We start from the raw sequence: 139,087 nt of genomic DNA, 5'->3' as shown, positions 1-139,087 counted from the left end.
GGTTCTTAAGAATCCAAATTCTTAAGATTTGGATACTAAAAAGTTTGCTGCACTTTGTCACCAACATTTTTACACTGACAACGCTTTTATGTATGATTACTAGTAAACACATGGATGTAGGATAAAACACTTAAATATAGGCTAAACGCGTCGAAATTCATCAGGAAGTACCATTTGCCTCTTTAGAATATCAAAACAGAAACGGAGTCAGTGTCATAGACACTTATTTACCTTACAGGGTATCTTGTCTGACAAGAATGTCAAATTTTGTAAATCGAATAATTACTAAAAAGGTTCTGATAAACAAAATTATTTGTAATCTTTGTATATTGTGGATGCTGATGTAAATTTCATCAAAGTTAAATGAGATGAGATTAAAGTGATTATGTGGAAACAAAATATGATAACATGGACGGAGGGGGGGGGCTGGACAGGGGAGGGGGATGGTGCATAGCTGCAATTATATATTCAATCAAACAATTGATAAATATATTTCCATCAATATTTAATCAGGTGAAATATAATCAGGATATCAGACAAGAATTTCTCTACTGGAGGCTTCTCTATAAGCTTGCTTTGAATCACAACTACATCTCACCATCAGGTAAATTTTGACCACCGACAAACCATAGGCTAGGCTAGCCCTATCTGTCACTTTACACTCCTTAAATAGCTCACACATTTCTCATTCCCCGATAACCAATTACATGTATAGAACTGTCAACCGTACACACAAATACAACCGAGTGATTTGCAAAATCAATTATTACTAATACCAAATAGCATTATTTTGTATTTGCTCCAAAAATCTTAAGATTTAGGTTTATAAATTATAAATCTTAATTGTCTCCGTTGAGCGAACTGTCCAAAGAAGCATTGAATTAAATCAATATCATTTCAAATACATGTTCTAGGCTTTCGAACCTATAAAGAACTAAAATGTCTAAGAAAGATAAAGAAGGATGTAATGATTTAAACAGGTTCTGAAATTCCTCTTAAACCTTATCAGGGGGCCTTATAATAAAACCATCATCCCGAAACCTTAAAAATGGTCCCTAATAAATTCAGTAAAAGTTTCTCCCAAATTTTGTTTTAATCCTAGAATAAAGATCTTACTCTAGGTATCCCAAAACTAAGTTGTATATGTAGAGCTATTTTAGTATCCATTGCTGGCAAAAAAATGTTCAAAAATTTAAAAATTAAAAAAAAAAAAAAAGGAATACTTTGTATCCGTACAAAACTTAAACAAAAGGACGAATATAGAATTCACAACCATCCATACAATGCCTTGTTTGATTAAAAGTTTACATAGTAAATCAAGAGATTACATAACAAAAAGCTGTATTTAGGCACATTTTTATCTGCAACTGACTTTTAATCTAAGGGCAAAATAAAAATTGCAATGTAAAATATATATTCAATTAATGATAAACCAATCTAAAATTATCTGGATCATTTAGTCAAAGATATTTACTTGTTTGATAATAAACACACAGTTAGATTTCAACATATAGCTTGTCCGCTAACAAACAGACTTCTGGAGAAGGCAAATTTGAAATACAGCTATTGTACATGTATACTTATCAATTTAAAAAGAATTTGTTAAAACATAAAATCCCACACCACACAATGTCTTATAGGGCTGGATCTAACAAAATATTTTCATGATAAAATTAAAATGTCAATAACAAAAAGTGTGATACATGTCGCAATGTTTCCCTAATTTTCATTACCATAATAAAAATAAATATTTGTGTATCAAGTTTTTATGTCTAATTTTGTAGTACATACTGAGCAACTGAATGTTAAATCCATGACATTTTATTTTGTTTTAATTAATTAACCAGTTTTCATGTCACCAAGCAAGAAAATGCCATATCACAATTTATCATATGAATACCGTGTTATGCAGTGTCATGAAGTCATCACATAAATTATGTTTATGTAGCATGTGTGAATCATCATTCCGGAAATGACGTCACAATTGAATAGGAACAATCAATGTGACGTAACGTCATTGTGAAGCGGACGCAATTTTCATCATTTCAGAGGCGACCAAGTGCAAAATATTCGTTTCAGATCATATGATAAAAAAGAATCTGTCATTTGTTTCCCTTCATATTGGATTCATGATACTCATTTTAGATTTTTCATGTTTGCGAACCTTTGGCAAGCTAATATGAAAATTCTAAAACTTGTATCATAAATCTATTATGAAGGAAAACTTATAACAGATTCTCTATATATCCAATAAAAAAAACAGGTATATATAAAAAATATTGGTTTCCAGAGGTTGTATGACGGTATGTATTGTATTAGTTAGAGAAGTCGTATTTACAAAATGTATCTGTTATAATGGTATTCCAATCATATCACAATACACAGGTTATATAGAGCCACTCTGGTGTATACATTATTTTTTTATTTCAAAACTTTTTCTCCAGATCGGTAAACATAGACTGTATAAAGTTCATAAAGCACTGTAGTGTGCCAATATGTGAAAACAGGAAAAACTATATTGAATTCATTTGTGTTGCTAATTAGTGGATTTAATTACGGGGTAGTTGGGATGGTTCACATTAGAGTTAGTTTGAATAATAAGTAATTTAAACACAGTAATTAATTAGTTCAATAATTTTTTCCTGTTTCACATATTGGGTTGTTTTCACATTTCGGCACGCTACAAAGCACAACAAATGAAACTCTAACAAGTGATGTTTCCGTGGCAGGTACAAAATATTCCATGCCACATTCATCAGACATATTGAATTTGTGTTTTACGAAGTTCACAGATGATATAGTGTAGTCCCACATTAACATTTGATTGCTCAATATTCAAACCTGTATATGCTTGATATGTACAGTTATATACATTTCAATATACAATTGAGTCTGAATACTAATCCGAAAGCATGAGGTCTTCGAACCAAAGTAGTGGTTCTGTGGTTGCATAAATAGGTTCCACTGGTAAATTTGTTTATGTTTTGGTTTTTGGAGGAAACTGATAAACAGTTATTGTCATTCCTGTATCGCTGAAGGTTTCGCATATCATTGTAGAAACCTCCTCCCAGTTGAGACGGTCCAGGCCACAGCCAATACAAGGCATGGACACTGAGGTCACATTGTACCTCACACAGTGTTTCTTCATCTCCTTTAAACTGGCTCTCAACGTGTCATAGGTTGGTTTATCGTTAGCTTTAGGTTTGGTTATTAGGTTGTACACAAATCGTTTACCGACCCGTAGAACTGCCAATTCACCAGTTTTCCTCTCTGTAAAGAGGAAAAAAAATATATAAAAAAAAAAATCATTTGAAAAAGAAATCAATTTCTTTAACAAGAAAATGTTTGTGAAACATCACTTTGGTGAAAATGGGTCTTAACCCAAAGTAAAACGGAAAATATATTGGATCCAAAACAAAGTCTAATTAAAGTCAGTGAAGCAAAACATATATCTTTGTTAATTTTGTATGAAGTGTTTCTCAAGGTTTGAAAAAAAAGGAGGGCATTGGTAATATTACTTAGGCAAAATATATCAATTCACTGGTAGGAATGTACACAATCCCCCCTTCTGGAGAAAACACTGTGTAAGTCACATTATGGTGAAGTACTTGTAGGATTGAGCTCTGGGCCAGTACTCAAGAAAGCGTTCTCTTGCTCAAGCATGGATTCTGTGCTCAAGCCAAATTTCTTGTTCCTGCTATGAATTAACAAGAGGCCTTAGCAGTCACCTGAGTTATATCATAAGTACTGGTAGCACAACTTTATTGTTGAGATGGAAATCAGCATGTAAAATAAGTGTAATACAATTCTTGTCATGTCATCAAAAGATAAGAATTTTAAAATATTGGTAAATTTTCCCTTTGGGGTCCCGCCCTAGCCCCTGGGGATGGGGTAGAAATCCCGATTTTACAATGTAATACCCTCATCCATCAAAGATGATTCTGACTAAGTTTGAATAATTTTCTGCTGAAAATGGATAAAAAATACCCAAAAGTGTTATTTCCCTATACAATGTATAAACTATAGTAAACTTTACCCCCTCCCCAAGGGATAACGGATAGTTTGGGGGGCCTGAAATTTACAATTGAAATAAAGCCCCTGATGACATTTCCATCCATGCACAGAAAATGACTGTAGTACCTCTAAATCTGGAGAGGAAGATGTTTGAAATATTGGTTAATTTTCCCTTTGGGGCCCCACCCTGGCCCCAGGGGTTGGGGCACAGGGGCACGCAACTACTATTAATATTTGATCTTGTTTTAGGACTTCAGAACATACCCAGCAACTGAAAACCTAAAATCAGATCAATATTAATAGTAGTTGCGTGCCCCTGTGGTTGGGGTAGGAATCCCAATTTTACAATTTGTTAGCCTCATCTACCAAGGATGATTCTGACCAAGTTTGAAAACATTCCAACCTCTGGTTCTTGAGAAGAAGTTTAAAATGTAAAAAGTTTACGCACGACGGACGACGACGGAGGGAAAGCAATCAGTATAGGTCACTTGAGCAAAACTCAGGTGACCTAATAAGAATACCTTATTTTGTCAATGATTTGTGAAAACATTGAAGAGACTTGAAGCAGAAAATTGTTTTCAATGTTTGATTTGACTTTCTTATTGTTCGACATGATTTAAGCGTGTTACAATAAAGTTGGTAAGAGCACAGAATTCATGCTTGAGCGCAAGAATTGTTTCATGAATACAGGCCCGAGTTAAACCGTTTGTATCAAAAACACTAACCAACTAATCATGGTCGCTTCACATGTGTAATTTTATTCCACAGTACGCATGCCAAACACAATACGTCATGACTTAATATACACAGGGACTTAAATGTCTAAAATCAGCGTCAAAAACCCACAAATAAATCTAAAAATACAAAGTTCACAAAAGTCAGTGAAGCTAAAAATTACTCACAGTAACCTACGTACACAATGTACGCCATATGATGTTGTAGTGCACCTCAAAAAGAATCTTCATATAAAATTTGATTACTACAGGACTTTCTAGTAATATCAGAAATATTGCATTTAAATACAAAGTATCACAACACAAATAGAGCTAGCTAAGTCTATGAGAAAAGTCAGTGAAGTGGAAAATATAGGTCAAAAGTCTATTAGAAAAGTCAGTGAAGTGGAAAATATAGGTCAAAAGTCTATTAGAAAAGTCAGTGAAGTGGAAAATATAGGTCAAAAGTCTATTAGAAAAGTCAGTGAAGTGGAAAATATAGGTCAAAAGTCTATTAGAAAAGTCAGTGAAGTGGAAAATAAAGGTCAAAAGTCTATAAGAAAAGTCAGTGAAGTGGAAAATATAGGTCAAAAGTCTATTACTATTAGAAAAGTCAGTGAAGTGGAAAATAAAGGTCAAAGTGACCTACAGGTCACATCGGTGTTATTCTCCTGAAAATAGATCTGTATACAAATGCTAGGAAGCAGTATTATATGTAGCAATGTAGCACATTCAACAGTGTGTCAGCCTTTCTAATGGAGAGGGTCTATTGAATTGACAGAGCAGCTAATGCTGTTCTGATCTTGACCAAGACAATAGATATTTTATCCATGTTCCTGTCTAACCAGGATGCAAGTAGACAATTGTGTGAATAATTATGCATCCTTTATTTCACAAAAGTAGAAACAGTTTAAAGTTGAAAAGAATTTTCTTTCAATTAACAGCCAGCGATTGAATTATAAATATAAACATACTCATTGCCTTGAGTTCATCCACTCTGCCAAACTTTTTCTTGAACAAGACAGCAATTCCTTTGCCCATACGGATATCTTCACTGATACAGTGGGCCAAGGACTCTGTTTCAGGACAGGAGAATAGATCTCCCTCCACCTGATTAAACTTGAAGGTCTGAAATAATAATTAAGATGTATACTCAAATCATCAATATTCTTATAAATCATTTAAATACAAAAAACTTACATTAGTTATTTTCTTTAGTTTAAATTCCTACTAAACTAGCTTATACACAGGCAGGGGTGTACAATTCCACTAGCCCGATGCCCTTGGCTAGTAGATTTTAAGTTGGGGCTAGCCAAAATTTTCCATATTTACTATTAAAAATGCAGGTTGGGGTAGTAGTACTAGTCGAACTTTTCAAAATCAACTTGTGGTCTAGTAGTGTATGCCCCTGTGTAATATATTCAACATAATGTTGGAATATAAAATCTGACTTTATGTTCAGATTCCTGCTTAATAGATTATTGATATGAGTAATTGAGGATGAAGAGATTTTCATTAATTTTTTTTTATTTATATATTTTTTTTTAATTTATACAAAAATCTGGAAGGGACGGGGAAGGGGTAGTAATAACGTATCCAGGACAGTACCCTCTCCCACCACACAACTATATCTGTGTCATGTGACAATTGCAGAACAAACTTTAGCAATTACAGTGATAAACAATATATTAGCAAAATGTCTGCGTGTAGGATTAAGACAGCAGTTCTGATAAACAAAGTTTGTAAAATGTACATAAGGTATTAACCCATTCATCCCTAAAATCACATTTGAACCTTACCAAATCAATGGTTGGGCAAGTCCAGTTTAAAATTGTAGGTGTGACATGTATGAGTTAATGCATTGTACCAACAAATATAAAGATATGTCAAGGGAGGTTACCTCATGCTGTCATGCTGACAGAAACATTCAGCTGTCACAGTAATGTCAATGTAATTATATATCAATATGGATTTTACTATCACTTGCTTTTTTCTTGTAGTAATAATTATTTTGACAATAATAAGTGTAATCCTATGTTACACTATTTATTTCATAAGTTAATCGCTAATGATACTGCTTCATGTAGAGAATAAATAATTACTTACCACATTAGAAGAGGCAGTCGCCATATTCCTAGTAAATGTGTGAACTGGTCGAAAAAATGTGACAATCCTGAAATAAAGACATCATTAAGTAAGAGTTGCTTCCCCTGGTCCATTTCGTTTAGTTCTGCAGTTACTGTCTCATGCTTTGACAGAGATATTTAGTATATGTGACAATGTATCTGGATAAGGTACACTTGATTTACATGATCTTTATAACTAAAACCAAAAGAAAACAATAGTAAATGTATCAATGATCACATGATATGATTATGCATGTGTTATGAACGTGTTGCGTTTGTTGATGCCGAAAACCAAGGAAGACATTTTACAAGGGAACATTTAAATATATTCATGGTTTACCAGTAGATGATACCCTTGTTATTTCGAACCGTCCGATTCTTACCTCGATGTCTGCATTCGTTGTTCACATATACATGCAGGTTACAAGAAGCTTGTGCAATATACTATTTCAGAAGTCAGTGCTAACTTAGCGATCAAACAATCACTTCCGGCCAACTAAAGGCACTTCCGCTTTCACTTTGAATTTGGCGGGAGTTTTGAGTCGTCTAAAATCTAGTTCATCCATAATCATGTAAAGATACAGGTTTCAGACAGAATTTCTTTCTTTTTCCCTCCCCTGTGTGTGTTGGTTGACTGAATGCACCACGGAATTAGATTAGATTGCACTGACTCTTCAAATACCACAAAGTCATACAGGGCTTCAAGTTTAGTTCTTATTTATTCTTTTCATGTTCCTGTTGCAGCAACCTTCTGTAAATCTGACCGTATATCTGTTCAAAATAATCGATAACTCATCTGGGTTGCGACTATAGTTATCGTGAGTTTTTCAGAGGTTTCAGAAACATTTTCTAAAATACTCGTAGAATTTTCGCAAAATAATTCCTGAATGCATTGTCTATTTTACCACGGACTTAGATAGCACGATAAAAGCAGACAAATCAACACCTACACAGGAGAGTCAATTTATGTTCTGGAGCTAAATCGGCTTGTTCAACTGAGATAATGATATTATTTAATTATATGTACTTGTGTGATCCCACAAGTGAGAAAAATGTGGCTTATTCCCCTTCCAACATACAGCGACAATATTTTATGTAACCATGTTCACAAATCTTACTTTTTCATTATCGGCTGGTTAATGTCGACTGGCTTGAGGAATTCTTTTTCGCGAAGTGATATTTTTTATGCTGATCAAAACACAAGTTTCGAAGCTTATAGTCACTCTTCAAATAAAACTGTTCCATTTTATTATTTTTTCTTACAATACTTGAAAATTACCGGACTGATGTAACATATAATGTTGTTTTATTAATTTGCTATCATAATATAACAACAAAATTTGGGAAAACAGTTAACATGTTATCTTTGGTTTAGTAAATAATATTCCTGAAAAAAAAATGAATTTCGATCGGACCTATGAGCTATTGTTCCCACTGTTACTATTGGGTAAAATCTTCTGTTGTCTTTAAAATGTTATTTTGTAATCTCCAATTTATTGAAAACAATATACATACATGTAACCGTGTTTATCAAATACACCAGATTATGAAAATACAATGCATCAGATTTGTCATTTGAAAATGTCTTTTGTATGGAGTTTGTTGCTCAAACTATCAATACGTCTCCACTGTGTGACGAGATATTTTCATAATAAATTAAGCAGTTTAGAGAGCAACCCTGAGAAAGTAAGAGTTTTCGATGGAAGACATGCCCTAATTATAAGATGACAACGTATAGACAAACACGTCACAGGTCAAACTCTAGTCCGTATTTCAATAGAACAACGGAAAGAATAATCATTCGATATAATTGTTTCAAGTCAACTATACTTTTTGTTTATCTCAAAATGCCACAGCAAACACAATGAAATACTAAAGTATGCTACATGTAATAACAGATATTTTAGAATATGGATAGATTGCTGTGATTCGAAATTTCAAAAAAAAAAAAATAGAAGAAGTTACTGTGATATTAACCCCAGATGTAATACCGTCGTTTGATGGCATATTTCTGCCATCAACATTCGACTCGCGAGTTATCTATGTCGACATGTTTTTTAAAAGATGTCGACCTAAATTGGGAAGACGATAAAAAGCCGAGTTAAATACTTACGTGATAATTATCTCGCTTGGCATTTAGAGGATCAAAACAGCTTAGTCGATGGAAAACTGTTTGTTGTTTAACGTCCTCGCAACGGCCAGGGTCATATATAAATAAAAAATATGGAAGTGAGGAAAGAAAAAGGCAATTGATGCAGCAGATCAATTATGGTTTCTTCGTTGTCCCCTAGGTAAAGGACAGAAGGAAATCTTAGCCCGAGTTTCCGCTGGCACTGACACAGGTGTGGGGCACCAGACATCTCTAGTTGGAGGCCACACATAAGTCGCCTCTAATGATCAGCTGCAATGCGATATACAGTATTTCTGTTTTTTCCCTGAACCTATAGGGGTAACTCTTTAACAGTACAGCAGAATGCTTTAAAGGGGTTTAATCAAAATAAAAACAAATGTCCTTTTATATCATTTTTTTTTTCAAAAGTTTACAAACATAGCTCATAACTTTGTTTTGTTGTTGCTTTTTTCCATTGCCCCAAATAAAAATAGCATACAGCCCATTATATCGTTATTTAAAACGATTTATGATGACCAGGGAATGAAGTTTTGCCTTTCATTTACAATAAAATTCGGGCAATACATGGTCAACATTCTATATACGAGTTTGACCCAGTTAAAATGAAAACAATGCAATTTGACAGTTTGTTATTGACGCCATGTGTGTCATTGGGTCAAAGATTTGTGTAAGTCAGAGACAGATATCCTAGACATAGTGTGAAAAGTGCGACCCCTCCCCCCTCCCCCCCTATATTTTCTATACATATCTGCATCCATGGAATACATTCAGTTCTAAACGACCCACACACAGAAATACTCTGCTATGTATCTACTACGTATTAAGAACGGCACATTTCTCACAGCCACACGTGAAATAAAAGACTTCTTATTTCAATAAAATACATAAAGAAATCAAACATAATCAATTAAAATGCTAGTCCAAGTTTGTCCGAGCGTATAAATAAAGATGTTGAAATCTTCAGGCTTATTCTCATAACCGGACGTAAAGTTATTTTCCCCGGAACCAAAAGCCCTTTATATATAGCTAGCCATAGGTACGGTCAGTGTTTTTCAATGCGGTAGAGGAAAATCCAATGTGTGTCATGCATAAGCTTAGATCAAGATAAAAATGTTGGGCACACGTTATATAGAACTGGGGAAATACATAAACAGTTTTAGTTTAAACATATTTTATTGCCAAAAAATGCAAGAGGATTGGGCACAAGTTACATGAACATTATTAACGCCCTTTCCTTATAAGATAAATAATTGTATATACACATCATAAGATGGATTTCATAGTTTAAATCACTACATTTATCTATTATTGGGAGAGAGAGAGAGAGAGAGAGAGAGAGAGAGAGAGAGAGAGAGAGAGAGAGNTAAAGGGCTGCATTTATGACGGAGTTTGGTTAGTAAAATATTTAACTTACGGTCACCGGCTAAATAAAAAACAGGCACTTTAAATGTTTCATTTTGTTTTTTGAGGCAGTTTGTGAAGCTCTTAAAAGAATGTGCAGTTTTAATATTAGTGTCAAGCTCATTCCATAGTCTTAAAGTAGAAGGTATGAACGAGTTAAGTGAAGATTGTAAGCGGAAATTAGGAATGGAATAGTTCTCAGAGTTTCTCAAATTATAAGGAGTTAAAGTAGCTACTAGTTTCAGCTCCTGTACACCGTCATTGTTTTACCTTTATTTGATGTTGTATTTTTATTCAAACTGCATTTTTCCGTTCTTAGCATATACAGCCCGAAATAAATGAAAAGTCTCAAACACAACCCAAAATAAATTAAAAGTCTCACAATCGCTTTCTTTTTGCCGTTTGGATAACAATATATATATGTGTGTGTGATCTAGCTGCGATAATGAGCTTCTGACGACGAGACATTTTTTTTATATATGGGGCCGGGGCAGAGGAGGCCGGATATTAAGCGATCCTGCAGGAACATCTTGATACTTAGTAAACCACACACTCAGCAGGCTTTACTTTTGCCTACTTATACAGTGTACAATGATAGCGTTGCTACATAAGGTACAAATATAGCTTAGTCACAAAAACACAGGCGTATTACAATGTGCGCCATTTACTATAAGCCTAACCTGTTTCTAAACCAGAGTTTTCCGTATTATTTCAAACTCAAATTTCACGTGGTTTCATTTTATCTTGTGAAAATGGTTCATTCATTCCATATAACAACTTAAGTTTTATGGGAAGAAATAGAAATGGCATGAAGAGAAAGGCAATTTGTTAGAAAAGTTCTTGAAAAAACACCACAAAATATACACACAAAGCCATCTACACACACACCCACACACACAAACACGGAAAGTAAGTAGGGATGAATACATTACCTGCTTAAACAGATCTGTTGGAAATTGACGTCAGCAGTATATTAAAACAATGACGATATAAAGTAATTTATCAAACTAATTAGACTTATAGCAGAAATACTGTACAGCTGTCTGACTGCAAATGTTCGTAAGATAAAACATGAATAATTGGAACGTAATGCATCGACAAATAACTTCTTAAAGTATTAACCTTCAAACTAGTCGTTATAGTACATGAACTTTATAGACGTAAAGAATGACCATACACATGTACACGAGAAGTGCCAAACACAACACGTTATCATGAATGTTTTGCTGGACCACTGTGTGTTAACACACACGTGATGCACTGTTGTTCTGATGTTCAAATTACATATTCTAGATTTTGTATTAGGAATAACTATCTTGTCGAACTGTTATGGTATAAATTTAAATCGTCAAATTGTATTTTTTTAAATGTACTAATAGGTAAATTAATATATATTTATATACATATACTATCATATAGAATAAAATAAGAAATATGTAAGATATACCGCTAGACCTTTCTGCCTTGTAGGATTTCTTCAGGCGGACTGGGGTGTATTTATCACCATTGGTTACATGTTATAAATATATTAGCAGTCTCGTAACCGTATTTCACATCATAACTAAGGTAACCGTAGACTAGTAATATGTCAATGACACCAAAATATCCTCGCACACGGGTTAAACTGTAGAGAACAAATGTACTAAGGTTCCTGAGTGCAAATTTCTAATTAAAAGATTTAAATAATTCTTCTTTGCGTTTCAATGCTGCCCTACGTATTACTAAGTATATTATGCATACACACACCACAGGAACAAATGTGTTTTTATCAGATTTGTTTTGGACCATCATCCTACCATCGATACATGGTTCTTATAAGAGATCCGAGGTAACCTTATAACATTTGACTCATCCCAACATTAATACCTTGAAGTTTATTACATGTCCGATATAATCTTATCGATATCAACCTGCTTTATATATGCTTTCATGAAATTCTATCATAAAAGTAATACTTTCGTGATAATTCCATTTTCAAAGTGAATGGGATGAAATTCAATGTTTAAGGTAACCTTAATAAACAAGGGCGATCTCGGGTCTGCAAAGGAGTGTATAAGCAAAGCAACGTGTACTATTCATGATTATTATTCAGGTACACATAGGTATGTATGTGTGTGTTATTCAGGTTACCATTAACAGCCCGAGTGTAAAAGGTATTATTAACGGATTTCCATAAGGTGGCCAATTTGTCGTGACGTAAACTGGATTTTCTGTGACTTTCCCCTGTCCGTGGGGTTGAATGACGTGGATTTGAAACTCTTTTTTGTTTGTTTATAAATAAACACTAGATTTATTTATAACTCAAAGATACCAACTACGTACATGTTCTATAAATACAAAGTATTTTATTTAAATGTATTATTTAAGTGATTGTCGAGATGCCAACCATTTCCAACCAATCACAAGTTGCTTTGAACACTTTAGGACACAGTTGTATGATATTGCAGACGAATATCATATTATAAGAAACCGGTGATATTTTCATAATTAACTAGAGACCCATGGGCCTTAACGGTCACCTGAGTTATGTACAAACTGATGTTATCGATGATGCCAAATGAAAAAGAAATCATTTTGTAACAAAGGTAACTTGAACTACATGTAATGCAAAAGTAGTGTGAAAGATCTGGGAAGTATATGTACTATGAACAAATAGTGGTTCTGTCAGTCAGCTGAATTATGGTAAAGCACCTTAAGACCCTTCCATCTATGAAGAGTATTTGATTCTACCATATCTGGATCTTGAGAAGAAATTTTTGAACTTTTTGTCAATTTGACCCTTTTCGGCCCTGTCCCTCAGACTCCTGGGGGCTGGGGATCATATAATTCACAATTAAACTATAGTAAAGTTTACGTGAGACACCCAGGGACATGAAATTCATTATTTTGGTAAAGCACCGTAAGATCCTTCCATCTATGAAGAGTATTTGATTCTACCATATCTGGATCTTGAGAAGAAGATTTTTGAAATTTTAGTCAATTCAACCCTTTCTGGCCCCGCCCCTCGGGCCCCAGCGGATTGGGACCATATAATTCACACTTTTGATTGACCTTTGGCCATGGAAGGTTTCTGCGAAATTTCATTGAAATTGGTTCCGGGGTTTTGGAGAAGAAGTCGAAAATGTAAATTGTTTACGGACGGACGACGGACGACGGACGACGCTGGACAAAAGGCAATCGCAATAGGTCACTTGAGACTTTGTCTCAGGTGACCTTATAAAACTGATTCAAAATGATCAATATAATATCTTTTAAAGGATCTCCATGTAAAGGGTCTCCATGGGTCTCCATGTAAAGGGTCTCCATGTATAGCGTTCCTTTTATCACAGTGGCCTCGATCCGTCGGTTCTGTGATCAAAAAAAGAAAACGATGACAATGATATATCCAAATTACCAGCAATAATCGATACCCATCTCAAACTTGGATACCAAATGAAAATGCCCTAATTATTGCCGACAGATTCTTGAGTGTCTGAAAGAAAATAATTATAGATTTATTATAATCTGGTTATCAATATCTGCACAAAAAATATAATAATGGAGTATTTTTAATTGTGCGTAACGGTTGTTAATCCCATTGGTAGACCTATTACTATTTGTAATATTTTCTTTCATTATGAAGTCGTGTTTACATTATGCCCAGTTATGGTCATGTTTGTAAGAGTGATACAGCTATTGGAGGTGGGACCATTGCTGGTGTTGAAAATGATATGTGCGAATCCTCTTGCTTACATTTAATAAATAGACGTAAATGTATTTTGTTGAAGCTGTTTTCTCCTATTAGCTTATAAATGTATCGTAGATAACAAATTGTATAGTGAAGAAAGCTATATTCTTAGCTCTACTGGTACTATAAATGTACCGTAGATAACAAATTGTATAGTGAAGAAAGGTATAACCTTAGCTCTACTGAAACTATAAATGTACCGTAGATAACAAATTGCAGAGTGAAGAAAGCTATAACCCTAGCTCTGCTGGTACTATAAATGTACCGTAGATAAGAAATTGCAGAGTGAAGAAAGCTATAACCTTAGCTCTACTGAAACTATAAATGTACCGTAGATAAGAAATTGCAGAGTGAAGAAAGCTATAACCTTAGCTCTACTGGTACTATAAATGTTAAACTAAAACACACACGGACCACACGTGTAAATGTGATTTAATATATCGCAATTGTGAAACAAATTGATATAAGCTTATGAGGATACAGAAAAAAACAATAAGCTTACACATATTGACGTATAAGCAATATATCTCATTATCAAAAATATGTTTTCATATTTTTTAATGAAGAAAAAAAGATAACCATTACGTCAATACTGCTCGCACACCGTTAGTAAATTGGTGACAAATGTCGTTATTGTGTACATTTTTGTTTTGCTTTCAATACTATCATAATTATCCACAACGTACCATGTTATACACGCGTGTCAACGTCAGATAGGGAAAGTACAAATGAGGTAGGTAGGGTAGGTAGGTAGGTAGGTAGGTAGTAGGTAGGTAGGTAGGTAGTAGGTAGGTAGGGTAGGTAGTATGTAGGTGGTAGGTAGGTAGGTAGGTAGGGTAGGTAGTATGTAGGTGGTAGGTAGGTAGGTACATATGTAGGTAGGTAGGGTAGGGAGGTAGGTAGGTAGGTAGTAGGTAGGTAGGTAGGAAGGTATGAAAGTAGGTTTACCTACCTACAAGTGTACTTACATGTACCTACAAGTATACCTACCTACCTCACTACCAATTTTTTTTTTTTTAAAGCCTTTTAGTTAAGCACTTGTCAATTGACTTTCGATTATTCGGTCTATGAGTTGATGTAGTGGAGAATAACTCACTGATTAGAATGTCTGTGTTTAACAGAGCATGCGCAATGGAAAATTTTAGTTTAAATATATGATAAAACAAAAATGGGATCGGCAACTATCTATAAACGTAGAGTAGTAAACGGTTAACTGTTTACATATATAACTCGAGCATAGATCCGGCTTGGTCGATGATGTGTCGCCCTGTACTAATCACGTTGTTATATTTATATAGATGTACGAAGGATCTGATGCTGACGAGATACAGTGTGTTTCTAAAAATTATTTTTTGCATGACAATATTCCTACATATCATGTATCAACAAAAAAACATGTGAATGTGTCCTTTTCAAACAAAGCATCATGTTATCTTAAATGTTGATATACTTATTGGTTTTGTGCTCCTTTACGACCTGTCGACAATTTGAGTCAGGTAGGGACAAACAACAATAAAAGTAGATGTTCACACGAATTATCTATCAAACTGAAACTAAAAGGTTAAATTAAAATATATATATATATATATCAATAGCAAACAAATTGGTTGAAATATTATACCATATCGTACAGACTAATTGAACACAAATAATCGTAAACCAATGGCATGAAACTGTTTCAATCAAAACTTTTCAATGTGTTTTTACATTAAACAAATCGTCAGGCATTTGTCAAAACTCAGTGTATTCGCTCATTAACATGTAATGAGGATCTGGTATTATAATCGTACCTAATGGATCTGCACTAAATAACCTAATGACACAATTAAACAAATATAAACTATGATTTATTTATTTTTTAAATCTGCATTAAAATGAAATTGACTTATAACTGTTTGCACTTTGAAGTCATGTACTTTACTGAGTTTCACAAATAAACAATGGCGGGAAGTATCAAACACAACCTTTACCGTATTGTAGTGGTTACATTGTAAGTTGTTATGCGCGTGATAGTAACGCGTGCCATTCCTTGTTGTATTGACACTTTTTTTATATTTACTGGTATAATTAATCTGTTGAAATGCATAAACGTAAATAAACCTAAATCAGTTTATAAGAAAAAAAACAGCACAGCCGATTTGAAAAATATGTTTCAGTAAAAAAGTGACCGTAATTCGCCTCGCTGATGTAATCACGATGTAACCTTGTTTACCATAAGAAAAAAAATACAGCACAGACGATTTGAAAAAAAAAGTTTCAGTAAAAATCTATTTTAGTAAAGTGACCGTCATTCGCCTCGCTGATGTAATCACGATGTAACCTTGTTTACCATAAGAAAAAAAATACAGCACAGACGATTTGGAAAAAAAAGTTTCAGTAAAAATCTATTTTAGTGAAGTGACCGTCATTCGCCTCGCTGATGTAACCACGATGTAACCTCGTTACCACAACGTGATGTATTGGCTTGGCAACTCTTACTCGTGTCCTGTCCTCATTAATATTCATTACGTTTTGTTAAAGCCGGATGTAGGTCAACAACTCGTATAACTTCCGGTGATGCAACAGTAGTTTTTTCAAAGCAATACTTACATAGACGGTCGCTAAAATGACCATTTATCTCACAAAGAGGGAAGTCATATCTTCAAAATGTCAAACTAATAAAGAATATATATATTTATATCAAATAAAATAATAAATCTGTCAGATTTACCGCTAGACCGTTCTGTCTTCTAGTGCTTCATCGGTGTAATGTAAATATAATAAGCGCTTGATACATGTACTAGATGAAATGGATGTGGACTTCTCTGTACTGTAGTCAGTCACTCCGTTATTACGCGTTGGAAACTTGTTTTCCCGGCATGACTATACCTATGATAAAGCATCTCTCAAACAAACAAAAAATATTTATTATGGAAAATAATTTATATGAAAAAAGGATAAAATATACAAACAAAGAACTCAATAACGGTGCTCTGAGTGTGAACATGCAACAACGCCAGACCAGGATTCGCACCCTGGATCTCAGATCATCATACTATTACTTTTTATCTTCGGGTACTACTGATCCTAGTACAAAATACCCTGACTCAATGCAAAACGAAAATAAGGGGAGGTTACTGTATGTGTACGAGAATCCCCGTCCACTGCCAAAAAGACTATTAGCCCGCTTTGATTAATCATATATGAAAAGAAAACCGTACCTAGCTGGGCTTTAACAATGTATAACCAGCAACGATGTTCCGGCTGTAACAGTACAGCTAGGCTAGATCGGAATTCTTTCCCGTGTTTTAATCTCCTTAATTATTGTGGATGTGTTTTCGGGGTTTTTTCCGAGTTGACACGGTCCAGAGTATAGTTCTTTTCCCAATGTATCAATAATTCTTATTTTCACTACAAGATTTCCCTAAAGCAAGATTTTATAGTTATCCTTCATTTCCTCAATATATCTTTATTTGATGAAATTCCAAATACCATTGATATTTCATTTTTCCGTTTAGACTGTTTCTTATTTCGGAATATGTTTTCCAAATCATGAAGGTAGAATATAGCATTTCAGTTTTCCATCTTGAGAAATTGCAAAATCATAATCCGCTTGCTTTCAGCGTCATAGCACGTACCTACATATTGCTATTTCTCCTCCAAATAATCTATAATTGATTCAAATTTCATCTTTATGCGTCTTAATTGCAGCCGATAAAATCAGAAACAACAGTGTCTATACATGCAATTTATTCCTCAGTTGTTAGGATACATTTGTTGTGTTCATTCGGCATTACAGCCATGCATCGTGCGTATTACTATGCAAGATAAATTCATAACAACAAAACGAGTTGGGTTTTAATACATGTACGTTTATTGAAATCGTTGTTTAACATGTGTTGTAAATATTGTTTAGCATTGTGTAAACGATCAACGAACCAAATAAACATATCCATCGATATAATAAATACATTAATTAATTAATAAATAGAACTATTGCACGTTTTTTCACAAATGGTATTATGCAAAACTTTGAACGTTGTCTGTAAATATAAATATTGCACGGCTGTGAACTTTAATATTGCAGCAAAGTTAGATTTTGGACATTAATATTTTTCACCGAATTCAGTTGAAGAATGGAACAAGTCCGTATTCCGCCGGGATTTCGACGGAACATGAACCATATACATTGAGTGAAGTGGACAGGTCCTTGTCTGTCACGTGCCATGTACAGTCCTCGGGTGAGTACACGTAAATGTTCTTAACGGCATTGTCGTCGTTACGCGTCTTTCCTCCAGCAAAGAAGATACCCTCTTTTTCGTTAAACATCGCAAAGTTTGTGCAGCACACTGGCATGTTTGTACAGATGTCGTGCTGGTCTGAAGCTGGATCATACGACACAAGACGTCCTTTACCGCACGTAACAAAGATCTTTCCCTCGCGCACAACCGCCTGTGCTTTCGATACAGGGAAAGGTAGATTTGCCAGAATTTTACATGTTTTCGTTTGTGGATCAAACATTTGAACTACCGCGGTTTCCTTGCCATTGTCTAATATTCCCCCGAACACATAAATATGGTTACCATGCACGACTGTCGTGGCGCTATGGACACCTATGTCAAGATTACCAACCGTCTTCCAGGAATGGCGTTTTGGCGCGAATTCCTCGACGGTGCGAATTGTCTCCCCTTCGCTACATTGCCCTCCCAACACATAGAGTTTGTTCTGAACACACGTCATACAGTGGTGAGATCTTCCCTTCACTAGTCTTTTTGAACATTTTTTCATCTTGTTCATTACAATGTCACAATGGTACACGTCCCCCAAACATTTCCCGCCTCCAGATACGTACACGTGAGGCGCGTCATAGTTATTGTCCTGTAAACAACACACTGCAAATCCCGTGCCGACACCGGATAGTTCGGGCACCCGACAAGTTTTCTGGAAATTATTCCTACAGTAATACAAATTGACACTGAGAGGTGTAGAGGTCCTGTCACTCCCGTTTCTTGTGAACATCAACTGATAACGAGCAGCCTCGTTATGAGATCTGGGTTCCAGACTTAAGCGGCGACACAACTTGTTATTTCTAATAAAAAGTTCACATGCTGTCTGCAGTTGTTTGTGATGCAGTTGTCTCGAAATGGCTAAATATCTGTCCACATTTTTGGAATTGATGCAACCTCTATCTCTGAAACATCCCTCTCTAAAGAACATTGCTAAAGCCTTTCCGGATTCGGCATCGAGACTCTTGTAGACCCGAGTGGGGTCTGAACTGTTGGCGGGGTTGGAACATTGACGCTGCATGACCCTGGGATGCTGGTCTACACTTGTGCACTGAGAATTAGTGTGTGCAGCAGGGGCCAATGTGTGTCTCTGGTTTGTCATCTTCCCACTGTCAATATTTATTTTCTGTAAAAGATAAAAAAAAATATATTTATGACTTATAAAATATGACATGTAAGGCTACGTTTAATTAGATTGAATGTGTATTGACAAAGTGACATTTTATGTTGTTATTTACAGTCAATAAACTAACTTAAAAGTTTCTAAGATACATATTTGTGAATTAATCCAAAACAACTTGCACACGGATAAATACCGATTCTTACAATACGTACCTTTTTTGTTACAAAGTTTCTTCCGTTTTCTTCTTGTTGTACAACTCTCTATTTGCTTGAATTATTAGCGCATGGCAATGTTTATAGCTGTAAATTTGTTTTAGGTCTGGTAGGACTTTTCGTTATCGACCTCTTATATACATTGCTAGAATCTATAATTAAAATTAGCATGGGGAATTTCCCAAGCCATGACTCTTTGCTAACTTTAGAATTTCCTGGGGATCCCATACCGAAGGTAAAAGTCGGTGACGCGTCACTTCCATAGTCACATGGAAATATTTGAGGTAACATTAATAACCCGACGCAATCTTAGTAGTACAGAGGAGTGTTTAAGCAAAACAGCGTGTACTAATGGAGGTTGCCATATGTGTGTACACACATACACCTGAGGTTTTGTTTACACTACCGTTTGTATATATTGCTCGGTAGTGGTGTAATACCTTTATCATAGTGTTTCTGTGGGTAGGTGACCAACGTGTCGCCGTGACGTAAATGGTACTTTCTGTGACTTTCTGCTGTCCGTGTGGGGAATGAATGACGTTCATATAAATCTGTGTATTTGAATCACTATGACATTAAAACACTAATATCAGTATGAGAGTAGGAAATTACCATCTACGCAATAAAAATGAAGATTTTTTCTTTATCACTCAACTCGTCATCTACACACTGTAAACTGTTCCACGTGTCCAATGAATCATTTTCTGTTTTGAATACTAATACTTTATACTTTATATAATTATCGCGAAAAGAGGTTTTTCATAAATAATGAAATACATGATCGGAGATTCAAAATTATCGCTCTCTGAGAATAAACATAAAATATCAACATTTCTACAGACATTTCAAACTTTTTTGATAATGATAAGTTACATTCATTTATGTTATCTGTTATTAGCTAAAACACGCTAGATTTGATATAACGAGTTCCAAGATATCTCAGCTATTCGAGTTTAATATCTCAAATCATGCGCATTTATTGGTATAGATTTGAAACTTTTATAATCCATAATTAGCTTTAAAACAATTGACAATCTCAGTCACTCAAACTGTCATACAGGGCCAATTTAAAACAAATTTTGACGCGAAAAATAATCCAGGTATACCTATGTATACACCCAGCTTTAATCCCCATCTATTACAATCAATTTCGGGAAAGTATGATATAATAGTTAAGTGCACCAAGCTAATTCATTCAACGTGCATCCATACATGACTGCACACATATTAACAAGTTTGACTAATATTGTTGGTACTTAACCGGCGCCTTCTTTTGCATGACCACACGTAACTTGGAAATTAAAAGTAATTTAAAAGGCTGAAAGCTGTTATATTTTCAATCTCATAATGATTTTCTATGTAATTATGTTTCGTAGAATGCTAACATTTATAATTATAAAGTCATTATAACGCTTGTAATACGTTGTTACTTTTATGAATATATGTACCATTAAAATTGAATTAACGATAGATAATAATACAAGTGGATCAACCCTTATTTACTTTAACGGGTTGGCCTAAACTTTTCCATATCTTATGTACGTATAATGAGGGAAAATCCTAACACCCGTAACCAAGTCCGACGTTAAGACAGCGGCGATGTACTTTGCATAATGATTCATATCTATATCTATGTATCTATGTAGAGTATACACTGTTTAATGTCTGGTGACGTTAATCAAACATTACTCATTACTAAAATGTTACAGTACACAGCGTTATAGTCCATTGTGGTGTGAAAATGTGTCTGCTGTCATGGTTGATGAGAAAATGATAACATCATATTGTTATTATTCTTTGCCCCGCCCCAGTAACACTGTGACCTACTAAATAGCACAGTCACTAGTACTCGCGATGTCTGCAATGTATTACCCTGTAGGCCACAAACATCAAAATACTCTTCAGAAATCAGCAAAAGTTTAACTTTTACCTGACGTACCTGCGTCATCAGCCACGTTCATGCGTCAATCAAAGTTAATCAACTAACCACAGACATTTGAGGAGCTATACAGCATACAAAGTTCAAGGTGAAAGTCAGATCACTTGGGATTTTCATTTCTCACAATTTAAAATTACAAATCTATATCGCTGGTGATGTTCGTCGACACTGCTTATATATTACCTTTAACTTCATCATATAAATTAAGATGTTAAAAAGCAAATTTTCTGTGGCTATAAGCAAAATGCAGAATAAAACCAACCGAAGATACACAAGATATACACCAATAATTTCTGAGTAACATTCGATAGTTCCACTGCAAGCATAGAAACGTAAAAATGATTTCAAACGAATTATAATATATTTATTGAGCATATGACTAACACTAGCCATAACTATGGGGATACGATTCGTCCGCTGCCTCTGATGTCATTTATTATAGCATTCTATACAAAAGTATTGAGTAAGTGGTGAGGACTTCTGCTGGATGTGGACTTTATTTTGTGTTGCCATTATAATCATATCAGATGATGTGAACATAAACGTTTCGGTTACAAACGAAATAGACACTAGGACCAAGAAAGTAGTGCTTTTTTCCAGTCCTGTCGATGTAATATATTGTCACCATTTAATGAAATTATGTTTCACTATTACATGGACTGTATTGCTATTACATTGATCGTAATTGTTTAATCTCACAATTCACATTACTCTATATAAGAGGTTTTTCACGCATTCCGTTCAAGAACGTTCTCAACATTTATACTGTCGTTTATGTCAAGTCTCAATCGGCTCAGCTTCCTCAGCGTATGCTAGGAAAATAATCTATATTGATAATTGGGTTTTTTCAATAAAATTGACTTTTAACATTGAACTTCTTTGCACACATTTTTATGCAGCCTACATGTACATAACATAACAAAGCGTTGAAATAGGGACGATTAAACTATTCTGAATGGGATTAAAAAGCATAGTTTTATAAAAATATCACGCCGGCATTTTTAATGTCCGGTTGTAAGCTCGGGTCCCGCAGACAAAGAAATGTGTTCGATTTTTTAACACCACTTAACTGCCGTTGCTACGTTCCGCCTACTTAGAGTGAATTTTATTGATATCGTTTTGATTTGTTTTTATAGTGATATAGCATCATAAATGAGCCGTTGGAAATACGGACACAAATCAACAAGGATATTATTTATATACAACCTCCAACTCACACAACATGCATATCTTCACATATATGAATGTACAAAAGGGGGACACGTGTTAAGGTGTGCTTGACCAAGACTACTTCTTCCACACACTATTGATTTGCTAAATATATAATAGTTATGTTTTAATCCCTTAAATGTTCAGAGTAATGTCCCTTGGGATTAGATAATGCGTGATATAAATGTGGATACAATGTAATAAACATTAAATATAATAACAAAATGCAGAACCGCCAAGGAATGGTTCTCTGATATGAAATGGAAATCGACATTAGAACAATGGTCAGGGGAATCGATTGAAAAGTGATTTACATAAATTTTGTACTTGAGTTTGATTTTCGGAATTGTTTTTTCATTTTTTATCAGAGGTCGGTACGTTATCTTATCATAACAAGGCACAATGTCAACACACACTTACAGTGCTATTATGGGAAATACAGCATGTTGCCAGCGGAAACACATATTTCATCAAATAAAGCAATGAAGACAAACGAAGCACGTTAACACGAGTACGGCACACTTGTCACACGTCCTTCAGTGATACCAGGTCCGGAAATGATGGAGTGGTCATATCTATTGCACAAGCAGTCAAAATAAACTATAGATAATGGACACCCATCCTCTAACATCAGGGTCTGTCTCAATGCTATTAGATTAAGAATTCAGATTTTGCAATACAAAATTGATTTTATATACCTGTCTAAATCGAATCATGTATAATTCAAATGCATCAACAGACAGTTTAAGTAGGCCACCAAGTATTTATATCGCCATGTTATTGAACAAATATGATCAGAACATATGGGGTTTTTTTCCGAATAACAATTTTGGCTCTTTTGAAGTAATATTTCTCTAGAGAAGGCGATCAGCTGCAGTATCATTGAACGTTAGGTGTGGTTGTGTTTGATGAATTACTGTATATGTTGTTGCATGAATGTTTTATGTTTCCCAAGAAGGACGGAACAGCCGTATGGTACAGTGTAATTGCATTTATTACCAAATTTGATTGGTGCGATTACAGGTGTATGTTAAGTTCATGGTTGTACTGGAAACAGGCCACAGTTTATATATATTACTTTCTGCGATATCTTAAATAATATATAATTATAGCATGGTGATGAGGTCGATACATGGTTTTATCAACCTAAGTTAGCAATATTGACCAAGGACGCAGTCCGGGTCAATATTGCTAACCTAGGTCGATAAAACCATGTATCGACCGAAATCACCATGCTACAATAGTTTTATTATTTTAATTGATTTTTTCAAAATTGAATAAAAAAAAATGTAATTTCAATTCTTTTTTAGTCACAAATTTTAAAATCAACTAAACAAAAATATCAGAAAAAAAAGGAAAAATAAATAAATATCTGCAATAATCATTTAAATATCTGCAATAAGTGACTTCAGTGTTAATCTTGATCATTACTGTGTTTGTCTCCCATAGGGTGTTAATCAAGCATCTAAATGACTTCACAAAAATAACAGAATCTATTTATAGCAGGTTAATAACACTTGTTCTACCAACTTTTTTGAACACCTGCAAACCACTCAGGTTTATAACTACTTTTACAGGTGGTCACATGATGTTGTTTCAGCCAATCAGAGTCAGCTCAAAATCAATTAAAATAATAATAGCCATTATTTTGGGTCAGAAACAACATTTTGTATTTCATCCCTTTTTGAATCAAACTGCGACTTTTTATAATCATGTAGCTACCAATTAATCTGACAAAAAACACTATTGCGGCGTTTTGTTATATAGATAACATTTAATGTCAGACTTTCAAATATAACAATACGAAACCGCACCATTTCAAAAGCCTGACGGAATAAGTGGTTGTTATTTTTGTAATATATGAATTATATAATATATATGCGATAATAGCAACATGTACAGATTACAGATTAATCTGTGAGTCGAAACGAGTCCCATTAAAGACCATGTTCTAGTGCCCCGTATGATCCCATCGAAATTACTTAATGAAGCTTATCATTCAAGGGGCGATAACACACCTATTCTACAGGGGCCTTCCTACCCACGTGATCACTAGTGTTACCCTCATTTGTTTAAGGGTGTGTATATGTGCGTAGGTGCGCGTAAAGTGTCTTAAGAAAGCACACAACCCCTATAGCTGGCCCTATTAACTGTTTTATGCTACATCATATACAGATACATACGATTAATCTATTCCAGTACAATGCAGATGGAAATATCTCCAGCGGGCAGGAAAATGCCATAATAAACCAAAAGTAATACTAACTTCGAGTTAAATAAACCCACCTGGAACAGGATACGAATGAGCGTAACCTTACACTGTAGCTATATAGGGACTGGGCAGTACAATTACACAATTTTTCGAAAATCTAAAATCTAAAATCTAAAATCTCCAAAATGACTATTTTTCAAGTTATTTTTAATTTTCCTAGTTGCTTATATGTATGCTTTCTATATCTATGCAACTGTAAATTAGACGTCTCTACTAAAAAATAAAACCTTTTTAATACAAATAAGACAAGTTGTAGGCGTATTGTTGTCTGTACTTGTACAAAGTTGACCCAAAACCTGTCAATATTAAGAATTTAATAAGATAACATTCGACGTAGCTAGCGACTTACATCAAATTGCATCTGGGATGTTTTCTTTTATTAATGAGACCGATTCAATGGGGAATCTTAAAGTTAGTAATAATTTGTTGGTGTTAGTATCAAAGGTAAGGGTAGCGTTAAGTGATACGTATTCAGCTGTAAGGATTGCAGGCTACGTAAAAATATCCACGAACGTGGGTTACTACTAATTAAGTAACTAAAATCAGACTATCCGAGACAGGGACTTTCTGATTTCATAACTATTTTGATGTATTACTATCACTCTGTTTTTATTATAATAGTGTAAAATGACGTATTACTGATACCTTACGATAAAATAATCGCGAGAATTTTTCACGTGAGGAAGAACCTCCTTAACAAATCACTAACTCCATACAGACAACCATACGACCCTTTTCTATTACTACGTATCTGTGGTAATAAAGTTCAGGAGGTAAATAATCTATATCGGAAATGCTCTGAAACAGGAAGAAATTCAACGAAGGGAATAACTGTCTGTAAAACTTTATGCCCTAAAAACGCACAGCTTGAACATATCTTCTAGATACAGCAATCAACCTACTATTAAACTGGTATTTTCCATTATACCGTGCCAAACTAATTTCCAGCTACAAGGTAAATGGTAAATGAGACAATGTTCAAAATCCATTATTGTTCGATCTTAAGTTGCATCAGAGACGCTGTACCTATCTAGATGGAAACAAAGTAAGGCACATTATATAGGACGGAACGAATTGCACATATAGCATAATAGGTAAATAATCAGATTTACAGTCGGTAAACGCAATTATGTTATAAAAGACCTTCTGAAAATTGGATTTAACAATTTTTACGTTTGAATGAGCTAGCAAACCTTCTTAGAAATATACTGCCATGTTGGCATTGTTCAGTTTCAGTACTTAGTAATGCGTCCTAGTGACCCACCATCAACCCCATTGATGCAGACTGTTACTCATGGCAACCACGAGATATCTCACTGATGAGTTCAAGGCCACCATTTACGTACATCTACATGTACCTACGTCATGCTCATACAAGTTATCACTTAATATCAATCACTAACTAATGTAATTAAAAAGAAAGGTTTAGTCAAGAATTATTTAGTAAGCTATCCTTAAGAATCCGATAAAGATACAAAAACAATGTAATCAGAAACTCTCTGCCATTCCATTTTACTTCCATGAAAACCCAACGAAAGTCGGTAATGAAAATTAGATCATTATTGAGATTCTTCTTTTTATCGTATGCTCAGCCACAACATGTAATATTTCACACTGAATGATAATTATATTGGAAAGTTTTTTTAAAATACTATCATTGACCTTCATGACGTCACAATGGCTGATTTGATTACAATGGTATATAACGATATACTTTTGTTTCCAAAGTATATCATTAATAACATTTGAAATTAATTACGCAACTTCGGTTATGAGAATTTATACCATTGATCGTGTTGTTTACCTTATATGTTTATATATCGATTTTGTTTTCTTTCAGGATGAGGATTCGTTAACAGAAAATTGTAATAACAAGTAAAGATTATTACATTGTTGTCGAGTAACAAGATATTTTAAAGCCCAGATGTCACACGTGCAGATGCTGCTGCTGCTGCTACTGATGATGATGATGATGATCTTCTCGATCGATTCGGAGAGCTGACCTTACGCTAGCTAGGTAACACGAACAAGTTTAAAATATACAAGTACTTCTTAAATTGATATCTGATAGCTATCCAATTTAGGTAGAGAGATTGCTCAATGTTTATATATAGATGATGCAATTGATTCATTCAATGCATGATTTGAAAACCTCAGTTTGAGTCATCTGGGTGAGGATTAACGTCTCCAGAACATAATTTAAACATAAACCATATCCGGCTGGCTGTGAGATCTAGAAAGATATACAGTGCTCAAACGCCGATGTGCTGTAGGGCACCGTTTTCAAATATTTGTAGAAGCTTTTGTCTTAACGATTATCTATATAAGGAATTACATAAAGGGCATCAAGCAAAACTTATTATAGCCCTCGCCCTACAATAATATAGAATGCACACACATCACGCTTCAGTTATCAAAGACACCTGTATCATTTGAATATGTATATGATGTTAATGATGTCAGTCATAAATAAACAACTAGACAGCAGACACAAATTATCAACTCAAACATTATGATCTGGAACCATTCATAACAGCAGATAAGATTATCCGTGGCAATATTTAAACAAATCAGGTATGAACTAAAAAGAAACGTTTAGTTTCTATGATGCATCTCCATGAATCACAAAAGTTATATTCGTGTTGAGATAGAGAAGCATTTTACATTTGTTGGCGAATTAAAAGTAAAGCGGAGAAGAAAATCTCTGCCTCTCGATGAAAAAATATATACTGTGCAGTTTTTGTCTGTGTCAAAGTCACGTCGTCATTATGTTCTAATTAATGACATCGTGTGATTTAAGATGGTGTTGATTTTCGTTGGGAGCTTTTAGTAATTTAATGCCGCGCGTGACGTTTCGCGTTTCGGCTGGAATGTTTCAATAGATACGTATTTAAAATATATCTCTTTAAATAAAAATTAAAAACACGATATCTTTTATTTTAGAAATAAAAATAAATGTCGTTAGTTATGCTATATTTTAAATGAATAAATAGTCAGTGCTTTATTTTCTGATTATCTGTTACAATATCTCTCATCGGTATGTTCGCGTATCTAATATCACCATCTCTGAAAGATACGTCGATTACAAACCTTTTACCTCAACATAAACTAAATGAGAGACATATATTAGTCCAAACAATGTTCCAAGCTAGAAAAATAATTATTGTATGAAATTGTCAAACAAATTCGTTTCACTTGTAAGAAAATGACTTGCCGTAGAGAAAACGACGAACACGAATATTGTATGGAAACGAGCTATATCACATAGATGTTTCTTGTAAGTAGATGGCTTCCCCTATGTAGTTTTGTATACTTCAGCATATAGCTTGTCGGAAAAACACTTGATACCGGAGATGATATAAACCCTTAAACAGACGTCCTGGTGACGTTTAGTGTCAGGTGCAGACAAAGTATAAGGAGGTCAAGCCCATTATACAACCATCTGCAATTTACACCGTGTAAAGGCGACAGCTTCTCATAAGTCTATTTTTGCTGTTTTTCCAATTTGTTAACACAAATATCAATGATCAGAACACAGGCTAAAGTTTACATACATTTGTGTTGGTTTTGTATGAAAACTCTATTTGCTAACTTTGACGACTTTAACTGGACATTTCTGTTTGGTTTGTTTTTTATGTGTTTAGTCAAGTACGTGTCAGGTTTTGGAGGTGAAGGAAAACCGGAGTTCCCGAAGAAAAAACACCGACCTTCGACCAGTACATGGCGACAACCCCAAGTAGGCCTCGACCCCACGACCCAGTGGTGGAGGGCTAGTGGTCAGACGCCTTAAATTCTTGGCCACCGCGACCCCTTTCTGTCTAACTTCATTTTATAAAATAGTCAAATCAGAAAGATTTTTTTAAATATCTATAATGTTTTTTTACTATGTTAAAAATTTGTTCCATATAGTTTCACTTAAAATATAATGGAATTAATTTATGTAACGATATACATTGTGAATTCCATGATTCTGTCTGCAGCCATTAAAATAACAAAGTCCTCATATGTTGGCTTCAGATAAACATATACCTGTAAATAGGACATTTTCAGAATTCATCAAATGTTGGGGGGAAATTCTTAAGATTGTGGTAACATACAGCTGACGTATACACGTATTCAAAGTAAACTGACAGTGACCTCCGTGACCTAATGCCCTAATACTCTATTTTACACTGATGACGTCTTCTTTCTGAATTTGCCATCGGTCATTATAAAACATCCTTTTCTAATACCGATACTTGTGAACCTCAACTAGGGGTCGCCCTGCAAGTCATATGTTTGCATGCGTCAATTGTTAAAAAACTGCGTCACGCTCTGTCATTTAGAAAACCGCATGGATTTGAAACAAAGGCGTGAAATAACGTCATCAGGAGGTTTTACGAATACACATTGTTTTATTTGATATGTATCATGATAACATATGTATGTGATATTTTTATTATATTGCATGCTAACGCTTTGCCAAATTGGTAATATTGTAATACACAGTCCTGAGAATAAAAACTAACACACAGTATTGTGTCAGTAATTGTTCCTGTTCGTAGTCGGCTGTATTGAGAAGCATGTGTTTATCCATCTCCACCCAACAACTACGTAGTTTATTGAATACTGATGTCCTTGTGGAGTTCGAAAAAATGTAATTAAATGAAACAATAGACAGAAATTAATTATGCGAGACAGAAATTAATAATGCGATTCCAAGTTTATTTTATTTGCTTGTCACCGCGATGAAATTAAATGCAACTGCATTCAAATTGCAATAGACAATTTCACTTATCTTTGCACTTAACTGTTATTCAGTATTTCAATATGGAGTTTTAAAAATGTACTGCAATAAGTTACCTTATCTCAGGTTACTTTGAATGAGAAATACGATTGTTTCGAATAATAATTGGTGTTGAAAGCTCTATTTTTTATTTCCGCTGGCAAATCATGTAATTTCCTATTCTAGTTGTATTAAATATGCGCACCTTGCGTTAACATGGTCTATTTCTTACATAAAGTTGAACAACTCCAAGGTACTTAGCTATACAAGTTTAAAACATTAAAGTAAAGTATCAACTGGGTACGTAAGATTGCGAAATTGTTTGTTTATCTTGATAATTCTAAGAATACATTCGGTATGCACTATTGTGTACTTTAATCGAAGATTCAATCTTCATTATAAAGGAAGTATTCAAACTATTTTAATGTGTGTTTAATGACTCCCGAACTCGTACTTGAAATACCAGTTTTATATACGGATCAGTAAGATGATACGTATTTCTCTCTTCTCTGACGATCTATTTATATTTTTACATCCCTTCATAACAAACTAAAATTTCCTGAAGCTAACGATTACAATACATGTACGCGTCGGTGTTCTGGGTACTCGTGTGATCGATTTCGAAATAAATTAGCCAAGCATGAACAATTGAATGTCCGTATGAATCTTAAAATGTTCTCGGTATTACACTGTACAGAACAGAGAATTGATATCTAGACCATCATACAAAAATGTATACTGAGACTGGTTTTAGACAAGAAAGTGATACTACAGAATGTCACCACACACGGATAAAACCTACTGCAGCTTCAACACACATGAATAAAATAAACAACAACCTCAAAAGGCCTGGATAAAGTATACTGCGGTTCAATACACGGGGACAATATATACCATAGTTTCAACACACAGGGGCAAAATATATTGCACCTCCAACACTCAGGGACAAAATGCAATGCACCTCCAACACACAGGGACAAAATACAATGCACCTCCAACACACAGGGACAAAATCGTGGCAACCCAATATACAGGGACAAAAAACATTGCACCCCAACATACAGGGACAAAACACATAAGCACCAATTATGCCACAACGTCAAAACACAAAGCACAAATATACCGCATACAGCAATAAAAACTGATGATCAATCAAAACAAACGACAAATAAAAAACAAAAACACCAGAATAAAACCAAAAACTCCGGAAGAGTAATGTTTTTTTCCAACCACACGTGGTTCTAGAAGGTAGATGTAAAGTAATTTATAGTGCTTTAATCCGGGTTAAACATTTGCTTGTTCACAATCATCACAAGGAGCTAGGTAAAGTTTACATACAGGTAAGTGAATAAAAGTTTGTTTAGTGTTCGCTTCGGCTGGTGCATTACGAAATAAACATAATTAACATAATTCATTTATACACCCAATGCTTGAAATTTTAATGTATGTCTATATATAAATATCTTAACAATGAGAACTATGTTAGATAACGACATTTGCACTTTCGCTGGAAATCTACAGTTTAAACGGATACGTTGCATCATAAATAATACATCACATATGAAGGTATATTTATTTGGTATTAGTTCCCAAAGTCAAGGTATAAACAGCATACCTGAACATCATCTATTCACTACTTTGTCATTATCTGACTCTAAAATATAAATTGTCATATATAACAATTATAATCATATATAAGTTTTTTTTTCAGTCTGTAAAAAAATATGCTGGATTGTAGCCCTACCCATAAATCATTTAATAGATAAAGAGATATCAGTTATATGATAGCTGAAGTCACTAGTTTGTTGTCAGGACTTACTATCCTGAACCAGAAGTTCCTAGAGGTATTCAACATTCTTTTAACTACATATGTACCACACAAATAGCTATTGTCAGCAACGTTTTCTTTACATGTCATTTTGTTGTTGTTATAAGGTTGATGCGGTGTCATTTTGAGAACCCCGAGTGCCTTAAAGCACACTGGAACTGGACTAGCAGCAAATAACCGTGTAAAATTTATACCATGGTTACTGTTTCTCGGGCGTATCATACAGCACCCTCCGTAACCGTGAGAAAGACACCTGGTCCCGTATTCATTAGTAAAATCTACGACTACATTATGAAGCTACTTTCTTTTTAAAAGCCTTTTTGAGATGCATGTTTTTAAATAGCAATAAATACAAGTATCTGATAACGAAAGTAGTGTGGAGGTCATATTTGTCTTTACATATTTAGAACATTCGATTACATATATGTAACCTTGAAATATTTGAATAATACATTGCAGCTTGTAAACTAAATTAAGAAAATGTATGTCGATTTGTAATTATTTTTAAAACCTTCACAATATCGCTGGAAATCCACCCTGAAAATAGATCAGTTAGATCATACCTATATATATATAAATTGTCGATAAAAGCCTTGCATCATTTATTGTTTATTCCAAGAACAAAATTGGAGATTACAAATACCCAACAAAATGAGATCTATTGATAATATCCATACAGAGATAATAATCTTTCTGATCTCATAGGAACATGTCGGTACAAGCATTTCACATGTGATTAGATTAATCGATTCAATTACTATAATGAGTAGGTATACAAAATCCTGACCAATATAACGATTATCTATATTGAAATTGTTTGTTTTCTGTTTATTTTGACTTTGTTTAGTTCCTGTTGTTGTCACTTCGTTTTGATATTACTGTTAAAGCTGTTCTACTTTTGTTCCTGTACAGAATAACGTCTGTGTATACTATCTGTGAATGGGAGGCTTTCTTTACGCAACAAACCATCACTTTGTGGACTTGTTTATCTATATTCCACCACTGGGTCGCAGGTTCGAGGCCTACCTGGGGTAGTCGCCAGGTGCTGACGCCAGGTCGTTGAATTTTTTCTTAGCAATCCGTTTTTCCTACACAACCAAAAACTAGAACTTCCCTAAATGACCATAGCTGTTAATAGGACGTAAAACACAAAGAAACCAAATAAAGTATGTCTATAGCCCCCTTATTAGCATGAACAAATTTGGAATATTTGATGTAAATAAATTGCAATGTAAACCTACAAATATCATATTTATAAGTGTATACCGTGAAAAAATAGCATTTCTCAAAACCGGTTACATTTGCATGATAAAAGTCATCATTACGTGTTATCAAGCAACTGTATCAAAGCATCCCTACATACACATTAAATTCATCAGATAAATAAACGTTGTATGTTTATTTACTAATGATATCAGAGGCAGACAGGGAATCAAACATGACACGGGGTTATCGTAATTTGATGATCAGACAGCCTTTGATTTAGATAGACAGTATAGCCTGTGCAGATCCACATGGATATGTTATTCAACGTAAAAGTAGTATACCTGCTTTCATCGAACTTTGTTCCTTTACCATTTGAACTAAAAACATATATTCAAAAATGCGAGCTGTGTATCGAGCCGTGATTACATCATATTTTTTCGAATTTGGTGATATCATTGTAGGATGCTTGTTGTCAAGCTCGAATAAGACATTCGACAATGAAAGCATCTATGTTGTTTGTCTGCTGAAAAGTTATTTAATGCATACACTTACATATTCCGTCTTTGCGTATTGCAGAGTTATCTTCTCTTGTGAGCAAGTATTGATTATTACGTCATTGGTTTGTGTGAGAACATTACGTCGTTTTCTCAAAAATTGATGACGTTCCTCTCACAAACCAATGACGTAACAATCAATACCTGCTCACAGGAGAAGATAACTCTGCAATACGCAAAGACGGAATATGATCTCGCTTGAGCTTAGTATTGATAGGCAACGATCGTGGATATGTCGTGTCCGTCAGAAAAAATTGTGCTTTTCATTTTCACAAGGTAAAGTGTGTCATACATGTCATTGCAAAGCATAAAAATGTGCGTAAAAGTTCACAGATACCATATGTTACATTTAGCCGTGTTTGCCACACGACATAACATGAAGAACAAGTTATAAACTTCCCAAACTTACTGGTTACTGTTTACGTCACCTGCGGGGTGGATCCGGAAATATCGAAAAGTAAAATGGTTATGCTTACAATATATATTCTTTATTGTTAGGTTAATTCACAACAACAACAAATTCAACAAAGATGAATGACATCGCAAATTATATTCTGTTATTTATGTGATGATACGTTTGTATGCAAATATTTCTTAGTGAATATAAATTGTCATTGTCCATCAAGGACCAGTTTTCTTTCCCGAAACGAACACTCTGCATAAATTGGTTTCTATTTCCACACACATTCCTTTTTTTCAACTGAAGATTTTACCAATAAGAATTTCGATCCTTTTTTGCTCCCTTTTAACACCTATGAGTGCTACGAGGATGCTATAGCTGTATGGAGCAGTATACTTCATTTTTATATACTGCATCTTAAACCAAAACTTAACCCTTTCACCACTGTGGACCATAATAGACTCATCCAAATCAATGTATGGTAGAGTCTACTAAAGTTACCTAGGGGTGAAAGGGTTAAAGGTGCAATCGCTTGTGTGCGTGCCTTACGCGCCACTTTGTAGATACAACGTGATAGACTCTGCAGGTGGATGTCTTAGTCCTCGAGGTATGCTGTAACCTTGCTTGCTAAAACATATTTCTTCTGGATGATGGAACGGCTAATAACATGCACACTTTCTTCAATATTTAATTTGAAATGAACCAGCAAACCTTTGATGTTTGAAATTCGAGTAAGTACATGTAAGGGGGTTTACGCTCCTCCGCGTTTAACAGTTGTTTCGACCAATCCGGATATTTACCTTTTGTCACCTAACATCACCACTGAGTCCTAGAAGAACAAAACAGCTGTATATCTCAATGTGATTCCATTTTGGCATACAGTATATCAAATGTGCAATTACTCTACTGTGTTTATGCTCATCTTTTCTTGTAAATCATAGACGGGTTGTGTGTTTAAATATTTACCAAGACACTACAATATGTCTTAAACATGTAAATTAAATTTCGTTCACGCTTGTTACCATTTATAAACCACCATAAACGCAAAAATGTAAATAATACCAAATCGATTGATGTGTGTCACTCTTAATATGAGTTAAGTGAAGACAATCGCCAGGGCTCAGAACTGATGGTCAAAAGATTTTTTCTTGAACAATATGGAAAAGAACTATCCCATATTAACATCAATTAAAGCTGATAATTTAAATAATAATCATAATAAATACATATTTTCCGCAGTTATTTATCATTTGCTATACAGGGATATTTATATTGAAATAAGATGCAATTAAATGCACCAGGAAAACGGTATCGCTGCTGTCTGGCTTATCATAAGAACCAGAAAATATAATGTGTTATTGTAAATTAATACATTATTTTTGTATTTTTCTATACCGAACAGAGCCTGTCATGTGTAGGTATGTTGGATAACGAAACTCTAAACACGGGTGTAGAATTTACCTATCTCCCCCACATACATAATGATTGACTCTTACACCTCATACCCAGGATGTTTGGTAAAATCAAAATTGACATTGCGATTGCAAAGATTAATAACGCAGTTTTCTAGATACAATTTAAATTTACCAAGAATGCATTTGGTAAGAACAGGATAACGTATGGTATACCGAATGTACCGAGCATATACTTCAAAATTAAAAGGGTTAAAAAAACGCCATACATATAGTTAAATTAACAATTGTTCATTTGCGTGAATCGATGTCGGATAACAACAGTGTTTTGTCGGTAGATATTCTTCCGGTCATTATAATGACGTATGTGTATCATGTCGAAATGATGTCACGTTTCAAAACGTAAACCGATATGGTGATGAACATTTGGAATCGAATCTTTTGTTTTATTAACTCCCAAAGTCATAATTTAGAAGGAACCAAGGTCACTTTCTGCACCAATTTGGGATAAAAGTATCTCACATAGACATTTCACAAGGGACACGTGTAGCATTCATACGTAACGATGGGAGAATAACATGCAATATATCACATGAGGTGACGTGGATAGATATAACAAACAACATATATGCAATAGAAATAACAACTGATAAGGATAGATATCAGTGATGACAGTAATAGTCAGGCGTGTTAGGAAACCATTTGCCATCTTCATTAAGTACAATGATAACAGTAATAATCAGGTGTGCTAGGTTAACCATGCACCTTCTTTAGTCAACACAGTGATGACAATATTAGTCCAGTGTGTTTGGTAAACCACGCACCTTCTTCAGTCAATTCAGTGATGATAATAATAATCAGGTGTGTTAGGTTAACCACGCACCTTCTTTAGTCAACACAGTGATGACAATACTAGGTAAGTGTCTAAGGTAAACCACGGACCTTCTTCCGTCAACACAGTGATGACAATATTAGTCCAGTGTGTTAGGTTAACCACGCACCTTCTTCCGTCAACACAGTGATGACAATAATAGTTAGGTGTGTTATGTTAACCACGCACCTTCTTCAGTCAATACAGTGATGACAATAATAGTTAGGTGTGTAAGGTAAACCACGCACCTCCTTCAGTCAACACAATGATGACAATAATAGTCAGTTGTGTTAGGTTAACCACGCACCTTCTTCATTCAACACAGTGATGACAATAATAGTCAAGTGTGTTAGTTTAACCAAGCACCTTTTTCAGTCAACGCAATGATGACAATAATAGTCAAGTGTATTATGTTGACCACGCACTTTCTTCAGTCAACACAGTGATGACAATAATAGTTAGGTGTGTTATGTTAACCACTCACCTTCTTCAGTCAACACAGTGATGACAATAATAGTCAAGTGTGTTAGTTTAACCAAGCACCTTTTTCAGTCAACGCAATGATGACAATAATAGTCAAGTGTATTATGTTGACCACGCACTTTCTTCAGTCAACACAGTGATGACAATACTAGTCAGGTATGTAAGGTAAACCACGGACCTTCTTCAGTCAACACAATGATGACAATAATAGTCAGTTGTGTTAGGTTAACCACGCACCTTCTTCAGTCGATACAGTGATGACAATACTAGTCAAGTGTGTTTGGTTAACCACGCACCTTCTTCAGTCGATACAGTGATGACAATACTAGTCACGGGTGTTATGTTGACCACGCACCTTCTTCAGTCGATACAGTGATGACAATAATAGTCAGATGGGTTATGTTAACCACGCACCTTCTTCATTCAACACAGTGATGACAATACTAGGCAAGTGTGTTTGGTTAACCTCGCACCTTCTTCAGTCAACGCAGTGATGACAATAATAGTCAAGTGTATTATGTTGACCAAGCACCTTCTTCAGTCAACACAGTGATGACAATACTAGTCAAGTGTGTTAGGTTAACCACGCACCTTCTTCAGTCAACACAGTGATGACAATAATAGTTAGGTGTGTTATGTTAACCAAACACTTTCTTCTGTCAATACAGTGATGACAATACTAGTCACGTGTGTTATGTTGACCACGCACCTTCTTCAGTCAACACAGTGATGACAATAATAGTCAAGTGTGTTAGGTTAACCAAACACTTTCTTCTGTCAATACAGTGATGACAATACTAGTCACGTGTGTTATGTTGACCACGCACCTTCTTCAGTCAACACAGTGATTACAATAATAGTTAGGTGTGTTAGGTTAACCAAACACTTTCTTCAGTTAATACAGTGATGACAATACTAGTCAAGTGTGTTATGTTGACCACGCACCTTCTTCAGTCAACACAGTGATTACAATAATAGTTAGGTGTGTTAGGTTAACCACGCACCTTCTTCATTCAACACAGTGATGACAATAATAGGCAGATGGGTTATGTTAACCACGCACCTTCTTCAGTCAACACAGTTATGACAATAATAGTCAGGTATGTTAGGTTAACCACGCATCTTCTTCAGTCAACACAATGATGCTAATAATAGTTAGGTATGTAAGGTAAACCGCGGAACTTCTTCAGTCAGCACAGTGATGGGAATATTGTAATAGTCTGGTGTGTTAGGTAAACCACAAACCTTCTTCTGTTAATACTTCCATATCAGGGGTCGATCTATTTATATTTTGTATTAACAGTTAGTCGGAAACCAAATTAACTAGCCCATAGGTAACCCTTTGTTGACCTTGGTTGGACATGACAATTATCTATCGATTAACAGGAAAACACTCACTCATATAGACAAAAACAGTGCACAGCCCGAATGTTAATGTTTATTTTGTAAAAATATGCCGTATTTGCTTTTGTTTATTGTTTGCTTATCAATTTGGCAAATCATTGAGTAACCGGTTATTAAATTCTAATGGGTTTGCCATCCACTTATATATATATACAACATATACCCATTTGTCCCACTCGACCAACAAACAAACATAGGCCACAATGATTAAGGTTGCATTGATTCTATTTCGATTTCAATTGCGTGAAAATTTAGAGTTTCTAAATATAGGCCTTGTATCATCAGGTTAAATCAAACACTACAGATCTCTGACATTCAACGACCATTTCAAAAATAGAATTCAGCACAATCCTTATACAATGTTTACAAACATAATGTAAGTTTATTTACTGGCGCCTTGATCGATGTGGTCCTGTTCTCTCACGAATATAAAACAGTGTCACCCTATGCACGATTTTTTATTCGGACAAATTTGAACTGAAATTAGCTCGTCATAATATTTCTAGTTCCAGAATTGTTGATGTACAATCATGGTACAATGGCAAATGGTATTTATTTTGAAATGAGTTAGTTGGTTTACAAAAACGTGTTTACGGATGTTCACAAATTCCCCGACCTGCATTGAATATTTAGTGTGCCTATGCATATGTACAGGGCGTGTGTGTGTGCGTGCGTCCGTACATGTGTTGTTGGTTGTGTTTTTTTTGTGAAGGTTGGCTTTACAGGGTTTAACTTCCTTTCAAAATCTAAGGTCATAAACGGGCGTGCCTCCACGCATGTTGTGTATGAATGGATGTGTGTACGCGTGGTCAGGGCAGTTTTTTGTGAAGGACTTTTCCTGTATTGTTGTATTTGTAGATGTGTTTTGACTTTTCATAATTGAAACACTTCGAACAATTATTTCTGTTGTTTCTCTCTGTCTTTTATAAAAAAAAAAAATGGGAGGGGATGCATTTGAAATTTTCCATAAATGATCTCCTAACGGTAACCCTAAGCCTGCACACGACGGAAACCTTATGTCGTGTTAACTAGTTTCCCGAAACAAGCGGAAGCTTTACTATCATCTATATATTACGTTATACCACCTCCCGGTAACATGAAAAAATAATTACCATTGGTTGTCAGTATTAGAAGATGTTCAACACGAATGAGAAGAACTTGAGAACGGATTGTCCCATTTTCACAAAAAAAGAACGTCTGCTCGCGCCAGGTGACGTCCGAAACCGGAAAAAGTGTCCACACAAAAGTGATCCGCGTAAGAAAATAGTTCGTCATAAACGTATTTATACAAAGTTACAAAAACAGATTGTGAGAATAACAACACCATTTCAAGCGCGAATCTGCATATGGAAAAGCCAATAACGATAAGATTGTAAAAAAAAAATCTAATTAGTTTTAAGGATCATGTATTTCTCCGCGCAAATCTTCTTTTTGTTTAGGTTTGTCACAGGCCGAGGTTTGCGATCGATGACCATTGAGCCTAGAAGTCGTTTGGAAAATATGGTGTTTAGTTGACTTTTGTACATGAAGAAATATATTAGGTAGTAGTATAAAGATGATCCACGCTCGCACGTGAATAACAGCTCGAGTCCACCTGAGGTGGCCTCTCGATTTTGCCCACGTGCTCGCGATGAGAAAATTGTCCTCACGACAAACCCTGACAACACAGTGTGATAATCTATAACTACCAAGTTTTTGTTAGGTTTCTTCCGGCAAATGTTTCTTGCAGGCTTCCCGTCTTTTTTAACCAATAAATTGTGGTGCAATATATTATGAATTGAATGAAAGTTTTGCATATTTTACCCATCTTACTATTATTTCTGTTCACCGTGAATATCAATCATACAATACACCAAGCGGCCTTACTTCCTGTTTGTAGGAGGTGGGGTCCATATGTCGGGTATCATCGTTTTACTTCACCAGACTGGTAATCGATGGAAATATGTACATGTGTCTCCGCATTTGATTGATTCTTTCGGGAAAGCGTCTGCATCACCAGAAAATTCTCCCCTAAACTCAGTTAGGATACTCATGCGGTATCCAATGTTGAATAATTTGTTTGAACGGAACTGTGTGGACCATCAATGTTATTGAGTCAAATTTCCATTTAAAACAACAAAAATCATTCTATTTTATGTTTTCATGTAGTTTCTGTTCGTTCGTGATTATTTGTTAACAAAATATTTCCCCAAAATTATTGAATAGCCATTTCATAGCAACAAAATCTTTTATTAACGGTTTTGTCAGTGACAAATGCCAACTGTAAACCGTTCGGGAACTTCCATCATAATTTGAAGTGGAGTTGCGCTTCCTCGGATCCACGATAACTTTAACAGAGAAAGTCCCGAACTTTTTCTGATTGTAAACATTCACTTTGAAACGTTCTTGCTGATATTGGACACAGTGGCATCTACGGAAGTACATTAAAAACTTTATATCAAACAAAACCAAAACCATGTGATTTAATTCGTATTTTATTGATAATATAGTTTGATACAAAATGTCTTCAGACAGCATGCAGGTATATGATTTTAATTCAATAGGAGCGGATGTTAACTAAGTTCCGTCGAGGTAAGTTATGCATGAAAATTGGTATATGTAATAAAATGGTTGCTTCAGTACGGCAGTATTTTATGCAATATTTGCATTGTTGTAAGCATCCGTTTACACAAGATTTCTAATCAGAAGCTGTGGAAAAGCATTATTATAACATTAATGTACCCAAATCGAGACACGTTTTAGATAAATATCAATGTTCTTTATACCGTACTATTAGTTTCAAAAATGTTTGTTCATTTTCAAAGAAAGATACTATCCACTTTTCATTTCTATTACAGGTTGGTATTTCGGGCGCGGGATCTATAAATAGAACGCGAAACACTATCAGGGTAATATTTTAGAGTCAAAGTGAATTCCGATAAACATTTCTTCTCCAAACTAGCATTAGTTTTGATAAAATAGACTTTTGAAAATGATATAAAATGATATACTGTTAAATTGTCATAAATGTAATCAAATGAAACATAAAAGTACTTCATTGCATTGCATGACAGTTTCTTGTGCCGTTTTCCCATAAGTGTCCCGTTTTGGGTACTTCCCGATTTGGGAACAGTGAAGTTATTCATAAAAAAAAATTAATGCGTTACAACTACTATCCAGCATGTTGGTACGGTAAAGGTAATATGGGTGCCAGTTTCACTAAGAAATAAAAGGAGTTGGTTATATTCAGAGTACATTGGGTGTACACCAACATATTGGAGAGTGGTCAAGGCCTTGGATTTCCACGCTTAGCTGTGTCTACAGGTTGATCTACAACAACAGAAAATATTTTTTGTAGAAACATGTTAAAGCAAATAATGTATAACGTTATACTACATGACTGCCCTAAGATTTACTTGAAGATAGAAATGTAAATAAGAGCAACGGAGTCTTTTCTGTCCATAAAAATACTTGCAAAAACGAAACAAAAAATAGTGTTGCCGGCATATTGGGTTATGCTCAATCACAGTGACAAAATAACTAGAAAAGCAACAATCCTGCTGTTAATTTTGATTAGAATATTGTTTAAAAGCATAATGACAAGAAAGGCGGATTCATTATGAGAGTTTTACTTTCATAAAACAGATATTCAAATATTAAACGAAGATATTGCGTAAGAGTAACCACCAGACAATTAATTAAGGTAACGTAACTGTCGAAAATAAATCTGTTTACCTCTTGGTTGGTATTGCATGGAGAGACGATGATAAACTCCATCCTTTCATGACAGTCCCCATGAAGTACGACTGGAGTACCGGTGCATGGATTAGCACTACCGCCCTTGGGATGAATGTATTTTCCGCCATGGTGTCGAATGCGGTTGTTGCATGAATCAATACAGAAAAGGGCACCCTCATGGCGGTCCTGGTGAAGCACCAGACCAGTCTGATCGCATGGGTTACAACTGCCGCCTTGGGGATGAATGCATTTCCCACTTCCGACGTGCCTGATGTAACCATACCCGCCACATGTTTTGTCAAATGCGAAGTGCATTCCGGAATGTACGTCTTGCTGTATGACCAGCGGAGTGTTGTCGCCCGGGTTACTACAACCTGAAGATGGATGGATGAACTTTCCAGAGCATTTGTGTTTGATACAAAACGTCGACATGACTCGGACTAACGGCTCGTTTTGTGATGAAGTGAATCTACGAAAAGAAACATTTGATAAATATTTAGAAATCTACGAAATTTGTATGGTAGCGAAGTCATTAGACTCGCGATTGTATTTTATTAAAGTGATGTTCTTATATATGAATATATGAGGAGTCTACAATTATCTTGTTGTGTTTATGACATAGATGATTTGTTTTGTACCACACTAAAAGTTTCACTTATTGACATGACTATTTTAAACAAACGAAACATATAGTAGAGGCAGGTTATAGTATCAGGCATAATAATACCGAAATGTTTAATCACTTCATTAAAATACAGTGTATGTATTAACTAAAACTACTTATGAAACTGTACATGTCTATAAATATGCTAAATTGTACGTAAACTTGCATGTTTTATAATGTGGTTTTAATGACACTGTCTTTGGGTTGGTTATGAACATAGAAATTTCATTTATTGTTTCCCTCAGGCATGACTGCTTCAAACAAATATCACTTCACAATCAGCAGTATTAATGTAAATGGCTTAAGGGATCATAATAAACGAGGAAAAGTGATGCATTAGATAAATAGTCAAAGAGTCGATGTCACATGCATTCAGGAAACTCATTGTACTGAATTAGATCATAATACATGGAGTACACAGCGGAAGGATATATCAAAGGGAGGTAAAAGCATCTGAGGTAAGGGAACTAGCTCAACAAGAGGTGTAGCCATAGTATGGAGAAAAACTTTAAATGAAGATATTGCAGAAGCTATTAAATCTTATAGTGGTAGATACATTTCATGTCGGATAAAATCTTATGACAAAGTTTTAGAACTGTTTAATATTTACACTCCAAATAATGGATTTGAAAGAAAGATTTTTTTTAATATCATTGGCAATGTAATTAATTTGAACAAGGACCACTCCTCTGATTATATTATGATAGGTGATTTTAATTGTACATTAGATAATAATTTAGATAGACAGCCTACTCAGAGTAAGCCAGGCATTGGTCAAGAAGAAGACTTAATAACTCTCATGCAAGAAAATAACCTTGAAGATATCTGGCGCTGACAATATGATACCACTAAGAAATTTACTTTTAAACGTGGACTCTCAGAATCAAGAATTGATAAAATATTAACTCCAGCTCCTTTAAATCATCTTTTCACTAATGCACAAATAAAACACTGTCCTTACAGTGATCACAATATGGTGTCGATAAAAAATTTACCACATGAAATTGAACGTCGACCAGGTAATTGGAAAATGAGCAACAAAGTAATTAAACATTCAATATTTTCACAAACCTTTGAACAGTGTTGGAATACATGTAGCTGGGCAAAATCAATAGATAAACATGCAAGTATTTTGGAATGGTGGGAAATAACAAAAATTAGAATTAAAGAATTTACTATGGAAATAGGATGATATATAAATACAAAGGACAAACCAATCAGAGAAATGGAGAAAAAAATAGAATACCTTTTAGAACAAAGTTCTGAGTCAAGTGAACAAATGAAACTTTTAAAAAGAAAAATCAAAGAACATTATGACAATAAAACCAGTGCAGCAAGAAGACCTGTTGTAATGCAACAGCAAATGGTGGAATGAATATGGTAGATATTGATGTATTTAACTAAAGTGAAAATGTTAAAACATTGTAAAGAATATTGCACTCCAACTTAAAAAAATGGAATGCATTTGGGAAATTCTTCCTGCAGAAATTTGATAGAAAATTTTGTAATAGATAGTTCATTTGTTCATGTTCCAGACTAGAAGGCATTAATTTGAATATCCTTCAAAATTTTATCAACTATGTATTAAAGCTTGATCAATTTTTAGAGCAAGTATACCAGTCAATAGTAAAAATGAAGTCTCAAACCAGAAATTATTCAGAAATTTACTTTTTAAGATTAACTCTAAGTCCCTGCTCTACACAAAACAATATTAAAAGATATTTGGAATGAAACAGATAAATGCTTTATTGACAGTAACTCTCTTTTACAAAGACTGATAAGAAAACACAATTGGATATCTGAGTTTACAACAATCAAGAGATCAATCTCACAAAAATATCAAGAAATACTTAAAAATGATATGTACCACGATAAGGAGTGCTTCATTAATTTTAAATTACAACTCATTATTAAAGATAATGAAAAAAGCAGCACTTTATCATTCTACCTAAAATGCTTCAAGAAAGCAAGATACAAAAAATAGCTATGCCTGACTGTAATCCTAATGCAGAAATAAAATGGGAAGATTACTATCAAACCAGAAATATTGAGATACAAAACTGGGGAAATATTTAGACCAAAACCAAGAACACTCCAAAAAATGAAGTAATTTGAGTGGAATTGTATTCATAAGACTATTTTCACAGAAGCAAAATTGCAATTAATGAATAGATCCGATGGAAAATGTCATTTTTGTGAAAACATAGAATCACTTTGTCATCTGTTTTACAATTGTGATTATGTTCAGCAGTTTATATCACATGTATAACATCATATATCTGATAATATTTTGTGGAAATGTAAATTATTTGACATCATTTGAAATGAAAAGAAATATCTACTTGGGGATTATGAAGATGACCAAAATAATTTATTTTACACAGTTACAATAACTATGAAATATACCATTTGAAAGGTTCGAAATATAGTGAAATACCAAAACAAGAACATTAATATCACTTCTGCATTTGCATTATTTAAAGAAATACTATTACATAATATAGGAACTTATCTTAGAACGAAGGAACCAATAGATAAAGAATATTTTTATGCCATCATAGAATTCCTTATATGAGGTGATACATGTACATGTATGTTAAAATAGTGTAGCCATGATGCTAAAGTGTAATACTGCTGAATAAAGGGTAACTTTGTATAAATAAAACTGTGTAGATTAAGTGTTACTATGGTTATATGGTACAACTGATGTAGTAAAATGTCATTATTAGTATAAAATGTAAAAGTGAGCAATATATTATAGCTGTGAGATATCTTATAGCTGAGAGTGATATATTATAACTCTACGTGGTGTGTTTTCACTTTGAGCGCCGTGTTAAAGCTGTGAGTGTAAAAGCTGCGAGCGCTATATTATTGCTGAAGGGTGGTATAGTACAGCTCTGATTGTAGTATATTATAGCTCAGAGCGTGGTATATTATAGCGCAGAGCGTGGTATATTATAACTCAGAGCGTGGTATATTATAGCTCTGAGTGTGTATATTATAGCTCTGTGTGTATATATCATAGCTCTGAGTGTGGTATATTATAGCTCTGAGTGTGGTATATTATCGATCTGAGTGTGGTATACTATATATCTGAGTGGTATATTTAGCACTGATTGTGGTATGTTATAACTCTCATGTGTGGTATATTAAAGAAATGAGTTTGATATATCATAGCTCTAAATGTGGTAGATTATAGCTGGATGATGGTAAATTATATCTGTAGGGTGGTTTAATATAGCTGAAAGGTGGTATTTTATAGCTCCGAGTATTGTATACTATGGATCAGAGTGTGGTATATTATAGCTCTGAGTGTCGTATATAATAGCGCTGAGTGTCGTATATTATAGCCGTGAGTGGTGTTTTAAAAGCTGCTGTGAACCTTAAGGGTGTAATTTATCAATATGATGTGTATGTTACATGTTCATCATAAAATGTTTATCAATATCATATTTTTAACACAGATAACAAAAGTTGCATATGTAACTATATGGTCAATTTAATTTCTTTTATTTAATTTTCAGCTGTTTACTTTCTAATTTGGTAGAAACTTGTCACCCTACGTTTTCCTTTTGAAATCTCTTTACGCTTTACCGACAGCTTCTAAACTATTTTACTTTTGAAGGCGTTTGACGCTTTACCGGCAACGTTTTCACTGTTTGAAACCCTGCAGCTAATACAAAGTTAGTGTTAATATCAAACGAACAAAAGAAAAATGAGATTTGCGGATAGTCGTAGTAAAATATTAACAACTGAATATTTCTCCAAACTGTGAAGTTTAGTTGGTCGACCAACATCTTTTTTTTCATTTTTCTTTTTACATTGCCTGTTTATGTTAACTTATCATCCGAACAATTTGCATTATGTGAATATTGAGCTGTCCTACAAACCCGCAAGACTTTGAAAACCAATTTACTGTGCAAGTTTCAAAAAGTATTTATCCGAGCAAAAGTTACCTTTAGTATTTGCGACATCTAATCTGGCGATTTGCATTGAAGATATAGGGAAAATGCATTCTTATCGTTTTCACAAGTACCGGACAAGGCAATCTTTACAATCTTTATTCGGATAACACGTCTCTAATATTTTGCTGAAACAACTTCACTCAGATATGTGCCACTCCCCATTGGAGTCTCTGTTCCAATTCCGACAATAATTGATAATTAAAGCCAACTTTTATATTCTATATGTAAATTGACTACTTCTTACGAATTCATGCATATATCTAAGATATTTTAAACATGTCAACATTTTTCTACCTGAGTTTTGTGATTGGAGTTTTTTGAAGAAAAAAAACATTATGCATGTTGCTCAATCCTTTTGACATTATTTGTTGAAACAAATATTAATATTTTTTGTTAATACTCTTCCGATGAGGTTGCACTATAAAGCTGAATAAGCAACTGTTTTACATAATAATCCAACAGTATAATAGTTATTTTGTTAAGGGGAAAACAAGAATTATTTCAAGGTCTTGAAACCTTGAAGAAATGTAAAAGGTTACTATAATCTTTAACGTTCTCATTATTTCTATCAACAAAAGTTTAACCAGGTATCATTCATTACAGCCTACAATCAAGAAACATGTACATACCGTCTATGAATGTTAGGAAAGCGGGTCTGGTCTCCTTCTGCGGGTTAACTGCAGCATCCCAAACGAACCGTCCTTTATACTCTTCTGTTACATCCGCCGCATCACAACCTCATTCCTTAAAAACATTGATAACAACACCGGATGTGTTCTGTTAACAGGATAGTCATTGTTGGGAAGCATTACATAGTTTTGCCATGCCTCTCCTACCGCTAAGAATTTCTCGTGGTTTGTATGACGTATTAGAAAATTAAGACATGAAATGCTTAAACTAAATCCTTGATTTTTGATGAAGCATCATTTCAATTAAGCTTGTACGTATGGAGACAAGGTCCACATTTTACAGAGTCAAAACACAAAAAGAAGACATTTGATTGAAGAAAGCAATATTGCATCACCTCTGTCATTCATGTATTAAATATTTCCCGGTGTATATCCAGGTATTTAAATGTCTGATTTGTAACGGTTCATGTGTCTAATTTGATCAATTTGAAATTTAATGTTTGTTCAGTACGTGGAGACTTTTATTGTTATTTAAGAAATTTAAACAATTACACGCTACCTGTACATTCAATCGAGCAGTCGCAAGCCTTGTAGTCTCTAAACTTAAGAAAAGAGCGGATCCGTCTAGTAAATACTTCAATCTTGGAACCTACAGTTTGATATCTATTTTTTACAGTTTCTTTCTCAGACAAAGAAAATACGAATATTACTGAAGCCTCCGCTCTGTTCAAATACAAATACTGTCGCATTATTCTTCATCTTATAAATGTGTAAATGGCTAAAGCTAAGCACATACTTTAATTTGGTTAGGAATGTATTTGATAATTGTCTGCAGTTTTGCTAGACGTTCTCAGAATTTTGCGAATATGTCGATAGCAACATTGAAGTTTGAATTCGTGATATAATTTTCAGTTACCTTGTCACCTCCTCTCTGATTTCCGCGTATATTCAAGGTCGAGTTATTCATTTCATATGTATTTTTATATAGGAAGACGAGAGTAGATATAATCGATTTTGATGCAGAGTTGATTGAAGCACGAAATACCTAAACAATCTCATATATCATTCACGAATAACTAGCGTCAATGATGCAAACATATACATATGTACATGAGACAAGCACACCCTTTCACAAATCTCCTAACTCGCATGTCATAGCATGAGAAAGGATAGTATTTAAACGTTTTTGCTTGGTGGTGTTAGTGGTGGTGGTGGTTGTGTTAGTGGTGGTGTTAGGTTGTGGTGGTGGTGGTGGTGGTGGTGTTAGGTTGTGGTGTTGTTGTTGTTGGTGGTGGTGGTGTTAGTGTTGGTGTGAGGTGGTGGTGGTGGTGGTGTTAGTGGTGGTGTGCGGTTGTGGTGATGGTGGTGGTGGTGGTGGTGTTAGTGGTGGTGTGAGGTGGTGGTGGTAGTGTTGGTGGTGGTGGTGTTAGTGGTGGTGTTAGGTTGTGGTGGTGGTGGTGGTGGTGTTAGTGGTGGTGTGAGGTTGTGGTGTTTGTGTGAGTTTGTGGTGTTGGTGGTGGTGATGGTGGTGAGGTGTGGTGGAGGTATTTGCTTGTTACTTCACCAAGATAATAAGAATTATGCGTTTTTTTCTTATGAAAAATACCAAATCCAATGAGGAACAAAAGTAAAGTCTCATGTAGAAAAAAAAAACACACACATATTATGTATGCATATCACAATCTTTTTGAAATGCGCTTACGTAGGTGTAAATAAGCATATATTTCAGATAAGTTGAGAAACATATTGCAAAGCCAGTTCGTGGATGAATCGGGTCAAAGATTCCTCTATTAACATTTAAACGTAATACTTGTTCATCGTGAACATAATTCAGCACAATACGAAAAGATTCCTCAATTACCGACTCAGAGACGGATTGAAATGTTGATATGTTTTCCGGGTAACCCGCGACCCACACTGTTTTGTTGTGGGATCAACTGTTACAACAGAATGTGCTACATCCTTCCTTTTCGCATATATTCGCCGCATTCATTTTGTATTAGAGTCTTTCTCTATTTGTATTGAAATGCACGGTACACATTATACAATCCAACCTAGACGGTAAGCTATTTGATTGGTTTCAGGTATAACAAATCTTACCAATTGGTAGGCTGCTCCATGGCCTTTAAAGATTACAGAGATGTTACTTCCAAAATCAAAGACTGCTGATTTACCGTTACGATGTAGAGCGATTTCATCAAAGACATCAGAATACATTACGTTATCATCTGTAAAACGACTTCAATTTTGTCATGAAATATTCCAAGGGAATGGAAGAAAAGATATGTCTATCGAGGAGGCCGATATAAATTTGAAAATCACAGAGTCAGTTTCCAAGTTCGAATTTAAATATGTATGCTTTAATTTGATTGTTTAATTTTTAACATGACAATTTTAAATATGACTTTTACCTAATGTCGTATATATGTTTCTCATTTATTTCAATCTGGTAATTTAATGTTCACCTCTTTATGTAATATTAATTGTATTATTTTAGCACGAGTCCTTGTTTTCTTCCCCCCATCATATATATTTAAAGTGAGTACACTGTACTAAGTGGCTAACGCCAGTGTACCCAATACGGGATGGGACCCAAAGTTGATCAATTGTGGGAATGTTTTAATAGAAATAAAAGTGGATGATATCTATTTATGAAAAATGTACAAACATCTTTGATTGATACTATGGTATAAAACACATATTCAACTTAATAGTGTCCCGTTTTGGTAACTGTGACGGTAATTATTATCGGGCACTTTATCACAATAGCATTCAGGGAAAGAATGGATTTTATAATGCATATCATTATTATATTTGCATATCAATAAAACACTATTTTTTACTATACATCCATTGAAAACTCAATTAATAAAAATGACAACATTATTATTTCAAAAAGTGTATTAGTCATATCAGTTCTCAAGAATTATGTTTAAAATCATGCAGATTATTTAAGTAGATGAATGAAATTTTAAAAGATGCGTTTATCTATTTAATATATTCAAATTTAGTTATGAAAAAAATATATGTGATAATAAGTACAATTCAGTAATTCCTGAACCTTAAATATGTGAAATCTGGGAAAGCATATTATTATATACATATTGAGAAATGAAATGTTAAAATTTATGTCAAGCATGGTAAATGTCAGATCCTTTTCACTTGGAGTTAATCAGAGATTGTTGGATATTTTGTGTTTATCCAACAGCAGAGAGTGTTGACGAAAAATATTAAAACAATGTATGTATCACGTGCACGACATGACGATAAGGACATATCAACGAAAGTTTTGCTTATAAACAAATACATGTATACAAATTACATGATATATTAAACTGTCAAAAAGACTTTTGCTTGACACTTGGACCCTGCTCGATTACTGTGACAGTAGCTAACTAAAAGTAACACTACCTTTCAGTAACCTTTAAAGTAAATATTGTTTAAAAGGATGATAACAAGAGGATGTGCTCTTCAATTTTTGACAAATTATTTTAAAATAAAGGCGAAATAATCCATAAAATCATAATAAACCGAACGTACATTCTTACGTATGGAATGAACATCACATTTACCAATTCTTAGATGTTATTTAAGGATCCCTGTCCCGCTGCACTGTGATTTTCGTATATGCATACCCTCCTCTTCATTTCGTTAAGGCCACAATAGTAGCGCAGAATACTTCTGTTCAGTAGATAGCTCAGTCGATTAGAGCAACAGTACAACAGTTTGTGGTTCCGGGTTCGAATCCTGGTTCAGCCACGATGACTTTCTCCACATACATGTAGAACACTATTTTTTTTATTTTATTATCATTTGTATTATTATTATCTTTATTATTTTGTCCATATCTTTTTTTCATAAAAGACCAGCAAAATATACTTTTCATTTCAGAAATGATTTATCAAAGCAATAATCATACCGGGAAATTACATTTCGAATGCATAGGTTCACTTCTTTTGCAGTGGTTCGAAGATCCTTCAGAATAAATATGTTTAGGAAAACATAAATATGATTATACTCACCTCTTGGTTGGTTTTACATGGTGAAACGATAAGGAGCGCCATCGCAGCATGCAGGTCTCCATGAAGAACCAATCGAGTCTCGTTGCCGGGATTAGGGTGACCACCTTGGGGATGAATATATTTTCCGCCATGGTGTCGAATGTAGTGACTATGAATATCGATGTAGAATAAAGCTACGGGGTGGCGACCTGGTGTAACACCAAGCCAGTATCATCACCAGGAATTAGCTGTCCGCCATGGGGATGAATGCATTTCCCACGTCCGACGTGTCAGATGTAACCATATCTGTTATCTGTTTTCTGTCTTGTCAAATGCAAAGTGCATTCCAGCATGTACATCCTGGTGTTTAACCAGTGGAGTGTCGTTGTTTGGGGTTAGGGAACCTCCTGAAGGATGGAAGAACCTTCTACAGGACTTATGCTACATTACAAATGCTGACATGCTTCCAGATAAGTAAGTTCCCTCTTGGTATCTATGAGAAACAAATTATATGTCAAACTGAAGCAGAGTCATAATGGTTATTGAGATAGCAAAAATATTTTTTTCTTCTACTCTTTATTTTGGCAATGCAGAATACAAAGAAATATATATATATATATATAAAGGAATTACATTGACATCAAATTCCTCTTGGATTCGTCGATGTAAACCTCGATATGGACGCTGTGCATAAATAATCAGAGAAACAAATTCATATTTCTAGATTCAAGATTTCGTTGAATTGAAAACACAAATCCTTATGAAGTTATGAACTCGTACGTGCACTGATTTTTGTAACTTTCATTTACCCTAGGTATCCCTACTCCAGTATATGTCTTAGCCAAACCGTGAAAATATTTACTGTTGACAATAAATCAGCTAATACTCTGATTTGGATTTGCATTGTCAAACACTCTAGTTCGTAAAGTGGTAACTTTCAACAATAAACTGCATGGTCTTTACCAATACTGAACAAAACACACAAGGATATTGAAAGTAATCTTTGAAACCACCAGCTACCGGTGAGGACATCAAAACCTTCAAAATCACCGAAGTCTTAAGGGATGCCTGAAATAAATAAATCATGCAAGATATTGTGTTGTCATCTCGTTTTATTAGATAAGGCTGTACATCCTATACGGGAGCTGCCGCCCGACGCCCCCACTGTCGTTGAGATCATAACCTTTAACAACCCAGAAATATTAACTCATTCAACCCTGAAGACACATTTTAACTCTTCCAATTCAATTATAGAAATAGTTCAATGGTAGGGGTGAATGAGTTAATGGATGTCCCGAACAATATGTAAGCAATATTGTCCCCCTGAAGTAATATTGCCTCGATGACTTTATTTTGTAAGGTAGGGCTATATCTATATCTTTATCTTATGAAGGCTGTCACTCCACAACCCCGCTGTAGTTCTGGAAGCGTTACCAATATGGTGGACCCGTCAAATTATGAACCTGAGTATCTACATCGAAATCACAAATCAATAAACAAATGAGCATATTGTTTACTTCAATTGACCTGTCGCACAATAAAATTGAATATATCTTAGTAATGGCAACAAAAAGTTGAACACAGTCTGCATCTGTGTAAATGTCGAAACATTTTGATGTAAGTTTGTTTTTTACTGCCTGCAATTGACATCTTTCTCGGAAACCATGATATTCAGAGACAACCATTGATTATTGAAATAGTTGCGACTTGTAAACACCGTAGATGGGGGAGGCATGGATATTGCTGTCAGAAAGCGTTCATGATACATGAAAATCGAAATCGTCATGCATATCGTTCAGCTCAGTAAACGGTTACTTTGTAAGAAAATATGAAGCTGAGCGGATGAAGAGGAATAGTCTTCAGTGTCCTTAAAATAAGTTCAAGAGTGTACAAAAACAGTCTTTTTTTAAATAAAGACAGTACGTCATCGACATAAAGATAAGGGACCTTGCAAGATTTTGGATTTCAGTCAGATAATTATGTAATAAAGTAATGTCGATAAAATCGTGCATATGATTTTGGGTGACCTAAGATATATTTCGGAATATATATAATAAACGCTCTTTTACTCTTTTCATTGTATTTGCCGGATAATATAATTCGTGATAATTTTCCCCACAAAAAGACTCGAAAATGATCATCCCATAAAATACGTTATCTAACGTATACGTATGTACTCTTTGAATGACTCAAAATTTCAACTTGAGTATTTTTCGATTTTGTAAAGATAAAAATGTAAAATTATTTAAGATGTTTTGGAATTTATTTGTATGTATCGATGTGATCATGAAAACCATTTCTATGCTATGAGCAAAGAGAAAAGTTTTCAAATTCGAAACTAAAATTCCATGGAATAAAGTGAAATCATTTCATGGGAACATTGTTTTACTTTGGAATCCCCATCCTTATATTTTCTGCACCCTGGAATATGTCATGGCAAAATTGAAGATACACGGCTAGCTATTTTTCTCAGGTTAAAAAGAACTGATCAATCGCTGGGCTAATTAATACCTGTCCTCTAAAGAATACATAGGAGTGACACATGACTCCAAAGCCAGCCAATTTTACCGTTACGCGGTCGCGGGATTCTTTTGATGTACATCAAGGAATCAAACTAGTCTTCTTGTATCATCGACAAGGCGATGCACTCTGACTTTTCGCTTTTTTCATGACATATTCCAGGGTAACGAGAATATATGTGACCGTAACCCTTTGAGTATCCCTACAACGTGTTAAGTAAACGTAACAGGTACACATTTTGTTAAAAAGGCTTGAATTGAGTACTTTATTATTTAACATTTTATTATTAATCAATGCGAGGAATCACTGTAAAATTGAATAAATGAAATAATGTGATCAATACTTAAACTATGAAATAATGTGAAATACTCCCCTGGGATAAAAACGTTATTATCATATGACATCTGATATGAATTGTACTATGTAATATTTTCGATTGACCACATGTGTGCTGGGCTGCATATCCGTACAATGTATGTACATGTAGATAATGCATATGCATGTACATATGACGCAGTATCATAACAAGGGTCGTACTAAACGGATGTGTGTCTTCCGTGAAACCTTCCGTCCTTCCTGTGGCGTCTGGCCTCTACAAACCAAAACTTTCCTGCAAACTGATTGGTATGTTTCTCCGGGACCTAGCCATAAATTGTGAGGGGTGGGCGGAAAGATAGGAATGACTCGTATTATTCAATTCAGGATTATAAGAGGCGACTAATATGTGTTTCACTATAGCATCGATTTATTTTGTGTGCCTTTTCTTTATCATACCCCACCCCCACCCCCTTTGTGATTTCCACGAGGTTTTTGAGATTTTTGCTAAATGATATCATTGCGTAAATGAATAAGAAAAGCGTGTCAGCCACTTGAATATTTTTCTCCAGTACATTCAAGTCAATATAAAATATACATCTTTCAATTTTCTCTTTGGACTGACAAGGTTGAATAATTCGCTTTGGACCCAGAATTTTAACTTTATATAAAGCATAATCATTCTCGTATGTATATTTCTCATTTTTATATGTGTAGGAAAACTTCCGTGTGATTTTCAATTAGTCAAATTGATTCAAACTTCTTGGAATGAGGAACCTCGTAGATTTGTATTTTCCCTTGTATTTGTCAAAATGTAATTTAAAAATTCGCTCTCATAGCGTCCTCATGGAAAATTACAGCCATCAAAACTTCGTATACACACATATATCGGGTTACCCAACGGCCACGGTTGATACGCGAATATTTAATTCTAATTTGCATATCAACTTTCCATTAGAACATGTTTTAACACGACTAAAAAAGTGTTTTTTTCAGAATATAACAGAACTGACTTGTGATTAGTACAACAGTTTCAACTTTTTTTTTCTGAAACAAATATGCAGACTAAAATCATACGACAAAATCGACTATCACAGTGGTTTTCCCTGTGATATGTAAAACGAATTATTTATAAATTTGTATATATATATGTACAAGTCCATGGAATTTTACCTTGATTTTAACTTAGAGTGTGATTCAGCAGTTTGCAATATAATAAAGTAATTTAAGCCACTGTATTATATGTTTGTCATTGTGTACCGCCACTGACGGTGTACCTGATAAACATATATATGATTCTCCCCTGAAGCATGTCCACCGGTAAGTCCTACCGTGGGTGAATGTGTATACCTCTACGCATGAAAATATGTTTAACACATGCTCCATGTAGGATGTCACATACTCGCACATTACAAATACAACAAGTCATATCTCATGGATTTCGTGTGGCTAAAATACCTGTTTGTAATACAAATGTGTCCAAAGTAGATCAAATGACCATCTTCCTAATTTTGTGTTAAATTGTCACATCTAGCCATTCACAATGACTTCACAAGAACCCTATGTAAATGTGTAGCCTGCGTGTCAATGCATGACGTAAGTTCGTATTACATGAAATCAACGTTTATACTCGTATTAGTTTCTTCAATAGCATTAGAGAAACATAAACCGTGCTAGATAAAATGTCGTTTGTTTGAAGACAGAATGAACATTGTTATAATTATTTTACGTAAAAATGTCAGTTTCATACGTATATGTGTAGTCGTTTATTATTTTAACGGATTTTTTTCTCATTTTTTTGCATTCTTCAAATGAATTTCGCCAATTTCAAAACAATCTATTTCAAATCATATTGACTATAACAAATTGTAGACCCCTTATATAATATTACCATTTAAATTCTAAAAATGATATTATTGTAAATGTCCAACACATTGAAAGCAATTTTGTTTCAAATCGCTGACTCACTAACAGAGTGCGATGCTTTGATATGTTACTATATTAACTAATTTTACTTCATCGTAATAAATCTGCCCACACAGAGGATAGGTGCTGTGCTGTCAGATAAATAATTTGACATGTTTCTGTAGTAATGTACGTAATCGTATAATAGACGTACACTTTTGTATACGTTCCAGGTCATGAATGATTTGTCTGACAGTCGAAAGTAGGTCACATGAAATCATTGTTGTAACGTCACCGCTCAAAGCAAAAGTATAACAATGCATTTCACCCACATGTATATGTATACTTTAAATTGGTTTTAGTTTAAATAGAGAGTATATTCATGCTTTGATGGCATGGATTAAACACAATTGTATTTAAAATTTTCTTAACCTAAAACAACATCTCTTGTATTAGTAGTCGCCATACTATGTTAAATATGTGATTTCAGCCTTGCGGTTTTCTTCCTTGCCATTGTTATGAGTTATCCCTGATAACCTTGTTATAACACCTGTACGGGTCATATCAAGGATGGCCGAACAAATAGCAAATACACATTGCACAAAGTATCGTCAGCTTAACCAATGACAAATTCAGTGGAAGAGGTTTCCAAACCGTGTTAATATCAAGATAAATCAATGTATTCATTGTTTGTATGTAGAACAGTTCATATTTGTTATTTTCATATTTATTCATATACGTCTGCATATATATATTGTAGATTGGTACAAAGGTTATACACACCTAACAAGGCTTTGTATTTCCCCGATATGAACCCATCTATGCAATACCTACCTCGATAGACAGCTTGATATTTAACTAAACGTGAACTGTTTCATCTTGCATGCAGGGTTTTTTAATGTTCATATTATAAAAATAAAATTGCATATTTATAGATTGATAATGATACCCTGAAAATACAAACTCTTTTAAGGATTTCCGTTTTTTTCTTTAAAAAATTATTATTTTGAAAAAACTGAGTTCAATAATCGTTAAGATAACAAGGGTTTGAAAACAGGACACGGTCAACAGTGATAGTAAAATTTGAACGACTCGTAGCATACCAAATAAAACCCTTATCGAGTTCGTACACGCCTGAGTTCTGCGGGTTACCTATTAAAAAGCAAGGCCCTGGCTAATGTAATTGTGGTAACGACAGCGACGTAGTAATGCTATCTAATAATAGCATTGATGATAACAAAGAGGGAAATCCCGCTGTACCGTAAAAATAGACCAGTGCCGCATTTAAAACTGATCAAAGTGGAAGGATTTTTAAACGTGAAGCTGCTTGTTGGCCGTATTACACGAGTAAAACGAGGTAAATAATACTTCTAACTTACTTCCAGGACAGTGGAGTTGACATGTAACAGACTCGAGGTACTACGGCGTTTAATAGGTAAGTCACTTCATCTGTGCTACAGATTCATACATGAATCGATTTCATACCTCGTGGTCCATTGGGGACAATGACTTTCCGTCAGAGTATGGCGAATTTAACAACAGGCTTTGTATTAAAACAATACGTCTAGTACTTAGACATGAGCAAGGTAGTCAACATTCATATGTTACAGTATTTCTTAACAAATGTAATTTAATGTTTTATATCAAAAACATATTAAAAAGATTCGAGCCACGTTGCGTAGCCGTTTGTTATATCGATTTGTCTTTGTGTGTGTTATCATGAGTGGTGGGGACAGAGTTTTAAGCGTGGATCGTCTACACAGGAAGATAAATTATACAAAACTTCCCGTTCTCGAGACACAAACTAGTGTATTATAACTGGACATTATAATAGAGTTAGTGTTGTACATCCACTTAATCTAAACACTGTGTTAACTGCCTGCTTCCTGTAGGATGTGTTCTGGAGGGGAAGTATGTCCTTAACATAATACTCTTGTTTGTTTACTCCAGGTCCTAAACAGAACGAACCACACAAGGAGATAGTGTGGAATGACCACACAGCGACGAAAAATCTTGGCTACGAACGTTCACCATTACATCGCACGCAATGGAGTGCCAGAAGCATAACGCATCGAACAGCCTTTATCCAAACCTCATTCATGAATGTCTCGACCCGGAATCGAAGAAGCACCTTGCCGCCTATTTCTGTGAAGGTTGTTTCAGTCACAAAGAGTGTATTAATTCTGCAAACGTTCAACAATATCTCGAAATATCGAGGACACTTCATCATGAAAAATTACAATATGAATGTGAAAACTTTCTAAGAAATAATAATATGTGCCGCCGCCTCAGTTTAGAGCCGAGGTCGAGAAATGAAGCCTCTCGCTACCAGTTAATGTTTACTGGAAACAGAGAAGATCGGTCATCTCGGCCTCTTGACCTCCATCTGTATGATTGCAGAAAGAATTTTCAGAAAACCTGTCGGATACCAGAACTTTCTAATGTCGGTGTAGGATGTGCAGTGTGTTGTTTACAAGACAATGGTTATGACGCGCCTCACGTGTACGTGTCTGGAGGCGGGAAATGTTCGGGAGACGTATACCATTGTGACATTGTTATGAACAAGAGGAAAAAGTGCTCAAAAAGACTAGTGAAGGGAAGATCTCACCACTGTATGACGTGTGTTCAGAACAAACTCTATGTGTTGGGAGGGCAATGTAGCAAAGGGGAGACAATTCGCACCGTTGAGGAATTCGCGCCAAAACGCCATTCCTGGAAGACAGTGGGAAATCTAGAAATAGGTGTCCGCAGTGCTACAGCTGTAATACATAACAGCCAGATTTACGTGTTCGGGGGAATATTAGACATGGGTAAAGAAACGTCCATTGTTCAGATGTTCGACCCCAAAACAAAGACAAGCAAAATTCTGGCCAGTCTCCCGTTTCCGGTATCAGGAGGCCAGGCGGTTGTGCGCGAGGGAAAGATTTTTGTCACGTGCGGTAATGGGCGTCTTGTGTCGTATGATCCAGCTTCAGATCAGCACGTCATCTGTACAAACATGCCTGTGTGCTGCACAAACTTTGCCATGTTTGCTGAAAGAGAAGGTATCTTCTTTGCTGGTGGAAAAACTCCAAATGACGACAACGTGTTGAAAACCGTGTACGTGTATTCGCCCGAGAACTGTACATGGCACGTGACGGACAAGGACCTTTCTGTGCCACTTTCCGTTTATGGTTCCTGTTCCGTAGAAATACCGGCAGATTATGGACTTGTTCCATTTTTCAGCTAAATACCTGAGTGAACGGACTGTTTGCAAAATGTGAGCAATTAGATGCTGAGTAGATACCTAATGTAGTGCGAAGTCTATGTGCTTAATATGTTCTTATTCAGTGTGACTTTAATATTGGTGCTTCATCCTCTTGATTAGTGTGCAATATCTCGATTCTATATGATTCTTTTGATTATACAGAGTGTTGTTTTTATACCACTTCATTCATTTATTGGTGTGACAAAATAAAAGTATAAAAAATATGTTTGTTGTATTTATTTTTAATTGGTATTTCATTGTTCCAAGATATGCTCTTCTATATAAATTTGTGATTTTATTTGATTTCAGTTAAAGGATTAACAAAGAACATGTGAAAACCCCTTTATTTTCTGAAATTTAACAATTACAGGAGTACAGGTTTATTACAACTGAATGATGAATTTAGTGTGTATATTATGAATGATACCACTAGTCAAAAGGCTAACTCTGATTATCGAGGTTACGGTATACGGGATGGAGATGATACCAGTTTAGTCATATCTTATGCTTTTGCAGTATTTATGATTTGATGATTCTCATAACATTATTGTCGTTACAAGCTACTTGATATTTCAAATATACTGATCTGTGCCGCTTTGCATTCTTGCAGTAGTATTTTCAATTTCATAACGAAACATAGAAATTCGTACATTGTTGAGAATTATTAGACAAGTATTGTTAGTATTATCAGTTGGGTGGGGTAAAGTTGTAAGTATGTTAGCGAAGGTTGTAAGGAATAAAATGTTCGTTATGATTTAGAAGTGTTCTAGAAATCGCGAAAATAACTAACCAGTCCACATTTGCATTTCAATGCATGGGATGATACTCGCATAACATCATATTTATTTTAAATTTGATAACCTTTGATCTTCTTTTTTTATTGAATGCATTTCCACCGTTACAAAGTACAGAATAACGAGTAATCCTAGTTTATCGATGCCGCTGTCTGCGTTTCCTTGGCATCTTTGATATGCGACATAATCGCAAACTTCCGCTTGACAACACATTGCTTAGATAGCAGGTATATTTCACACACGTTTCGTCATCCAGGGTCAACTAAAGGGAACATAGTTAATGCAATGCTTCCGTCTGTGTAATTCAATCAAGTTATAAGAGTCAAACGACCTTAGTGTCCTACGTTTTTAAAAATTGTTTATGGCGCTTATGCTTCACAAGACACTAAATTTTGTCAAAACATGCCACAGAGATGAAATTGTAAACCGACAGTAATCGTGTGAAGTTTATAACACGGTAATAAAGTAGGGTGAAATGTTATCTTTAAACTAAATAAAGAGTTGAGATTGCGATACGACATCCTGGATACCAATCAATGTCACAGCTGGAGTATCCTTACTATAATACGGAGTGTTGTTGATTTGTTTGAATGGTTGTACGTCCGCGTCAGGCAGTTCGATTACACAGATAAAACGCGTACTATTCATAGCATTAATAATTCTCTTTTAATACAAATAGGAAGTCTATTGTATATAAATTGACCAAATGTGATATGGTATTTCTTACCATTGTGTTGAAACCAGTAGGTAGTCTTTTTACTAATACATAAAATATAGATACATAATATCAACATTTACTCTGGATCCATGCATAGCATGTAGAGATACTAATCCCATGAACCAGAAACCATGTCCATCAATAGTTGTAAGAAATACAATGTCTTTCGAAAATATATCAAATATTACGAATATAATTGATTTAAGATAGCTACCTTTTATTTTTTGTTTATCTGTCGCGGCCAAAGACAGGACTGAATCGTCCCTAGACAACGTAATATATCTTTGTTAACTCATTCACCCCTGAAATTTCATTATGAACTATTCCAACCTTTGAAATGGAGGAGTTAAAATGTGTCTTCGGGGATGAATGAGTTAAGGGCCATCGGAGGCCATCGTATATACCTTTACCAATAACCTTAAATCGTCAACTTTTGTTTGTAAACAGTGGAAACACCCGTGTTAATACAACAAATTGATATATTTTAACAGTCACACGTACCAGCTTACCTCGAACGTTAGTACCAGTTAGTACATGTACATGTATAACCACCTTACCGCAAATGTTTGTACCAACTGGAAATCAACCTCAGAATGAGTCGGGAATGTAAGTACCAGCTAATCAGGAATTAAGTACCGTCTAACCAGGAATGTAAGTACCGTCTAACCGGGAATGTAAGAACCGTCTAACCGGGATTGTAAGTACTGTCTAACCGGGATTGTAAGTACTGTCTAACCGGGAATGTAAGAACCGTCTAACCGGGAATGTAAGAACCGTCTAACTAGGAATGTAAGTACCAGCTAACCAGGAATTAAGTACCAGCTAACCGGGAATTTAAGTACCAGATTACCGGGAATGTAAGAACCGTTTAACCAGGAATGTAAGTACCAGCTAACCGGGAATGTAAGTACCAGCTAACCAGGAATGTAAGTACCAGCTAACCGGGAATGTAAGTACCAGCTAACCAGGAATGTAAGAACCAGCTAACCAGGAATGTAAGTACCGTCTAACCAGGAATGTAAGTACCAGCTAACCGGGAACGTAAGTACCAGCTAACCGGGAATGTAAGTACCAGCTAACCAGGAATGTAGGTAGCAGTTAACCAGGAATGTAAGGACCGTCTAACCAGGAATGTAAGTACCAGCTAACCAGGAATGTAAGTACCGTCTAACCGGGAATGTAAGTACCAGCTAACCAGGAATGTGAGAACCGTCTAACCGGGAATGTGAGAACCATTTAACCTGGAATGTAATTACCAGCTAACCGGAAATGTAAGTACCGTCTAACCAGGAATGTAAGTACCAGCTAACCGGGAATGTAAGTACCGTCTAACCGGGAATGTAAGTATCAGCTAACCGGGAATGTAAGTACCTTCTAACCGGGAATGTAAGAACCTTCTAACCTCATTTAAGAACGGCCTCCCCTCGGGAATGTAAGTACCAGCTTACAAGGAACGTAAGTACCAGCTAACCTGGAATGTAAGTACCAGCTAGCCAGGAATGTAGGTAGCAGTTAACCAGGAATGTAAGGACCGTCTAACCAGGAATGTAAGTACCAGCTAACCAGGAATGTAAGTACCGTCTAACCGGGAATGTAAGTACCAGCTAACAGGGAATGTGAGAACTGACTAACCGGGAATCATGCAGTATTAAAAGCTTGCAAAAGCAATACAAACCGTCTAGCGTACAAAGACGGCTGTTGGAATTATATTCCAATAATAGAACTTTGTGTAGTGATAGTGGCACCCAAACATTTATAAGCATGTTACTTGTTTACAAATGAGGGAAATGAATATACGTGCTGATAATCATATGTATGCGTGTGTATTTTAAACTTCACATAAACACAGATATGGGACACACTCTGTAAACGTTCAGCCTTATTATAAAATTTCCACTCATCTAACTACAAGTACTTATGTGCGCTGTCGTTATTTTTAGCACGGGCGAAACGTGTGGATTTTCATTTTGTAAGAAGATAAATGTTCTAGATATTGATTATATTGTTGATGTAACTTTAAGTGGTAAACCCGGTTTTTCACATGTACTTGTCTTGGTCGTTTAACTGCAGAATTTTGACAATTTGCCAACTATAAATATGACCTGTTACACAGCCAATTTTTAAGTATAGGGATGATGGTGACTGACAACACACTGATAGATGAAGTTGCAATTTGGTTTGGTATAGTATTGTTTAACGTCCTATCAACAGCTATGGTCATTTAAGAACGGCCTCCCCTGTGTGCAAGATGCATGCGTGTAGTGTATGCTTGTGTGTTTTGGAAGGCTGCGATATGTTCGTGTTCGTCTCCTTGTGATAGCGCAGAACTGATACTGACTTTATAGTGCTACCTCACTGAAACATACTGCCGAAAACATCCAGCAGGACATCCCGCCCGGTCACATTATACTGACAACGGGCGAACCAGTCGCCCCACTCCTAAATTGCTGAGCGTTAAGGGCCAAGGGACAGAACCCAAAGCCTTCCTCACAGGGGCGAACGCTCAGCTAAAGGCCAAAAGTGAGGCATTGTCAACAGAGACAATAGGAGGAAGAAGGTTGTTTAGAAGGAAGAGAAAAGATAAGTTCCCAAATTTAGTCCCCTCTTACGATCATGCAATGGGGGCAGCAGGTACAATTCTTACGCCCTACCTGCAGGGAAGCGTGTTTTTTGTAGCAAGGTTTTCATACCAACACCGTCTGATGATGTCATTGCCGTACACGTTACAAGGAGCTCCGTACAGTATGAGGATGTTGGACAGCAAACCTCTCTATTATATATATATATAATTGTGTACTCATGTAGGAAAGTTTATATATATTATATGCAAGAAAACCTGTGAATTCAAGCAAGCATGACAATATGTGTAGTAAATGCAAACAAACTTCTGTGATACCTATATATGTTACATACATACAACAGCAAAGTGAATAAACAAACACAGACAGAACTATCGCCTCTACATTTTCTATGCGTAATAAAAGAGTGCTAGTTAGCGCTTACAATCTATACATGTAAATATATTTGTATGTGAATTTCAACAAATTTCACAAAGACATTTTTAAAATTGAGAATGTCAAGATTAGATTGGTTGTGCTGCAGATGTGTTGTCGTACATTTTGCAGGTTTTATTGCAATCAAACTTCACGTCTGCGTTTATTAGCATAGTATCATCATACGGCCGTCAAGCTCTATTGGTAACGGTAGGTAGATAATACACCCGTTACAGGGGGACCAATCACAGACCTCCGTACACGATACACATTGTCCATATGTTAGCTCTCACCTGTTAGTTCAGGTACCCCAGCAGCTAACATATGTTTGACGGCGGAACTATAACGGACATTTAAAGGGAAAGCCTCCAACATTCCTTCGATGAAATTGTATGAACTGTTGTACTTTATCCTGAACACAAAACCAGGTGCAAGACAGCTTTTACATGTTAGGCACTACGATTTCATTTTAAACTCACAACAATGTTTGTCATCATCTAAATACAGTAAATAAATATCTGTGTGATCACGTTCTTGCTCATATGTAATATCTTATAAAGAATCTAGAGTGTCTTTAAATTATGCCATAATTCTTCAGCAGGAACACATGTTGCAAGTTGTAAATACTGTCTCCTTCTTAAACCGGCCAGTTTAGAACAAAGTTAACAAGAAGCTTTTAAACTATGTTATACGGTTAGATATAACATGTTAAAGCCACAGTGTGTACCTGTCAATGGGTATCGAATGATCTAAAATATTTCTGCCCAATTGTTTGAAATCAATTTTAACTCACAACCAATTGATAAATGTAGTAAAATCGCTATTTGTTGATAGATTTTGGTGTAAACAGATATTCAATAGAGAGTTGATATGATGACACGGTCTTACAGGAACCGACACGATTTGATCAGATCCTCATTTAAAACCTTTTTTGTAGTTTTGTGGTTGTACCTTTAACTTAGGAATGTGTCCGATTATATCAAATTGCATTCATTTGTATGTGCTACATCATGACTCGGAAAATATTTTGTTTCTAAAAAAGAGAGACAACTCGTATATCGAGGATATTCTGTTATAAATATTGTTGATACATGTCTGTAGTCAAGAAATCAAACAGGTATTCGTGTTCTATGTAAAATCATGATTCTGTATTCATTAGTGTAGTTTGTGCGTATACACGCATGTTTCAGCTCTGCAGAGATATAAAATTACTATTATTTACATCCAATCAGAATAAAATATGCACAATAAAATAAACATGGGTGGCTTATTCAAAAAAATATTTTTTTTATTTGGTAACAAGGGTAATAGCCACTGCCAAAAAGGTTTATACTAATGAAAGTACAATAATCAAAAGAAGTTCGACTGAACTAGGTAACACACAGAACAATACATAAATACTTTTGCGAAAACACATACTTACAAACGACACAAATAGCCATCAAACTAACCCTAGTCACACCATCAATTATTTCAGGCAAAGTATTTTTAAAGTTGCAACCTCGCCTTTTCCTAACATTATACCTATCTGAAAAATATTAAACACCATAACTATATACGAACCATTATGCAGGTTCCTTTTTTGCATATTGGCGGAGGGACTACATGTATATTAGGAAAACTACAAAGGAAGAATTCCAATGATTTTAACATCAATAACGTAGTCTTGGTACAAACAGAATCGGAGAGAGATATCAACATGAAGATTATAAACTCTCATGTGAACACCATCTCAATGAAACACTGAACAAAGACTGTTTTGTGGTTGTCAGGGTGATGGGAATGTTCCACTACATGGATGCAAATACATGTTCTGTCACTATGTAATTAGCACTGGTAAGGACCCATTTGGACTTTGACAGCTCAAAAGCAAGGGCATAGAACAGTCTGAAGGTATCCAGAGACGAATTGCCAACACTCGCCTATCGACGGATCAGAGGAGATATGATCGAAGTTGATGAGATCATAAACGGCATAAATGATAGGAAAACCAACAGCATCTGCAATTCATGGCATATTGGGATTGCAAGGAACAGTAGGAGAAGAAAACAGAAAAACAAATCCACATCGCGAAAGGACTTATCACAGACAAAACTTGAAGTCACTGTCAGTCAATCTGAACAAGGATTGAAGGATATTTGCATCGGGCATAGACAATACACAAATGTGTTAAACAGAGATGTAAAGCTTTTCTCCTGACTGTTAATAAACACAGCCAATTTAATACAAAAATCTGTCTCGGTCTATTCATATAACGAACCTGTTTCGGCTTTGATATCTTCGTATAAAAAAAAGGTCTAGCAACTCTAATGAGGACAGAGCAGGAAGAGAAAATGAAATTCTGAATAAAAAACCCAGCAAATACTGTGAATTTCCAGTTTGCAAAATGTAATTTCTTCACTCGTGATGTGGTCCTTAGTGCATTAACGCCATGTTTTACTTCAGCAAGCTACATAAGTGTTTAGGAGTGATGTAATGTTTGTAGAGCGTTCACTTATGTCTCAGTGTTTTGACAATTTGCCAACTGATAATATGCATATTGTTTGATCTTAAACGCAATATGCATTTACTATTGAAATGCCGATCCATCAAGCGTGGAAATGCAGGTTTGCGGATATAAAGTATTTGCAAGGCCAAAGCTTGGGAAAAATGTGTATTGTGAAAATTGAAAATGAGGTTCAGGGATGTAGCCACGGCCTTGGAGGGGATATATATGCAAATTTTAAAATGTTAAACTTGATAGAGCACTTAAAAGTCAATCAGCTGATTTAAAGAAATCTCGATACTCTGTGGGGGAGGGGGATGTGTAACTACCCCGTTACATCCCTGTATCCGATGAAACACATTTTCTTCTGTAGGACCTCTTGTATATAGGAAACAACGACAAATTATGACTTTCTCGGACGTCCCGGAAATGTACAAAATTACTGTTTTTTTCAAAGTTAGACTTACATAAATGTACACGTGGTCATATGTGGTATGGGTAGTTTTACTTTTACTTCATACCTACAATTGTTTCGTCATCATTTATGTTAAATAACGATATAACGCCGAAAGGAATAATGACGTCACATTATCATAACATAAGATTGCGGTTAAATATCCGGACATGATTCAAGCTTTTGGTCTGATCAACCGATAACTACCACCAACATTGCCAATTACTCGTATGGGGAATAAGGTTTGGTATCGCACACTAGCTAAACACATGCAGTACTCTGGTCATATTCAATAGGTACGTAATAAATGTAAATTAAGCAACAGTGTCAACGCAGAATTCAATAGTCGCAAACTCAAATTTCTCTCACAAAAATAAAACAAACGAAAATTGAGTGAGACCCCGACATGAAACGAAATTTATTTGAAAATCACCAGCAGACATGAAAAGCAAGATCAGATAGAATTCATATGTTAGACCATCTGATGTCTTCTATCACGTGAAGGAAAGCATGTGTGAAGTCGGGTGGCGGAGTGGATAGCACACTTTCATTTAACTCATTCATCCCTGAAATTTCATAAAGAACTGTTCCAACCTTTGAATTGGAAGAGTTTAAATATGTATTCAGGGGTGAATGAGTTAAGAAACCATGTCCTGAGACAGTGATCGTATACTGATCGTATATATTTAAATAATCACGGATGACTTATAAATATATTTAGTTAGAATTCAGGTTTGACGATGAGCGTAACAGATACGACGTTTAGATGGAGGGTTTTTCCAGTAGACTACCAGACTACCTGATTATGTAATTCATTTGTAAGCATGACGCATCAACAGGTAGTATTGAACCACGACTGGTGTGTTATCAACAAGGACAGAAATGTGAACTGTCTTGAAATTAACTTGTTTAACTCATGCAGTCAATCAAATCTTATAACTGGAATTCAGATCAGGGTAAATATCAGGACACATTTCAACCATCTGTCTATAAAGGGGAACAACTTTTTTTCTTTTATTTCTTTTCACATACTATTACCCGAAAATAACAAAATAAAATAACAAAACAAAAATCAAACAAACAAATGGTCATAGATATTAACAAAAAGTTATAACTGTAATAGAGTTTGTCCAGATTACAATCTAGGGGAGATAACTCTCCATTTTGAACACCTGTACACAGCCCTATGTTAGTATTGAATAATTACCAGATGTTATTTGATTAGATACTATCAGATGGATACGTGCCAGTTCACATTTAAATGGATCTATACAGATGTCACCTTGTCTACATAAATAATAATAATAATAACTCGAGGTTCTTATATGCCGCTTTATCACAATCTAGTTCGTAGGTCGTCTCAAAGCGGTTCACAAATTATTATCCGTGGTTATAGGTCCTTTTCAACCAGCCAATACCTTTCTCAACTCCCTGGAGAGCATACAGCCGGAGCTGCGTTTTCGGCGCTAACAGCTCAGATTCTACAATTCAATCACTGTCCAACCACGTACTCATTTACAGCTGAGTAGACTGGAACAAGCGGAGTAAAGTATCTTGTTCAAAGATACAACACAGTGCCGTGCCGTGACCTGAACCCGCAACCCTTTGGTCATGAGCCCGGCGTCCTACAACTAGACTACCGTACCTCCTATGTAAATGTATTAAAAGTTGGAAACCTGATAAATAGAAAATATGTACCAAACCTCCTAGCATGACATAACAAAAAACAGTACAATTCATCTAGTATCATAGCTTTGAATGCAAGAATCATTCATCCAGTAATTCATGCCAATCAGCCAATCTTGAAAGTAATTTAGTACACATATGTTTGTCTGATTCGTGTATCTTTCTACTCCATAGTACCAAAATAATCGCGATCTCTTAACCTCAGAACAGACATAAATCGTGTGTCATCAACATTTGCACAATAGTAAACATGTCATTTAAAAGTAATATTACCGTATTAATGACTAGGTAATTATAACAACACAAACAATTAATAATATGAAATAGGTGCTACCTAGAGGCGAACGCTTAATAAAATTATATTGTATACTTTTTGATTCATTGAATAAAATAGGGTTACCACCTGATAATAGTTTTAGAATAAGCATTAATATTTTAGACGATAGTGCATCGCACACAGAGGTTCAATTTGGTATTGAAAACCGCTGGAACATTATATAATTCAATGGAATAGACATGTACATGTATCCCTATGCAATGTAGCATGGACCATGGTTTAATTCGTATCATAATGACTATATGTGTTACGGTATATCACGGTATGTAATGTTAAAGTGGACGTTAGCCGATTGTATTAGGTATACCAATGTAACAGGAGAGGAAAAATGCACAGCCAGACTTGGGTTTGAACCCGGAACCCTCCCAACTCTAGACGGACGCTCTACCAATTTAGCTATCTTGTCGTCGACGATCGATCCAGTCCAGTTCCGCTACATTCCTCCCTCCTTTTTCTAAGTCTTTGCCCCCGAAGACTCAACTATTTACAACCCAGGTTCGGGTATCCCCTTGTCAAGCATACACCAAATGCTTGAAACAAGGGCTGGTCACAGGCACCACTGTTACAGGAAAGGAAAAATGCACGGCCAGACCTGGGTTCGAACCCGGGACCCTCCGAACTCTAGACGGACGCTCTACCAATAAAGCAATCTGGTCGCCGACGATCGACCCAGTCCAGTTCCGCTACACGAATTTAAACCGCTACCATCTCTTGTCACGTGGCGCCTTTTTCATTTTCATTCTTAATCATCAAATGACAACATGATAAAGCAAAATTGCAGATTCAAAAAACAAAAATGAAAATGCAGAAATTAGATATTTACATTCAGTAAATGTTAATGTAAAATGTAGACCATCTATTCCGTCTTTGCGTATTGCAGAGTTATCTGCTCTTGAGAGCAGTTATTGATTGTTACGTCATTTGTTTTTGAGAGTAAGGTCATCAATTTTTGAGAAAACGACGTAATTTTCTCACACAAACCAATGACGTAACAATCAATACCTGCTCTCAAGAGAAGATAACTCTGCAATACGCAAAGACGGAATACACACACAGATGTGTATTGTCAACGGCATTACACAAAACTTTATATTATGGTTCCATTATTTAGAGTTATCGAATATTGGTAAATGAAGTTTTTTTATACCAAGTTGTCCGATATTCTGCGACGTACGAAATATCGTTTAGTACAGTCATTCTGCTGACATGTACATGTATCCATCTTGCGTATATGGACTCAAGACCTGATTTTTTTATACACAAACAATATAATACTTTTTTTACAACCTGATCGGCTCATACTAAATTTGATTAAAAACTTAATGATTGTGAATTTTCCTATTTGACTGTAAAATAAACTACATGTATTTGATATTTAACTATACGCATCGGCTGCCATTTTCGATCAAATCCTCTCTGACCCCCTCGGTTATCGATAGGTTCCGAGCGCTGTGGGGGAGGGTTTATCATCTCAAATTAAAATCTCGTTCTTTATAAGATATCTGATAACCGAATTATACAAGATATCTCATTTAATTTTGTTTATAAGATATCTTATAAAAGATATAAGATATCTCATTTAATTCTTTTTATAAGATATCTTATATCTTTTATGAGATATCTTATATAATATATAAGATATCTTATATCTTTTATGAGATATCTTATAAAGTATATAAGATATCTTATTAAGTATATAAGATATCTCATTTATTATATAGGATATCTTATAAAGTATATAAGATATTTCATTAAGTATTAAAGATATTTTATATAATTATACTTATAATTATATAAGATATATTATATAATTTGGTTAAGTACTGGATCAACATTGCTCCATGAATAAATGACAACTTGGCTTGCCATACAAGATGGAATCACCTTTCAAATCACGTTCAGCGTTTTCATATCCATGTGCTTTATAAATCTTTCATTTATGATAAAGTTATTTAGCCATATTTGGGTTTAGAGAGGCGCAGGTTGACGATGCCAGTCAAAATGATTAATATGAGTATAGCATGGTGTCTGCCACCTATGATTTTCTTGCTATTATCAACAATTATCACGATTTCACAATTACAAACATGAACTAAATATATTTTCGATTTTCGTTAATCTACAAGTCGTTAACTTTAAAAGACGTTCACCGTTTGAAGAGCCTGTACACCCAGTTTAGTCACCGAACAATGTACCTAGCTGTGTCTGCTATGGCGTCGTCCGCTCAATCCAGGTACAGTGTCAGACACACATAACCTGCACATATATTGGTTTTTGTGCGACGTATATTGTACAGGTAAAGAGATGCAGAATTATAATTTATTTGTCAGATTAACTCGCATGAATAAATACCATTGTATGGAAATTGAAAGTATTCTTTAAATCACTTTCCCATTCACATTTGTGATTTTAGCGGGTTGTTTCGACACTGTTGTCGAAAGGGCACATACAGTAACGCTTTTATCAAACAACAGATAAATCACATCTGTTTATTTAAGTAAGAGGGATTATTTTGGCTGAATAAATACTTGGACAGCTCTTGTATTTTCTCAATTTCTGTATTGGTGTTAAATACCCGCCCTTCTCCCAGCCATAATTGATCTATCAATAAAGAGGAAGAATGTTTCCGCTACACACTCGTAAGACATGGGATACATTTAAGCTGCCGATTTTCCCATTATTAAATTTTGTGTTTATTATTGTCGCTGTCATACCGAGGGCTATAAGACCCAGTCCCCTCACGCACGCAAACAAATCACTGTAGGTGTTTGCACGACATAATCCCACTTGTCTAAATAATCGACACCGAGGGTCCAGCACGTTGTTCAGTGTTAAATCCATAAGTCAAATATTTTCATCATTTATCAGTTTTTATGACTGATGGACATGGAAACGACTGAAGAACACCAGCGTTAGTGAGATCATTGTGACAGAACTGTGTCGCGCTGTCAGGTGAACAGGACGTACTGTGTATTGTTTGCAAATCAAGGAATATCGAACATTCTTTACTTATTTGTTACAGTATCACGGATGATAATGGCGTCAACTGTTATCCCTAGTTGACACTTCGTGAAGTAGGTTATGTGAGATAAGACAGTATTAGATTGATCATGCTTCTTGGACATTTTGTTTAGAGCAATGCATGTTATATTGCCATTAATCACAGAATGAGTTTCAACAACATCAGCTAATATTAAACAAATATCAACTGTAAGAGTGATACATACAAACGTGATCTCTGGAAAAAATAAAACATGGCGGTTAATCAAGCGAAAATTGCTCGCAGTCAACTTAAACTAAGGAAAGGAAACATTCCAAGGCCGAGAACGGAAGGTGCTGGCAACAGGCAATTTGAGGTGGGATCTAATGATGATCAGTGTTTGTCTAATGGAACTGGTTTCAGCACATACGCAACTTCAAAAAATTTTAGAGTTCTTAGCACCACATCTAGTATTTATGCAAGCATAAGATCAGGGAACCGTAGGAAAGACACTGGCGCTCAACAAAAACCAGATATTCATGACATCGGTGCTCAATACCCACCGAAACCGTTATCTATTATGACGACAGACACGGGTATATCTTTGGATGGATACCCTGCAAACAACTGCATTGGATACAAGACACAACTCTGTCAAACAGAAAGTGAGTTCAAGGCCCAGAAACTCAACAGGACAGAGGAATGTAAATTAGAAAATTACAAATCACGCGTGCAAAGAGAACAACGATCACGCGAAAAACAGTGGACACAATCAACGCACTCGTTCAGAGCAAAATCTGCGAGAGTGTTTGACAGATTAACTCCGAAATCCAACCCAGCAAGGGATGTAGCATATGAGAAACCTAAAAACCAGAGACCAAAATCATCTCCGGCTTATGTTTCTTTTTTCCAAAAGCGACCAAAAGATCCGAAGGAAGAAGGGGAGGACGAAGCACGGCGTCGGAGGGAGAGAACGTGCAGTACGTGTGAGTATATGAAGAAGCTTATACAGATGTACGAGGATCATATTGGAGAACTAGAGTCAGAGGATGGTGCCCCGTACCCCGGTGATCACAGTCGGTATTCCTTCTCTGATCGACAAGTAAAGACATTTATGCATCTCTTAGAGACCGAGTACTGTTCTGAAATTCCGAAAATGAGAGAGTTATTACATAGCGGTGGAACGGACGGGGATAAATCTACTACAGCAAGTAACGGGTTTCTATGCAGCGCCCATGACAACGGGATACAGAGCAGAATCAGTCGATTTTGTCGTTCGCAGGAATCGTTCAATAAAAAACACCCCTTACCAGAGTATATTAAAAAGGGATTGGAAAATGTGAGAATATCACAAGCAATGTTAGCGAAACAACAGCACGTCGAAAATAGAAGGGCGATTATAATACAGGAGGCTAGACGTAAACTAGGCATCATCAGGCTGTAAACTTATTTTCTCGTTTTGATGTCGCATACATTTGATTCATCAACTCCTTTTATGTTCTATTTTTCAATTTCTCATTGAAATCATGGAGGCGAGAATAGAATGAGAGGATTACATAGATTACAGTTAAAATAAAATGGTTCACCACTTTTCCCAGACGCTGGATATATTCAACCCTACACGACAAGACTGCTGCACCCGATGAAAGGATATTCTAATGTATGTCATGGTTTTGCTTTTGTATGTATCTGATCGATAGTGTATTGTTGTATTTGCACTAAAGGTCCCTTTCATGTCTTGTTGAATTATCGGTTTTTTTCTATACAATGAATAGCAACATCCTTATAGTTATTGAACCATGTACGAGTCGTGCATTGTTAGTGTACCGTAAGATGTTTTATTTACGGGATTTATATCTCCCACTGTTGGTAGCTAATAGGCTTAGGCGATGAAAAGATGGAACTAGATCATATGTGATTGTAGGTTGAGGAAACAAATTATTTTTGCACAATATATTGATTTACATGCTGATTCGACTGGTAAAAGAAAATACATTAACATCGTTTTATCAATGTTTCACACAGCTTAATGTTTTTCACAAATTTTACAAGCATAATGATGTATACGTAAATATATAATGTTGTACGGACATTAACATAAAAATATCGTTAAGATATGAAAATCACATATGACAGTGTACAAAAACATATGTAAAACGTTTGTCTGTTGTCATAATATATATGTTTGAACATAATAATGTGACTTTCAAAAGTATTGGAATAAGTCCAATTTAAGATACATTAAAATTGATTCAAATAGCCACTTAACCTATAGTAGCTCGACCTGGGTGGCTGTTAACTACATATAATAGGTGAGATATACTTGGTATATCTACATTTTATTCGACTGACCTTCATTTCTTGGTGGATATTTCTATTGTAATCTTAAAAATCTACAAGCCAAAAAGAGCTTACATTTTGAAAGGAATTAATTAGTGAATTGTTGTTCCTATTCTAAGCCATATCCCCTTCAGAAATATCAGCTGGTTATATTCTTAACGTATATTTGCACAAACCTGTATTCTTACAATTATTACGCTGTTTGTAGATTAGGAACACGACTAAAAAAGCCCAAGTCTTTTTCCTCATTAGACGATGTAAATACACTGGTTTATGATATAGAAGAAATGCTACCCACCCAGTGAATCAAAATATCAACTGCTTGCGATTTTAATTGATGTTTGTATAAAAGTGTATGTTAACATGTATAATAATGTCCCTGAATACTTATAAGGTTAAATAAACAATCTCTGGATTATTCCATTCAACGCATTGACGTAGATAAAGTGTTTGCCAATATGATTTACACGGCCAATTGTGACATTTTATATTTACTCTTACTGTTACTGACTTTGATAGTTTAAATATCATGCTTTATCCTGAGTAAATATTTACTATGTTTGTAAAGATGTGGTCGGCTGAAGATTGAATAAAAGAAAGCAATTACAATTTTCTGGTTTGTTAGTCAATTGAAATAAAAAAAAAATATCAATTCGTTTGTACCGACTAAATTTTCAGCACAAATGGTAATGGGAATCGGTTAGATGTGATCAAATGAATTACAACACGATTTGTGTATGCAACACATGAACTCCTTTTTCATTTTGACTACGTATATGAGGTTCTTACATGGTTGCACAGATAAATTTTAGCATTTATGAAAATAACACTATAAGTAAGAGCTGCTATCGTTTTGTCCATTTCATGAGTTCAGCAGGCCATATAATCAGTGAACAATTTCTATAACTCAGAAGCATCATTGGATAGTGTCTTTACGAATGCATGTGATTTTTTTGTTAGAATGTTCAATTGGCATCATGGTATACGTTGTAGGCAGATATTGAACTACATTCAAAAATAACTTGCTCCAAAATGATTTTTTATGATTAAATGCATCAAAATCGGTAACACTAAATGTATTGGAACGAAACGGCATGATAACAAGGAAAGCAGAAATACTTAACATGACATTTGAATATCAATAATTTGATTTGAATCCGAGTAGGTACGTTAAGGATCACTAATTCCACTGTAGATTTCTGAGTACACAGTTACCTTTTTTGATATTACAGTAGCGCGCCTAGGCCAGAATATTTCCGTTGACTAGATAGCTCAGTTTGTTAGAACGACAGTATTATGATATGAGGTGCAGGGTTCGAATGCTTGTCCAGCCGCATTGTACTTTTACACAAAACAGTGTTGAACACTACTCTGTTAAATTTCATCTTCATCAAATTTTCATAAAACTCCACATAATTATTTATGGGCTTTGTTTCAAGAAATGTTTTACCAATGCTTACCAAAAAACACAATTTCAATGGATAGGTAATAGTTCTGGTAGTTGAACGGAGATCCTTAAAGAGAATTTTACATTTACAAAGCATGCCCATCACAGTGATAAAGAAGTTTTAATTTCTACTTTAATTTTTACATGAATTTTGCCCTTATCGTGATAATTACAAGTTATATATAACCTGAATGCAAAAACGTATAATGAGGTCGATTTCCTCACTATAAATTGATATACAATAGCCCACACAATGTTTGCATTATATGTTACTTTAAACCTGGTGTCTTTGATGCTGTGACAGATCTATTAGGTTAGAAGGGATATCATTACTATACAAACATGTCTTGTAATATATTAAGTATACAAACTACGCCAGCCATACAGTAAAACGCTTATATGTGCTTTGTCAGGCCATTCTATTGTACAGTCACATGATGCTACAAATCTGCACTGTGTATGAACTGGTTAAACCCCTACGCAAACGGCATCCTACCCACTCCCCTTACTTCATTAAAATGTAGGATTATTCTTAATTCAGATGATTGTTCAAATTTATTCAATTCTTTTTTTATCAGATCAATATTTAGTGGAAAATAACATTATATCATTTCAAAATCGTGTGCTTGTCGTTAACTGTCTGTATCGGTTACAATCCGTTGTTGTGGCCTTTCATTAATTATTTTTGTTATATTTTGAAATAAATCAAAACACATAATATGACCTGGCACAATGATTTCTTTTCATAATTCAATTATCAAATCAGAAAGGTCATTGTAAGAAATTGCTGCATACACTTGAAGTTTTGTTCATAAAGATTAAGGTCTCTGTTTGGTCCAATGCAAATTGAAAACTATCATTAGTAACAATAAGTTCTATAATACTGATTTACTGTGTACAAACAGTTCAAATATATACAGTTTTCATTTACGATAAATCCTTTCCATTTGGTGTAAAAGGCTCACTATCTGAAAAGATTATGTTCCTGTGTCATAAATGACATGAAAACACGAATCCCGAGGCATATGCATAGTTAAACCTGAGGTCAATTCAAGGATATCTCATGTCAGTGTTTATTCGCTCAAATTAGACCCTCCTTGTGTTTATATTGTGGTGTTTAAGCATATCAAGATCCACAGTTTGAATGTGGGATATATCCACCTGCATAATGTCCTCCCTAAGGGGAATATGTACCATGGTAGTAGGTATGTGGTTTCCCTGTGAGTTCAGCATAGCCAGAAACATATTGACCCGACTGTCTATCTTCCTCTTGTTCTCAGTCTCATTAGCTGATGCAACCTCTGCTGCGTTTTTAAGTGTCAAGCTCTTCACCTCTTTTTTTATCAACATTTTCGAAAATCTTACATCCTTTTTGAATCCCTCTCTTGGTGTTGATAATTCCTTCAAACGATCCTTATTTATCTTTTTATCTGTTTTCAAAAGAAACTTTAGCTCCTGTTGAACACGTAACTGGAATTTGTCGTCAATTTCGTCGTGTTCTGTAACATCACAAGGGTAATGTCCGTCTTGTGTTATATCCCTAATGGTCCGTGTTAACACGCTCCGTGTACTCTCAATACTTTTGGTTGTGTTGATTATTTTGGATTTCTTTTTCTTTTTTTGTCTTTTCACCCTATTAGGAACACTTTTGAGTGGCAAAACAAAACCAGCTGGATGGGTGATTCCGGGAATAACAAAACATGGCGCGTTTTGTTTTCGTGACATGCAAGTATTACAGGATAGCCTACATACCGGTCTGTAACAGTCCCTGATGCGAGGTAGTTCCAATGCGTCGTACAAAACGCCATTACGTTGTTGTATGTTCCATGGATTGTATCGAGTATTCAAGCGTTGAAACTCTTGCATTCGTTTCTCCTCTTCGTCAACACTTTCAGTTTCAAAATCATCGTTTATGTCATCAGTGAAATAAGACAACTTGGTATTTTCCCTTGGACGTTCATTGACCGACAGGTATTTGGGTGATATACCGTCTGACTTCGTCCGTCTTGTTATGTGTTCTGTTGGTGCCTCGCTATGGACTCCAGTTGCTGTCAAAACCCTTGGTCGGTGGATTCGCGTCGCTTGTACTGCAGGAACTGTTGTTTCACGAAAGATAGATGTCATAGTATCCTCACTGATAGCTTGGTTTATTTCGTAAATAACCGATCCTCTTGGCCGAAGTGAGAACGATTTTTCTGACCTCTGAAGGAGTCTATCTGGTACATCATACGGTAAAATAGGCAGGTGATTACATGAGGGGAAAGACTCTATAGATGCAACTCCTTCCTTACTATGTCCAGTTGACAAGCGAACATCTTTCAAGAAGACTCGTGTTCCCCGAATATCACGTTCTGCCGCATGCTTTTCATATGATTGATCCATTGATAGACAATTTACGGTCTTTTTTAATTTGATGTCCTCAGCGACATTTTTCTTCATGGCAAATAGTTCATTGCCAGTCCAGATACCACTGATTGCTGATCGCCGCATATACGTCATTATTATAGTAGAGTGATACAGTTAAATGTCTATTTCAACTTGATGTAACCATTATATAGTTTCTACTCGACAAACATGAATAACCTAATCTTGTTACGGAAGTTCACATCATAGAAATATTGTAAGAACACGTTTGAAATTTGAATAGCGTCTGTTTATGTTTAATTATTCAGAAATACTTTAAATGCAATGCATGGAAACATTTCACCTCATGCAAGATGGGAAAACGGAAATGTTGTTTGACTACCAAACACGGTCTATTTTGTTAGTCTTTTGTATACGTCACAATTCAGGAGATTTTATTATCAACCGGAAATTAGGAGTCTGTGAAAGGTTCTGGCTATTTGTGTTTCATAAGCAGGGGTTAATCATTCTCACTATTTTATGTTACATGTAAACTTATCTTTTGTTCAGTAGTTTCTTGATAAAATACCGACAAATGTATGTTTACGATCCTTCAAAATGGACCTATTGACATATAACCAAAGGTCAACATCCGCCCTAATGTGACACAAGTATGTATCGTTTTGTTTGATGGATCCGGTTTCTTAGTCAACTTTACATTTCAAAATGTGCCTGTATTCGAATATCTCGAGCGTGGGCTTATTGGTGAGAATGCAACTGTTTTGAATACATACAAATGTCTACTAGTTATTTAATTACTCTTTTGTGATTTCTATCCAATGTTTACGACTGTGTGACTATAACCGTGCGACATATTCCAATATTTCGAGGGTGCAGAGAGCGAAAGTGAAGTAAAATCTGGAGTATCGAGGACGTTTATACTAGGTAATGACTTATAAGATGCATTTCGAAGCCCTTTCCCACTGCAAGCAGGAACTCTTTCCCACTGCAAGCCAGACACTAGAGAAATCCCCTACCGATTTTCATGCATTTATTTACCTTCCTTTAATTTTACATCGGATATATATTGGACATGTAATTTTTTCATAAAAGTATGCAAGGCATGGCTCACTTTTTTTCTCTTTAAGTATTGTGGCAGCGATATGGGGATCTTTTAGAGGCTGACAACACGATAATTGACACATCTTGCTTTTATTGTTGCAGTATACGTATACAATATATATGTTAACACTAAACATGTCTAGGCATATTTGTAACAACTCTTACAAATGCAATTGTCTCCCTTTATCTATATTTTATAAAGAACGAAGTAGGTCATACCTTTATACCCCTTTGTTATAGGTAATTTGTAAGAGTTGTTATAGGAAAAGTCTTATACAGTGTTCATACAAAAAATGTCATCGGATGTACTAGCTGTGTACACAAATAGCTTACTAAAAATGTCTCTCATCTTTGTAAATATACAATAACAGTTTATATACATATTGAACAGATCGGATTGACACAAGAACATATAATGTATAATAATCGATGATACATAAAAACTACATGATATCACATAAACATTAACACCATATAAGGTGGAAATTGTAGCAACCAACATCAAGTATATACGCTATCTTACTGTCACATCACAGACATTTTGATTAAGAATAATTGGAATATGTATATCATTGATTGTATAGTGATTAATTCAGAATAATTTGAATATGTATATCATTGATTGTATAGTGAAGATAACAATATCTCAGTTGTATGTGTAAAATGACAGAAACTTTCAATTAATATGAATGTAAATATCTCAGATCAAAATTCCAATTTTAACATGCTCATCTATTAAATGCATCATTCCTAATTCCACTTTGTTTTCACTTGTGAGGATGATACATAGTCCTGACGAAGGTACTATTGTAGTTCTCTAAGGATATTTTCTGGGAGGTAATCTTTGAGACACTCAATGGAGTAAGCCCAGAGTGCTTCCTGGTAGGACTTGTTCCTGGAAGCAGAATAAAACATCTTATTAGTACACACTAGTAGAGATGGTATATTATCATTGATATATATATTTGTCTTTAATACTTAAGATTTGTATCATTTCTGAAACAAAAAGAAGAAAAGAAAGAAAAAGAATGATACATGTATAAATTAGCAATTATAATGTTATATGAAATTGTAAAAGGAAACTCTTACTTAGAAGCTGCTGTGGAGGATTTTGGCTTAGAATCAGAAAAGTATACGTCTCGTACACCAACTAGTTCTGGGTTAACGCCCGCATTGAGCGAAGTCCATGCCCCTTCAAACGGGCTCTTAGTCGCACCTTTGTTAATTAAATGAAGAGAAAACATGGTGTATATAACAAACTGTAGGGAAAGAACACTTCCGTGTTAGTTCACAACAGAAAATAGAAAACAAATAGACAACAGATGTTTTAGTGTAGGACGTAAATGATTGATCACAATTTTCTTTTCAAAAACGTATTCCATTATTCCTCAGAAAACTGAAAGTAAACTCAAAGAAGCAAACAGGTTGTATAGAAAGGTAACATGTGCACCTATCTGCATGTGCATCTATGTTCTGACGACTGTTGTTTTAACTGGCATTCTTTCCACATTTAACATACATACATACTCAACATGACTAGAATTAGTTTGTTACCGAGATCAGTGAATAATGTCTTAATTACAGTATTTTTTTTATAATTTTAAGATATGAATTTTAATTAGTTTTATCGTGAATCATTTATGTGTAGTTCGCCTGTTGAATTATCTCCCTTGTACTGTTCTGATTGGTGCTTATTTAATTTAGCTTTGTAAACGAATCTATTCTTATCGATAAAATCATTTTTAATAGTAAGAACAATCACATTCTTACCAAAGGCATTTGCAAGTGCTAAGAATGGTTTCACTATTCCTCTTCCGAAGGAAGACAGCAGAACAGTTCTCACGATGCCCGGATGTAACGATAGTACAGTCACATTAGTGTCCTTGAGGATTTCATTCAAACTGAACATCTGCATAATCTGAACAAAAAAATATAGCATCTTGTCATAGTAATTGTTTTGAATCGAAACATCCATGCTCGAATTTCAATGTGTTACGCTCAGTTACACTCTCTGTTCCCCTCGAGTATGTCATGACTAAATTGAAGGCACAAAGTTAGTTATTTCATTGGTCTCGGGTAAAAGAAACTGACCAATCGCTCGGCTGATACCTGTCCTTTCAAGACTCCAGATGTCAAAGCCAGTCAAAATTCCGGTAACGCTGTCGCGGGATGCTTTTGATGTTCATAAAAGGACCAGACAAGTCTTCTTGTATCGAATGACGAATTCAAGGTGTGCGGAGCGTAAGTGAGCGCAACCCCTGGAGTATCGAGGGTGCCCCAAATCAGAGCTTTACAGCATCGTGACATTGCAAGATACGTTCTTTTGCGTTATCGTTTTCGCGAATTAAACCATTTGTAATGGACTATGTATGGTTTGAGCCTTTTTGTCCATAAACATTCAAAACTTCTAGTTGATCTTTCAAATGAATATTTCGTTTAATGTTTTGACTTTTTCATCAATATTATTATGCAAAGATGTATGTGTGAGACAATGTTAACGAGAATGTATAGGCACAGGTATATAACTTTCGGGAAAATATAATGATTGTTTAAAAATTCTTTTGAATGGGAGGCCTTAATCATAAAAACTCATTCATATCCCCATAAATATGTCGTTTGAAACATATTTGTGAAAATATTAATACTTGCAAAAATGTTCCATGAATGTGGAATTCGCAAAGTGTGTAAACTAAAAAAAAAACAGCATTAAGCACAGTCGTATAAAATTGGACTTGTTTCTCATTATGAATCTTAATATTAAAGATAGTTATATCTTTGCTGTGAATGTTCATACAAATTTGAGTAACGACGAAAAGATTTAGTCAAAATACTAATGTTATTATGGTTCTCTATCCCGTGTTGCAGCTTACTTAAAACTTAAACCAACATGTATCATGAATCGGAAATTGTTAAAAGTTACCATATACACTTTTGATCTGCCGTATATTTCCGTTGAATCGTATTTTGGTTCAGAATACTTCTTGCCTTCAATGTCTGCAGCATCAAAGTGAGCCGATCGATGGGCAAGGCTAGATAATAGAACTATTCTGCAGTCAGGACCTGAAGATTTCATCACCGGAAGTAGATGAGATACCATTAAGAAATGACTCAAATAATTCACCTGAATAAAAGAAAATTGTAATGTTTAAGTCTCCTTTTGTATACAATATACAGAAAACCACGATAAGCTAGATAATTGAACTACATATATCAAATTGGTCCGGAAGAAAAAAATGCATAATGACATTATGAGGGACTTTTTGTTTTTTGTTTTTTTGTTATGAAATTTAACAGACATGCCTGATTACCTGGAATATCTGTTCGTGACCATCTTCTGTGTATGCTGAAACAAAATTTTAATAATAGGCAGTTTTATAATGGCACATCCAACATAGTTTGAGTTATTCAATAATAATTTTGAAAGACAGTGCTGTGATTTCAATTTAAGTTATTAAGCATGTAATCAAACACTTATGCACTTATATGTATACATATATATATATAAGCGTGAATGAACCATTCCTCCGATGAACCTCTAAAGAGGAGAAAGCGCTAGGGAAGTCGATGAAACTCTTGTCTTTCATGTATATATATATACACACTACTAAACGTTATCTGTTAACGTATAACACACCCCACTGAATACCGCACCCCACTACACTAACAAATCATAAAGTATACTGGGGATGCCATATCCAGTTGGGTGCGTTACTTAAACAGATAATATTATATGTATTCTAGAACCCAATAATGTATTATTATAGTGAGGTACGATACCTAAATATATCACATATATTCCAGAACCCAAGCACCTGTGGTTGGAGGACAAAGCCTCGAAGTAAAGATTATCATAACAATTAAGCGTACTTACATACTTTGTCTTGTAAACCAATTCCGGCATTACAGTACAACTTGTGTAGCTTTCTCCCGGACGCCTTGTACGTCTCAACAAAATTCATGACTGACTTTAATGAGTTAAGGTTCAACGACATGAACTCAACATTCAGTTGCTCATAGTCAACTACCCCGACGGTTTGCTTTTGTTTTTCTTCTGTGAACTCTTTGTTCATTTGTTGTATGGCCTTTACCAAAACAAAAAGGCAATCAGTTACACTTCTATTTCATCATATATCATATAATAGCATTGCTTCAATGGATATTGTTGTTTTATGAATAAAGTAATATTTCACGTGAGAATATTCTGATATTTTTTTCACGAGTGAGAATCGCAATTTACAAAATATACGACAACAAAAAACAAGCTACGAGTGAAATGTTGCTGTTTATCATCACAAAAGCCCAGAACCTGCTGTTCAATGCGTTAATCTTTACAAAGAAAAGAGCTTCTATGAACAGATAGTCATCAATAAAGTGACATCTAATGCTGAATTGCAACGTAGTGGCTATCATGATGTCACGTAATTTGTAAGAACAAAAATAAGGTAACAACAGCTCGTATTTGACTAATAAAATGTATTAGTATTTGATCATCTATGTCAGACATGTTATATAAAAGCCAGCACATAATCAGCCAATTACATATGTTAATTTAAGACAAGTTAATTTAAGATGCGTAACCTTAATTATTATCAAATGAATTAATACCTCGATGAACACTGTTCGTTTAATTATAAGTATACAAGGTACAAATAAATTAAAAAATTATATATACAACATTTGATATAGTGCCCTATCTAGCTAGCATAAGCCACTCTAACGCGCGTTACAGTACATAGATATACAATTAATACAATTAGCATCTACATTAATCAATTCATTTTTTGAGGAATTCGCAGTCCTGAGCTGCCATATAAGGCGCTAACTTCTAGTCCTATGCCACCTGGCTAATAGCTCCCTATGTCTGTATGCCTGCGTGGGTTCTGTTTGTAGTGGTACCGTGCTTCCAACGGCATCATTTATAGTGCCACCTCACATGAACATCCGCCCCAGACCAGTTTAATCTCCACCTGGGTAGTTGGAGTTGTGAGGGCAGGCGAAAATAACTTCCTCTGAATATTCCATCTGTACGACAACTTCGGGGAATAGAACCCGGCTGCCTGCGTGGAAGGCCGGAGTGTTAACCACACGACCAATCCGCCCATATGTCAAAATATTTCATTTCACTACGTTGTACAAGTTGATACAATATTAACAATTTAGGTAAAGATTGGGTTAATACACTGTTAGTGTACTTATTTTCGTGGATTCACATTTAAGCTTATCATTAAAAAAAAATAAGAATTAACGCACTATAACAAAATAGAATAGATAGGAACCTCCGTCAGCGCAGTTATATAGTAGCACAGGATTTAAAGGAGCTAAACTCCAAATATAGCTAAAATATTGCAACTATTTTGACCATTAATAACTATTTGTCTGTTTTCGGATTTATTCTAGATAAACCCGATCTTTCAATGTATTTTCAGGGAATTACAACTATTCTTAGTTTAGCAATTTAAAGGAAAACGAAAACACACACACACGCACAATAACAACAACAACATCGGAGAATTGTAATATTCCTTGCAAAGGGGAGTAACTCTTAACAAGAAACGAATTTTATGCTGCTGTATGTTTTTATATAGGTTCAGAAAGCAGATCTTAAAGTGATTTTTTCGCAATGATAGATGAAGCAGTAGTACATTAAAGCATTTTTGATTAAAGACTAAAACAAACTTAGTCTTTATTTTTCAAAGCAAACTGATGAATCTTATTCCAAACATTACTGACTAGTTTGAAATAATGTTAAGAGAATATCAAACAAATGGTGCTGTCGTTTTCTTGATTAAGAAATAGTGTCCAACATTGAATCAAAAGATGTCATAAAGGAATATAAATAAAACAAATATAAACACAAAGAGCAAAATGAACAAGGGAAGATATCGTGTTTACCTTTGACACAGTTTCAATGCGTTGCCAGCAAAAAACAAAGCTTATAACATTCAAAATTGTCTGATCAATATGATTGAAATCTCAGATCTTCGAAAACAATGCGATACTCTTAATAACATTTTAGAACGCTGTATCTTTGTTGACGTCTCAGAACGCTGTATCTTTGTTAACGTCTGAGAACGCTGTATCGTCGTTAACGTCTGACAACGCTGTGGCATTGTAAATGTATAAGAACGCTGTGCCATTGTTAAAATCTGAGAACGTTGTATCTTTGTTAACGTATGATGACGTTGCATAATTGTTAACGTCTGAGAACGCTGTAACATTGTTAACGTCTGAGAACGTTGTATCTTCGTTCACGTCTGAGAACGTTGTATCTTCGTTAACGACTGAGAACGTTGTATCTTCATTAACGTCTGAGAACGCTGTATCATTGTAAGCGTCTGAGATGACTGTATCATTGTTAGCGACATTGTAACGTTTTAGAACGCTGTACTTGTATCATTTTTAACGTTTTAGAACGCTGTATCATTGTTAACGACTAAAAACGCTGTTGCATTGTTTACGTCTGAGAACGTTATGTCATTGTTAGCGTCTGAGAACGCTGTAACAGTGTTAACGTCTGAGAAGACTGTATCATTGTTAACGTCTGAGAAGACTGTATCATTGTTAACGTCTGAGAACGTTGTATCATTGTATACGTCTGAGAACGCTGTATCATTGTTAACGTCTGAGAACGTTGTATCATTGTATACGTCTGAGAACGTTGTATCATTGTATACGTCTGAGAACGCTGTATCATTGTTAATTTCTGAGAACGTTGTATCATTGTTTACGTCTGAGAACGCTGTAACAGTGTTAACGTCTAATAGATTGTTAACGTCTAAGAACGCTGTATCATTGTTAACGTCTGAGAACGCTGTATCATTGTTAACGTCTGAGAACGCTGTATCATTGTTAACGTCTGAGAACGTTGTATCACTGTTAACGTCTGAGAACGCTGTATCATTGTTAGCGTCTGAGAAGACTGTATCATTGTTAACGATGGAGAACGCTGTATCATTGTTAACGATGGAGAACGCTGTACCATTGTTAACGTCTGAGAACGCTGTATCATTGTTAACGTCTGAGAACGCTGTACCATTGTTAACGTATGAGAACGTTGTATCATTGTTAACGTCTGAGAACGCTGTATCATTGTTAACGTCTGAGAACGTTGTATCACTGTTAACGTCTGAGAACGCTGTATCATTGTTAACGTCTGAGAACGCTGTATCATTGTTAACGTCTGAGAACGTTGTATCATTGTTAACGACGGAGAACGCTGTATCATTGTTAACATCTGATATCTCTGCATCGCTGTAAATGTCTGAGAACGCTGTATCATTGTTAATGAATGAGAACGTTGTATCAGTGTTAACGCCTGAGAACGTTGTATCAGTGTTAACATCTGAGAACGTTGTATCATTGTTAGCGTCTGAGAAGACTGTATCATTGTTAACATCCGGGACGTTGTATCATTGTTAACATCCGGGACGTTGTATCATTGTTAACATCCGGGACGCTGTATCTTGGGTCAAGTTCTTGTGACTTGCACGCAATATCCGGATGATTATGTATGCATCTATGTTTTCCAACACCAAAACATTTTAAAGCATCATAATGAATGTTTGGGTGAAATTTCACAAAAGGTTGACTCCGAATGCCACATCCTCATATCCTAATACACTGACAATAGTGTATACTGTAAGGATCCAGTTACAAATATCCGCAAAATATCACAGCTACGTGCTAACGTTATACTCACCTGATTAGCTTTCTCCTCTGATCTACATGCTATGATAACAGTACCACCCATCATGGCCAACCACTTAGCAGTATGATAGCCTATCCCTGAAAATGTAATGGGGAAAATGCATCTTATTGATAACTTGGATATGGTTAAGTTTGTTTAATGTAAGAAAACTGGAAAATATTTGAAACATGATTATTATTATTATTAAATAAGCATTATTTGAATTCTAATACAGTCAATGACAGTCGGCTTAGATTAGGCAAGGTGAGTCAGTGATTTAACGCATCTTTGAAGTGTTAGTGATTATGACAACGATAAAATATACTACCATTATACCAACAAGGATCTTCATATTTACCCGCATTTCCTCCGGTAACAAGAGAAATGTTGTCTTTTGGAATAGACACCCGGGGGAAAGACGTAGTTGATCCCATTCTACAGAAGATTAAACGTTGTCTTCTGCCGAACTTAATCAACGTAAAATTAAGCCAATGCTGGTTGCACAATATGGCCACAGGCACGTGAGTGATTCAGCTATGTAAACCTGGAAAGGTTAATTAATAGAACGGTTGTAACAAGACGCGCTAGAGTAAACTAGATCCCTAGGTATTTATCGATTATCTGCAGTAAAGGCGTGTAATCAATCAAACCGTTATCTATATAGCCGACAACAAGGTATTTTGGTTTTGGGGGAGTATAAGATTGTGTTTTTTACTGTAATGGCTGTAATAAAGCATTTGCTTTTCTATTTGGTTACCTGAATTGTTAAGATTTATGTTGTTCATATACCCATACTGATCAACTAGGTCACTCCTAGTACCTAAAACCTCAATATATAAGAATAAATGTTCCAGAAAGATGTCTTTACATATCCAGTAACAAATATATTATATCAAAACGACTGTGAAGGGATACATAATTGAATAGCAGCTCACTGTTTGTAGATTTTTCTTCAATGTTACTCTATACAAGTGTACTAGCAATAGCGTATGTGTATATACATGTACACTTGCTATAAATAGATTTGCTACCACACTCAGTTGCATAGGCGTAACAGGTATACATGTATACAACGTACTATCTAGCGTCATAAACGTGCTATCAATTTGTTATCGCTCTACATTTAACATGTCATTGACACCTTTAATATATAAATTATAGTTAACATATCCATATAAATAGCTGTTTTAGTTCCCCTGTACAGACAGTAGACAATTACTCTCAGGTCATAGTCCGCAGCAAGTAGTACCGCAGCAACGAAGGTTACATTTCAGAACGATATGATACCTTTTTGTAAAGTCTGAAATAAATTGAAAATTTCGATACATCATATCTGGTATGCAAGATATTCTGAAATTATTTAAAAGCAACGACGAATTCCATGTAATCGATAGGTGCAGTGCATTCATGCACAACGCGAGGGCCTGATAATTACAGTGCTTATAAATGTTTAGACCTGTCTTAATATGTAAGGATTGTTCCTTGTGTGTGTGTCAACACCCAGTAAACCGGTATGCCGTTGAGAGGTGCTGCTCTATTAAACCATTGGAACGACTGAAAAGGGCGTTTTCATTAAATGATATATTAAAGCGGATAATACAAATTCTGTTCAACCTTTGTCCACTCATATATTAAGTGCATGTGTTGCAGAAATGTACATTTTGTACAACTCTATCACGAAGATATCTCCATGGCCGCCCGGCTGCCCAATTTTGAAGGGTGATGATATATTGTGATTGTGAGCAAATTTGTCTCAGAAGAACGAATTAAAAACACATTTTGTATATGAATAAGTAATAATCAGGTTTATATTTTGAGATTCATTGATAGTTTTTTCATCCTTTATAAAGTCGCTTGGACTATAATCTTTAACCTGAGAATGGTTTTGTGCCAAACTGATAGTTCAATATGTTTCCATTTAATCTATGGTTTTCCTTTCTATTTAAAGCTCAAAAAACTATATGATCGCTATATGCACCTTCAATAATACTTTCCACATTAGGGTTTGGTCACATGATGTCTTTTCCGAGATTCTTCGAGGACACTTCACAGTTTGGATCACCGTCCCGGCCTTTCTCCGATGTCATATCAATACCGCAGAACAGTACAATGCAACGGTCAAAGGCAATATGGTGGCACATTCCTGATGATAAATAGTATGTGAAATTTACAAGTTGGCTTGCCATACAATACATACAAATACAGAGTCGGACAAGTTGGCTTGCCATACAATACATACAAATACAGAGTCGGACCTGAAAACTGGCTCTTCATGCAAACTCCACCCTCGATATCCAGGAGTTACGTCATCCTCGATATCCAGGGGTTACGCTCACATTTGCTCTCTGCACTCCTGGACTATGTCTTAGAAAAATCGAAGGCACGCGGCTAACTTTTTAATTGGTGTTAGGGAAAATAAACCTGATCAGTCACTAGGCTGAGTCTTGTCTTTTAAAGTTTAAAGATAACAGAGGAGCAACGCCCGAATTCAAAGCCAATAAGTTTTACCGTTATGTGACCGCGAGATTCGTTTGATGTTCATCAAAGGATCAAACTAACCTTCTCGTCTCATCCACTGAGCCTTCGATTTGCTTTGAGATTTTCAATACGTGCAGAGAGCGTAAGTGAGCGTGACCTCTGGATATCGAGGATGTACAAACTTAAAATTTGCCTGAAATGTCGAAATGNTATTGCAAACGAATTTAATTTAATTTAGACACCGTAAGTGAAAAAACAGCATTTCTCTATCAAGCACCAATAATGTGTTGGTATTATATTTTTAACGCTACGTTACACTTTTTTTGTTATCTTGTGTTTCGGTCTCGACTCTTGATCGCACTTTTCCCACACTCTAATGCCCGGCTTATTTCCACCTGTTGCGCCTCGGACGGTCTGTTGTAGGCACGGACGGTCTGTTGTAGGCACGGACAGCGGTACTGCGATGTCCAGTCCTTTCCATAATCAACTGTTCATCAAAACCCAATGAAAGTAGAAAATAAATGGACATTTTTATCGTGTAAGGTTTAGGTTAATGTCAATGCGTATAACATTCAAGTCAAATTAAAAAAAAAAAAACATAAAAATTAATAATTGTTTCATCACTACATTGTATTTAAAAAAAAATATAAACACATGCGTTGCGGAAAAAGTAAATACCTAATCATAAATGGGAGAATATATAAACAAAATAAATAACGCGTCTGTAATTTAACTTCAAATATCGTGTTAATGAATTATTTAGGATTTATGTTATTTATGGACATCGAAAGTTATTTTCATATACGAAAAAGAACATGTATTCCATTTTACAGATTATGAAAAAACATATACACACGCTAATATTTTCGTGATTCACAATTATGTTTAGACACACTTTAATTTCAGACTTACCGGCTTGGTAAAGAGTTGTGGCGCATGTTCTCTTTCCGTAGTGATTTAAAAACTTCCCCTCGAATCTTGCTTCCTTACACATGTTTTTCACAATTGCATTCAGTTTATTTACTCCAATCGGCTGTGTTCCAAATTTCCTACCGGCAAGGGGTCTCATGTAAAATGGACCCTATTCAACAGTCTGTGGGCAACTCTGTGTAAATATCATATACAATCCAGGGACGCCATGCCATGCCTGACCCTCCATCATTAACACCTGAGACTGAAATGCTGTGGCAGGAAATGGGATGGGTCAGAAAGTGGCGGGAAAATATCAAAGTGATTACTTGACAGATCCTGATCAGCTGTATAGCTCCGCCCCTTGACACGTGGGTGACAAAAACCTCGGCGGTCATTGGATAAAACAGATACATAATCGACACTCGTGACGTATCGGATATATCACACTCGTCCTAACGGACTCGTGTGATATATCCGATACATCACTCGTGTACATTATGTATCTATTACTTACCGTTATGTGACCGCGAGATTCGTTTTATGTTCATCAAAGGATCAAACTAACCTTCTCGTCTCATCCACTGAGCCTTCGAATTTGCTTTGAGATATTCAATACGTGCAGAGAGCGTAAGTGAGCGTAACCTCTGGATATCGAGGATGTACAAACTTAAAATTTGCCTGAAATGTCGGAATGGTAACTGACTTTATGGCAGACGTAATTAACCCTTCAGGGACCAAAGCGTTTTCTTTCTACTGTTGAGTCTGAGAGCATCGCTTATACTTCTATTGTTGAAGCAATTCGAAATATTGAGAATCATGGCCTAGAGCAGTGCTTACTGAAGTAAACGACATAATTAAAACACAAATCTCTGTTGTTCAGTTGATTTTTTCACAAATTTCCACTTTGAGGATACATCGTTGCTTGTTTTATGTCAATATATTACAACACGAATACGAAGCAGCATCCACTCCGTCGGCTAAGCTCACGAAAGTGAGCATAATCCCTGAGATATTGAGGACGACGAAACAGTAGTTTGAATCAGGTTTTTGTTTAATATGAAAACAAGTGTACATTTGTATATTTACTTACAGGACTTGCCGCAATGAGCAAACTAAACACGGCAACGAGATCCCAAGTAATTAGGCTATTGACAGAACAGTCTGGCGAATAGATATCACGAGCCCCAAACACTGAAAGTTAATATTTTAATGGCACAAAGACTGTAAAATGTTGCACATATGCCTTGCGAAATCATTTTACGATCGTATGTTAACTGTTTCTGCTATAAATATATTCGCAAAATTCAGACAGAGTGTCATTTAGGACAAAACTTTACCTTCTTGGCATTTTGAAATCATAAGTATCATAAAATCATAAAATATAAGGAAAAGTGTCCAAACGGGAATGGAACCAAATAACTAAATATCTCGGAATCGGTACAACTTCCTCGAATTTTTAAGTCCGATTTCTTTTTGAGTTCATAGAAAAATGTGTTTGTATACAACATTGAGATGTCGGAGACTGTTACCATACAGTCATTTAAAAGGGCATAATCCTGTGTACTTAGAAAATGCCATGGAAGTGAGGATCACCAAAACCATTATCAAATCTATTGACGCAACCTCGATACTCCAGGGGTCACCCTCAGTTACGATTTCTGCACCTCTAGAATTTTTCATGACAAAATCGAAAGCCTCGAGACAAGAAGACAAGTTTGATCCTTTGATAAGTTTTGATGTACATCAAAAGAATCTCGCAACAGGGTAACGGTAATATTGACTGTCTTTGAAGTCGGGAGTCGCACCTCTGTAATGTTCAAAGGAAATGTATCGGCCTAGAAATTGGTCAAGTCTTTTTTTTTTTTACATGAGGCAATCCTTCAATTTGTAATGACATAGTCCAGGGTTGCAGAAAACGAAAGTGAGGGTAACCACTTGAGTATCGAGGATGCTATTGAGACATACCGTTGTTCTTACAGTACCATCGGCTCTAGTATGTGATGTTAGTAGAACGACAGCAAACTTCCAGATTCTACAAGGTCATTGAAGTCCACTTCATCAGAACATGAATGTCGTTTTCTTCTAAGAATGTTTCTAGCATCTGTGAATTATTTGGAAGACAACACAAGATTTGTAGTGAAACTTTGACCAGAAAGTCCCTCATTCTGAGCTTTGTTTGTTATATCGTGTCTGTAAAACCATAGTTGACGCGACTCGCTGAAGGGTCAGCCTCGGCTTCGACTAGTACAGGCCAGCCAACCACCATGTTATGTACGACTACTTAGCCCATTAAGGACTCTCACCAGTAGAGCTGAAGTTTAAAAGCTTGTATGACACTTTTAAGAATATATTCGCATCTTGATTTAATCGTATTCACTAATTTGGATATCCACTATGCATCATAAAGAATATTCCAGGTGTCCTCCAAAATCATCAAGTTGTTTGATCATGGAGTGAAGGCCTTTTAACAAATATTTATCCAATCCCTTAATAGTCCTACCATTTCATGATATATTCAAACATTCATTGATTGTAATGTTTCATTTCGTTCCAAATTCAAATACACCCTCGAGAGAAACTAGAAATATGTCAGAATGACATGAAAGTCACCCCTCATTCTGTATGATCATTTTCCGATAAATCATTGACCAAGCTACAACGGATATATTTCCACCTGTCAATCAAAATAGTAAACAATTACCAGGTGTAAAAACATACATGCTGTTCAGGTAGCCATGGCAACACAGGGAATTAATAGGAAAGCATGTCGCAAATATAACGTTATAGCGTTGACGACCTCGAATACGGGGAGATCTGCGCGCTGACACGGTCACCTGGCAACATTAAGTTTCTATTTTTTGCTATGAAATACACTTTTCCAAGTAGTTTTCTGATCGTCTGCAAATCCGACTGAATCGGTCATCGATATCGGCAGAATGTGTACTGTACACTAAAGGCAGTCACTCCGACGAGGACCGCCAACAGCCTAATTCGCAAGACATGAAGAACACCAAACAATTGTCAGCAATTCTCCTTCGAAAAGAAAAGATCGGAATGTATTTGGCTGTTTTGAACCCGTTGATATTTAATTTTCAAAGTCAAACACTTTTATCATTATCGGTTCAATTCGCATGGATGTCATTTGTAAATTCCTGCCGGTTAATAGTATCACGCAACTTCGACCCTCTGGGCTACACAAACTCGCTAACTTCGCCACTTTACCCGTGTCGTTTTGATACATTCCTACGCAGGGGCGGGTCCAGGTCATCATGAGGGCGTAATGGGCGTGCGTAATAAATCCGATGTAATTCTTCGTTATGTTTCCCAATACGTGGTATTTATCAATTCGCAACGTAACGTCCTGAAAAGTTCAGCCTACTTTACTCGAGTTTATTTATCCGATTCTATAGTATTATATGACTTTAACTTGCAGCTTTTCGTAATTGTTAAATTGGCAATGCAATCAGGGATTATTCAACGAAATTTAGCAGTTGTATTGCTATCTAAATCGGTCAAACGCAATTTATAATATGACAGTTTACCCCTTCGGGAACCTCAAAGGTGTTTGATTCATACTCGGAACATCTTTAGGTTAAATGTAATTCCCGTGGGGAATTTGGAACGCCTTTAGTTTTTATACTGTTCCTGTTTAAAAAGGAAATCGATATCTGAGTTATCCAAGAGCTTGTAATTATATATATAGCGTCTGGTATATTCCGACAGAAGCAAGATACACAACAGCCCTCCTAACAGGTCAAAATCTGGGACTGAAACCAAAATTAATGGTCCCCGCTGGGGTTCCCCCAGGGGTGACTTAAAATTAAACAAAACATGTACATGTGACATTATTTGATTTTATTACATTTCATAAAAATAAATCTATAGCATCATTAACAATGGATTATCAAAACAATAAATAATAAATAAAATTAATATCAAATTGGAATAATTAAGATATGTAAATCCATGCAATACTTTCATTGATACAAAATACTCTGTAGTAATTAAGGTCACACTAATCCATCTTTTCGTATTGCAGAGTTATTTGCTCTTGTGAACAGGTATTGATTGTTACGTCATTTGTTTGTGAGAATAACGTCATAAACTTGAGAATACGACGTAATTTTCTCACACAAACCAATGACGTAACAATCAATACCTGCTCACAAGAGAAGATAGCTCTGCAATACGCAAAGACGGAATAGATGGCTTCACATACAGTAGATCACATTATACCATGTTATGTGTCGGGGTATATGACACAACAGTATAGAGCAATATATGTATCATGGTATATTTCTCTTGAAAATCATAAAAACATTTCCCTGGAAAATCTATAATTTCCCGTAACCTGTGCCCATACAAAGTAGTGGAGAATAAATATCATTCATTTGCAGTGAGTTGTATTACACAGCTATTTATCACATGTAAATCACATTCCATTCAGGTAATAAACTGCTGATTTTTACCTGTTAAACACCATTTATTGATAAATATAAATGGAGCTATGATTCCCTTAAATACACAACGGTAAATCGCTTTGTCACTTCCCTAGATATGGATTAAGTATGTAATTGTTCTCAATTCTCTTACCCATATAAAACACAATTCATGTGTGTTTACAAAAGGTGGTCAAATGGGAGACAATACCAGTACAGTTGGCTTGCTCATTCGAATTCCCATCAGCATTGAATTACATATCATTTAATTGTGAGTATTTTTTAGTTTACTCTTTCACCACTGTGAAACATAATGGACTCATCCAGATCAATGCATGGAAGAGTTAACTAAAGTTACATAGGGGTGAAAGGGTTAACAGGTGATACAATACAGCAAACCAAAGAGATATAATCTGCTGAAGTGTTCATGATATCCCTGTTTGGAAATTTCCTATTTTGGCCACAGGTGCTCGGGTTCTGGAATATATGATATGTTATCGCACCCCACTAGATATCGCACCCGCTTATAGCAACATGTTTGTTGACCAATAACAAATTATTGTCTATATATATTGAATATTAACAAATCAAGAAAACATTATAATAAAAGACGAGACATGATAAAATTAAGGCACCTTTGAATAAGTAATACGCCACTTCATACTTGGTGACACATACCAACTTATGGATAATATGGTTGGTTTAATGTTTTCATAAATACCAGATATCAGTGATGCAAATATTGATATAGCATTAAACTTTAAAATATATAGAAAAGGAAATGTTAATACAATGAGACTGAACTTCCTCTATTGTAAAATCATGTCTTAATGGGCATTTAATTTTGTTCATTTTGCAGGAACACCTTCATCCAAAAATCTATACATGTATCATAAAATTTGGTTTCCATTGCACTTGTAAAATGAGTATCATAAGAAATATGTTCATGATGAATATCAAATTTTTAGGACCAACTTTTCACTGTTTTTATCTATCTGGACATAAACAACAGTGACAAATAGGTCTTTCAGATAGCATACAGACATGAACTTTGTACGTAGAGGTCATCAAATAGTAAATAGATTTTGTAGCAAATAGTTAACTCATTCACCACTGAAGACACATTTGAACTCTTCCAATTTAAAGGTTGGAATAGTTCATTATAAACTTTCAGGGGTGAATGTGTCAATGTGGTAAGTAGGGACTATGGAATTCATCTTGGTGAGTAAATATCAACTTACCCAGGTTCATAGAAGAGTTTATTTCTTGACTTAAGTATCTCCATTGCTAAATGTAAGAAAAATATCATTGCTAAATGTAAGAAAAATATCCTTAACCCTTTCACCACTGTAGACCATAATGAACTCATCCATATCAATGAATGGTTAATGTCTACTAAAGTTACATAGGGTTGAAAGGGTGAACTAATCTCCTTTACTGAAGCAATACTATTCAATGCGAACAAGGACGTCAAGGATTTCTTCTTATGTAAATGAAACAGGTGAATCAACGGCCTAATCAGTAGAAATAGTTGTGGTCAATACAGCTTTTCAATACATCGGTTAGTACACGTTACAATGATCAGTACACGTCTCCGTGTCGTATCCAGGCTTGCATGATCTGGGGCTGCGCAGCAGACATCACAACAGAATAGGTTGTGTGGCTGAAACAGAAAAATTTGATTCATCTTAAACAAGAATATCCTCACATCTACATTCCTGGATATGTGCCATAACAATACCACTTAATCAAGTATGTATTACAATGCTGTAGTATCCAAAGTTGACAACTATATGGTGACGTTTATGATTTATCTACCCAAGAACGATTATCTAATGAGTCTCGTGAGAAATTCATTTTAACAAAGTCAGCTTGTGATATTAAATTTTGGCTTGTACCCTCTTCAGTTTTCCCTCTTTTTCCTTATTTCTTGGGGAACAACTGTAGTTCTGTTACAGTATTTCACCTATTATCAAACCTTCAGCAATGAAATTCGAAAAAAAATATAAAGTGAGTGACAGCTTTGGAAACACTTCGAATAAGATAGCTGAAGATGTTTCTGACCCAAACAGCAGACACAATATTAAACACTAACTTGTTTCTGATTGGTACTGTAGACATGACATTAAACACTAACCTGTTTCTGATTGGTATTGCAGACATGACATTAAACACTTACCTGTTTCTGATTGGTACTGCAGACATGACATTAAAAACTAACCTGTTTCTGATTGGTACTGCAGACATGACATTAAACACTAAACTGTTTCTGATTGGTACTGCAGACATGACATTAAACACTTACTTGTTTAACACTTACTTGTTTCTGATTGGTACCATAGACATGACATTAAACACTAACCTGTTTCTGATTGGTACTGCAGACATGACATTAAACACTAATCTGTTTCTGATTGGTACCACAGACATGACATTAAACACCAACCTGTTTCTGATTGGTACTGCAGACAAGACATTAAACACTTACTTGTCTCTGATTGGTACCATAGACATGACATTAACACTTACTTGTTTCTGATTGGTACTGTAGACATGATGTTTAACACTTACTTGTTTCTGATTGGTACAGTAGACATGTAATGAAACACTTACTTGTTTCTGAATTAAACATAAACCTGTTTCTGATTGGTACTGCAGACATGTCATTAAACATTAACCTGTTTCTGATTTGTACTGCAAACATGACATTAAACACTAACCTGTTTCTGATTGGTACTACAGACATGACATTAAACACTAACCTGATTCTGATTGGTACCATACACATGACATTAAACACTTACCTATTTCTGATTAGTACCATAGACATGACATTAAACACTTTCTTGTTTCTGATTGGTACTGCAGACATGACCTTAAACACTAATCTGTTTCTGATTGGTACCACACACATGACATTAAACACCAACCTGTTTCTGATTGGTACTGCAGACAAGACATTAAACACTTACTTGTCTCTGATTGGTACCATAGACATGACATTAAACCCTTACTTGTTTCTGATTGGTACTGCAGACATGTCATTAAACACTAACCTGTTTCTGATTGGTACCTTAGACATGACATTAAACACTTACTTGTTTCTGATTGGTACAGTAGACATGTAATGAAACACTTACGGTACCATAGACATGACATTAAACATTAACCTGTTTCTGATTGGGACTGTAGACATGACATTAAACACTTACTTGGTTCTGCTTGGTACTGCAGACATGACATTAAACATTAAACTGTTTCTGATTGGTACTGCAGACATGTCATTAAACATTAACCTGTTTCTGATTGGTACTACAGACATGACATTAAACACTAACCTGTTTCTGATTGGTACCATAGACATGACATTAAACACTAACTTGTTTCTGATTGGTACTGTACACATGGCATTAAACACTAACCTGTTTCTGATTGGTACTGCAGACATGACATTCACCACTAACCTGTTTCTGATTGGTACTGTAGACATGACATTAAACATTAACCTGTTTCTGATTGGTACTGTACACATGACATTAACCACTAACCTGTTTCTGATTGTTACTGTAGACATGACATTAAACACTAACCTGTTTCTGACTGGTACCATAGACATGACATGAAACACTACCCTGTTTCTGATTGGTACTGCAGACATGACATTAAACACTAACCTGTTTCTGATTGGTACCATAGACATGACATTAAACACTAACCTGTTTCTGACTGGTGCCATAGACATGACATGAAACACTAACCTGTTTCTGATTGGTACTGCAGACATGACATTAACCACTAACCTGTTTCTGATTGGTACTGTAGACATGACATTAAACACTAACCTGTTTCTGATTGGTACCATAGACATGACATTAAACATTAACCTGTTTCTGATTGGTACTGTACACATGACATTAACCACTAACCTGTTTCTGATTGATACTGCAGACATGACATTAAACACTAACCTGTTTCTGATTGGTACCAAAGACATGACATTAAACACTTACTTGTTTCTAATTGGTACTGCTGACATGACATTAAACACTTACTTGTTTCTGATTGGTACTGCAGACATGACATTAAACACTAACCTGTTTCTGATTGGTACTGTAGACATGATGTTTAACACTTACTTGTTTCTGATTGGTACAGTAGACATGTAATGAAACACTTACTTGTTTCTGATTGGTACTGTAGACATGACATTAAACACTTACTTGTTTCTGATTGGTACTGTAGACATGACATTAAACACTTACTTGTTTCTGATTGGTACTGTAGACATGACATTAAACACTTACTTGTTTCTAATTGGTACTGTAGACATGACATTAAACACTTACTTGTTTCTAATTGGTACTGTAGACATGACATTAAACACTAACTTGTTTCTGATTGGTACTGTAGACATGACATTAAACACTTACTTGTTTCTGATTGGTACTGTAGACATGACATTAAACACTTACTTGTTTCTGATTGGTACTGTAGACATGACATTAAACACTTACTTGTTTCTAATTGGTACTGCAGACATGACATTAAACACTTACTTGTTTCTGATTGGTACTGCAGACATGACATTAAACACTAACCTGTTTCTGATTGGTACTGTAGACATGATGTTTAACACTTATTTGTTTCTGATTGGTACAGTAGACATGTAATGAAACACTTACTTGTTTCTGATTGGTACTGTAGACATGACATTAAACACTTACTTGTTTCTAATTGGTACTGTAGACATGACATTAAACACTTACTTGTTTCTAATTGGTACTGTAGACATGACATTAAACACTTACTTGTTTCTAATTGGTACTGTAGACATGACATTAAACACTTACTTGTTTCTGATTGGTACTGTAGACATGACATTAAACACTTACTTGTTTCTGATTAGTATTGTACACATGACATTAAACACTTACTTGTTTCTGATTGGTACTGTAGACATGACATTAAACAGGGTTGCTTTACTGATGTTTTTCTGTCCAAGGTTAGTCATAGCCTTGATAGCTGGGTCTCTATAAAACATGATGTAGGGTAACTATTGTAGCATAATTCTATATGACGTTTTATTATGTTTAAGCAATGGTATTATGTATTTTAATTCTATATTTGTAGATATTTAAGTAATGAAACTATTTGTTTATGTAGTGTAGTTAAATATAAGTAGTTTTATGATATTTTTGATGAATTATGTCTATGTAGTTTAATAAAATGTAGTGTTATTCTATAAATGTAGTGTTATTCTGTAAATGTAGTGTTATTCTATAAATGTAGTGTTATTGCATAAATGTAATGTTATTCCATAAATGTAGTGTTATTCTGTAAATGAAGTGTTATTCTATAATTGTAGTGTTATTGTATAAATGTAATGTTATTCTATAAATGTAGTGTTATTCTCTAAATGTTATGTTATTCTGTAAATGAAGTGTTATTATATAGTTGTTGTGTTATTCTATAAATGTAACATTATTCAATAAATGAAGTGTTATTCTATAAATGAAGTGCTATTCTATAAAAGAAATGTTATTCTATAAATGAAGTGTTATTCTGTAAATGAAGTGTTATTCTATCAATGAGGTGTTATTCTATTAATGTAATGTTATTCTGTAAATGTAGTATTATTCTATAAATGTAGTGTTATTCTATAAATGTAGTGTTATTATATAAATGTAATGTTATTGTGTAAATTAGTGTTATTCTATAAATGTAATGTTATTCTATAAATTTAATGTTATATAATAAATGTAGTGTTATTCTATAAATGTAGTGTTATTCCATAAATATAGTGTTATTCTATAAATGTGCTGTTTTTCTATAAATGTAGTGTTATTCTATAAATGTAATGTTATTCTATAAATGAAGTGTTACTCCATAAATTTTCATGTTATTCTGTTAATGTAGTGTTATTCCATAAATGTAGTATTATTCTATAAATGTAATGTTATTCTATAAATGTAGTGTTATTCCATAACTGTTATGTTATTCTATAAATGTAGTGTTATTCTGTAAATGTAGTGTTTTTCTATAAATGCAGTGTTATTCTATAAATGTAGTGTTATTCTATAAATTTAATGTTATATAATAAATGTAGTGTTATTCTATAAATGTAGTGTTATTCCATAAATATAGTGTTATTCTATAAATGTACTGTTATTCTATAAATGTAGTGTTATTCTATAAATGTAATGTTATTCTATAAATGAAGTGTTACTCCATAAATTTTCATGTTATTCTGTTAATGTAGTGTTATTCCATAAATGTATTCTATAAATGTAATGTTATTCTATAAATTTAATGTTATATAATAAATGTAGTGTTATTCTATAAATGTAGTGTTATTCCATAAATATAGTGTTATTCTATAAATGTACTGTTATTCTATAAATGTAGTGTTATTCTATAAATGTAGTGTTATTCCATAACTGTTATGTTATTCTATAAATGATATTCTATAAATGTAGTGTTATTCTGTAAATGTAGTGTTTTTCTATAAATGCAGTGTTATTCTATAAATGTAGTGTTAATTATTCCATAAATGTAATGTTATTCTGTAAATGTAGTTTCAGTATGTAAAAATTGTGCAATTTTGTGGATGTATGGCAATTATATATATGTAGTATAATAAATTATGTAATTATGTAATGGAATTATGTATATATGTGGACTATATATATAGTGTAATTATATGCGTAGTGTGATTCTGTATGTAGTGCAATTTTGAAAATGTAGTATAACTCTGTTTATGTTTTGTAAGTATATACATTATGCATATGTAATGTTATGTATATATATGCAGTTTGAGTATGTGTATATAGTGTAATTCTATATATTTAATGTAATGTTGTGCAATCAAAATATGTCATGTCATTCTGTAAGTGGTGTAATTCTGTAAATGTAGTGTTATTCTATAACAGTAGTGTAACTCTGTAACAGTAGTGTAATTTTGTAACAGTAGTGTAATTCTATATGTAGTATTAATCTGTATTGTATACCTACCTTGTTTGAAAATCAGTATTAAAATGAACTATTTGTCTTTGAAAACATCCTGTGACATAGGATTTTCTAAGGCAAGGATTTCGATGAAATACACATATTTCCTCTAAAGAGGAGGGTACTGCATCTAAAATTCTAAAGTTGCAAAGAAAATATGATAATCTAGGTATATGAACCTAGTATAGTGATTGCAAGTCCTGTAAAGAGATGTCGGTGCAGACATCTAGTTTTATCTATAACAATGTATTACTGGTAAGATTGAATAGATTTAACACGACATGTAGACATTGTAACACCGGGGATACTGACCTGCGGTCATCATCTGGGGGTGGACTGTTCCAGTGGTCGTAGTTTGTCTCCACCTCAAACCACCTGACAAAAAGTCACGAAAATATCCTTAAAATGTTTGTCAATCGATTAATGTTAACTCATTCACCCCTGAAGTTTCGTAATGAACTATTCCAACCTTTGAATTAGAAGGGTTCAAATGTGTCTTCAGGGGTGAATGTGTTAAGATACTTGTAATGGCGAACACATACTTCTGTGTATAGGTGACAATCTACAAATTACAGTAACACACATCAATATTTAGTGTCACAACTATCTTTTGACATGCAGGAATGTGAAAAATTTAGAATTATCTATTATCATAATATAGCCGTTTTTGTGCCAACTTCATATTAATAATATCAAAACAACAACTGTAACCCACTCTTATCCATATCCCAGAACACTTAAAGTTTGATGATTTCATTTGTGAAGTTTTCCTAAAGGTTGGATTACATTCAGCAAATAACTTTGCAAAAGAGCTTAAATCCCATACACATATAGCTAGAAATCCCATACACATATAGCTAGAATGAACAAAAATGAGAATAGGTGCACGATTTCAGCATCAAGTGATTATATCAGCAGAGTATAACAAAATTTGGAAAGGAAATGAAGAACATGATTTTGGCTATATGATAATTTTTTGAAGAGGCATAGAAAAAGGCACTTCAATACAATAAGGGAATACAAGGCCATATGGTAGTCTTGAATTGGTTAAATATAATTTTGTTTTTATTTTACAGCAATTATGAAACACATTATGTTTGCTTATATCAATCACTCTTGTTTGCCCAAAAGTTAGCATGCAGGGGTTCTTAACGTGGGGATGACACCAGATTACCTATAGAAATGCGACCTGACTGTCTTGATAAAATGCAAATGAGCAAAGGGTTTAAGTTTTACTTATAGCACACATGATTTTGCATACCTGTTTTTTGAAAGGTTGAGTGGCCAGATGTCAACTGGCTCCTCACGACCCTTAGTGATGATGACTCCCTCCCCAGGGTTAACGCCAGCCACGATGTGGTACACAGAAGCCATAGTAATGCTATAGGCCAGCTTGTTTACGGCTGCTTGGTAATTTGTACTCTCCTCCAGTGTCTGTATAGTAAATAACACAAATCAATATTTTGTCATTTAATATTCATATTCTATACATTAATCACACATCTCCTATTCCGTCTTTGCGTATTGCAGAGTTATCTTCTCTTTGGAGCAGGTATTGATTGTTTCGTCACTTGTTTGTGAGAGTAACATCATGAATTTTTGAGAAAATGACGTAATTATCTCGCACAAACGAATGTCGTAACAATCAATACCTGCTCCCAAGAGAAGATAACTCTGCAATACGCAAAGACGGAATATCAAGTATGCCATGTCATTATTCGCACAGAAAATTGGACTCAATGAACCTACCTGGTATTATTACATTGATTTCTCCAAGAATTTGGTTAGGGTAACCTTTGAGAAATGACCTCAACACCACAATATCCACACTTAATTAACACATAATTTCATACTTCAGAATATGTTATTTTTCATTAAATAAAACTTGGCACGACTAACTTTCATTATAATTATTACAAATAACTTTTGTTATAAAAATGGGAAAAGCATATATTGGAGACCAAATAAATATCTGGATAAAATTAATTTTAACAGGGAATCAAAAACTAGGAGTTCAGCTATAGGTGAATATAAACCTTATTTATTTAACAACAAATATGAAACAAGTTATTTCAACTTATATTAATCTCTCTTGTTGGCTCAGATTTGAGCACGCAGTGGGTCTTATATTTAATGTGGGAGGAAACCAGAGTACCCGGAGAAAACCCACATGGTCGGGAAGGTGACCCCATACTTCTTCACCTGCCTGACCACGGGTACTCCAGTTTCCTCCCCTTAGGTGAGAACTAGACATGTACTAATCTTGGTTAATTCAAGTAAGAATAATTACATCTCTGATAAGGAAGCTGACAGGAACAGCATCCCTCTGGAGTATCCCAACCAGGAAGTTCATCCAAAAGCTCCCGTCATCTGTCATTAAAACAGAAACACAAAATACCCTTAACAATAAACCATTTATTAGATGTCAAAATTTTGTGAGTTGAATCATGAACTGACAATTATTTTATATGTTTATAAATGTTAATTGATATACCAGGTAGTACTAATGTTATACACAAATGAGTATGAAGGTCCTTCAATAATTCTATCACCACACAGCTCCCGTAAGAACGGGGAATAAAATACATGTAAAACTGGACCTAGCAACCAGTAGTATTATATCATTTTTTTATTTTTCTAACATTTTTGTGTTTCATCAAACAGACAGACGGTTTCTGAGAAAAAAATAAAAATGTAACTGTTAACGCATTGACGTACAAACCATGATGACGGATGAAAGGTGATTGCAATAGGTCACCTGTTCTCAGGTGAAACAAAAAGTATACGACGCACCATTTAGTGCAGATATTGTGGTAAAGAAAGGAAAAAAGTATGTTGTGTATATTATATATGAGCCTATTTGATCTGTGACCCCTACTAGTCACCTTGACATGTTGGAGACTAGTATAGCAGGTTATATAAGTGGACTAAAACGTCAGTGATTATAAATTGATGACGTAGTGTTGATGAGAACGTCTTTAGCCGTACAAAATTCCCATACAAAGAAAAGGGCACATTTAACCTGAAGTCATGACATTGACATTGATTGCATAAACATGTAAAATGTTACCACAAAATGTTTTTTGGTGAAGTATATACATGTTTGTGAAGATCCATGAAATTCTCTTCGACCATACTGACATTTATAGTCCATAGAGAGGAAGCACACGTTTTACTTTTCCACCTATTTTAGTGAAATTTGCCTTGTACACAACACATAGCTTATGACGTTACTAAATATTTCATCATGGAGTTTCATAAATTCATCTTCGAATTGAACTTATATTTCAGACAAGGAAAGTAACATAGGTAATGACCTTTATTAATGACCTTGACCTTGTTGGTGGTGATACAGTGTGTATATGTTAAAAGTACTATTTCATAAAAAATGAAAACTTATATACAATACTTCTTAGCTCGCCACACAACCATGTCTCTATTCTGACATCATAAATTCTGTTTTCAGACATTAAAAATTACCTAGAACATCTATCACATAAGTTATCATGGAATGATATTTTGCAATATTCCGGACCCAGCTACACCTCATCTATATTCTATTATATAAATAATCACTTGCATCAGAATATCAGACTTTCACAAGATTTCGTATACCGATAAAAGATGTGATTTATCATTTAACACATCATCGCTTCCCGACAATGATTGATTCATTAACAGATACAAGATCCCAACACATGAAATATATACCTCTTTCGTCTGCAGTGATGGTAAATACCTTTGGCCTTTGTCCAGTCATTAGACCAATGTACCCAGCATAGGTGACTCCACTGTACACAGTCTAAAAACCAAACATATTCAACAGTATATATTTAAATTTATATATAAACTTTATTTATTTTACAACAATTATGAAACATGTTATTTCAACTTATATTAATCTCTCTCTCGTTGGCCCGGATGTTAGCGCGTGGGGGTCTTAATGTGGGAGGAAACCAGAGTACCAGGAGAAAACCCATGTGATCAGGCAGGTGACCCCATACTTTTTCACGCCCGATCGGGGAATCGAACCCTGGCCACCTTGGTGAAAGGCAAGTGTGATATCCACTGCACCACCCAACCACCCTTAACAACAGTCTTTAAAAGCACTTTCAAGGAAACAAATGCTTTTGGAGGCAATTTTTCAAAAATAAAAATAGTGTAACATTCTTCGACTAATGTTATGAAATCATTTTATTATCATTTTTTAAGGCACAAATCCCTGTTTAGATTGAAATATTATTGAAAACATTTACATTTTTTATATAAGTGGACAATAGGATACTCAAGTGGTTGTCATGAGCTTTTAATTGCTCATCTTGTAATGAACGAGTGAGACCCTTTAATGTACCTAATGACCAACTGTACAGTTTAGGTATCCATAATACATTTAACTACTGTAAAAGTAGATACGATCGCAGTGTTAAAGTGATCACATTTTCTGTATTGAGAAAATTAAATAGAACAAATAAAACAGAAATTATATAGATTTTAGAACCCTTGTCCACACGAACATTTCAAACACAGAAACCAGTTTGACGAGTCACAACGTGATCATTTTTACACACACTTTGAAAATACCCGAAACATTATTCAAAACATAAGCAGATTTTACATTTTTTCTGATACAGACTGTACCAAGGTAATACAAAGATGGATAAATGAAAAACTAAAATTTAATGCTAACAAGACTTTTAAGTCACTCTATCCTCCTAAAACTATTTCTTTACATTATTAATTCCAGTTATTTCTAAAAAAAACTTAAAAACCTAGTCCATTAAGACTATGATGATGTTCTAAACATGAAAATATTCTGCAGAAAGGCACTTATACTCAATAATATTTGGGTGGAGCAGTTTGAAATAATTGCTAAATTGGGGTCAAAAAAGTGTCTCCCTGACCCCTCCCCTTCTTCCCATATAGTTATTTATTTCTAGAGGAGCCTGTATGTACAACAATAGGTCAGAGACATACCTGATTGTTTCTTTGAAAGTCAATGAAGACTGTGATATTCCTTAGGAGATCAGTAAAACTAAAGTCCAGGTTTCGAGCGTGCCAGATCATGTTTTTGTCATCCTGCATTACAATACTGGTACAGAACCTGAACAGTTATGAAAAAGATTTACAATATGTGGTCGACTGGAACCTCACTGTCTTCATTGCTGCTAATTTTTTTCTGCTAATCATTCAGATATAATGTTTTAGGACAAATACATTCACCTTTACTTAATCGCATTAATTAAATTTGAGAAATTGGAATAATGGTTTTCCATTTTTCAACAATGGTTTGATTTAAACCAACCAAATGATTGGTCAACTTTCTACATGAATTGAAACTCTGTTACCCCTCAGATAAAATAGTAATACTGCCTCTTACAGCAATAAGTTTGCAAATACAGATAAATGTCCTATTACATTGAGCCCAAAACAAACATACTGTAAGTGTGTTTCATGTAACATGCCAAAGAGAAATAGGGTAGGGAGTTACACAAATACTGTTATTTCTATTTTATTTTTCATGGACCAATATGATGCTTTATATAAAATTTTACAATGCATTTCTACATATTGTAATGAACATTACACTGTCAAGAATTAGGTCAGACTCCCAGAACGGGAAGAAAGTACGTTAAATTGAGTGACTGTAAGCTTTGCCTGACAAATAAGTTAATCTTGGATACAAGTACAGGTTTGACCATATTTTATTGTCCTCAAAAACCATGGCTGTGCTGTCAATCATTTACTTAACCTCGGAGATGTTTGTTTTCACATAAATTAGAGAGGACCGCCATTCTTGTATTCAAATATATAGTGTGTTACATTAATATTCCTTAAGTCATCATGAATGTCTTGTCAAAGGAAGATATCTAGAGTTATCTAAGTCCGTGGTAATACTGATAAGCAGTTTGAAAAAAAAAAATAACAGATATTCACAAAAATTAAACAATTGACAATAAACACTTACGCTGACACGTCATACAGGAGGTTAGCCCCTACAATGTCGCCAAGATTCATATTTAGACTCTTAGCAATCCCTGTGAATGAAGACAAAACAGAGAAAAAACATTACAGTATTATTGTGAAATCTTACGGCACAGGCATGGATGTATTTTAGTTAACCATGTATGAAAGTACAGACATGTATTTATATAAGTCAGACATATCTTAAGGTACAAGTGTGGAATTATTTTAATGTTTAGCCCATCCCACAGTACAACCAAATCAGTGTATCTCATAGTCAATCATGTCTTACACAGAGTACAACAGAAACTAACTGTTTACTATATCTTACAATACAGCCATATTTTACATATATAGTTCAACAGTATTCAATTTACATCTTTTTAGGTACATAAAATGTACATTATATAGTACAACCAGATATGAATATATTGTTCAAGTCGCAGAACAGTGGTACAGAAAAGCACAACCAGATTGTATAGCTGATGGTATTGCACTTATTACACTTGTGTATCAATTTTTGTAATATCTTATGAAAATAACTTTGATGTGCGAATCACTACAGTCTTATTAGGAATCTATCTTTCCCTGAATATACCATACAAGGATCTCAAAATGCAAACCTCTCATTTCCTGAGCGTATGGACTTTTGATGTAGCTATCCAAATCTGCAGCAATGGCTTCTACCAAGGGTAACAACACTTCGGGCTCTGGCAGCATACCACTGTAACGTAATAACAACACACTCATACGTCGTGTAAGGATCCCTGTCCCACTGTCTGGTGGTTTTTTATCTATATACATTAACCTCCCCTTAACTTCTGATTGCATATAAATGGTGCACAGTTAGGCCAGGACACTTCCGTCGACCAGGTAGCTCAATCGGATAAAGCAATAAGTACAACAATCTGAGGTCCAGAGTTCAAATCCCAGTCAAGCCCCGCTAATTTTTTACACTCAAATCACTGTTGTCAAATATCTTTTGTTTATTTCATTTTTATCATTTTTCATAGAAGTTTCTCAAGATATGGTTTTCTTTTCAGAAATGATTTAGCAAAGCTAAACTCGTCATGAAGGAAAAAATCTGTTTCCATTACTTGGTTACAGTTCCTGGCAGTGGTACGGGGGTCCTTAAAATGATATGTAATCAATATATTCCCTGGAATATTAACTGTATCCCATCACTCTGTTCTAATTACATTATCAACTCTTATTTCAAATTTGAGACCTCCAAAATTCACAATAAAAGCTGCAATAGTTTGGGCTACATGCTCACATACAATAATCCAGACCAGATCTGCTACATTCTTTCTTCCTTACCCAGGGTAACTTCGAATACACACAGGACCATAACAAACCTGCTGTGGGCATAATTCACAGGTTGGATGCAAATTGTAACAGGTGTGAAAAAATGCCAGAATGTGATTTCAACCTGGGATAGTCAAACTCTTGGCATGATCTTATATTATCTCCTCTTGAAAATGAAAAAAAAAGGAACTTCTGCAATTCAATATTTTGCAATTACATATATGTTGGTCAACACCAAACGAATCCTATACCATGGTTGATGGTATATATGCCCAGATGTTTTCTCATGAGATGCTGGAGGGCCATGTTCTTCGCTGATGAATCTTGATTCGCTTTATTTTGAGTTATGATGGCTATCAACGTGTGTACCAGTAGTAAGACAAGTTACGTTTTAATTTTGAGCATGTAGAATCTCCCCAACGAAAAATTTCAAAAATTGGGCAAGTATGCAATGCCCTTATGAACTCTATGCAATCCAGAATCAGAGATACTATAGCTGTTCAAGGAGGACACACACAATAGCAGGGAATGGTTTCAAAAACTTGAAGGCGATTAGATCAGTTTTCAAGTTTTAAAAAAACCCACTCTATTTCATATTAAATATCATAATGCAAACACAACTTTTTTTATTAAGAAAATTAAATCAAAGTTTTATTTGAAATTTTTCTTCAAATTAAGGTTGTTTTTTTTTTTGGTTTTTTTTAATAATATTTCTGAATTTAAGATGCAGTTGTAATTATTCAAAAAAATGTTGTATTTGCATTATGTTAGTTAATAAGAAATAAAGATGAAAATAACTTTTAAAAACTTCAAAGAATCATCCATTAGGTTTTCATTTATTAACGCTTTGCTAATTAGCACTTTTTCGGTTAATTCTATTCATACTGATGGCATATTCTGCCATTGACTTTCGACATTTGAGTTACCTTATTGATATTGACAAAAAAAATAAAAGATGTCGACATATATTACCTATATAGATACCTTTGTGATAATTATCTGGGCAAAATTATACTATAGCAGAAAATAAAAAATATGTCGATATAATTTAATCGTTATTGCGTCACAATAATTATGTTGACATCTTTTAAAAATAGTGTTATCATAGGTAACTCGTAAGTCGAAAATTGATGACAGAAATAAAGTTAATATGCCACCATATACGGAACTTTTATTTCCTGTCACTGATTAAAAACTTGCAAGTTATATATGTCTACTTAAGTGAAAGATGCTGACTTATAAATCTAAGAAGTGATCGACAATATACACATATGATGACTAGCTATATTTGTACATTACACAGAAATCATTTACTTGATGTGTGATATGATCTCTGTATTGTCTACCACATTGTGACATTGGGGTTGGCATTTTTACCAAGAGTTAAATGACTAAACCACTAAAACATCTAATATATATAACTATAAACACTTCAGTTTTAATTGAAAGGTAACAAATTAAAGTAGTATGTGCCTGTGTGTCTTTCATCCCACAATGGCCACATGACAATGAACAGATCAATGACATTCAATGGCTGTTCAATGACATCGACCACGACACAGGTGCATGCATGACATTAATTATTTTGGGGATTATGATATGACAGGTGGCGTGTTTACTTCCTTTCTATGGCTATATAAAAGTGTCACTACTTGCCATATCATAAACAACAATAAAATAGTCTGATTTAGCAAAAGGTGCCTGGTTACCCGATGACTTGACGGAACTTCGGGATTAAGTCCACATATGGTTGTTTTGTTACCACGTGTGTCCATCTCTGGTCCGCTGGTAGATCAAGATTGACCACAAACTTTTCTGGTGGTGAATCAAAAGACGACAAAATCCCCGTCACTGATGTAACAGCGACCAGGAAGACAAGCCATGTTTTGACAGCCATTTTGCTTGTCATGTGACACACAACAGTCAGATCATGTGATCGAAGTTCCCCGGGTAAACTGGGGCGGCCATAGGCCAGGGGCCCTAGTTCCCGGGCAACACCCTCTTTTCTGTGTCCAAAAATAATCTGGACCAAGGTTATTGAAGATTTTCCTCTATTTCATCTGGGATTTCCTTCCAATATCAACCATTCATTGGACTACATTCGTGTATGTTCTAGGCCCGATGGTTTAATTTTGGTGTTTATTTCTATTATCTGGGACCATTTATATCGATAATAAAAGAAAAAAAATACGATCGGACCTAGAAGCCACAGGGACCTGAGAATTGTTGGACCTAAACTAAGGTGTTCTGATGTAACCTTAGTTTAGGTCCAAATATAGCTGTAACAAATGCTCAGGTCCCTGTGCTAGAAGCTACAGTTCCCGCAGCTAATGATAGATCGATATACCTGTATTTTCACCTGTGGTTTCAAGTACACATGGTAACCACTGTCCAGGAGTGTTTTTTTACACCAATTAAAAATAAATTTCAAAAATTTCAAAGACAATGAAGCACACTCCTTAGCTTCACGTCATCAGATATGTTAGCATAAAAGCTTGGCGTGTGCATGTTTTTCATAAGAATTGTTTTTAATATACATAACTTATTACTTGTAAGGGTGTTGACCTGTTTCAATAAAAGACAAACAGTTAAATCATAATTCATATTTATGACAAAATAAATTAACATTAAATTGCCAAAATGCTCGCCTAATCTATATGTCAAATTCAAACTCAATTTCTTAAACGATAAGCAAACTTTAATAGAGACCAGTGATAAAGTAACAAAAGTTGTTGTCTTCAGGAAGGGTGGCATTGTTAAGCCATGTGAAAAATGGTTATATAATGATGTATATATTGAAGTAGTTCATTACTTTACTTATTTATGAACTTTTTTTAGTTATAAATTAATGGTTCCTTTTTATAAACTCAGAAAAAAATCGGTGAACAAGGTAAAAAAATAAATCTGTTTTGGATTATTTAAAAGTATTAAACACCATTATTTTAATGTTGAAACTCTGTTATCACTGTTTGATACTTACAGGAGCTTGTTACACCCTGTATCAGCCGTCACGATCACTGCGGTCGGAGTCAGAATCTTTGTCCCAAAATCTCGTACTGCGACCTACGGAAACAGGTGCTTTGGGAGGGTTTCGGCTACGTTGTGGAATAGCATACCATCTGCTATTAGAAAGTCAAATACCCTGGCCAAGTTCAAAAGGACATCAAAACTCACCTCTTCACGTCTGCGTTTTAGAATACTTGCAAAGACGTCATGTAAATGTGCACAATTGCTTGCTTAAATGTATAAAAGTGATTGTAAGCCTTTGTTTTTTGTTTTCACAATTATAATCATTACTAATATCTATATGTTGTAAAGCGCTTTAGAGTAATTTTACAAATGATATAGGGCGCTATATAAATGTTGTATATTATTATATTATTATATTGGCAGCATACTTAACTACGGTTGCGAAGTATGGGGCCGCCATAAAGGTGATATGATCGAAACAGTTCAAACTGATTTTTTAAAGAAAATACTGCCTGTAGGTAAGACTTCACCACATGCCAAGTTATATTTTGAACTAGGAACATTTCCTATGTATTTGACAGGGATAAGTAGAATTGTAAAATATTGGTTGAAGTTCCCCATGTCAAATAATTGTATCTTAACCTCGTGTTATAATGTATTATTTGATGACTGTATGTCAAGTTATTTCAGTTGGGTAACAAATATGTAAGAGCTACTATGTACTCTCAGAAAGTATTTAATGAAAATATGTTTATTTCTGAACTCAAGCAAAGAATAAAAGGTTGTTTCATACAAAACGCTTTAATACATTTTACCAATTCCATCAAAGTGTTATATTTACAAACACTTAGTAGATACTTTAACACTGCAATATTATTTATGTAAACCGGTTACAGACAAATATAATAAAATAATTTGTAAATACAGGCTTTCATCACATAGTCTAAATATTAAATCTTGAAGATATATTAATTTGGCGAGACACCTTAGAATTTGTCCCATATGTAAAAGTGGATGTGTAGAAGACGAGTATCTTTTTATTTTTGGCCGAATTTGTTTTCCTGAAATAAGATCAAAATATATTAAGCCATATTTCTGGAATCGCCCTTCTGTCTTTAAGCTTGTACAACTTCTGTCTGTAAGGAATGTAAGACAACTAAATAATTTTGGTAAATTGTTGTATATTGCCACTGCCAGGCTTGACAGCTGATAGTAATATTATTGTGTTATCTTGTATAGTATATTTATTAATTGCACGATTTATGACAAGGAGTGAAATTGTTTTCATATTGTTCAGCCTCCGTTATCATGTGTATAATTAATGTACTATGTTTAACATATGTATGTTATGACTCCTATAAGCTGTACTGCTTTTGGAGTAAACTGAATTTAATTGACAAAAAAGCAGGGGAACGCGACCATGTGCTCCGGAAGGGTAAGCGTCTTCTTCTTCTTTGACAACACACTCTAAGTTGATATCAGTTCATACCCTTATGGTTATTTAACGGCACAGGGTTGTAGACTTAATTGATGGAACACCAGTCTCAGAAGATGGTCGTAACTTTCCTGTTGGAATTTATTCATGTACATATTACCTGAAATACTAGTTTAAAAATAAATATCTATTGTTGACAAATTTGTAAGTTAGACAAGTTTTTCTTTATCTTATTATTCTTAAGAACCGCTAATGTTTTCAGAGTAAACACATTTGTGATATGGTTCAGTAATGATACTTATGGTTGGTTTTTCCCACAGAATTTCACAAAGTGCTTCTTGACGACTTCTGATAGAGTTCTTTTCTTTAAAAAAGAAAACACTACTTTTTGGCAACTTTTCCTACCCAAGCTGATTTGCCTGTATCAGTAATAAAGTTATAAATGTTTGCTAATGCCGAATGACAATTTTTTAACTGCAGTATGAAAAACCATTAAATAAATGCTAACATAATTATAAATAATGTCAATTACACTTTATTTACTTGTTTATGATTTCCTGTTTCGGGAGTTCTTCCTTCAAGTTTGTTTGAAGGTTTTACTGATATGTACGATGAGAAAATCCTTAATTGGAAACTAACTGGTGTTCAAATCCCTCTGCCATAGAGACTGTCAGGCAATAGGTAAATCAATTCACTCAGTAAACAATTGCATGCTTGAAATCAACGTCAATTAGAAAAAGATCACCTGACGATCACGTGACAGTGCATATATTAGTCAAAATACGTTGATTTAAACAAAAATGTATTTTTACCCTTTATTGATGCTATAGTACGTTTTCAAAACATGCACCGATCTTGTGTGAGTATTATGGAAAAGAGTAAAATATTGTTGATAATATTGTTTATATAAAAAAAACAAGGCTCTATCTATCAAATGACCTACAATGTTGCATTGATCAGGAAATCCTCCATATACACATACACAAGTTTAATCATATATTTTTACAAGACATCTAAATGAAATTAGCATCAGGTAAATATGATTGTTTGTCATTTAGGGCCCCCTAATATTAAAAAGCGTTATAACGAATTGTGATTTAAATTAGCAAAATAAGGCCCATTTGCCCGTAGTAAAGTTCATTAAGCCCGAGGGTCCATACGTTCTAAACTTCTTTGTTCAATAAGTAATACATTTTTACCTGATGTTTCATGCATTAATCTTGACGGAGGACTAATAATAAAACGAATAACAGTATTTTTATTGTATTGGATAGCTTCAGTTTATACAAATTACCCAATGTGTCCCTACAAAGAATATCTCAATTGATACTGTGTCACTTAACTATTAGTTGCTTATGTTCTCTCTGTTCTAAGAATGTGTCAATAAAAAACAACAAACAATGATATGCACTGCGGAATATAATTATGTATTTAGAAATTAATTATCGGTAACATGTTACACAACATATTGATTACTAACAGTGAGATGTTTTACAGGTACACACGGACGGGAAAGTGTCATGATGAATGGCAAAGTAACCATTGAAGAGGGTTGGCTGATTGACAGGAGGGGGAATATCTCCACTTCCATCGTAGCCTGGTATCGTCAATCCGTCCTCGTCAATCATTGGCGGTACGCTTTGATCACCAATAGGGGCACCATTTGGGTCCGAGTAGAAAGCGTCACAATACACCAGATAGTTGTGGTTTACGTGGGAGTTCTCCTGACACCTGGTATTCCTACCACAGCATTCGCTAAAAAAGGGTCGAAATAATTATATAGTAATTGTATAAAACAAGACGATCTGTCAATATATATATATCAAAGATCATCAAGATTGTATTGTTCTTCAGTGTAACAAAGTTAATTTTTATTCAAGTGAGATTTTATTATTCAGTTCTGAAATGACTTTTCAAAGTTAAATCGAAACTATTTTCCCGAGGGTTTGTATTGCCTGCACCAGTTTATCATGCGACAAGTCAACTGTCGTAAGGTAGCAAACACAGGTTCATCACGTGACAAGTCAACAATCGTATTGGAGTAAACACCAGTTTATCATGTGACCCGTCAATAGTATACAATTACTGTATAAAGAGCCTAGGTATCAAAACTGACTGCATTTCAAACACTGAATTTCAAACACACAATTAATAAGATAAGTACCCAAACGCATTATTTATCTTAATGAAATACATTGGTATATCAAAACAAAACGTAGTTTTAATGTAAGTACTCGTGCTATGTAATTCGTTAATTTCTGGACGGATAGTTTTGTTTCATGTTGATTTATGTGGAAATGCAGTGATAAGATGAATGACAACAATGTATGACAGACTAGATGAGATTATCAGCGGTAGCGGCCTCGTGTTCGAGTTCAGAGTGCGGCGTAATGAACAGGAAGGGCAGCACTTGGTTAACATTCAAATGAAAAACATTTTTTGTTGAATTCTTTTGACATTTAACTTTGGAATTGTTTTTGTCCAATAAATGTTATGTGTATTAGCCAGTATTTAAATATAAATCTAAGCGTGATCTGAAACTATTTTCAACAATTTATATAATAAATCGTACTTTCTGGAATAGATGTTATTGACTTTCCTGAGGGTAAACACTCTCTTTATTTTCACATACATAAAAGTTTAAGTCTAGCGATATTCTTTTTGAGTAATTCTTAATTTGAAAGTAATTACTGAAAAAGAAGATAATCGATATTTAAGGAATGTTTTGTTATTATCAAACAAAGGAAAAACTTATTAACATAAACAATTATTTTCAGGTTCGTTATGCTTTTGATGAATATGAAAATATTGAAATATTAAGTTTATTAAACAATAATAGCATTTTGAAAAAATAATTCTCGATAGCTCAAATCAATTTTATTTTACAACAGAGATGTATAGGTTATTTGATAAAGTACGCGGCGAGACAAACATTCTACGCAGATTCTAATGTTTAAAACGACGTTGTAATTTGCCCTACACTGTCTAAATGACTAATAATTGTGCATGGAAATGAAAGCGGATTTCCAGAGTTTTGTCCCTACCTTTGGCAACATGTTGCCTTGTTCACTGCTTGCAATTCGGGAAACATGACAAGACACAAGGTGTTTCCGCCATTTTTGAAGTATCCGACAAGCTGTTCCAATTCAGTTTTGCAAATTTCTCCACCCCTATAATAGATATAATTTGAAGCAAATCTACATTTGTTTGAAATCAAAACGATACATTTGTTATTTAATTCGCATATTTTAAAGGCATAAATTGAACCATACAAACTGTCTGCTTTTATTTCGCAGACTCAAGCTTTCGTGGGCTTCTTCTGGGAATAAAGACGCAAAGTATGAGTTTTAACGCCACATTTTTATCAACTATTTTGAGTTCATCTTTGTCATAGAAAATCAAATTAAAAAGAATAATTATCCGAGTAAATTTCAGTCGACGAGTTAATGAGAAATCTACGAGGTCTAAAATAAATAGTGACTGTGATCAATCGATATTGTCGGCTGTATCATAGAAGTGCATTCAAAATTTAAAAATTCTGAAGAAAATCCTTCAGACTTCAAACAAAATCTATGTTAAATGTAGACATGTCATTTATAGATGATTTTTACAGTCTTTTTTTTCAAAAAATAGTTCTGTACAAGTGTAAACATAATTGACGCCAATAGTCAATATCCCAAATGATGAATAATGCTTGCAGAGAAAGTACTTGTTAACAACCTGAAGTAAACATAACATTTTTGTCTAACATAATGAAAGCGTTTTTTCCATATCGATATTTATTAGATATCAGATGATTTGGGAAAAGAACAAAACATACTTTTGCGTTAATACCCTGTTAGCTAATGGCCCCATCGAGAGAGAAAAAACGTTTGAAATAAAGTCCTTTTAAAATGGCCTCTAACTATACGTTCATAGACATGATGCAGTAAGGAATGGGAGAGAAATATACAGGTAAACTTACCTTAGAAGATCTTTTGACTGTGGGCTGATAGCACGGATAAATATGAACGCCAGATAATGGTTATTTAAAGCCTTATATGCCTCGTACCTGTAAGGGAAAATATACATAAAATATATAGCAAATGAGTTAAACAAATAATAATAAAATACAGAAAATAAGAACGTTTAATACTTGACATTATTATGCAGACAGAGAGAAATGCAAATACAAAATCGAGATTGCAGTGTATACCTTGTTGTTTGAATGAATAAATAAATAACAATACGAAATAAAAAATATATAAATAAAATAAACAAACAAACAAAATATTTTGGATTTAAAATGACGATTTTTGCTATATTTTGTTCGACCATTAAATGGTGAAATTGAGAAACGTCGTTTTAAATGAAACTTACCGCAATCTGAGAAATTCGCGGGTGTGCAAATTTTCGAAGATGTAGTCCTTCTCGCTTACGATCGTGTCATCGTCGTGCAAACATGACCCGAACAAGTCGCAAAAGTGACCATTTGCGCCTTGGAAAGCTAAGAGGTATAGCGTTACCAGACACCCAACGCAAATCTAGGAGAATGGAATAAATGTATAAGGATTAATTCCAACGTCACAGTCGACGGAACATTGAGCATTAGAAAATTGTAAGAGTCACCAAAGAACAATATAAGACATCATGATCCCCTCCCCCCGCACGCATTCTCAAAACAAAATCCTTTTTTAAATCATGTTCATCACAAGCTATCAAAGATACACCGGCCAAATATTTAAACCTGGTAGGCATTCAAACAGTGTCGTTAGAAACCCCATCAAGATGGCCGTACATTTTCGACAATTAAAACCTGTTATCCAACAGTTCTCGTGTTGCATTTCGGGAGAAAGACATGGCGAATTCATATTTTTTCGTCAATCCCATACGTTGGGTTGTACGTTGATCCATGTAATTTCCGTAAATGGATACAGGAAAATCGTGCAGCGTTACTGGCAAAGTATCACCGATCAACATCACAGATTAAGAATGTTAGCTTTACTGCAGGTTGAATCATATTGTGATTTCGAAACACAAAAGGAGCGCTAAATGTATTTCCAACTAAGTAACGATGGAAATGAAACAGTACATGATCATGAATAAATATATTTAATTTTTACCAATGAAAACTTAGAAATTATTAATGTGATAAAACATTTAGCTTCAATACAGTATCCGTTTCATATTGACCAATCCAAATGATTTTGTTTATTCTTTTTACTTTATTCAAAGCCGCAGTTCTTGTGTGATACAGCTGCAAACTAATTGACTGTAGAAGGAAGTAGTTGGTTTTTATTTAACTATATTTTATAAGTAGTATTTTTATTTCAAGGAAATCGTATTTAAAAATCATTAGAATGTTGCGCCAACGATTACGCCACTAAATTCTGCACTTTGCTGATGCAGTTATATTTTGCCATAATACATGTACTTTCGTCATTGCTCGTGAAATAAATATGTATGATATTCAACGGAACACCAATAAACGTCCTCTATATATACCACTGCAGTCAGGTGATAATGCCGACTGGCTAGTTTGGCAAACAAAAAATTAACAAATTTGTAAAGTTATTGAACTTATTTGGAGAAAAAAGTATCAAAGATATATCCATAAGACATTGTGGTATTTTTAAAGCAACATGTCAACTGCTGCTAATTCTTATCAAAGGAAAGTTCAAGTGCGCTCCACTTCACCGAGACCGCCTATAGCTAGCTGACCAATGAGCGACGACTGTTCACATGGTGTGGGTATTATCGATATGTTAAAGGCATAAATGAGCCACTTTTGTACTCTATAATTAAATTAAAAATTGTTTTTTGAAAATAAGAACGAAAAACTTTTGAGTTTTTAATTCAGAGTTGACCATATTTTCAATTGTCTATTGTGATTAATACAATAGGGGATAGATAAAACATTAAAGTATATGTATTTGTTCAAAGCATAGCTACATACCTGAAGCTGATTCATTCTGGAAAATCACGCCACCGCCGAAATTGCTGTGCCAAGAACCCGTTTGGGGTACGAATATAAGGACATTCACTAAAAAGCCAGGCCAATCATGTTACGACACGTCGTCTTAATAGTTTATACCTTTATTGTTTATTTTAATTTCACATTCATGTGGCTATCCCGAGGGAATGCTATATTTTATCTCATCATTTTGTTATGGTTGACCTGACCTACATTTTAATATAATTGTATTTCAAATATTTACACCATGGGCCTAATACAGTTTCTAATGTATTTTTGTGTCTAATTTCCTTGAAGTTGCTTTTTCAATTTATTTTTGTGTTGTTTCCAGCCACAGTGTGCGTTTGAAGACTGTATGATCACAAACGTTATCAGTTTGTCAAATCAGTATCCTAAGGAATGTATCGAACAACTGACGCCTGACATCGCCTACATACCTCATAAGTGCTTCTAAGTCCTCATCAGTACCATCTAACGCAATATTTTTTATCTGTGTAGGTCATGTTAACCATAACAAAATGATAAGAAGGACTAAGTATAAGTACATTAGTGTTTGTTTCTCAGACATTTCAATCAGAAAAAAAAATATAGTTTAAACTAAGCCTTCATTGTTTAAAGCTCTCCCTGTTTTTATGGCTTTAAAAATTACACCGTGTCATTTTATTTCAAAACAGAAATTAATTTTCCATATCATCAACACACATGGACAATATTGTAACATTAGTAGATAAAAATACAACAGAATTTATTGAGAAGACATAAAAAAATATGGTTTTTAATAACTAATGGGCGTCTTAATATAGAAAGTTTTCGATACATAATCAAATGCATCTCTGAATTACAACTATTGCTCTCTATAAATCTTCTCTGCACCTTGGATTTTCTCGTGGCAGAATCAAAGTCCCTGTACGCTAGCTATGCACAAGATATAATCAAAAACAGAGGTTTCAGTGTAATCAGAGGGGCCAGATTAGGTTTGGAACACTTGTCACCTCAGATTGTTATACTATTACCCCTGCCGACTGAGCTACATGATCAACGGAAGTATCCTGGCCCAAACGTGCTACTGGTATATCAAAAACGAAATAAAGGGGAAGTTACGGTATATACGACTACAGAGCAGCGGGACAGGAACCCTTACGTGCCCACAGGGGGAAAAGCGCAACTAGGACAGTTCATTAGTGTCGATATGGGGGTTCAGTTTGTTAGTGTGACAGTCCTGGATTTGAGCGTCTGAGTCTCGAGTTCGAATCCTCGTCTAGCCCCACTGCATTACCACGTGCGAATCACTGTAGTGCATTCGTTCTTGTTTTTTAATCTGTAGTATTTTTTCACGCATGTTTTGGAAAGGATGTTTTTCTTTTTGGCAATGGATTATCTATCAATGCTATTATCATACAGGGTAAATATTTCCAACGCATAGTTACATTTTTTGCTTGATTCAAGGATCATTAAAACATGTTTTAAAGCCTAAATCCAGTAAATAAAACTGTGATCTTGCGAGACTGGAAATAAATCAACTGTTCTCTGTGCGCATTGACTGTAATAGATTTCACATTCAGTTTTATATTTTCTCTCTGAAGTCTAAGCAGTACATGAATACGGAATAGAAATGTAGCCTGCTGTTTTACTTTGTTTATTTTCACATTTGTTGTGGATAAACTCTATTCTATATGTTTACAGTTTACGATGCCATGTTATACATCTAAGACGTGTAATTTTCACCCCCTCCCCTCAGCACAATTCTCTCGGCTAGATCTCCAATGTAAATGGTGTCTAAATCTAGTCTTTATGGTGTTAGGATGCAAAAGGACGGAGAAAATGTCTTTCTACAAAATTTATAATTTCATATTTGTTTGAATACGGTTTTTTTTTTCTTTCTGTTTAAATAAATATGCTTAGTATAACGGACCTAGGAAACGCCTGTATGAAGACCTGTGAATATATTATTCTGTATCAATTCACAGCTACAAAAAACTTCCGATTTTTCTGTAGAAGAAAATGTTCTAGTAGATAAACATTAAAATCAAACCATTAATTAAAAATAATTAATCTTTGAAATCTAAGATTTTCACTCTCGAAAGACACTTTCGAAATGAACTTTTGATAATGTCATTTTGCACACTTGGATTTTCTCGTGAAAACAAGCTAGTGCACGTCAGAACAGTTTTATCTACGGGTTATCAGAAAGGCTGCCTTACACTGTACACTGCAGGGCTGCAACGATATATCGTATCGTATCGCGATACTTTCTTGGATATCATATCGATATTATTTTGTTTGCCTGTATCGAGATACACTTACAGTACTTAAATTGTCAATCGATTTTGATCAAACTCTTAAAAAAAGTACTTATATTTGTTGAATCCTTCGGTAAAGATGTGGTAAACGACTAGTACTAATATTAATACCCGGCCTCCTCTGCCCATATATAAAAAAATGCTCTCGTCGTCAGAAAGCTACGTTATCGCAGCTAGTAAACGACATGTGTAGTCAAACCCAAAAGTTTTAGAAAGTATTCAAAAATGTATTTTGATAGTACACACATTTTAACTATTGAAGTCTATGACCAAACTCGATTGAATTGCGCTCAATCATTATAAAGTTGGCATATTTAGCAGATATTTATATCGTGATACGTATCGTATCGTAGGTCTCGTACCGGCCGCGGTTTTTTGTATTCAATTCCTAGCTCAGTGAATTGTTTGTTCAATAGAATAAATAAGACTGTGTGCTAGAATTAGGATTCTTGGTTCACCTATTTGATAAAAAAAAAAAACAGAATTATAAGAATCGAAATAATTTTAATCTTACTTTCCTACCCTGCTGAGCATCAAAACTAGATCAACCTATATCTATGCATACGGGGAAATATTTGGCCAGGAGCATTCTGTGAGCGAGGGCTCAGTTTGACCATTAGTTATTTTCAAGGTCCCCAGTTTCAAACGTGTTAAAATCTTTCAAAGATTTTTTTCTGAATAAGTAGGCGGCAAAGAGTCATATGGTATTTGTCTTGCCTCTTGCTAGTTAGGAGGACTATCAAGTTTGTTGCAATAAATGACATTGAGATACCTTTTGTTCGCATGGGTTAAATGGGTTAACCATGAATAGGTCTAGATTTGTTACATTTTGATAGTAACTTGAAGGAATGACAAACTATCAAATCTGTTGAATTAGATGACCCTGACTAACTTTGAAGATAACCAGCTCGGGTGTAAATGTCCTCAAACATGGTCATGTCATGACAGTTTCCAGAGAAATAGTAAAGTATGACGTCATAAAGGTATATATTGACGTCATCGCCTACTTTTGACGTATTTCCAGTGATTATTTGATGCAAAATATAGTGACACTTTATGGAGAATCCCCAATCGGTTGTCCGGACATGTAAATCGGCCCAATCCTTCCCTATCCTATCTGATGACCTGTGCCAAACTGCACATTCGATCAGTATCTGATGATCTGTTGTAGAATATATGTCCGATTTAAATTTAGTGGTCCGTGCCATAGAAACCATGTGTTATCTAATTGTGTGCTAGAATTCTCATTGTTAAGTTCTTTGCTAGAAAATGTTTTATCTGATGGTCCATTTAATCCAGTGATGTTCTGTACTGGACTCCATGTATCATGTTCTGTGGTCCAAGCTACATATAATTCATATACCATATACCATATGATGAGTTTTACTTGAATCCACGTCTGATCATATGTTCTTTGTGGTAATTCACGTTTAACGATCTGTGTTAGAATAGAACACATATCCCATATTTTGTCATTACTTGAATACGCAATCGATCAAATTGCCTGTATTGGAGTCTCAATCCCATGTCATAGTCCTTGCTAGAATCCAAATTCTAGCTAATATTGGTACTAGAACTCATATCACATCTGATGGTCTTTGCTTTAATCCACATCCTATTAAATGTCTTTACATCCTACAGAGGCCTTGGTCTGTACTAAATCAATATCCTCTCTTATAGTCTTTGCTTGAATCCACATCCTGATAGTCTATACAAGAATCCATATCCAATATAATAGTCCATGCTAGAACCCTATTTAATCATCTGTGCTGGAGTCCATATACCTAATTGTTCCTTCTAGAATCAAAGTCAACATATCCTACTTAATGGTGTGACTAGAAACCATATCCTACATGAAGAAGTTTCTGCTAGAATGGATACCCTATCGTATAGTCTTTGCAAGAATCCACACACCCATGTAATTGGCTGTGCTAGAGTTCATTTCCTATTAAACAGCCAAAGCTAGAGATAATGGCCTATTTCAAATGTTTTTTACTGGTTAGAACATATATTATCTTCTCTGCTATTCTACCTCCTATTGGATTGCCTGTAACATATGCGACTGCTAATTAAAAAAAAAAAATCTTGTGCTTAAAAATATTTCTTGTGCTTGTCTTGTCTGCCCAAAAAGTACATGAAACACATTTTCGGGGTCAGTTTGTGTTTTTAAAAGTTTTACATCAATATTTTTTCATGTACAATTATGTAATTATTCTGAATAACCGGTCCATCTTTCAGATATGTGATAAATTAATAAATCAAAGGCAAAATTACAGTTGAGAATTCAAATAGAATTTACAGTGGAACTGTATGTTTAGACAAGTCAAGTACTTAGCTGTAGCCAGTAGCATAAGATGTCATGTTCATATCTTGAGCTGCACCTGTTCCAGATTGAGCTGTTGTTGATGAAGGCATTACGTATGGGTCTAAGGTCAGGTTTAGGTATTAGACACGTTAACATATGAAACGAAAATGTATTTTCCTGTGTTATATGAATCTGTAATATGGTAAAAAGAATATAAACATACGGTGACTCAATTTAAATGGACAAATTTTCAGTGTCTCAAATAATTGAAATCTATAAGAAATCCTGTTTCATTTGTTTACTTTATTTGACCAATAAAGAATTTAAACACACCACAACATGTATTCCTACAACAATTGATATTATATACACGTAAGTGATTAATCACTTTGGTTCACTTAGTACCCAACAAGAGGTCCAGAGGGCCTGTATCGCTCACCTGGATATCTAAGCAATCATGGCAAAATATTTTACAAATAATATCCAAGGGAATGGGCCAGATGCCAGACCCCTAGGCCAATCCTTTTAGCATATCTGTATCAAAATTTTCATTACCAGCAATTTTATGTATGGTTATGGGGTCGGGATCTCAACTGTTTCCAAGCTGTGACTCAGAAACTAGGTCCCTTCGGTTGTGGCAAGACCCCAGGATTAATTTTAACATCATTACTGCATTCATCTCTTTATGCCCAGCAATTGTATATATAGGTTTATGGTGAGGACCTCAACCATTTCAAAGTTATGACCCAGGGGTTAAGTCTCCAAGGGTGGGGCAGACCCTGGACCATGCTGGAAGCATATGTGCATTCGTCTCTTTATACTCAGCAAATGTATATATGGTTATAGGGTGGGGATCTCAACTGTTTCCAAGCTGTGACTAAAAAACTAGGCCCCTACGGATTTGGCAAGACCCTAGGGTCTATTCTAATATCATGACCGAGTTTACCTCTATATGCCGAGCATTTGTATATATAATTTTGGGGTGGGGATCTCAACCGTTTCAAAGTTATGACCCAGGGGTTCAGTCTGCAAGGGTGGGGCAGACCCCGGGGTCAATTCTAATATCATGACTGCATTCATCTCTTTATGCCCAACAATTGTATATATATAGTTTTGGGGTGGGAACCTCAATCGTTTCAAAGTTATGACCCAGGGACTATGTCTCCAAGGGTGGGGCCAGACTCCAGGGCCATCCTGGAAGCATATGTGCATTCTTCTCTTTATACTCAGCAATTGTATATATGGTTATAGGGTGGGGCTCTCAACCATTTCCAAGTACTAAACTATTTTTGGCCCCACCCCTTAGCCCGGGGGTCAGCCCCACCATTTGTACAGTTTTGAATCCCTGCCTACCATGATTGCTTCCAACCAAATATGATTGATATCCAGCGCACAATTCTACAGAAGAAGTCATTTATAGCAATATAGCCAAATTACCCCTTTTGGCCCCACCCCTCAGCTCCCTGGGGGGCAGCCCCACCATTTGTACAATTTTGAATCCCCACTACCTAGGGATGCTTCCAGTAAAATATGGTTGATATCCATTTCTCAGTTCCAGAGAAGTAGTTTAAAGCAATATAGCCGAATTGCCCCCATTTGGCCCTGCCCCTCAGCCCCCTTGGGGGTCAGCCCCACCATTTGTATAATTTTGAATCCCCACCACCTAGGGATACTTCCAGTCAAATTTAGTTAAACTCCAATCAGTAGTTAAGAAGAAGTCGTTTGAAGAAATTGCTGACATACGGAAGACGGTCTCCATAGTATGGCATAAGCTCACCTTGGTCCAGCCGTGTTAAGTTAAATACAAACTAAGTACCATGTGTTTGTAATGATAAATCTTCTTAACGATTTAAGCCATAAGACAATGATGTCCCCAGACTCTCTGGATACTACTCCATCATTTTAAACCGTACTAAAGTTTCAGTTTTTGGACAAAGAAGAATAACAACCCGTCTGGGTGCTTCATTCTGATAACAAGGGTGCCACAGGACGGCCACAAAACAAAAATATAGACCATGTAATAAGAATGATAAGAGTACTATGATATAATGCGTCATCTTCGATTAAGTGCTTTTGCTTACTCTTAACATACTTATTGCATTTTTTGAAATGTTAAATTTACAGTTTCAAAACAGTTTGGTTGGTAGTGTGAATTAATAAGAAACATTCACATTCCTGTGACAACAAGTATGCAAAGTATGTGTTTTTTAATTCCCTTCATAGGTCAAGGGAGGTAATTCAATAAAAAATACACCACAGAATTGGTTCATATACATATTTTATTCCTAACATTGTTCAATATTATGATCATGACAAAATGACAACAAAGAATATTTTGTACGACTGTCCATGTTTATAAGATGAGTCCAAGCACTTTATACAAGTATTTTGAATCAGTGGTCAATCATGTGACATGGTCAAGTCTCACCTGACCTTCTAGAAAAAAAATGTCACATGATCAAGGCAATCTAAGAAACTAAGATTTCACATGATTAAGTGAGGATATCATGTGCTTTCACTTCTAAGAGTCGTTCCATCTGTGTGACGTCCTCACACCACTGTTCCAGTCGCTTCTGCATTGTGGACACCTGCAGAGAAACACATTAAACATTAAAGAAAGCATGATCATTTACACCACTATTATTTCATCAAAAGCCTCGAGGCGCCAAATGGATTACCAATACAATTTAATAGTTTACCAACATACAATTTAATGGTTTACAAGTACAATTTAATAGTTTACAAATACAATTTAATGGTTTACAAGTACAATTTAATGGTTTACAAGAACAATTTTTTTCTTCATACAGTAAAACTACTTGATTTGAATGCAAATGTATTAAACATCCCACAAAAACTGCAATAGGTTGTAGAATATCAGCAGTAACTTATGCAAGCTAAAGTAATTAATTTGAACTGGATGTGCTGAACACCTGCAAGTCAATTAATTATTTCTATTGTTATGAACTTACCTGTTGGAGGTCAAGGACACGAGGCTGTACCCAGGTCATGTGAACTTTCTGATCCACCTCATCTATGGAGCCTTTAACTAGACCCAGACTTAATGCCTTCATCACCAACAGCTCAATCTGGAACAGTTAGGAACATTACAACTTGGGTTCAAACAAGAACTGATCAGCAGTTAAAGCCAAGTTATTTTCAAAGTGTGAGTTGATCAATTAATGTCAAACTGGACAAAGGTTCTTTATTTTATCATAGCTCTGACCTAAATTTAATGTATTTAGACCATTAAAAGATATCCTACGACTACAAATAATTACAAACAGTTGCAATAAGCTTACCAAGATCCGTATTCATATTATCATTGTACATTCACAGACATGCATTACCTTGGTATGGATTTCAAGAGTTCAAAAAATGGCTCTTTAATACAGATTACTCTAAAATTTGGTATTTGATATGCTGAAACTACATATGTCTGTGTAGATTTCATTCTTAAACCAAAAAAAAATACTTTTTAGAAATATAATGATACAACACATGAAATTCTATTATCTGGTATCACGCAACCTACAACCCTAGTTTCAAATACATTCCAGCACAACTGTGAACCAAGGGAAATAACTTAGCTAAATATTAGATAAAGAGCTAACATCAAACAACATATATTATTGTTACACCTCAAGTGAATTTCTAGCTATTTTATTGGTTGGGAGAAAATTAAACAAAAATCTCACACTCCGAAAAATACATTGGTTTTAGGGGCGCGGGTGATATTGCCATGAGACAGTGAAAAATATCGCATGCGCAAAAAATGTGCGTTCACAGCTCCGTTTCCCCATCGTGATGGTCACAAGAATGTTTGACAGCAACAGCGAATTTTATCAAGCGCCGCTGCGATAGAGATTGTAAACAGCAGACTATCAACAAACAAGATGATATTATCGAGGTTTGCTGCTGTTTCTGAGCTACAAAGACTTTTGGTGTAACAAAATAGATATTACATTCATTAGCAGGTGACAGTGAATATTGTCAACCCTAAAAAACCTATTGTCACCATCGGCTTCGCCTCGGGTGACAATGGTTTTCTCGGGTGGACAGTATTCACTGCACCTGTTAATAAATGTCACATTTATATATTATCATGCTCATCAAGTTTAAACATTTCATCAACTTCCATTTAGGACAGATGCATCTTACTATTCACGTCACACTTTGCACACTGAATGATTCATTCTATATTTCAGACTGGTGAATATGGTAATTTTTAATAGCTGTAGAATATATTTGGCTAGAAAATTGTCTCATCAGTTTATTTTGATAATTGAAAACAAATTAGCTAGAACACATTGACACCATAGTTTAAATTAGACCTAATTACATTGGTAATCCTTAAAATTGGATGTAGATGAATTCCAACCAACGAAAAAACAAACAAAACAAAATGTTTTGTTTCCAAAAGAAAATGATCTTCACAGAAAAATAGATTCAATTTATTTCACTACATCTTTTTGGCTTTCAAAAAACAATGGTAGATGGGGAAAATAAAAGATGCCCCTGATAAATCATACACTTTATTTTGAAAGATAAAAATACTTATTCGGGTGGGTTTTTTTGTGAAAATCAAACACCATTTCTGTGATTATTTTTAGGATTTGTGCTGCCATTGATACAAATCCATATATTTCCCAAAAAGTTCATTATAATTTCCTTGATATCCTAGAACAAGTCTAGAAAGAAATCTAGCAAATTGAGGCATGTTCTATGACACTTTTGTAGATAAGATTTCTAGACTGTATTAATTACAATAGTTGAAAATTTAAAGAAAACAAAACACCGTGAAATCGTTGAGCAAATTTCCAAACTAGAAAAAATATACTATTTGTAGCTAAGTAATAAATATACTGTACTAATGCCAGGGAACACTTACCTCATTTTCAGGAAGTCTTGTCTCATCTGCTATTTCTTTGAATGTCAACTGTCGATTTGTTGCTGGTCTTTTAAAAGTCATCTAATTAAAGATAAAATAAATATAAATAGACGTTTGGCATACCAGTATCCTTCAGTTTCTTTTGCCATTAAAAACAGTTTTAACAAGAAAAAAATCTTCATTCAAACTGAATATAGAAATATGTCATATTAGATATATTTCGCTACATCTTTTTGGCTTTAAAAAATAATGGTAATGGTGTCAGCATTTTGTTAAACAAGAGAGTCCATTGTTTTTTTTCCTGGAAGCCGAAAAGTTCAAGACAATGGCATTTACACTTTCACCAATACAACTTTATGACTAACTGAAGAGCTTTACTTACTTCCATTAAACACAACAGAGAAATCTTTTGTCGTAGAGGTATTTCATTAGCTGCTAGGTCCGCCTGCAATTTTTCAAAAGATGTAACTTTTATATTTTATCAATAAAAATAACTACCAAAACCATCTTTAAAAGGGGAAACATGTTTTTAGATTATTTCAGTCTGATTTTTTTTTTGTCTTGTTACTAAAAGATAACCTAAAGCTGTCACTTTGTATGCAATACTGTGACAAAAATATAGTTTTTCTCTGTTCCATGTGTTAACTTTTCTTTTAGAAATAAATATTTGTCAAGCTACAATTCACAGCCCCCATCTTGAAATATCTATCTATCACTAAGTTACTCACACACCGTACACTAGTGTTCAGCCTTACCTGTGTCACCCACTTAGACTTGTATTCCTCAAATTTAGCAATGTCACCACTGTTGAAGGCGAACATTAGATCAACCAGCCAGGATTTGTCGGAAGCTTTTAAAGATTCTAGAATGGGGTGGGCAAGCTGAAAATAATTAACTTGATATTGAGGGAATAGCTGTCTATGACAAATATACAATATACATGTAGTTGTAACTTTTTGTTGACTAAAAATGTACACTTCTATAACTGTAGCTTTCTACTACAGCTGTGGTATAATGACAGTATCAAACAGCAAAAATATGAGTGAAATGTCCCCTACATCCACAGTCGATAAATGATTCCTGTTATGATCCATGTAATCTCTAACATAAGTACACCAAAATAAACAACATGAGTTACTTAATGTCATATATGCTGAGAAAAATATAAATTGTGTAGTTATGTATGTACATGTACTAATAAAACTTCATCTGCTTCTGAACAGAAAATCACCAGATTTTAAACTCTTGTGATTTATCAATATAAAACTGATGTCTGCCTGTGTCAGAGTTAAAGATATCATTTTTAAAGCATTGTACCACTTCATAATGGTCACAGTACATAGGGTAATTTTTGCAGTGATATTCTTATCACATTTTTTTTGCAGCAGATTGAAACAGCCAGCAGTTCAACATCTAACTTTCACGTGTATTTATTAACTAAATGTAGTATGGTGTTAACTGATAGCGGCGGTCATGAGAAGTTTGTCCTCATTACAGAAGGCAAAAATGGAAAAAGGTAGACTATGGTGAACATTTACAGTAATACAGTATCCCATACATTCTGAGAAAAGATGGAACTTATTTTTATGCTTCACCAGATCACCGTGGTTACGTACCAATTCCCCAAAGTTGTATACCCCTTGCCCCAGTAAGGCTGCCAATGCCAGGTTAAATGATCTCTCTACTTGTTCAGCAGCTGTAAAACATCATTCATAAAATTGAATGGAATTTTTCAACAAATTTAGTTTACTGTTCCTGCAAAATCAGTTGAGCAGGAGAATTATTATTTCTTTTTAAGAAATACGCTCTTGTTTACTCAAATTTGATGAGTGGTGATATTCTGTTTTATACAGAGGAAACCATTATAGCAAAGCATGTGACTTTATTTCAAAATCATGTTTCAGAAATAAATTAATATCTGATGGTGTTGTCGAAAATTCATTCTTCATCATTAAAAAGTTTATCACATTGAACTACAAAAGTAAGATTTTAATGTTTCTGTAAAAAAGATCATTTGAATAAAGTTATTTACAAATTGTACTTTAAAGATTTGGAATGCGTTCTAGAATATTGTAAACTGCTAAGCTGTAAGACTCACAAGGAATTTCATCCAGTGTAGTACAGCCAAGGTAACGCAGAGCCTCCTTATAATATTCCGCATGGTTGCCCATCAGTTTGTGGTAATTACTTGAGAGTTCATAAAATCTGCCATGAACAGTGGTAATGCCGTCAATCTTTTCCAGGATGTCTCTGCACTCCTCAATTAGAGTCTATAAAATAGTTTGTATTATACACCAATACCGGGTTACCTGTTTTATATACCAATAACTTGAAAAAATCTCAGGTATATTCTCTAAATATCAACCAAAATCAAGGTAAAGTTTGCTTTGAATAAATACAAACATTAATTGAAAACTCATTTTTCGAAAGCTTTGCTTGACACAACCTCGAAAGATTGGAAAATCAGTTTTCAACTACTGTTTGTGTTCAAATTAAACTGATGAATCTCATTCCCAATATAAACAAAATGTCTTTAGAAAACTCGGAAGATATTCAGAGTACACAGTGACCAAAGACAAAAAAAAATCTCTGGAAAGTGTTAAACTTTTTGAGATAATTAAACTTTTGCCATTTACATAACCCGTTACCAGTATTATTCTATTAAGAGTTTCGAGTATCCTCATTGATAATATTCTACTGCAGAGTCAAGCTGTGTAAGGCCAAAAACAATAACATGTATGTTTCAGGTTCCCCACCGACCTTAGTTTTACCTCAATTATATTTCACTCGAATGCACTTAAACGCCCCATTTGAACGCTCCGAAAATTATAAGTGTCTTTATGACGCCTCTCTATTTTGTAGGCAGGTATCAAATCCAAATTAAAATCCCATATTATTATTTAAAAGACCTAAAAATATAATGAAAAACGAATTCAATTGGTCTGAGTAGCTATGTTTGGTGATTTTTGAATTATTACCCACCCCCTCCCTCAAAAAAAATAGATCAATACAATGGAATAATAAATCTGTACCGACCTTCCCTATCTTTTCAGGCATGTTACCTGAAACATACTTTTTATTATTTTATTAATCATTTGGCTCTATGGCATTTAATTTTGTACTTTTTTTATTATTATTTTTCCAAATTTATCTTTTGTGTTGAATATTCATTTCGACTCTCTAATATTTCCATTCACTTCAAAATAATGGGATTTGGTTGTACATGAGAACTGTTATATAGTTGACACAGCTCTTTCCTATTAGGTAAATCAGAGTTCAGTGCCTACCTTTGTGGTCTCAAGGTCTTTCATTTTGAGCCTAATGGTCCCCATTGTAGTGAGACAGAGCACTCTTGCAGTGTCGGTTCCTTTAACCTGTAAGGAGGATATGAACTTGAATCCTACAATTTTAGCCTTTATCTATGAAATTACACTTAAGGAATTTAACACAAATAGCTATGTGCTGCTTTTAGATTAGTCAGAGATGTGCATGTAACAGCAACAGGAACAAGAACCAACATCAAGGAACAATGGTCAAACTTCAATATCTTGGTTTATATGAGAAGGTGGATACTTAATGATATTCACGAGTGAAGAATTTCCATATGACATGTATAGAAGAAAGACACAGACAAAATCATCTGGAATCAAGGCTTTTCCTGGAGCCATTTCTAGGCCAAACTTTAGTCCCATTCCCAATGGAAAAATGTTGCTCTTTAAAATTTCCCTATCTAGTAAAAAAAGATTGAAATAATCAATAATAATTAAGCATGCTTAGTCTTATTAATCTTTTACCATATTCAGATATCATTCTGGAGTAGGCAACTGGGCATTTGGCCCCTCAAAACAGACAATGATGTCTCCTATTTTTCATCGTCTTTTAGGTTATATATTGACAAAACGTAATAGAAAATAGCTCTTGACAGCTTCCTGGATATCATCTGCATTTTACCACCAGTGATTTTATAAAAAATGAAACAGATCGAAGCAGTATTTTTGTCATTATTGATTACAACAGAATTAACTGATAATTTGCTGCCTCCAAAATGGCACAATATTTTCGGAATTTACGGAAAACAGCAGACACCTTTGAAAAATCACTGAAATTTGTATTGCTTTTCACTGACATGTCATGACAGGCACTAAAAACTTACACCATGATCCCATACAATACCAATACAGTGTTACAGATAGTAATGTGTGCTCAACCTACCTTCTCTGTAACCTTTTCAAGAAATTCAATGGCATTTTTAGGATCTGAAAAGCAAAGCACAATTAAGACACAACAGAAAATCCTATCCTGCCAGTGATATCTAAAGAATTGATAATACAATTACAGTACTATATCTTGCAGGAAAATATGTTTCAATAACATTATGATACACTGATAAACTGAATGAGGAAATATCTACAAGGAAACTAATGTATCCGTTTACTATACATACTATGAACCTTAGTAACAAATCAAACAAAATTCCAAGCAAGCATGTGCGAATGATGAAGGACAAAAATGCATCATATTTCATAATAAATTTAAAGTGTGCTACATTATAACAAAAATGATCCAGCAACAAACTGAAAACCAGTCAGTTTTAACAACTGTTGCAGGGATAAAATGGGTCAGTTGGTGTAAAATACAACTAGGTGTGGTTGGCAGTCCTTGTTTTTACCTGTGATCTGTCGGACAACATAAATCACCAGTTCCACCAGGGCCAAGGGGTTTATTCTGAAATAGAAAATCATATCTTCTGTGTATTTAATTAATTCATATAATAATTAATAAAGCCATTCCTTATCGCAATATCAAGCAAGTGTTTTAATGTAGTTTGTATGTGACAATAATTCACAGAGTATTACAAACGGACTGAATATACACTAGGCCCTCAGAAAACATGGTTTTTTATACAGATCTAGTCTATAACCACGGACTTAGATCTAATTCCGTGCTATAATGTTATATATAAAGGGCAACATATTAATAAATTTAATTGTTCAATATTGACATCATCCATGACAATATTTTCCGGTAATCCAGCTATTTCATAATATCTGTAATTTTGCTGGGAACAGATTCTGCTTGATTTTCTAGGGCCAGCTGTGTGTCAATGGTAAAGGTATTTCATCTTAAGTACCCTATGGTCAATAACCAACAACTTTTTATTCAATTTCACCAATTTTTATTTTCCAATGACTAGATTGAAATCACAAAATAACTACAAACCCACCTGTGCTCAAAATCAGCAAGAAAGTTTTCATACATCTGAAAAAGTAAAACAGAGTACATGCTGAAAACAAAACCAGTGACTTTGTGGTCAGATTCGGCTGAGCAAAACTATAGAATATATATACATGTGTATATATTTTTTTAAATATAAGCTCCTTGACAAATTTAGCTCGTTGTAAGCCTGTTATGATTTTTTTCAAGTCTCAATGCAAGGGGCAGAATTTTTTTAAATGATACCAGCATTATCTAGAATATTAAAAAACTTTTGAAGTGATGAATACAATGTAAAATAGTTTCACGATTGTAGATAGGGCAAACTGTAATTTCTCTCCACCACTTTAGGCATGAGGCTTCATCATGCCTTGATCATTTGATCAATTGGCAAGGTGTTAGTTACTGGTGCAATGCTTCATGTAGATAACATGTTGGGAGAGAATACACATGTTGTAGTATAGTGTTTAAGATAACCTTACACCACAAAAAAATGTGAAGTCATAATGCTTGGTGACCTCATACTAAATGTTTTTTTTTTATGATGTCATATAAATTCTCAAGTTGGAAATTGTAGTCAAGTGTAAATAATAATTTTATTTGTGTATGAATGTTATCAAAGAAAAGGTTCCTCTTTTGCAATTTTTTGACGATTGGTATTCATTTATTTAAAAAAAATATCTAAAAACACTTGAACATTTGAAAACTTCAATAGAGCAAATCTGAGTGAACATGTTACCAATCATCATTAGTTTAGGAACCTCTATATATTCATATCTTGAAATCAAGTTAATAAACCATTATGGCATGCTTACCCTTATAAGGCCATCTCCTTTTGTGAATATTGGATTTTTCACAAATTCTAATAACTTCAAAGTCAATTGATGCCATAATCTAAAATTAAATAAGAAATGAAGAATGAAACCAGAAAACAGTAAGACATTAATGCCCCTTTCGTTGACCTATAAATTATAGCAACAGTTACCTTGGCATTGACCCTGAAATACAAATGAACTCATCAGAGGGTCATTTAGCAAGTATGGGTATTCTCCTCGTACCTGACCTTTGCATATACTTTATGAAATAAAGTTGTCATAGTCATGACAATGAATCACAAAGAACAGACATGAGTAACACTACAAACCCCTAATAAAACGACAAGGGAATACAAATCATTCGTACCAAAGAAACTGGTAACAATCTTATTGTGTACAACAATGACAACATTTAGTAAATACAGTTTAGCAGAAATGGACTGGGTCAATCGTCGGCGACCAGGTAGCTCAATTGGTAGAGCGACTGTCTAGAGAGTTCGGAGGGTCCCAGGTTTGAACACCAGTCTGGTCGTGCATTTTTCTGCTCCTATTACAACATATTTTATTTGTGTGAACAAAACAGTGTCCATGGCCCTCTCTATAGAGCCTAAGGGGTTGTAGAACCTGGGAAGGAGAGGCGTAGGGGGGCAAACAGATTTGGGCAGAGAAGTGTGGCAGGCTTTAAGTGCAAAAGAAAATATGATAACAATTGTTCTAGCTTGAATGTTCAGTGGGAATTTTCGTTCAGCTCAGTTGTTAGAGCGACAGGCTAGAAATTTAGGGTTACTGGTCTTATCTTAATTGGAAATATGTACACTACTCCCTCCCCTATAATGATACAAACACCTGTATTGTCCGTCTTGTGGTACCAGACATATCATGATGGATCGATGTGCATAAATACATATATATATATATGTAACAGGACGAGAAATAGTGATAAAGATAGAGCTGTCGCTGGGGCTCGAACCTGCGACCCTTGGCTCTCAAGCCCGATGCTCTACCCCTGAGCTAATGGGAAATTCCCTACAGCTGACGCTTGTAAGTCAACCTAATTAATCCACATCTTTTACATATATATATCCAAAATAACTGGTTTTGAATCCCATCGGCTGACCGATGCTAAACTTTGACGTCAGGATATTGAAACAAAACAATTCGCAGTGAATCGGTAAACTTATGATTACTGTTTAATATCTTAAATTGATTCATAAACTTAAATGGAACAACAAAAGCATCATACTCGACTTCAACATAATTGAACTTGTCATTGTTCAAAATGTATAAATAAATTCACATTTTTTGTTCATATTTTGTCAATTTTAAATCATCAATAGGTCGCTGACGTTTCAAAAATCATAATTATAACCCTACTTAAAACATATTGGCGTTAAGTTTGGCATGTAAATTAACAAATAATCTCAATTTTGATGAATCATGATTGAATGTTGTGAAAGTTGCTTGTTTGCCGGTTGAGGCATTTGGTTTTAAAACATGAACAAGTCATTCTAATTTTATCGTAAAATGACATACGTACTTTTTGTTGTAAAATTCCTCGAGTTGTCCCCAGTCTGTAGCCAAATCTCCTGTCGTTTTCCGCTGTTGTTCAGCTAAATAGGCACCAACGTCCCGAGGCATGGCTAGTTTTCTTAAATTTTGCTGGATACACTAAAGATCTTCGTAAAGGGACATAACTCCATAACGTAATGCATACTTTAGTTCAGAGTATAAGAATTTGTTTATGCTAAGTAATGATCAATATGAAAAAAATCAACACTTCCAGCATTATGGAATGACTTGAGTGCCATTTTGGGAACTCTTACTGTTAGCAGTCTCTGTTTCACAGGGCTAACATTGAACAATTAAATGTATTAATACGTTGCCCTTTATATATAACTTTATAGACTAGATCTGTATAAAAAATAATGTTCTCCGAGGGCCTAGTGTATATTCAGTCCGTTTGTAAAACTCTGTAAATTATTGTCACATACAAACTACATTTTCTGGTAAGCTATCCCTCATTAGGCCTAGTTTGAAATTCTCCTATTCTGACGAGAGTTATGTTTAAATTATTGAAATGTCTAAATATCAAATAGGCAAGATTCTTAAAAAAGGTATACACAGATTTGCCGAAAGTTCCATCTTATTTAATGGTTTAACATCACAAAGTATCTTTTTCTTCCAAAATGTACCTAATTTTCATCAATGAATTATTGAATGAAATAGAAACATGTGTACAAGGTGCAGTAGTTCTTGATTTAAAAGTAAACATCCCCACTCAGGCAGACGATATATGGCTTGTAAGTACACATTTTCAAAATCTACAAAAAAATGGTTGATATATATATGGGAAAGCTACAGTACGAAGCGGAGGTTCACTTTCTCCTCTACAAAAAGTAAAATTGTATAGTTTTGAGACAAAACGCACATTACATAATACATACACAATAACGCGTACTGCCAGTTGTTGGAAGAAATTAAACATGTTGGTATAGTGTTAAATGACAGAAGAAATTCAATGGAAAGAACTACTAGAGCATGAAGTTGGTTAAAATCTGGTTTTTATTTTTACACTCACGCCACACGTATACGTGCGTAACAAGAGGTCACATATTACATAGTATGCATTGATGGACATAGTACACACATGATATGACACATGATACAATTTATACAATAACAACCCATTTCAATAATTCTTTTAGCTAACTTATTTTAGATATTAACTAAGCAGCTTCATTACTCTTTGTATAAATTTACTTACTTTGTTAAAAGTACTGTGTTACATATTGAGAACATTCCTTTCATTTTGATATAAGTTGGGTTGACATAATAATAATTTGGTATATAAAGTTGTCTAAGATCTACAACAGATACATTAGTAATTTGGTATAAGTAGTGGTATCGTCCCCAACACAGTTATTACATAGGGGACATAACCTTTCCTCGCGTGGGACTCTATTCCATCTTCCTGTTTCTATAGGAAATTTTATATTTGATGTTCTAAATTAACACATTACTTTTCGTTCATAACGATTAAGCTTTAAAAGATATGGTTCAATATTAAACTGATATTTGAATAAGGAGTAAACCTGCCCTCGCGAGGAGGTTTCAACATCATGAAACCAACTTTGAATGATTTGATCGCATAATCTCTGCTTAATGATAGTTTTCAAGCATTTTCTATTAATTGTACATGATATTTGGAAAGTCCATAAATGATTAAATCCAGTATTCTTTAAAATATCTCGTATATACGTTAACCATTTAAAACTTAATACAGAATTCTGGTGCAAATTGTACATTAACTTATACATTGCACTAGATAATTTCGATCCTCCCGTTATAAGCTGATGCCAGAACATAACCATTCTAACACTGATTTCAATTTCTAGAGGATACCTTCCCAACTCACCATATACCATATAATTTGGGGTGCTCTTCCGAATGTTAAGAATTTCCTTACAAAACTGTAAATGTATTTTTTCGATACTTATTGTATTTTCATAGCCCCAGATTTCACATCCATATAATTAAATAGGTGACACAAGTGCATCAAATAATTTCAGTTGAAGATCTACAGGAATGGAAATATTTCTAATCTTAATATACAATGCATATAAAGTTTTTTTTGCCTGCTCTGTTAGTTTACTTTTGGCTTTTGTAAAAAACACCATTGTAGTTTAATATTATTCCAAGATATGTGTACGAATCTTGTATTTCTAAAATCTCATTATTTAACGAAAAGTGATGGTCTCTTTTACTTTTTTCTTTTTTCAGAAATCAAAACTTCAGTTTTTTGGGTATTAACTGTTAATTTCCATATATTACAATAATTTTGGAATTCATTCAATGCGTTCTGTAGGCCATCTGGTGTTTCTGACAAAAGCACTGTATCATCAGCATATAATATAATAAACAATTTTAAATACAAACCTAAATTTTGATCACTAAGAGCATACACTTCATTCAAACAAGAAACACTACGTTGATTGAGGAAATCCTCTAGATCGTTAAGAAAGAGGGAAAACAAAAATGGCGATAACTTTTGGTACTATGTCACTGCAGTACTTAGGTCCGGTGCTCATCCGAGCGCGCTCAATCCTCTCACTGTTGTTAATATACGTTGATCAAAACTAAAGTGTACCCGTCTGCCTTATATGGATGTGAACTTTGTTTGCTTTCTAAAACGGAAGTATTAATGTTGGAAAGAGCACAGAACTATATATTTAAAATGTATACAATGGTTTGAAAAAAGAACCAGTACCGATATGTGTAATTCATTACTAGGCTGGGCACGTATTGCGTCTTATATTGATATTAAGAAATTATTATTTTTGGGAAGAAGATATAATATAGACACCAGTACGCTTGTACACAGAATATTTGTTCACTAGTTATTTTATGTTCAATGTAAATGTTAAAAAACAATATGGATTTTATTATTACCAGATTTTATATGTATCATAAGAAAATATTCCTTGTACGATATCTTTGTTGATTATATAAAACTAGGTACATATACAGGAAAAAGTCAGTAGAAAAAGTTGTATGTAAAAATGTATATCAAACGGAAGAAAATGCATGGTTAGAACGTATGTCTGATGACAACGATTTACTACGATTTGTGTCCACTTATGGTAATTAGCTGCAAAGTATCCACAGTATTCTAAATCTATACACTGTATCTTAAGAGT

General features: G+C 34.7%; 10 protein-coding genes across 11 annotated transcripts; 2 read left to right on the top strand and 8 right to left on the bottom strand.

Moving 5' to 3' along the window:
• Window positions 1-216: 216 nt before the first annotated feature.
• On the bottom strand, window positions 217-7,344 carry LOC110457965 (O-acetyl-ADP-ribose deacetylase 1-like). Of its 2 annotated transcripts, none has more exons than XM_021509484.1 (4): window positions 7,237-7,344; window positions 6,834-6,900; window positions 5,702-5,855; window positions 217-3,270 (listed from the first exon to the last, which is right to left on the bottom strand). In XM_021509484.1, the coding sequence occupies exons 1-4, from the start codon at window positions 7,248-7,250 to the stop codon at window positions 2,978-2,980; spliced, it is 528 nt and encodes a 175-aa protein (XP_021365159.1). In that variant the 5' UTR covers window positions 7,251-7,344; the 3' UTR covers window positions 217-2,977. The 2 variants fall into 2 exon arrangements, with proteins under 2 accessions (XP_021365159.1, XP_021365160.1); XM_021509485.1 differs by having other exon boundaries at window positions 7,194-7,279.
• Window positions 7,345-18,011: 10,667 nt separating this feature from the next.
• LOC110457962 (kelch-like protein 35) lies at window positions 18,012-19,943 on the bottom strand. Its single transcript, XM_021509480.1, has 2 exons — window positions 19,713-19,943; window positions 18,012-19,503 (listed from the first exon to the last, which is right to left on the bottom strand). Exon 2 carries the CDS (start codon window positions 19,477-19,479, stop codon window positions 18,217-18,219), a length of 1,263 nt encoding a protein of 420 aa, XP_021365155.1. The 5' UTR covers window positions 19,480-19,503; window positions 19,713-19,943; the 3' UTR covers window positions 18,012-18,216.
• A 20,570-nt stretch (window positions 19,944-40,513) lies between these two features.
• LOC110457973 (lectin-like) lies at window positions 40,514-47,138 on the bottom strand. Its single transcript, XM_021509492.1, has 3 exons — window positions 47,031-47,138; window positions 41,770-42,241; window positions 40,514-41,364 (listed from the first exon to the last, which is right to left on the bottom strand). Exons 2-3 carry the CDS (start codon window positions 42,202-42,204, stop codon window positions 41,353-41,355), a joined length of 447 nt encoding a protein of 148 aa, XP_021365167.1. The 5' UTR covers window positions 42,205-42,241; window positions 47,031-47,138; the 3' UTR covers window positions 40,514-41,352.
• A 9,892-nt stretch (window positions 47,139-57,030) lies between these two features.
• On the top strand, window positions 57,031-59,229 carry LOC110457950 (kelch-like protein 35). The gene is made up of 2 exons (XM_021509459.1): window positions 57,031-57,206; window positions 57,722-59,229. The coding sequence occupies exon 2, from the start codon at window positions 57,819-57,821 to the stop codon at window positions 58,998-59,000; it is 1,182 nt and encodes a 393-aa protein (XP_021365134.1). The 5' UTR covers window positions 57,031-57,206; window positions 57,722-57,818; the 3' UTR covers window positions 59,001-59,229.
• A 12,510-nt stretch (window positions 59,230-71,739) lies between these two features.
• On the top strand, window positions 71,740-72,909 carry LOC110457956. Its single transcript, XM_021509474.1, has one exon. The coding sequence runs from the start codon at window positions 71,740-71,742 to the stop codon at window positions 72,907-72,909; it is 1,170 nt and encodes a 389-aa protein (XP_021365149.1).
• A 5,879-nt stretch (window positions 72,910-78,788) lies between these two features.
• Window positions 78,789-87,684, bottom strand: LOC110457972 (dehydrogenase/reductase SDR family member on chromosome X-like). Its single transcript, XM_021509490.1, has 9 exons — window positions 87,624-87,684; window positions 86,763-86,872; window positions 86,417-86,502; window positions 82,589-82,799; window positions 82,026-82,060; window positions 81,638-81,838; window positions 80,488-80,635; window positions 79,807-79,933; window positions 78,789-79,612 (listed from the first exon to the last, which is right to left on the bottom strand). Exons 2-9 carry the CDS (start codon window positions 86,836-86,838, stop codon window positions 79,522-79,524), a joined length of 975 nt encoding a protein of 324 aa, XP_021365165.1. The 5' UTR covers window positions 86,839-86,872; window positions 87,624-87,684; the 3' UTR covers window positions 78,789-79,521.
• A 1,463-nt stretch (window positions 87,685-89,147) lies between these two features.
• LOC110457980 lies at window positions 89,148-90,265 on the bottom strand. The gene is made up of 2 exons (XM_021509500.1): window positions 89,795-90,265; window positions 89,148-89,369 (listed from the first exon to the last, which is right to left on the bottom strand). Exons 1-2 carry the CDS (start codon window positions 89,949-89,951, stop codon window positions 89,209-89,211), a joined length of 318 nt encoding a protein of 105 aa, XP_021365175.1. The 5' UTR covers window positions 89,952-90,265; the 3' UTR covers window positions 89,148-89,208.
• Window positions 90,266-93,927: 3,662 nt separating this feature from the next.
• On the bottom strand, window positions 93,928-110,422 carry LOC110457963 (N-acylethanolamine-hydrolyzing acid amidase-like). The gene is made up of 10 exons (XM_021509482.1): window positions 110,217-110,422; window positions 107,823-107,923; window positions 107,204-107,273; window positions 106,213-106,339; window positions 104,950-105,040; window positions 103,529-103,608; window positions 102,500-102,672; window positions 101,551-101,613; window positions 99,168-99,263; window positions 93,928-95,896 (listed from the first exon to the last, which is right to left on the bottom strand). Exons 1-10 carry the CDS (start codon window positions 110,414-110,416, stop codon window positions 95,815-95,817), a joined length of 1,083 nt encoding a protein of 360 aa, XP_021365157.1. The 5' UTR covers window positions 110,417-110,422; the 3' UTR covers window positions 93,928-95,814.
• Window positions 110,423-114,319: 3,897 nt separating this feature from the next.
• LOC110457955 lies at window positions 114,320-117,341 on the bottom strand. Its single transcript, XM_021509473.1, has 4 exons — window positions 117,331-117,341; window positions 116,877-116,963; window positions 115,957-116,082; window positions 114,320-114,667 (listed from the first exon to the last, which is right to left on the bottom strand). The coding sequence occupies exons 1-4, from the start codon at window positions 117,339-117,341 to the stop codon at window positions 114,388-114,390; spliced, it is 504 nt and encodes a 167-aa protein (XP_021365148.1). The 3' UTR covers window positions 114,320-114,387.
• An 8,393-nt stretch (window positions 117,342-125,734) lies between these two features.
• Window positions 125,735-136,875, bottom strand: LOC110457954 (26S proteasome non-ATPase regulatory subunit 13-like). Its single transcript, XM_021509472.1, has 14 exons — window positions 136,849-136,875; window positions 135,928-136,058; window positions 134,391-134,469; window positions 133,586-133,620; window positions 133,031-133,086; window positions 132,574-132,617; window positions 131,649-131,735; window positions 130,460-130,631; window positions 129,978-130,057; window positions 129,117-129,242; window positions 128,744-128,806; window positions 128,362-128,442; window positions 126,443-126,559; window positions 125,735-126,058 (listed from the first exon to the last, which is right to left on the bottom strand). Exons 1-14 carry the CDS (start codon window positions 136,873-136,875, stop codon window positions 125,963-125,965), a joined length of 1,194 nt encoding a protein of 397 aa, XP_021365147.1. The 3' UTR covers window positions 125,735-125,962.
• Between the last annotated feature and the right edge of the window lie 2,212 nt (window positions 136,876-139,087).

The sequence above is a fragment of the Mizuhopecten yessoensis genome, unplaced genomic scaffold, assembly GCF_002113885.1.
Source record: "Mizuhopecten yessoensis strain PY_sf001 unplaced genomic scaffold, ASM211388v2 scaffold9385, whole genome shotgun sequence".
NCBI classification, from domain to species: domain Eukaryota; kingdom Metazoa; phylum Mollusca; class Bivalvia; order Pectinida; family Pectinidae; genus Mizuhopecten; species Mizuhopecten yessoensis.
This window is presented reverse-complemented; position numbering and strand designations above follow the sequence as displayed.

Excerpts from the sequence above, each read along its gene's own strand:
- LOC110457965 (XM_021509484.1), bottom strand. Across the intron at positions 5,856-6,833 it reads CGACTGCCTCTTCTAATGTG|ACCTTCAAGTTTAATCAGGT; the intron begins GTAAGTAATTAT and ends TTATTATTTCAG. Across the intron at positions 3,271-5,701 it reads GGATGAACTCAAGGCAATGA|AGAGGAAAACTGGTGAATTG; the intron begins GTATGTTTATAT and ends TCCTCTTTACAG.
- LOC110457962 (XM_021509480.1), bottom strand. The coding sequence starts at position 19,479 with ATGACAAACCAGAGACACACATTGGCCCCTGCTGCACACACTAATTCT.
- LOC110457973 (XM_021509492.1), bottom strand. The coding sequence starts at position 42,204 with ATGTCGACGTTTTGTATCAAACACAAATGCTCTGGAAAGTTCATCCAT.
- LOC110457950 (XM_021509459.1), top strand. The coding sequence starts at position 57,819 with ATGGAGTGCCAGAAGCATAACGCATCGAACAGCCTTTATCCAAACCTC.
- LOC110457956 (XM_021509474.1), top strand. The coding sequence starts at position 71,740 with ATGGCGGTTAATCAAGCGAAAATTGCTCGCAGTCAACTTAAACTAAGG.
- LOC110457972 (XM_021509490.1), bottom strand. The coding sequence starts at position 86,838 with ATGGGATCAACTACGTCTTTCCCCCGGGTGTCTATTCCAAAAGACAAC. Across the intron at positions 86,503-86,762 it reads TGTTACCGGAGGAAATGCGG|GGATAGGCTATCATACTGCT; the intron begins GTAAATATGAAG and ends TTACATTTTCAG. Across the intron at positions 80,636-81,637 it reads GCAGATCAAAAGTGTATATG|ATTATGCAGATGTTCAGTTT; the intron begins GTAACTTTTAAC and ends TTTTTTGTTCAG.
- LOC110457980 (XM_021509500.1), bottom strand. The coding sequence starts at position 89,951 with ATGAGACCCCTTGCCGGTAGGAAATTTGGAACACAGCCGATTGGAGTA. Across the intron at positions 89,370-89,794 it reads CACAACTCTTTACCAAGCCG|TTGATTATGGAAAGGACTGG; the intron begins GTAAGTCTGAAA and ends TTTGATGAACAG.
- LOC110457963 (XM_021509482.1), bottom strand. The coding sequence starts at position 110,416 with ATGACAAGCAAAATGGCTGTCAAAACATGGCTTGTCTTCCTGGTCGCT. Across the intron at positions 107,274-107,822 it reads ATACGCTCAGGAAATGAGAG|GGATTGCTAAGAGTCTAAAT; the intron begins GTTTGCATTTTG and ends CTTCATTCACAG. Across the intron at positions 95,897-99,167 it reads ACAGTACCAATCAGAAACAA|CCACACAACCTATTCTGTTG; the intron begins GTAAGTGTTTAA and ends TTTCTGTTTCAG.
- LOC110457955 (XM_021509473.1), bottom strand. Across the intron at positions 116,083-116,876 it reads CAGTCAAAAGATCTTCTAAG|GGGTGGAGAAATTTGCAAAA; the intron begins GTAAGTTTACCT and ends TATCTATTATAG. Across the intron at positions 114,668-115,956 it reads AAGGCAACATGTTGCCAAAG|CGAATGCTGTGGTAGGAATA; the intron begins GTAGGGACAAAA and ends ACCCTTTTTTAG.
- LOC110457954 (XM_021509472.1), bottom strand. The coding sequence starts at position 136,875 with ATGTTTAATTTCTTCCAACAACTGGCA. Across the intron at positions 130,632-131,648 it reads AAGACCTTGAGACCACAAAG|ACTCTAATTGAGGAGTGCAG; the intron begins GTAGGCACTGAA and ends ACTATTTTATAG. Across the intron at positions 128,443-128,743 it reads CTCTGTTGTGTTTAATGGAA|ATGACTTTTAAAAGACCAGC; the intron begins GTAAGTAAAGCT and ends ATCTTTAATTAG.